Source organism: Candoia aspera, chromosome 2 (genome assembly GCF_035149785.1).
Source record: "Candoia aspera isolate rCanAsp1 chromosome 2, rCanAsp1.hap2, whole genome shotgun sequence".
Taxonomy (NCBI): Eukaryota; Metazoa; Chordata; class Lepidosauria; order Squamata; family Boidae; genus Candoia; species Candoia aspera.
In genome coordinates, this window is record NC_086154.1 from 99,303,071 (window position 1) to 99,428,299 (window position 125,229).

General features: G+C 40.9%; 2 protein-coding genes across 5 annotated transcripts; both read right to left on the reverse strand.

Moving 5' to 3' along the window:
- Nucleotides 1-20,549: 20,549 nt before the first annotated feature.
- EPHX3 (epoxide hydrolase 3) lies at nt 20,550-27,264 on the reverse strand. Its single transcript, XM_063292556.1, is given in 10 exon segments — nt 20,550-21,286; nt 21,821-21,960; nt 23,408-23,466; nt 23,469-23,498; nt 24,086-24,214; nt 24,449-24,624; nt 25,692-25,719; nt 25,722-25,781; nt 26,151-26,399; nt 27,150-27,264. Coding segments are annotated over 9 exon segments (1,098 nt in total). The 5' UTR covers nt 26,389-26,399; nt 27,150-27,264; the 3' UTR covers nt 20,550-21,048.
- Nucleotides 27,265-36,222: 8,958 nt separating this feature from the next.
- Nucleotides 36,223-119,506, reverse strand: BRD4 (bromodomain containing 4). 4 transcript variants are annotated; one of them, XM_063292558.1, is made up of 21 exons: nt 119,324-119,506; nt 98,911-98,996; nt 80,222-80,540; nt 77,437-77,574; nt 75,521-75,656; nt 74,574-74,848; nt 71,474-71,836; nt 68,955-69,083; nt 68,015-68,224; nt 66,157-66,356; nt 62,300-62,601; nt 61,012-61,122; nt 49,649-49,701; nt 48,296-48,605; nt 46,685-47,230; nt 41,809-41,921; nt 41,458-41,614; nt 41,178-41,305; nt 40,018-40,229; nt 38,644-38,872; nt 36,223-37,642 (listed from the first exon to the last, which is right to left on the reverse strand). In XM_063292558.1, exons 3-21 carry the CDS (start codon nt 80,504-80,506, stop codon nt 37,574-37,576), a joined length of 3,966 nt encoding a protein of 1,321 aa, XP_063148628.1. In that variant the 5' UTR covers nt 80,507-80,540; nt 98,911-98,996; nt 119,324-119,506; the 3' UTR covers nt 36,223-37,573. The 4 variants fall into 4 exon arrangements, with proteins under 4 accessions (XP_063148628.1, XP_063148627.1, XP_063148630.1 ...); XM_063292557.1 differs by lacking the exon at nt 119,324-119,506 and adding an exon at nt 118,387-118,582; XM_063292560.1 differs by lacking the exons at nt 77,437-77,574; nt 80,222-80,540; nt 119,324-119,506 and adding an exon at nt 118,387-118,581.
- Between the last annotated feature and the right edge of the window lie 5,723 nt (nt 119,507-125,229).

Consider the following 125,229-nt stretch of genomic DNA (forward strand, 5'->3'; position numbering starts at 1 on the left):
AAGCCCTGTCAACCTCCTGGCATCCCCAGACGGACGAATCTACAGAGATCCTTAATGCCACACTGGAGCAATTTCTCTGCTCCTATATAAACTACCACCAGGACGACTGGGTGGACCTACTCCCATTTGCAGAGGTCGCATACAACAACGCGATACATCAAAGCACGGGACAAACCCCCTTTGGGGTGGTGTCGGGTCGGGAGTTCGTCCCCATCCCTGAGCTACCCCAGCCCCCGTCCCCAGCAGTGGCCACCTGTGATTGGGGTGCGAAACTCGCAAAGTCCTGGCCGGTCATCAAGGATGCGCTTAAAGAGGTGCAAACCACATACAAACTGCAAGCAGACAAACACCGGCGCCAGCAACCAACATTTCGGGTAGGGGACCTGGTCTACCTATCCACCAGATCCATCATCACCGCAACCGTCTAAGAAACTGCCCCCAAATTTATTGGGCCATTCCAGGTGACACAAATCGTGAACCCAGTCACAGTGCGCTTGGACCTGCACCATAATTTAAAGCGGCTGCACCCGGTGTTCCACTGCAGCTTACTTAAGCCGGCAAGTGACCCCTCCCGGTGGAACCCACGCATACCCCCCCCGCCAGTGATGATAGACGGACAACAACACTTCGAGGTCAAGGAGGTACTAGACTCCCACAAGCTACGGGGCTCCCTCCAGTACCTAGTCAAATGGAAACACTTTCCACACCCTGAGTGGGTCACTGCCCGCGACATCCAGGCTCCCGACCTGATCCGCAACTTCCATACCGCCTATCCCTCCAAACCCTTGGCGATTTCCTAAAGGGGGGCAGTATGTCATGATCACCGTTGCGATGCTTGTGACATCGCAACGGCTTGCATGACAATACAGGGAAATGGGTCCCTGGCGGATTAAGGCAAAGGCAACTATGAAACACAAAGGAAAGCAACAGGTGCAGGAAACTAAGTAACAACCGAGACCAGCGGGGTGGAAGACAACGATACAAAGTTGCCAACAAGCAATTGACTAAACAACAAGAGAGGTGCGCCCGAGCTGTCAAAGGATTAAGAGCCTGATCGCCCGGCAATGATTCATTACCGTTCAGGAAGGCAATCGAGGCGACGCCCAGGGCGCAGGGGGGCTTAACGACCCCTCACCTGACAGGGACGGAAGTGGTGGGACTCATGGGACGCACCTGGAATAAGGTGGGGTGGAGCGCTGACCGGCACGGGCTATTTAAATCCCGTTCTGGCGCGCTCCCCTTACTCTCAGCTTTTTAAAGGGCATGCACTCTATTCCTCAATAAAGCCAGAGCCTAAGCCTATGCTAGCGTCTGTGTCTTTACTGGATCGCAGGCAGAGCCTGACACTATGTCCTGCTTCGTTTTGTTCTCCCAGGCCATGCTTACCTGTAATTCCAGGTGTCATCTGACTACCCACCTTAGCATTCCAGTCTCCCGTGATGAAAATAACATCTCTTTTAGGCGTGTTGTCCAGTAGGTGCTGCAGATCCTCATAGAACTGCTCTACTTCAGCTTCTTCAGCATCTGTGGTTGGGGCGTATATTTGGATCACTGTGATGTTAGATGGCTTGCCCTGAATTCAAATTGAGATCATTCTGTCGTTTTTTGGATTGTATCCAAGCTCTGCTTTAGCCACTTTACTATTAATTATGAAGGCTACTCCATTTCTTCTGTGGTCCTCTTGTCCACAGTAGTAGATCTGGTGGTCATTTGATTTGAAGTGGCCCATTCCAGTCCATTTCAGTTCACTGATGCCCAAAAGGTCTATCTTTAATCTTGACATCTCACCAATAACCACATCCAATTTGCCCTGGCTCATAGATCTTACATTCCAGGTTCCAATGGTGTGTTGATCCTTAGAACATCGGAATCGCCGTTCACCACCAGCACCGTCGGCCGCTAGCCGTCCTTTCGGCTTTGAGCTAGCTGCGTCATCACGTCTGGGGCTAGTTGAACTCATCCTCTGTTCCTCCCCAGTAGCATTTTGACCATCTTCCGACCTGGGGGTCTCATCTTCCGATGGTATACCGACATATCTCTGGTTGTACTGATCCATTTAGTTTTCACGGCAAGAATACTGGGGTGGGTTGCCATTACCTTCCCCAGGGATCGCATTTAGTCTGACCTCTCTGTCATGACCTTCCCGTCTTGGGTGGCCCTTCACGGTTTAGCTCATGGCATCACTGAGGGGCTCAAGCTCCAGCACCACGACAAGGTAACGATCCTTTGCTGAAGCCCGTTAATAATAACCATTCTTATTTGGAAAGGTGATGTTTGCAGGATGCACCGAACCACAAAATAGCTACTGTTGGAAGAAACTAAGATCTCTCCCTGCCTGCCATGTTTTCTTCCCCCAGAGCACTGTCTTCCTGTAATATTGCTTTCCCCTTGAGCAAGGTAAAAGGTTAAAAATTACAAAATAGAATGGGTTCAGTGCAAAAGGGGATGGCAGAAAATTAAAATGTAAAAGGAAAGCCAACTGTTCAGACAAAGGATTCCCTTCTGATTTAATCAGAAACCTTGGAAAACAAAAGGTCACTCATTCACAGGATTTAGCAGAGCCTATTCAGGTGAAAGCCAAACAGTTCTCCATAATCACAACAAAAGATTCCTTCCAAGGTGGACAGTCCAGGCTAGTAAAAAAAGCCACAGCCCCACAGGGAACCTGGACTATCAGAACAGAAAACACAAACACCAGGGGGCCTGACCACACAGCGCCTCCTCTCTGAACTCCCGTAAACTGCACTTTTCTCAGAAGTTCCTAGAGAGGGGAAACACTTTTGCATAACAACAGCCAAGCTCTCCTATATAAAGGGCTTGGGGGGCGGGGAATACAAGTGTGGCCACCTCCAACCAGCAGACTCTGTACATGCTCTTGGAAAATAAAATTATCTCTGTTCAAGCAATCGCCTTTGTTTCTTCATTCCTGGCTCAGAATGGACCTTTGGTAAGATTTCCTTCCAACACTACTGTATTCACATTTTAGCCTAGTGTGTCATGTAGTTAACTGTGGTTAGTTTATAGTGGCTTGTAAAGTATAAACCCTCAAAATAAGGTTAATTACATAAACCATAGTTAAGGTGTTGTAACATGTATATGTTACCATGAATTATGAGCACATTTTTTTTAATTTAAAAAACTAACTAAATAAGATGTGGTGCAACAGTGTAGCATCTAGTATCATCCCGATTTCCAAGAATGCATATGGACTCCACTTCAATCCCACTGGTATTTCTGGAAGTTATTAACATGGGTGACTGCAACCTACCACTTTCTTTGGATGCTTATCCACCACTTTCAAAAAAACCCTGGGAGGTTAGTAAGGGGGACTGGCCTTGTCCTGCCCACCATGGCAGCCATTTTGTGAACAGGGACCCCCAATGGCAGCCATTTTGTAAGAGCATCTTTAACATTATCTCAAATCCCAGATCTGATCACCAACACAAAATATATCTTAACTCTGTGTTAAGGTTTTGCTTCAATACTTCTGGTGGGTAGCACTTTATGTGGGCTTTTAAATGAAGTAGCATATACATAAGGGCCATGCCAGCCTTACCATAAATTGTCTTTACTCATAGGCATCCACAACAATTCAAGATGACAAAAAATGAAGACATGGGGTCACAACATCACAGTGCAAATCTTTGCCTTTCATATGTGCACCCCTGCTTTGGACACAAGTAATACATCAAGGGGTTTGGATTGGGATATCATGATGATGCATATCTGTAGAGGGAAGAGGGAATGACCTTGAAGGACAGGAGGTAGAGCTGCTACCAAAGCAATGGTCAGATAAAAGGAGCCTGAGTCCAGGCCGAGAAAATAAGAAAATGTCTCAGACAAGCCCCTCCCTAGTTCACACAAAGATAAAGGGGGGGAGGGGGAAGCATATTCAGACTTGCAAGATTCTCTTACTATCACTGTTACAATAAAAGTAGTCCTGACCAACATGGCATTGGTTTCTTAGTCTGGTCTACCTCCTAGGGCTGACCATGTCTTGTCTTTTCTTCCTTTGCTTCCCCACTGTCATGATTGCCGTTGCGATGTTTGCAACATCGTAATGGCTCACATGACAAAGCACGGATGCGTGTCAATGACTGGAGAGGTGCGGGCGATAAACCGGACAAAGAAGGTAATGGGTTTGGGAGATCTATTGAACAACAAGGTCTCATCGCCCGGTAATCGACCATTGACACCATTGTCAAAGAAATGATCAGGGCGAGGTTCGGAAGGGAGCGTCCGGGCTTTCGAGGAATATCGAGGTCTAATCGCCTGGTAATGGACCATTACCTCGCAGGAAGATAAACAGGGCGATGCCCGGGGCGAATGGGGCTGGACGACCTCTCACCTATCAAGTCTTGATGGCCTGTCACCCCGTGGAACTTGTGGGGCACACCCGGGGAGTGTGGGGGTGGAGCGCTGTTTGGCGCGAGACTATTTAATTCAACTTTTGGCGCGCTTCCCTCACTCTCAGCTTTTTACTGGTGTGCATTCTATTCTGAATAAAAGCCAGAGCTTAAACTTGATTTAGAGTCTGAGTCTTTTATTTGGTCTTAGGCATTCCTTACACCCACTGGATGCTGATGTCCCTCCCCTGGAAGAAAGTGGATGACAGCCCTGGGTCAAGGAGCTCCTTGGTCAAATACATTCCCAAGACAATCCATCTACAGCTTTTTATTACTATTTATAGTATGTATGGTACTTGTGAGACCTGTAGCTCTTGGTGATACCTCCTCAGAGTAAAAACATATTCTCCTTATGTTTATCTATTCAAACAACATCAAATGGGGAACTGAACAAGAAACAAGGAATAATTTAAAATGAATTGTGCAAGTTTTTTTTTTTTTGTCATTTATACCCACATCCAGCAAACAAGTAACAAATTATGGAAAATCTCTCTTCATGATTTAAGATTTACTACTAATCAGAGGAGAAGAGACTGGGCTGAAACAGATGAATTGTTTGACTTGTACTATAAGGCCGCTTCCTATATTCCTCCTGAGGAATAATTAGAGGGAGATTGGGAAAACAAAACAAGTGGAAGAGCTCTTGTGTGCAAACATCTGTGCAAGAGCATTAGATTTCAGAACTTCCTGCCTTGCTAGAAGGCCGACCCACCCAGACGTGGACAGATAACAGAGTCCAATGCTCTTGGTTCCCACTCCTCTCTACACTTTCCCCATGGGAGCTAACTAGCTGGAGAAAAGGAGGATGTTAAAAATAAAGGAGAATGGAAGAAAAGGTCAGAAGGGAGCAATGCCCCAAGTCGTGGGACACAAATAACCATGAGGACCAGTAAGGGAACAACTCAGAATGGTATAAATAGCTCTGAAATGCAGATGGTTCCCAGAATTTCAGTCCTTTCTTGTACCCAGCTACTGGAGGCTTCCGGTTAAGCTCACACCAGTACATCCCACCAGGTCAAGTTCATGGCATGGCCCCAATAACAGCATTCCTTTCACTTCTGGCAAGAGATCCATGCCTAAAGGATAAAAGGTCTCCCCCCCGCCACCCCTCCTGGTAGTTTTTGCAATTTAAAGAGATGTATGCAGAGCTAAACCCTAGGAGACCACAACATGGGTTGAGAAGTTCTCATTATCCTCAGCTAAATTATTAGATTGATGTCTTAATTCCATGGCCATATTCTATTATATGGCTCTGCTTCGCTTGCACACTTTCACGTTCAGTCTAGAATTTGTGATTTCCAGCTCCCAAGGAGTGTCTGTGTCTAAGTATAAGCATGCATGCACAAACACATTTTTTTCTTGCTACAATTGCTTAAAATATTTATTTTAATATTTTATCCTAAAAGATGAATGTTGGTTGTGGTATGCATGCACACACATACACAATCATACACATACATGAAGGATAAAGAAGCCCTGGAACTGATTTCTGTTCCTACTGACTACCATGGCAATAATATATATTATAATACAAATAATATATATTCATGCAGTTTTCTTGACAGTATGATACAAATAGCTTTCTATTGCCTTCTTTTGGATTTTTTTTTACTTTCTATTTAGTCTACAGCCTTAGGCTATAGTTCTGATGGTCTTGCATCCAAGTGCTGACCAATTCCACTCCAGTTTAACTTCTGAGCCCATAACCTAAGAAATAAAACATAACTCTCAGATAAGAGGAATAGCATCCTAGTCATTTTCACCCCAAACTTGCCTAGCTACTAAGAATCAGGTGAAAGGAAAGGCACCGATTTTTCTGAACAATGCTGAGATACAGACTGACCAAACAATCTTCTCTGAACATGGAGAAAGCACAGCAGGCTAACAATTGCTAGAGGAAACAATGGAGCAAACTACTTGTAACTATGTAGAATTGTTGTTTATTCGTTTAGTCGCTTCTGACTCTTCGTGACTTCATGGACCAGCCCACGCCAGAGCTTCCTGTCGGTCGTCAACACCCCCAGCTCCCCCAGGGACGAGTCCGTCACCTCTGGAATATCATCCATCCACCTTGCCCTTGGTCGGCCCCTCTTCCTTTTGCCCTCCACTCTCCCTAGTATCAGCATCTTCTCCAGGGTGTCCTGTCTTCTCATTATGTGGCCAAAGTATTTCAGTTTTGCCTTTAATATCATTCCCTCAAGTGAGCAGTCTGGCTTTATTTCCTGGAGGATGGACTGGTTTGATCTTCTGGCAGTCCAAGGCACTCTCGGAATTTTCCTCCAACACCACAGTTCAAAAGCATCGATCTTCCTTCTCTCAGCCTTCCTTATGGTCCAGCTCTCGCAGCCATATGTTACTACGGGGAACACCATTGCTTTAACTATGCGGACCTTTGTGGTCAGTGTGATGTCTCTGCTCTTAACTATTTTATCGAGATGTATCATTGCTCTTCTCCCAAGGATTAAGTGTATTCTGATTTCCTGACTGCAGTCAGCATCTGCAGTAATCTTCGCACCTAGAAATGCAAAGTCTTTCACTGCTTCTACATTTTCTCCCTCTATTTGCCAGTTATCAATCAAGCTGGTTGCCATAATCTTGGATATTTTTTTTGAGGTTTAGCTGCAAGCCAGCTTTTGCACTTTCTTCTTTCACCTTCATCATAAGGCTCCTCAGTTCCTCTTCGCTTTCAGCCATCAAAGTGTTATCATCTGCATATCTGAGATTGTTAATGTTTCTTCCAGCGATTTTAACTCCAGCCTTGGATTCCTCAAGCCCAGCATGTCGCATGATGTGTTCTGTGTACAAGTTGAATAGGTAGGGTGAGAGTATACAGCCCTGCCGTACTCCTTTCCCAGTCTTAAACCAGTCCATTGTTCCGTGGTCTGTTCTTACTGTTGCTACTTGGTCATTATACAGATTCTTCAGGAGGCAGACAAGATGACTTGGTATCCCCATACCACTAAGAACTTGCCACAATTTGTTATGGTCCACACAGTCAAAGGCTTTAGAATAGTCAATAAAACAGAAATAGAACTTTTTCTGAAACTCCCTGGCTTTTTCCATTATCCAGCGGATATTGGCAATTTGGTCCCTAGTTCCTCTGCCTTTTCTAAACCCAGCTTGTACATCTGGCAATTCTTGCTCCATGAATTGCTGAAGTCTACCTTGCAGGATCTTGAGCATTACCTTACTGGCATGTGAAATGAGTGCCACTGTTCGATAGTTTGAACATTCTTTAGTGTTTCCCTTTTTTGGTATGGGGATATAAGTTGATTTTTTCCAATCTGATGGCCATTCTTGTGTTTTCCAAATTTGCTGGCATATAGCATGCATTACCTTGACAGCATCATCTTGCAAGATTTTGAACAGTTCAGCTGGGATGCCGTCATCTCCTGCTGCCTTGTTATTAGCAATGCTTCTTAAGGCCCATTCAACCTCACTCTTCAGGATGTCTGGCTCTAGCTCACTGACCACACCGTCAAAGCTATCCCCGATATTGTTATCCATCCTATACAGGTCTTCTGTATATTCTTGCCACCTTTTCTTGATCTCTTCTTCTTCTGTTAGGTCCTTGCCATCTTTATTTTTGATCATACCCATTTTTGCCTGGAATTTGCCTCCAATGTTTCTAATTTTCTGGAAGAGGTCTCTTGTCCTTCCTATTCTATTGTCTTCTTCCATTTCCGCGCATTGCTTGTTTAAAAATAATTCCTTATCTCTTCTGGCTAACCTCTGGAATTTTGCATTTAATTGGGCATATCTCCCCCTATCACTGTTGCCTTTTGCTTTCCTTCTTTCTTGGGCTACTTCTAGTGTCTCAGCAGATAGCCATTTTGCCTTCTTGGTTTTCTCTTTCTTTGGGATGTATTTGTTGCTGCCTCCTGAACAATGTTGTGAACTGCTGTCCAGAGTTCTTCCAGGACCCTAACTACTAAGTCCAGTCCCTTAAATATATTCTTCACCTCCATTGCATATTCCTTAGGAATATTAGTGAGCTCATATCTAGCTGATCTGTGGGTCTTCCCTAATCTCTTTAGTCTGATCCTAAATTGTGCAATAAGAAGTTCATGATCGGAACTACAGTCAGCTCCAGGTCTTGTTTTTACCAACTGTATAGATGTCTGCCACCTGTCATGTTCACTGTTCCGGTGTTTGTCTACATCGTAACGGTTCGCTTGCCAAGGTGCTGATACGTGTCTGGGCTGGGAGGGTGCTGCTGAGAGCCTTGTACAGGAGACATGCTGATCTGTGCCGGGTGGAATGTGTTTAGGCTATCTCTGAAATGTCAAGGTCTTTTTGCCCGTTGATCAGCAGAGTTCATTAGGAGCACCTGAGAATGTGGGGTGAACTGTATGTGAGGGAGGGGGTGGGGCGTTGTTTGCAAAGACGCTATTTAGTTTGAATTTAGGCGCGCTTTTCTCATTCTCAGCTTTTTACCTGTTTGCACTCTTTTCTAAATAAATCCAGAACCTGAATTGTCATTTTGAGTCTGAGAGTTTTATTTAGGATAAGGCAATCGTCACACCACCTTTGGCTGCAAAGGATGTAGTTAATCTGATTTCGGTGTTGTCCATCTGGTGAAGTCCATGTATAAAGCCATCTCTTAGGTTGTTGGAAGAGAGTGTTTGTTATGCAGAGTGAGTTGCCTTGGCAAAATTCTATCAGCCTATGTCCTGCTTCGTTTTGTTCTCCCAGGCCATGCTTACCTGTAATTCCAGGTGTCATTTGACTGCCCACCTTAGCATTCCAGTCTCCTGTGATGAAAATAACATCTCTTTTAGGCGTGTTGTCCAGTAGGTGCTGCAGATCCTCATAGAACTGCTCTACTTCAGCTTCTTCAGCTATGTAGAATACAAATTGAAAATTGTTCAGGGATATAACCCAGATAATAAATTACTTAAGAAACACTTATTAAGGAAGGGATGTTTCTTGGGCATCTGGTTGAAATTGTTATAAACTGTTGTTTCCTGGTAGGTTTCGTGATTTTGGTTCTTTCCTTGGGCCTTTGCTGTGCTAGTTGCTGCATTTCCACTCTTGTGAAGATGAATTAAGTTCAGTGATGAGGGAGCACCTTTTCGGGAAAAAAAAAAAGAGGGCTCAGAGTTATCCCACCACTCTGGGTACTCCTGGAGTTCTAAACAGAAGTGGACAGCTGAGACCCTAAATCAGCAATCAGCTAAATGTAGCTCTTGGCCTAGATTGAAAAACCTGGGGAACAATTCACCTTAAGATTTCTGGAGAAAGCAATCTGCATTTTCTCCTAAGAGAGAGAGAGAAAAGGAAGGGGCTTCAAAGGAGAGAAAATTCATGGCCCGGCCCACATCAGGAATGGTTTCCCACATACTGTTTGTTTTAGACCACTACATCACCAGTGTATGATCCCCAGTACGTTAGTTTCAAGGGAACTGACTGCAGTAACAAAAAAAAAAAGGTCAATCCTGTTCTAAATTATGACTGCCTTCATGTTTGGACCTTCTCCTTTATTACCTGGTAAGTACCCCCACCTCTTGGATTAGCTACCTGGCCTCTTTCTGCAAGGCACACTCTGTCCAGCAAGGGAAAACCCTTGCCATTCCCTGACTGATGCCCAGATATCCCAGAGTGGCATGGGATCTGTTTACTCCTGCTAACGAGATGGGGAAGCCCTACCTGTTTCCCATGTACCGGCAAATGTAGAAAAGCCACATTTAGCATTGTAGTGTGAGTCACACAGCCCAGTGGATCCTGTAAAGCAAAGACAGATGCCTGACATGGCTGACCAGACTTTCCAGTAAGGCCCTTGTGCCACTGGCAGCTCCATAATAGAAGAAAGAAGAAAGGTCTGGGGTAGAGAGTATATCAGCCATGGCTTACCTGCCTGTTATGGAGCTTGCCAGGGTGTAGGAGTATAAGGGCTGAAGCTTGCAAGGCAGGAAGCAGCAAGTCTCAGGCCTGACATAACTGCTACGTAAACATTAAACTGATCTCCTGCTCTCCAGGCTGGGAAAAGAACAGTCAAAAAGTCATTGATTCATAAAGGTTTGTGAGATGAGCCTCTATATAAATTTGACAAATAAATAAAGGTAGGAGATAAAGCCTAGAGTTTAAACCCTGGAGAGGAGACACAAAAACATAGGATGCTTTTTGTGTTTTGCAGCAAGCAAATCTTATGACTTCTTTCTTATCTGTAGTAAAACTACTCAGTAAGCTGAAGCTGCTGCTTCTCCTGCATCTAGTGTCAAAATGTATTGCCATGCCTGACAAGGAGTTTCCTTGGAACAAGTAGGTTTGCAGGGGAAAGTTGGTGTATGATGGTTTGTGCTGTAAAGCTTGGACACCGATTCTTTTGATTATACCCATTGGAGAGAGGTCTATGAAGGGATGAGGGAAAAGACAAATCATTAGCAATGATCTTCAGCTGGAAAATATAGATCCTACAGACAGAAGCCCAGCAGAAATTTGTGAGAAGGTGATAAAGCAGAGTTAGTGAGTAATCACTGCCACTACCAGCTTCTCCTATGAAACTAGTGAGTCCTTTGGGAAGCTGCACTGGCACACATGGAGTGCAATTGCTGGTTTTGGGTTTTGTTTTTCAGTTCTCTGCCTCTGGGCTACGATCCTGCGAAAGGAAAGTTCTCATAAAAGTTTGACCCGGGTGGCAATGCTTGGAGCAGAGAGCTTTGCCTTTGCCAACAGATTGCTTAGCTACTTGCAATACTGACCCCCACAGTTGGCAAAGAGGAATACTAGGTAATATAGTAAAGCACACCCTTTTCTGTGACACAATGCTGTGGCCAAAATTCACATGGGTGGGGGAGTTTTAGGGGATGCACCCAACAGTGTATTAATTTACCAAAAGGAGTTAAATTCAGAGATGCTATGAAAAAACAATTACGGTAGCTCTACAGGCAATTTGTGAATTCCTTTTCTTATATGTGCCAGATTTGAAACATCAGGCTCCCCCAGATGTTTCAGTATAGTGTGCTGGGTATTTGAGCATCAAATTCCAGGCAAGGTTTATCAGAGTGTTAGCAAGATGCTCAGGACTCCAGGAGTTTTTAGGAGTTCCTAAATATCTCTGTGCATTTGCTTTCTCCATTATTTGTCTTCTGGAGTCCAGAGAGAAATGGTCCCATGTTGTCCAGTGTGACGTGAGAGTATGGGGCAGATGTGGTATTTATATACTTGTGGGGGTGTGCTGAAATTGGATGCTGAGTTGCACTGTATGTTATGCTCTATTGTGGCAATGTGGCACAGCAATTGTTAAAGCAGAGGCAGCTGTTTAATCAATTTAATTACGTTCCATTTAAATCAGTGGGATGGAATTTTATTCTGGGTCTGAATAAATTCTCACTGATAATACACAGTTGTCATCTGGAAGCACACAGGAAGTAGCATAAATGCCCTCTTTCCTTTTGCTGTGCCATTTTAATTGTCCAAATGGGGTATCTCTGCTGATAGCATGTTCTACAACTGAAATACGCTGCTGAGATATATTTTTCATGACAGCAATGTATATGGGTTCCCGTCAAAGCAGAAAAACTTCAGCTGAATCCAGTAATCCATTTTTTCCCTTATAGACGTGACATCTTTCAATCTCTTAAGTAGTATGAATAATGGCCATTTTGGATAGGCATGATGTGACTTGTAGCCCTGTGTATCTAGAGATCACCAAATTGGGGAATGTTGTGGGTTGGGGTAATTTAAGTCTAGGACTTTGCCTTTATGCAAAGAAAACACTTTAAAAATGATATCTTTTCAACATCTTTGGAATAAGCATATGTATATATTGATGATACAGTTCTACTGTTACTTATGTAATCTGGTTAACATAAATGTATTCACAGTATTTAAGATATTGTTCTTAAGTTATTCTGGATATTTTATTTTAATATTTTAATATAAAAGGATTCATTGGGAGAAATACAATTTAGAATAAAACCTTAATCTTTGTATACTGCTTCCAAATGAAACATTTAATGTGCATTTCTGGATTTGAAAATATAATATAAAGTTAAATAAAGCAAATTATTTCCATATGTAATTCTGTTAGGTTATTTAGTGTATTTAGCCGACCTTGGGTTAAGTGCTCCCCCTGCTGGACACATTGTATCATTGTCCAGCCAAGCCCCATTGTTGGAACCTTGTAATAGCTGAGCTTGGCTGAGCTTGAAAAGCTAGCTAGGGTCAAACTGGCTTGGTACATGGTTTGGAGATCACCAAAACTTACCAAGTCTCTAGGCTAGATTGGGAAGTTTTTAAAAAAAAATAGTGGTGAATCACTTCTGTGTTACCACTAAATAAACTACACAGGTGTGCCCACGGGAAGAATTTTTTTTTATTGAGCAACATAGCTATAGTGAAAGTAGAAGGTAGAAACTAGTTATGTTTGCTTGACATTAACCATGATTAATTGAACCACATAGCACTCAGCCCAATTTCTGGGCACTTTGAACTCTAAATTAATTACAAGGACTGAATTCACACTAGACATGGTTAACCACAGTTTGCAGTTCAAAGTAGAACTATCATATCTTGGTTGCAAAAATCTGGGTGATCAAAGATGGTAACTGATACATAAAGCACAAACTCTTTGCTTTCATTTCATGGTTGTCTAGAGTTTGAGCAGCCCAGATATGGGTGTCCCTAGTTCAGGAAAAACAACTGTGTTCACATTTTGTTTATTTGTTACATTACTTTATTCCAGATACTTATTCTTCCTAACTGCTCTCCCTTGTCTTAAATACACTTTTCATTGATTTTCTACATTTGGACCAAAATATAGGAGCCACTGAGTTAACAGGACAACTTTGGGAGCAATGTATCAATAGAGACAGTTACTTTCTCTCTCTCTCTCCCTCTCCATCTCTCTCTCTCTCTCTCTCTCTTTGAACATTAAAATGGCTCTCTGGCCTTGGGAAGGGCATGGCTGTGGTTTCTTAGGAATTTAGACATAAGCTTGGATTCCGATACATGCTAAGCTGTAGTCTTCCTAAGTATGGTTTATAATAAACACAATTGGCTAGGTTTGCCCAATATTTAAATAAACCCTAATAGCTATGTTCATGTAACATGTTCAGTGACCATCGGAAGAATCACATTATGGTTAGCATGATGTTTCTTACAGCCTGGAATATCTGAAGTGAAAATGCTTGCTGATGTTGTCCTTTTGAGCAACGTGGGACAAAGTCTTGGGGGTTAGTTGATAACACATCCAATATCTGATCCCATTTGGCTCTAGAAGATCCTCAGTCTTCCAGAGAGGCCTGTGTGGGGAGGGACACAATATCCTGGGATTTAAGCTCTACAAACTCCCCCATCTGTGGGGTGGAACCTGCACCTGTCAGCTACCCAACCATTAGCCGTGCTGATTGGCACTAATAAGAACTGGAGCCCAGCAGTATTTGTAGGGGGCAGATATTACCATATTTTGAGACCTGAGCGGGTCAGTAAAACTCCTTTAAATGCAAAGCATTAAAGCAGCCACATTCTTTGGAAAGCCCAAGCAGCTGCTCTACAGGCTGTCCCCCATTGTCTGTGCATTGGGTGTGCACAGCCACTTCACTGGAGTCCAAGCAGAGGTATTATCTGTACACGCATGCAACTAGCAGCTGCTTTTGAAGTAGCGACACAGAACAGTAATTTTCACTGCAAATCTCTTCCACTTTTTTTTTCCTGTGCTCCTGGTTTCCCTCTCCAGTCTCATTGTCTTACACTATATATGTACATACAACTCAACACAAGCTTAGGTGTTCTCATTAATGCAGTCTGCTTCTTAGGTTGCAGCCTGATTCAACAGTAGCCGTAAAGAAGGAAGTGGGAAGCCAATTTGGTTCCTGGAGATTCCACTGGCAGCCAAAGGGTATGCTGGACCATTTTGGAATAATATTGACTAGGACTACAACTGAGGGAAAGATTCTGTGCTTTACTTGTTGCTTCTTTGTAAGGACCAGAGACATGAATAACACAGCTGAGTTGATAAGGCTTCAGTGCTTCTGTTTCAACACAAGACCTAAGATGCAGGAATCAATTGAAGCTAAACTGCCCTTCCCTCTGGTCCCCAAAAGGCCTAATGTGGATAACACATTTCTCTCACTCTGAACCCATTCCAAGATCTAGGCATTAGGAGACAGAATGCAGTTCGAAGGCAAATGTTTCCTTCCTAAGAATGTATATCTCCAGTCACTGAGCTAACATGGGCTTCTTTTACCTCAGGGCAACTGGTGCGCATCACCCAACGATGCTGTGAAATGGACTAAGGCAGCCGAGGCACCCTCCCTTCTTGCAGTTTAGGAGGGAAGTTGGGGGGCTTCTCTCACACCGGGTCAGGCCTAAGTGATCCATTAATGAGGGTAGGCCCTCCTGCCATATGCCAAGCGTTAGAGCCAAACATTTCTGGTGCCTGAGGAAGAGCATTCCCACAGTGGAACAAACTGGAGGAAGGAGGCTGGCTGAGGGCCAGGCAAGCACAGTTAAGGCTTCAGCTGGCTTGGAGCCAGCCTTCCCAGAGCTGAATTCACAGCACCCTCTGGTCTGGCACCCTGGAAGGAGGGCACCACTGCTGATATGGACCGGCATTTTATTTATAGAGCGGGCAAGAACTGCTCCTGCTTCTTCACTACCCTCAAGGAGCCTTTGGCAAGACTCCCTCCTCAACAGCCTCTTTTAAACACTTCCCAGGGCTCAGAGTTTTCCTCGGCTTTATCAGCACTCCTTTCAAAGTGAGGACACTGTCCTGGATCAGAAGCTGCCTTCTAGGAGCTCCAGGGGATGGCTTGTTCCTCCTTTTCTTCTGACATGGAATTCCCTGGTCTGTATAATCAGATCCTCCCTGAGAAATGATCAAGCTTTCACTTTTCAGAGAAGCAAAAAGGGCAAGAGGGCTTGTGGGAGGCCAGCTGCTTGGGACATGTACCCATAAGGTAGGGGACACACTCAATTTCTGCTCCAGGGGTTATCTCTTGCCCCTGCAACAACTGAGGGTAGGGGTACCAGATAGCTGAACAGGCAAAGGAGGACATGGACAATTGGAAAGGAGGACAATGGGGGGAAAGGAGGACACACTGTTTACCTTTCTTGGCATCTGTGACAAAAATTACAGCAAAACACTGCAAAATAATGTACTTGGGCCTACATGTATACAAAATTACTTTTTCCTATGTCAGAAAGACTGGTTTTTCAATCACAATATTTTTCCAACAAATCAAGAACATATACTAGCGATAATATAGAGTTGACATGCTTTTCAAATTTCACCATGTGATCTACAGACTACAGTGATTATAGATTTGAAGAGGCTGGATTGAAGCTGATTGCTGGAATCAAGAAATGAACAGTGTAAATCTAGGCTGTCGAGTCTGTCAAGGGACAAGGGAAAGAAAGCAGCAGAACATTTTAAAGGTCACAACACATGGAAGTTTGAATGACTGCTGTTGTGAAAACAGTTCAAAAAAACCAACCAGGAAACTCAAAAAACTGGACAATATTTGATTTTAAGGCTATGCCCACCAGATGGAGGACATAACGACAAAGAAGAGGACATGTCCTCCTTTGGTCGGACATCTGGTAATCCTAACTGAGGCCATTGTCGCACTGTGTGCCGCTTCCTCTGAGGCAGGAGCTGCTGCTGCTCCAAAAAACAGAACAGTAGTTCAGTTTCAGTCCTCGCTTTTAATCTACAAGGCAACCTAAGTTGTGTTCCTACTCTGGGAATGAATATGAGTGCCACTCTTCTAAAAAGTGTCACATCCCCACATGCAAGCCTGAAAGCTACTTGCTAGATAGGACCAGATGGCAGAGTCCTCTCATACCAGTTGTAAAATGTGGCACAAAAACAGATGTGAAGGAGTTAGGGGAAAACATAATCAAGATTTGAAGGAGGGCAGGCGAGAAAGTATTCGAAGGATAGAAACCAACCAGTTCCATTTTTGCCTGAAAATTCAAACATTTTTCTAAAGCCTTTGTGTCACCATGGAGAGAGTGGCAGATTGTCAGATTATTTAAGGAGTAAGCTTATTATAAATCTTACAGAAACAGAAGTGTAAAAAGCCAGGCTGATGAGAATGGGACCTAGATGGCCAGTATAGGCAAAAGGGAAGTGGGACAAATGGCCTCTCTTGCAATGCTCAGGGAGTATTGCAAATGCAGCTCCTGGAGCTGTACCCAGGCAATAGGGCTATCCTTAAAGAATGGACTCTACCCAGTGGCAAACAGAGGATGAGCAGTGTTTTACCACCATCAACCACTTGAATCCACTCTCCCTTCTCCCTGGTACCATCATGTTATGAATGGCAACATTGAAGTAAAGGAAGGAACAATCTGAACTCAGCCATTCATCCTTTTGAAAGGAAGCATTCGCAATAATTAAGCCATTGGCAAATGCTACCGAAGTAGGAAATCAAAATAATCTCTCATTAGCGGATGGATGGAGAACACGCTACAAGCAAGTGGGATCTGTCACAAAGGCCTGGATTTCTGTATCTCTGAAGGACCATGTCCTCGGTCTCATGTGAAGAACCACTGCACAAACCTCATTCAGGAAATGCTAAACTTGGAAGGAAAGTTGAGAAGGCAGAGGTACCGATAACAATAATAGATGTGATGGCTTGTAAGGAAAGATATAGTGGGGGGAAAAAAGAAGAGAGAAGTTTACTTGCACAGAAGAAAGGGATCCAGTAATCTTGTGCCTGTGCCTGGATGGAAGAGACTCTTACGGCACTGTTCTTTACTGTAGCCACTATATCATTAGTATAGTTACATTCATAAAACATTCTATTTAGCTTTGCATTTAAGTATATATGACTTTTGCTTGTTTTAAATAATATGTAATCTGGGGGAAGTCATATGAGTGATAAAAGTTGCAAACTAGACTTCAAGGGAAATTCAAATAAATTTTCCTTCCTTCCTTCCTTCCTTCCTTCCTTCCTTCCTTCCTTCCCTCCCTTCCTTTCTCTCTCTCTTTAATCAGAATCCTTTTAAAGAATTCTGTAGGCTCTATCAGCCTCTTCAGTATATAAAATGGCTTCCACATGAACTTTGCTGCAACAGTGCCTCCTTGTAGCATGTCAAAAGCAGAGCAGACTTAAGCCTACTTGAGGAATGAAGCATATGTGTGCAAGAAATACTATGCATGTGAGAAGGAACTTAGGAGAAGCTCCACAAATATGTGTAAAATGTACACTTACCTCACCAGGAAACAAAGAAGAAAAATATAGACCCAGTCCCACCTAAAAGAGGGAGAAAAGCCTGCTGAACTGCTGCTGCAAAGATGGAATAGCAGGAGGACCATAAAGAACCTCCCTGTGTTCTTGGTGAATGGTGAGTTGACTTTGGCTAACCGCCCCCCCCCCCTCTTGCCAGTGCCTGCATTCCGGCAGCAAATGGTCTGAGAATACAGCCAAGTCTCCACTGGTACCCTGGCCAGTTCCCTGCGCACTGCCTCTCTCCACCTGCTTGCTCCTGAAAGTAAGTTTACATTGTAAGCAAGCAGTAGTAGGTCTGTCCTAGACCACACTGAATAGTTAGGCTTTGTTTTCTACATCAATAATATGCTCAGTGGAACAAACCATACTAAGAAGTCTCTCTTACTCTCTTGTGCAATTCTCCAGGCACCCTTCAAAATATGAGTATGGAGAGCATGGGCTGCACGTTGCCCACAGGTGTGGCGATGTTTCATCTCCCAGTCCCATAGATTACACAGCCAACATTCAGTAGCATTATGTATCACTTTACAAAAATAAAAAACCAAACAAGGGTGCTAAGCTTTATTATTATTATTATTATTATTATTATTATTATTATTATTATTATTATTTTGTGCCTTCAAGTCAGTGTAGACTCCTGGCAACTGCCTGGAGAAGTCCTGCAGTTTTCTTGGCAAGGTTTCAGAAGCGGTTCGCCATTGCCTCCTTCCTAGCGCTGAGGGAGAGTCACTGGCCCAAGGACACCCAGAACACATGGCCTCCCAGTTTCCAGCCTGGTGCCTTAACCACTACACCAAACTGGCTCTCAAGCTTCCAGCAGGCTTAACATATTTATTTTACTTTTTAAAAAAACCAACAAAAAGTCAATGTACGCAAAACAGAATCAATCCAAAGATCTCATTCCTGTCTTCCTGGTGATGTCACCCATGTGTCTAGAGGCCTGAGTTGCAAAAACATTTCCCATTTGCATCAAATAGGCGGGCTGCAAAACTCCATTCTCACAGCCTGCCTGCCTGCCTGCCAGTCAGCCTGCTCCTCATGCTAGTGGGCAAGCTGCCAGCTCAGACACTCAAATCATCATCATCTTGAGGGACAGACACTTACTTTAACACACACTGTAGGAAAAAAGAGGTTCTCCCTCCCAACCAAGCTGGAAGAGGCTTTGTTCTTTTGGAAACTGCAGTCATAATTCTGGAGAAAGGAAGCAAGAAGGCGTATATCAAAAAGGAGTGTGCTGAAGGGGGTGGGGGGAGGGGGAGAAAGAGAAAGCTAAGATTCCCCTCCAACCTCTGATTAAAATGGGATTGCTGGGTAACAAATGAGGGAATTTTATTTAAGTCTGTTAGTCTGTTCTCTAGAACAGGGGGAAATTAATGAAGTACTGCATTTGAGTTAGATCTTTGGTTTGTCTAGCTGTGTCGCTCTTTATGCTTTATTGTCTCTGGTATTTATATTCTCTGTACATCGTGTGCAAATTGTATCTTTTATGCAACATGGACTCTCTTTCCAGCACAGTTCCTCTGAATCAGGGGCAGAGCAGTATCAGTATGTTTGCCCTGTATCCTATATTGTGCTTTGTTGTTCTTCTAAGGGAGATTCTTTTAAGCTGCAGCATGTGAGTTGAACTTTATTTTCCCCATTACCTCCCCTAATGTTTTACCTGCAACTGCTTAAAGCTGAAGAGGATCGTTACATGTTCTATTTTTCTTTTTTTTCTTTTTTTTAAGATTAAGTCTGTCTCTTTGAGACTGGCCTATCACCCCACCCTAGAAGGTGCACAGGAGGAGCTGATATCCCTCATGAGATGTCTCAGCGTGACCAGACCAGGAGGTGGCACAGGAAGGAGCATAGGCTGTGGGTGCCCTCTCTCACTGCTATGGCTAGGGAGAGGTTGCTAAGCAAGGCAGGTGGTGGCAGCAAGGGCACCAAGCCACAGAAGGCAGGTGGTGGCAGCAAGGGCACCAAGCCACAGAAGGCAGGTGGTGGCAGCAAGGGCACCAAGCCACAGAAGGCAGGTGGTGGCAGCAAGGGCACCAAGCCACAGAAGGCAGGTGGTGGCAGCAAGGGCACCAAGCCACAGAAGGCAGGTGGTGGCAGCAAGGGCACCAAGCCACAGAAGGCAGGTGGTGGCAGCAAGGGCACCAAGCCACAGAAGGCAGGTGGTGGCAGCAAGGGCACCAAGCCACAGAAGGCAGGTGGTGGCAGCAAGGGCACCAAGCCACAGAAGGCAGGTGGTGGCAGCAAGGGCACCAAGCCACAGAAGGCAGGTGGTGGCAGCAAGGGCACCAAGCCACAGAAGGCAGGTGGTGGCAGCAAGGGCACTAAGCCACAGAAGGCAGGTGGTGGCAGCAAGGGCACTAAGCCACAGAAGGCAGGTGGTGGCAGCAAGGGCACTAAGCCACAGGGCGGAGCTAGTGTGTGTCAACTCCAAGCTTCTGGGACAGGAAGGTTGTGGCTTCCAGCCTTGCATTCTCCAGGCTCAGCAGGGCTGCAAATAGGGTCTGTGTCACCCAGGGCAAACATGGATTCCACACCCATTTTGGCACACACACCCCAGCGCTCATTTTTGCATGCCCCCAGCGCGGCACCCAGGGCACATGCCCCGTTGCCCCCCCCCACCAGTTGTGGCCCTGAGGCTCAGCCCTCCACTAGAGCCCCTTTACCCAAACAACCCAGCCTATCAATTCAGCCCTTTAGATATCAGGTCCAAAATATGAGGATGAATGAAATCTGCGGCCCCAAAAATCTTTATAAGAGATGCAGGTTTGTCAACAATTACACTTATCCAGATCTTCTGCCCAGCAGCATTCATACTATATTAAATTATACTAAATTACACACACCATCATCCTTTTACATACTGGATAGTGTGTTTTTTTCCCAATTTATCATATACATTTGACATTTCCTGCTACAGAGGCAGGCTTTGTTCCTTCTCTGTTTAGAGTAATGGAGTATCCCATTTTTGTTTTGTAAAGTTAAGTCCACTTAAGTTGTTTCCTGACCTCTCGGGTGTTTTCAGGATGTCTGCTAGCACCGTCATTCATCCAAGCCCTCTGTGGGTCAGGAAGCAAATTCTTCATAATGCATTGACAGTACATCCCAGGTTCATAGTTCAGTAAGAGGGTGACTTCATCATGAGAACTTTGATTTCAATATGATTCAAACCAGCAACTTTTTGTCTTTCAAGCTTTTTCAGTAAGGAACAGCGCAAGACTTGGCCACAGTAAGGTGCATCAACAAATATAGCTGAGACTTGCTTTTCCACTGGATTTTAACCTTTACAGCAGTGCAAAGGAAGTGGGGCTTGGGGCAGTGCCAATTAATGCTACACAGGACTTGAATCCCAATACCATGCAGACATTCCACGGGGAAGCGAGGATCAGAAATCCAGAGCTAGGCCAAGCTGCTGCTGTTTCCTTCATGCCAAGTAGTATGGATGTCTTTACTTTACAGAACAATTACTCTAACTCTTCACCACATTTCTTCCCTTGAAGGAAATCCCACATCACTTGATGGACCTCTTCGGACTGTTCCTCAGGTAGCCAGTGGCTCAAGCCTAGGAAGACCTGCACATGGTAGCTGCCCTGGAGATAGGGTAGTGTCTGATTGATCAGCCCCTCTTCCAGGAATGCATCATCCTGTCCCCAGAGCAGCAGAGCAGGCACCAAAATATCTTTGCGCTTTGGAGGCATCCAGCTGTTAAAGGCAGACACATGTGGATAAAGATTTTAATGAACCTTGGGTAATTAATAGCTTGTTGCTGATACATGCTAAAATCCTTCCTGCTATTTCCCCCCGAGGTTCCATGCACACCAATCACTGGGAAAAAGCTAGGAGAATCTGGTATGACAGCACATTCATACTTTAGCATCAGTCCGCCACCCAGTAACTTCCAGTTTTATTAGGAATGCAGATCTGTCAGACTACCTTTCAGAAAGCTCAAAGGATTTTCTCATTCCCTGGCCTGACACATTAAAAGAGGAAAGGGCTACCTCCCTCGGATTATTACTGGTTTCAATTAAGTGTTGTATGCCACCCAGAGTCCCTTTTTGTGAGATGGGCAGCTATACAAATATGACAAATAAATAAATAAATTTGATGAAAAAGTGAGTATGTGCCCTCTTGCAGAATTAAGACCAGAAGGCTACTTTTGGAAAGCAGTTCAGACAACCCTGAGGGAGGGAAGAAATGCTGATACAACCCAAGACCAGAGCCCAGGAGGAGTCCCACCTGAGGAAATTCCTGTAGTAATTGGGTGGTGTTAAACCATTAGGCCTTGAGAAACCATACAAATAAAAGCTCCAGTTCCACTGCTGTGAACCGACATCCCAGATTTCTGGCTTCTTGCTCATCATGGTGCCTTTTATTAACTAGAATAAGACAGAACAACATGTAGACCCAGACCAGACATGCATCCCTCTTGTACAACGCAGGCTCTTCTGAGCCAGAACAACCTGTTGAGAGTGCTTCTTTTAAACATTTATGCATTACATTTATAGCTCACTTTTCTTTCCTCAAGGGGTGTATGTAGCATTTGTACATCCATTTGTCCCATGAGGTAGGTTAAACAGAGAGATAGTGACTTGTTCAAAGTGAACTTCTGTGACTGTAGATGTGAACCTGGGTCTCCCTGCAACCCTAGTCCAATGTCTTCATTATTACATCCCAGTGGATCTCTTGAAGCAATATACGTTTGTCTGGTGTGTTCATCTTCCAGGAACCTGGTACAAAGGGGCTGGATACCTGAGGAAGTTGCATCTCTGCTTTGCCTCTGTGACTTCACCCAAAATATGGATGTGTTGGCTGCAATTAGAGATTTCCCAACACTCAATAAGGCAGGGAAAGCATGCAGAGCATGGCTTCTGGAATTATTCTAATCCCTCTACTCACGACAGCCACAGACTTCTGTGAAATAAAGCTATATGTTGCAACTGTATCTGTATCTCTGCCTTCCCCTCCTGTACTACCTGCATGTATTCGTATGTGTACACTGGGAAGCACAGGGCAAGCTGCATATCCTCTTCCCTGGGTTGCATGACCAGCAAGGATCAGCCAAGGGGGCTTAGCATGGAGCAGTCAACAGGATAGGGATGTATTCTCTCTACAGTCCACAGCTGGATCATCCCCATTTTTGAACTCAATCTTCCTTTTGCCAGCTTCTCTCCCTCCCTGCCTCCATCAAATCTGATCCCATTCTGTTTAGTTTCTAGACAGTTATTGTGCTGACAGATGGACAGGCAGACTCCCAAGCCCCTTCATGTAGTTTCTTCCCAACATTCTGTTGGGTTCTTTAGAACAGAGGAGCAGAGCAACAGCAGCTCCATGCAGGAGGGAGGGAAAATACATAGCAGACTCCTAACTCCCTTCCCTTTCTAAACATATCAAAATCTCTAAGCATTTCAAAACATCCCTCAGGTAATTAGGGCTGTTCCTTGTCTATCCCCAAGTCCTTCCTGAAACAAATTCACCTTTGCCTCACCATCCATGGAGCTCATTTGCCACTGAAACATCCTCTCCTTGCCCCATTCTTGCCTATTCTGTACAGACAAGAAGGGATGGAACAGCTTCACATGAAGCACCAAGGAGGGAAAAAAATTAAGTTTTGTAAAGCAAAGCAGACAGCATCAAAGGGTTCAGATAAAAGCAGAAAACCTGGCAGAGGGACCAGGGAAGAAAGCCACCTCCAGTGCAGAATGACAAACCCAGGCTTAAAGAAATTATCCACAGGTCCCTCCAGAGGGGACCATACTACTTTAAGCTTACACTGCTAAGGCAAGGGGAGACAAACTATCAAACCATTCCCTAACCTTTACTCACATTGAAGTCATCCAAGGACAACAGCCACTCTGGTATCTTTGATAGTTGGAACAGGTATTAATAATTTGGGTGGGATGTTTTGGGAGATACTCTGCAAGTTCGAAAAGTAAAATAAGTTGTGGCAAACAGGCAATGCTTAATATATATTAAACATCTAAAAAGTTCACCTTGGAGAGCTAAGAGGCCTCACTGGGGTTATTTAAGCTATTTTTCACATTATTTGGCCTCCACTTCATTTCCTGGCATCTACTCCCACTCCAAACAGGGATTGCCCCTTAGCTCTGTCCCAATTCCCTCCTTCCCAGCTGCTGAGTTCAAGTGCTGCCAATGTGAACCTGCATCTGTAGGTGCCTGTTATCTCCTGGCTGTCTACCCCTGAGCCACAACTATCTTCCCACAAGTAAGTGTGCCACACTCATATTGTGCATTTTTAGTAACTTGGACTAGAGCCCCTCTGGGAATGACAAATGGATTGGTCTGGGCTCTCAGATTACCCATCCCTAGCTTATTGAGATAGAATACCTGATTCAGAAAAGGCCTCCTTACTCCACAAATAGTCATGCCGTGGATAGTCCAGCCAGATCCCAAGACCACTCACTATACAATTTCAATGGCCACTGACCCGAGTAAAGAATCCCTTATGGTGAGCCCAAAGACACAGAAGAATACTAGCCTTACCAAAGAGAACATGTCCTGGAACACCATTCATAAAAATCAGCTTCTCCACCATGTTAGGGTAAGTGGCAGCAAATTCACAAGCAAGTACTGCTCCCCAATTATGACCTACCAGGATGCACTTAGGATCCACTAAAGAACCAAACAGAAAACATCAGGGGAAAAAAGAGTGTGGACAAGTACCTTGGCCATCAATTCACTCAGTCACAAAAAGCTCCCATAAGTATCCTCGAAATATTTTAGAAAACTTAGCCAGGTAGCAATAGTAGGCATGCCCTCCCCACCCCCACACAGGGAGCTCTCAAATAATGGCCACTGTTGTAGCAGATCAGACTCTCCAGCCAGAAAAACTGTTCCTGAGCTCACCATCTTTTCCACTGGAGCCCAGGGCTTTGATGACACCATGTATATCTTCCAGAAGAACATCCCTCTGATAGCACTCACAAGCCAGTGGTGCATCAGAAAAGCCATAGCCCCTCAAATCAAGTGCCACCACCTTAAAGGTTTGGCTGAACTCCTTCAGTTGATGGCGCCATGAAAACCTGTGTAATGTACACCCAAACAACACAGAGGTAAGAAAAAGTACAGTGAACGGCTCCCTTGCAATCACATATTTCCTTGATGTCATCCACAGTGACCTTCCAGTTTACGTGATTAGGAATTATATATTCTGCCTAGCATATATTTTACATTTCATTTGACATGTAACTAACACCAAATAAATGGTGCATTCTGTGGTTGCAATTTAAAATTGAAGGTCTTTACAGTGGATTTTAGAAATGAAATTCCAAGTAGCTAAATATCACCATTCTCTCTGGGTCATTTCCTATTCCCAGTTATGTCATGTAACCTCTCCTATATTTGTCACCTACCATGTGTATGATATATCTGTAATTTCTCTCTGACTATAGACATAATTGAAAGGGATGTGGTGGCGCTGCGGGTTAAACCGCTGAGCTGCTGAGCTTGCCGATCGGAAGGTCGGCGGTTCGAATCCGCATGATGGGGTGAGTTCCCGTTGCTAGTCCCAGCTCCTGCCAGCCTAGCAGTTCGAAAACATGCAAATGTGAGTAGATTAATAGGCACCACTTTGGCGGGCAGGTAACGGCATTCCGTTTAGTCATGCCGGCCACATGACCACGGAAGTGTCTACGGACAAACGCCGGCTCTTCGGCTTTGAAACGGAGATGAGCACCGCCCCCTAGAGTCGGACACGACTGGACTTTACGTCAAGGGAAACCTTTACCTTTACCTTATAGACATGATTATACACTCATCCCAGAAGCTCATTTACTGAGTACAGATGTGCCTCCGTCTTACCATGTACTCAATCTAAATAAAAGTTTGAGGTTCACCATCATCCAAATCCAAGATGACTGCAGCTTGGTATTCCTGCACACTGGGCTGTATAACTTATGCAAAACCTCAGTTTAAAAATTTGCTTTACCCCCAACCTAAACTAGTGGCCATTTTGGGTTCAGACATGGTAGGCTCCCCATCTTAATTAACATGCAGTGGTGCACAAAGTTCTTTGGTTTAATAAGCCATATGAAGACAACCACAGTCCGCATGATCATGTTCTACAACTACACACCAGAGCAAGACTTACCAGTTCTGGGGAAATCCATGCAAAAAAGCATCAGGCATGCCCCTTCTTCACCAGCTGTAATGTAGTGGAGCCGTACCCAACTTTTCAAAGGTGCCAAGGACAGAGAAAGAAGCCAATTACACATTGCTATCCAAGGATCATAACTCAGTAACAGAGCACATTTTGCCTGCAGAGCCCAGGTTCAATCTACAAGTAGAAGCTGGATAAGAAATGATGAAGTTCTCTTCCTGAGTTCTTGAAAGCTGCTGCCATTCAGAATAGAAATTATTATGCTAGACAGCTAAGTAATCAAGGCTCAATACAGTTTGTTATGTCACCCCCACCCACCCCAGCCTTTTAAATATATCTGTAGCACTATGCTCCAGGATCTTACCTTCAGATCTTGGGTGAACCTCAGTTAATGAGATCTCAGTGAGGAACTCTGAGGAACCTTTACCTTAAGCAGACTCACCCTGAGGGTCAAATACTTGTGTTCACCATAACAGGATTCAGTGAGAATCTTTGGTGGTAGCCCCTCATAAGTCTTCCGGAACACCTGACTGGGGCCCTTAGTAAGGATCAGCCACAATGCCCACATACAGTAGAAAAGAGCAACAACACAACTAGCACCATACACGGTCAACATAACTTTGGAGGCCTTCAGCATTAAGCGAGTGGGCACCAAAAAGGAGCGATAGAGGGATGCCATCTTTTGCATGTAATCCTGGGCTAAAAGAGAAGGTTTTTTCTTTTAGGTATTCTAGTTAAAATAGCACAGATTTAATTCCAGAAAGCATTAGGCGCACACCAACAAACACTTCAAGCTACATCTGTTGCAACAACTCCCAGAGAAAAAGGGATTCCTGCTTTCCTGTGGCTCGGATGTGCAGGATGCATAAATAATTATAAAGGACTGTAGAAAACAAAAATCCACAACCAAACTCATGCAGAGCCACGAAGTTACTCTTACAGCAGTAAAATTCCAAGCCTTTCTTTGAATGCTCTGGGAGCTTCACAAAGGAAAGTCAGGAGAGTAAGAACATACTTTAGAAAAAACGAAAGGTAACGCCTCTAAGAGGGAACAGGGAGCATCACCTGGCTCACATGGCAAATGCATTTACATTTACTTGACATTTTCCACGAGGACTATAGGTGCTGCTTTTCAGAAAACGGGAGAACTGTAAATTGAAAAGTTAATAGTGTTTCCATTTAGGTTTTGCAGAATGAAGTATCATATTCAACTTTGCAAAAGTCTTCATGCTTTCCTAAATTCTTTGTTCTCCTTCCCCCAGAAACGACCTAACAGATTCCAGATTCCTTGAGGATATTTGCCGGTATTGCGTCTCTCGAACCCCTTACCCACAAGGTAAACCATGGTTTCTTCGGTGAACGAACTCAACCGCATTGGTTGCATTCACACAACCGCGTCCCGGCCAGTATGCAGAGCGGGACCTGCCTGCCCCGATCTATGAGAGTTACCCGCACAAAGCGCAGCATGAGCCAGGTTACTCAAATACCCAAAGTTCAGGCGCTGCCCGAAATTCCACCTCCAGCTTCCGACTTATCTCCCAGCCTTCCTCTATTTAAAGCCAGCTTCCCAGATCCGCCCACCAAGCCAAGGCTGGCACTACTGCGCGCTGGCGGAGAAAGCGCCCACCGGTGGGCAGTGCCCGCCGCCGATACAAGCTCCGCCCAGCCGAAGCCGAGGCTGGCAGAGACGGCGAATCGCTCGCTGCTCTGAGGAAGGTCGAGGCTGGATCTTGTCTCCAGAGGCCAGCCGGGCTAGCGCGGGGCGGGCGGGGCGGGCGGGGCGGGCGGGGCGGGGTGGGGGGAAGCGGGCTCGGCTGCTGAAAGAGGCCAGGAGATCGGAGCGAAAGTCATTGTTTAAGGCGCGGGCTCGCTCTTCCAAGAGCCCCAGAAAGGCCGGGCTTCAAAGCCGAAGAGTCCTTCATCTTAATGCAGCCGGTGTAGGTCGAGCCTCCGGCAAGCTGTGCGGCCGAGGCTTGTTTATTTTCGCAGGGCAGCAAGACAAGCAAAGTTACACCTGCTGCCGGTATTAAATGGCCGCAGGTGACTTTTGGCCCCTCTCGCTTCACTTTCTTAACCGCAGCGGCTCCAGAGCAAGATGCGGCTCGGAAGATGACCGCGGCCAGGCGTTCAAAGGGCTCCCTCCGTTCGCTTAGCAGGAGAACTACTCGAGCGGTTTCCCCTGCTTACGTCCGGGTGCACCCCATGGAACAACGGGGTTGGTGCATGGGATAAGCCATGCTTTGGCTTAGGGCTGGAGTATATAAACTGTTTTGGGCCTTGTTCAATTAGGGGATGGTGGCTAAGCACTATGTGTGAACTCAGTCACTGTGTGAAGTGTTGGTGGAACAATAAGCCCCTGGGCTCCAAACAGGTCACTTTTAGGCTTTGCGGGAAGAGAGCAATCTGCGTTTCAGTTGTGGCAAAAATAGATGGGCAGCTGATGTTGGATGAAATGCAATTCTACTAGTAATATAGAAGTATTAAAATGTAAAGTATGCAGGTGACCCGTTAGTAGAAATAGCGTATACCATTTCTAACGGCGGTAGTCGTCAAAGTAAACCCACGTGGTGCTGACAGCCCCAGGCCATAACCCTAGGCGGAAGTGACGTGACCGACCCCACCTGCCGGATATGACGTGTAGCCCCGCCTCCCCCGGATGTGATGTGCATAATCCTCCCCTCATGTGGCACAGGGCTTACAAAGTCATAACCTTAACCGATCCCATCAAGAAAAGTGTGAATCGCAAGGTCATAACCCTAATCAGACAAGGCATGTTGAACCTAGCCCCACAAGAAAGGTGTGACAGTTAACTCCCAGGTATGTGATTAGCTTAACCCCTAACCTATATGCATTCAAACCAAAAAACTAAGTAAATGTTGTTTAGAGGTAAATTGTTTACCTTACAAGTTTAGGCTATGCCGGTACATTTTTGGAAGTGATCACAGGAACAAGTAATTCCAGTCTCTTATGATTCCAGATACCTGCATGCTGTCAACGGTTCTGAACACTGCCAGTTTCAGATAAATTGCAAATTACCTCTAAACAACATTTACATACCATTCAAAAGAGACAATAGAAAAGCCAAAAGATCAGAACACCTCCTCCCAGCAACCAACAGCCCAGATATGCAAAGATTAACACCAGGATTAACACCAGAGGAACAATCAAACAGCACAATACACCCTAATCAAGGAACTATTAACTCAGGCAATCAACCAAGCAGCAAACAACAGCCCAATCAAGGAACTCCCAAGGAGAGAACAACACCCTCACCAACCCAGGAAGGGCAAGCCACTGTATATAAACAGAGAGCAAACCCCACTCCTTTTGCTGCTATATCCAATCACGCCTGTATTCTGATTTTCATAACTCCAGATGTGTCTGCTTTGGCTGCCTCTGGTACCAAAATGGGTGTCTGATTAAATCAGAGGGTGTCTGATTAAAGAACCATAAGCTGTAGTTTTTCAAAACTGGGTTCTGCAGAATTTGAATAGGCTCTGCAAGGGACTGAGGGGAAAAAAACCCCCAAAACTCTCAATACACCCTTCTCGAATATGCGCTCAGCCATCCTAACTGTTCCTGCCTTGATGCTACTTTTCAACTTGGTTTGTTGTCACCAGTGTTTGCACACCATTTGCACAGGGAGAAGGTGACTGCCTTTTCCCAGATGCACATGCACTCCTACTTCTTCTCTGCCCCCAAACTCTGGCAAATGTTTCCCCAGGCAGCCCTTGTTTTCTAAAGGCAGCTGATGGAGTTGAAAGCAGAGAGAGCTAGATATCTGGCAGGAGTTTCTAACTTGCTCAACAGCACAAGAGCAACTGGGGTGAGTCGCTCTGCTGCAGTGTATCTGTGTCTCAACTCCATTTGGCGTGGGACTTCCTCTAGAGTAAACATCCATGAGAATGACATTTGCAAAGGCAGGTAGACAAGAGGAAGACAGGTGCTTAAGTGGCCTCAGCCAGGCATTCACAATGGGAAAAAATCCATGCCATCAACATCCATCCTAAGTACGAGCCCTTCAGTGTACGCATATTATTTTTGTTTGTTTATTAGACCTATTTGGGTAATGTGAACATCTGTCTGATTTGTGTACCACAGTTAGGAAACATTTCCCCCTTCCAACAGAAGGATTGGATTGGGTCCAGAATCCTTTTGTTGCATCTCATGCACCCGAATTAGTGTTTAAAAAGAAGCAGCAACTTACAGATGTTCTGACCAATTTCATAGTACAGAACGTAATTTCCTCATACAGAACTTAGGAATTTCTGGATAGAGCTTGAGTATCCTGAAATTACCAGGTCAGCCCTGAAATATCTTACGCCATTTGCAACAAGCCAGCTGGGGAATTCTGGGAGTTGAAGTCCACACATCTTAAAATGGCCGAGGTTGAGAAACACTGGCTTAGAAGATGGGCTGAAAATAGCATCATGAAATGTAATAAAGGCAAATTAGAAATTCTTCCTCTAGGTATGGAGTGGGTGGCAGGGCCATGGTGGATGTGAGGAGCTTCTTGGAATTGTAGCTGATGGCTGGCTGACTATGAGTCAGCAGGTGATCCGGCTGCCAGAAAGGCAAGTACAAGTTTAGGCTGTGCCAGTACATTTTTGGAAGTGATCACAGGAAGTCTGTTACAATTGGTCAGATACCTGCAAGCTGTCAGCGGTTCTGAGCACTGCCAGTTTCAGACAAATTGCAAGCGGTTTTGAGAAAGCCACAATGATTCATACTTTTAGCCACTTATTAAATTTATAAGGCTGTCCAATTCTATAGTAGCTCTGGATGCATACAATAATAAAACATAAATAGAAATCAAACAACAACAGGCATCAACAGTGGTCTGGAAAGTAAACCTGAGGGGGACCTGAGTGAGTTTAGTTCTGAAACCAGAAGGAGGGATTTATAGCACAAATTCTGATTAAAAGTTATGAACATTTAATCTACCGCCATCCATTTTTCCAAGTGTAATGAAGTAAGCTATAACGTTATCCTCAAACCATTACTTGGACAAATTATATCTCATTTGTACAGTATCAGTAAAAATATTCAGGATATACATCCTTGCAATCAAACCTACTGCTAAAAGGATGACAGGAAGAGCCACGTTCCTGTGTCATTCCCAATTCATGCAGGCCGTTGCTCACAAGACATCCCACTCTCACTCCAGTGGGTGAGAGTCTGCTCTCTGCCAAAACAAGGTCTCCCTTCCCCAGAAAGTTGGGAAAGACTTTTGTGTTCCTTGGGCATTTGCCAGAAAAAGCAAGGAGCAATGCTCATCCCACCCAGGAAGTTTTGCTTTTTACCTGTGCATTTCCATGAAGAGAAAAGGGTTTTCTCATTGGACTCCACCCAAAGCAGGAACTGATATGTTTAATTATATTTCCAGCCCCAGAACTACTAGAATTTCACTTCCATCCATACCAAAGACCTTTTTGTCTTTGATAATCTTAACTATAGTTATATGAGCTTGTTTATTCAACTATTTTCACTCTATCACAAACTAGGTTAGGTCAGGGGATTTTTTTCTACCCATTTTTACCCGGAATAAGGCACAGTTGGCTAGGTTCATACAAGACATTTTGCCTCTGGGAAGCCTCTGGTTCCTATTCCTACCCTTCAAATTCCCAAGTGGCAAAAAAAGGGGTGGGGTGAAAAATAGGTCACACCCATTTTAGTGATATCACATTATCACCAACAGCTTCCTGCAGCCCTTGGGATGGTTGGGAAACTGAATCAAAACCCAAATTACATTATCGTTTAGCACAATGTGTGAACTGACATATAGCACTGTGTGTGTAGGTCAGGATGGTGTTGAAGCAAGTAAGGGACAAGTTTAATATGTTTAAAGTAATAAAAATTGAAAAAATGGGTCCAAAATGCTGGTCCTGCTCCCTCTTGTCACATCACTATACTACTGTCATACCTACCCCATGGCCCTCAAAGGCCTAAAATTACAAAAATGTGCAGTCCTTCAACACATCCCTGTTCTGGATTATTTTTCTTTTGCAACATGATTCAGACTGGATTCACACAGTACACTAAGATAAGACATGGTTTGTCTAGTTTTGGTTTGATGTGTTATGTGAATCTAGCAACAAGTAACACAAGGCCAATTTTTCAATACTCCCTTTTAAAAGGGACTGTATGAAATCACGATGACCATACACTTGGCAGTTGCATCAGTAATGATTTGCCTTTATATATTGGTTTATGTAAGCCACACAACGTAACATATATTTGATGCAATCACATTAATCATTATGTTTTCTCTTCTAATGTCATGTCAATCATGCAGTGTTAGTTTGGTTTTTATTTCTCTGTGCTGTTGGTGCCCATTTGCTGTTTGGAAGACGTTGATTGTTCAGGAGCCTGGGTTTGAGTAGAATGTACTGTAGTTGCAAGCAACATACCAGCTTAGCATTCTCACTTGTTCCTGCATATTGACAGGCCCCAGACTTTAATCCCAAAATACCTGTTGCACTCCTGATGCAACGTATCTGTGCCTAGAATTGTAGCTTTCCCCTACAGACTCATAAGACGACATTTCGATGGCCAATGAGCACTGCAGTGAGTGAGGTTGTAACACAAAGTGAGGACACTTTGTGCAGAAGTCAGTGAACTGAGATTTTCACCTGTTTTTGGTGGGCTTTATTTTCACTACAGTTTCTTCTGCAGTTTTGCTCATTTCCTATTTCTCAGCAGAGGAAAACACACATTTCTGGTGAATGGGAGGTTGTGGACTGGCAGGTCGCCCACCCTACACTAGAACCTGGGATGTTTCAGGCAAACTGCAGAGACCTTTTTATTTGGCTTAGCCGTAAGATGGTATGATGGAAATGTTTAGAGGGGTTATGGCTACCATTTATCACATGATGCTGATAATGTTATATTATGTAGTCAGTTTATTGTCAAAAAATAAGTAATACACCATGTTACCCCAAACACTGGAATGCTTTGAATCTTTGAAGTCTAGCGACATTGTTGCATTCCTCTGCTAACATTCTTATACAGGGAGCACTCTAAGTCTATTATTACTATCTGGAGTTGTGGATTTCTCCTTTAAATTAATACTCGATATGGGCAAGACCTGAAATGTTCAGAAATCTCTTCTGAAGCTGGATGTCTATTGCTCTTTTCGAATACAAACTGAGTGAAGCTATATTGAAATGTTGGGACCCATAATTCAATACAGTCTTAGCCAAGCCTTGCTGCTAAAGAGTGAAAGATTAAAGGGAAAAAAGTTTACTTCATATAATCAGTACAAATGTTTATTTTTGCAATGAGAACTGCACAAAAAACCTTTAGTATATAAGTGAAAACTCTATGAATTCCCTTCTACAAATGTCTAAAGTGTTTAATACAAGTTTCAAATTCACTGACATAATTATTTGCCAAGCGTTCCGTGCATTAAGTACAGTGGAATTGTACATTTCTCTTATTTATTTGTACAGGACTGGAGGGAGAAAAAATAACCGAGGTTACATCATTTAGGCTAGACCCCTACACTTAAACTCTGTAGTTATTAAAGTTATACATGGAGGAAGGGGAAGAAGGGGAAATTAAATAGGTCTCAGTCTGAATGATAACCAAATTATAAAGTCAAACATCTTATAAAAACAGAAAAATAAATCACACATATAGCAAAAAAAGAAAAAGAAATGCAACCCTTTGGCAGAAAAAAATGTCTCCAATTTAATAATACCATCTATGTTCATCATCTAGAAATGTATAAAAATCAAAGACCACGTACAGGTTTTTTAAAAATTAAAGTAAATAGGTCAAGGCCTGTAAACATTTCAAGAAGTTTGCAAAACACAGAAGTGAGCAGAAGAGAAAAGCAAGGAAGAACAAGACAGCGGAGAAAGCCACCAAGCTAAAAAACTGCTATTACGGTTTTGAAACTCTCAACTACAGACAAGAAGAAGTTTGGCAAATGTTCAATGCAAAAAGAGGGTTAAACATTAAAAAAAAAAAGCTAACCTCACTATTGACTAGATACAGGGTACAGGGGTGTTGTTCAATGCATACATATAAATTATGTTAATTTTTTACAACAGAGGGTGCTCTCTTGATAGAAGTTCCAGCATCTCCACTTCGTTATGCTTTTATTTTTGTCAGTGTGGTGCAGTTTTGTTATGTACAATTGCAGTGAGCTCATGTGTGATCAACTTTCACAGCAGATGTGCACATAAAGTACCCCAAAAACCCTGAGCATAAAATTAGAGGAGGGAGATGTTCATCCAAAGTGCTTTGTAAAAGGGGTGACTGGGGAGAGGGGATGGACAGATGGAAGGCCAAGGAATAATATGAGAAAGGACTGACAATGGAAATGAAAGAATCGGAACATGGTCAGAGGAAAAGCCAACGCTCCTACTTCCTTGTCAAGGATCTACACAAAAGCTGAGAAGATTAAGGCTAGTTAATGAGCTCATGGTAAAATGACATGTGCAGTAACACAGGGAAGAGAACGGGATGCAAGGGACTTATTTTTACTCAAGTCTGAGCCATTGCCAGAGATAGAAGCCCCTTTTTCCTGATAATTCCTGGGATAAAATAGAAAACTAAGGGCTAACCCAACCATGAAGCCTTCACAAAGAAATTGTGTGAGCTGGTGATCTAACATTTCATAGATTCTGAAGTGGTAACACCCACACGTAAGCAGATCAAGGGTGGAAATTAGTGTCATATACAATCCTGCATATGGTAACTACCTTTATGTTGGTCCAGAAACAGAACATTTATGTGTTCTGTACATGAGGTAATCTGAGGCCTGAGTGTTGTCCTCAGGAATCCAGATTCTTCAGACTATTCAACTGCATTTTAATGTTAGAGGTGGTTACTGGCCATGAGTCTAAGCCACTCCAGACACAAAACTACTGTTTGGAGACAAAGCAAAACATCTCATGGCCTTCTCAAGACTGGCACCTCCCCGAAAGAAGAAAACACAGTCAACTACCTATAACAGAAAGCCTGGCCTATACCTAATTGCACATCCTTTTCAGCAAGGAGCCTTCAGAAAAAGTTGTCTTGGGAGCAATACTGCCCCTGCTAAACCCTTCCCATTTTTTCTCTTTCAACAATCTAACACTCTAAGGAGAAAGGCAGAGATCTTCTAACAATGTAGTTAAAAGGCACCTTTAGGTAAAAATTCAGCATGAGGACTGGCTTTCACAAGTATGTCAAAGGAACACTTGCCTCTAGATCCAGTCTCATTTCTTCTGTACATGGCTACTAACCTGAGTTGCCTCTATTAACATGTGTGACCATGCACTTCCAACTGCTTAAAGGCATGGAAATTTAACTGCACATTGGAAAGCCAAGGCCAAGTTAGATTGAAAATAGGCAACAAATGACCTATCACTTGGTCTTGCTATTGTGTAGCAGGTCCCATTATTCAACTCTTACAAAAAGACCTGAGAATGATGTTCAAGCAAGTTGCAAGTTCAACAGCAGTACTATTTGGAGATAATTAAATGCTTTCTTAGATGCCCTATTTCTCCTGATACATAAGTATAGTCATTTCAGGAGGGGCAATGCAGTTTTTTTCCAGGTCTAGGGACCTGTAAGTAGACCAACAGAAATAGCTACCTTCTTTTACTCCATTTGGGATCTCTGCTTTCTTAACATGTGAGTTTTACTCCACATTAGATTAGTTATAATTAAGTTGGGCAGATGGTGTAACTGTTGAATTCAATATTCCATGGAAGTGAAGAGTTGAGAAGATGGCAGGACAGGAACTATTTTCCCAAACTTCTGTCATCAGGAAAAATAGTGATGTCTTTGGCTGAAGGTGCAAGTATGAGGTTGGTGGAGCTGCCCCCAGAGAACAACTGCTTCCTCTACAGCAGCTAGCCAGACCATACCTGACCAGGATAAACACCTGGAATAACATTTAATTCACAACCCAAACCCACTACTTAGACCAATTGAAGTTCTGAAACAAGCAGTCATGTTTTGTCAAGAGAATGGCAACTTGCAAGCTCTGAACTGTCAAATCCATGTCCAGCAATTCATTATTAGAACACTTATTTTGACCAAGAGTGCAGAAAAATGGAGTGCTATCTCTTTCTCTGGATCTTTATAGGGTCAACTGTAATAGTTCAGGTGCTCCTGATTTAGCACAACATGGGAAGCTGGACTAAATTTTATTGCTGGAAACTATGTTGCATTTTGAGATTTGTCCCGAACAGGAACAAGATTGAAAACAACCAGTATGCATGATTGCCCTATTTTTGGCTTAATGCTACAGTGTGAAACCAGCCATGCTGAGAAAGCACTAACTGCTTGATATTTGGTCTTCCTCTTCCTACCATTTTTACAGAATGCTGTTGCTCCACTGCTACTGCTCCCAGGGTAAATATTTTCTAGTTTGTTGATAAGATGGAAACTGTATGAATTGGCTGGAGAATTTCCTGCCTGCTAGAGCAAGACAGATGAAAAGAACAAGTCTCCTTACAGCCTTTCTCACTTAAGCCATTTTACCATAAGCAAGATTTAAAAGAAATGTCAGTACGACACCAACTTTAAAAAAAAAGAGATGAGTTTATTCCATGATCAGTACAGACCAAATGCATATTCACCGTATTAAAGTAAAACCAATTAATTACTCCAGAGATTGGCCAATACTGACACACCAGTATTGTACTGTATAGTGGGTATTTATGGCACATAAACGTGGAACAATTGAAAGAGTAAAATGAAAAGAATATGCTAAAAGTGCTGGGAAAATGATTACTGCTAATGTGTGAAAGGAATCAACGGAAGACAACAGGAACAGGCCTTCCTTCCTGCCAATCCAAATCCATTCCCACCTCCCTCCCCGGAGCTGTTCCGTTGCGTATAAAAACTAATTTTAACAGACTCCATGACATTTAAAACCCAAAATGTAGCTTTCTGGTATTACAGTTAAAAATATAGACTAAAAGTCTGGAACTGAGCAAAATAGAAGCAGTGTCTTTACAAAGTATGGTGAGCTCACCATAAAACTCAAACAAATATATGCCAACTATATTCACTATACAATACAGCCACAGTCAAACACTATTGACAGGGTAGGAGCTTCCCCTGGTGCTAATGTTTTCCCCACTCCACTCCACTCTGTAATGAAGAGACAAGAATACCCACTCAAAGAGTTGAGCAGTGCCAATGTATCTGGAGGAAAAGAAACAGATTGAAAGAAACTGACTTTGGTTGGTAGTCTAGCTCAGATTCCTGTCATCCACACAATGCTAAAACAAAAACCTCACTCAAATGGCCAGTTACACTTACTTGACACCTCCACTAAATTATTCCCTTTTTCACAAGCGAACACTTACAGAGAATGGCTCCCAGCTAAAGGCTTGTGGGAAGTTTAGTTAAAGGCAAAGCCAGTGATGAAAGGACCCAAAACAGCTTGTGTGTCTTCCCTGCTGATGCCTAGGCAGGGTCTTCCTGTACACAGCCTCTCAATGCAGAGTGTCTGGTGCTGCCAGCATACAGCACGGTAGCGTCAAAGACATTCTGGAATTCAGAACGCTTTTGAATAGAAAAAGGGTAAACAGCATCAAGTTCTGGATATACTGCAAGTAGGTTTGGCATAGAGAATATCAAGTGATAAGGGGCACCATTCCCAGCAACTGCATGTCCACTGACGCAAACCTAGTACAGAGTTGACTCATCTTGGTCTCGCTTTCTTCAGTGAGGTTGGGGGATAGGGGTGGGGGCGGGAAGAAAGTCAAATTGTAAGGCAGACTCTGCTGATACTTCTGAGGCCACAACCGTCACACATGCAGAAAGGCTGCAGGAATGCTCTCCTCCCAGCTGCCAACAACACTATGGAGAGTCAAAAATTTGCTGGGAAATTAAGGAGTTCGGGCGAAGAAAACCAGGTGCTATTAGAAAAGATTCTCTTCAAATATTGCCAACAAATCACTCTGGAAATTCATGTCAATAGTAGATGCCATCTAAAGGGAAAAAGAAAAAGAATACATCAGCTATCTGGGTTCACAGAAAAAAATTATCTCGATAGGTTGAACTGGTAATGGCAACTACCTGATCCAGAACTCTCTCTCTCATCTATAAAAGCTAATCATACAGATTAACATTACCAGGGGTCAAGGGGGAGCCATATTCTCTTATTATAAATCAATTTCCTGTCTTTTAGAAGAAAGCCAAAGACAATGAAGAATATATAATATTGAGGAATGCCCGTGAAGGAGTGACAAAAGGAAGGCAAAGGCAAAAAACTTGAAAGAGGCATAAAGTGACAGCAGCAGGGCATTTAGCTTACAAGAACTGCTGGTCCAGATGTGTGAGACTGAGTGTAAAAGAAAAAAGGGAGGGGAGGAAGAATTAATGATAGAGGGTCAATATTCTGGGAGAAAGAACAGATGAACTTCAATGTCTATATGTGGAAGGTGTATGTATGCTTGTAGCATGCACAGCATGAATTTTCCATGGAGAGCAAGTAGTTGAAATAAAGGAGTAATAAGAAACAAGGAAAGAAAAAAAGAGAAAAGGTAGATATTTGGAGGGAAAATATCAGAGAGCTAAAAAAGGTAAAGATCTTTCAAATGAACTTCATCAGTAATTTTCTAATTCCCTCAGTATTACTAGTCCTGCTTCACAACGATCATTCTTTTTCCTAAATGGAATAAAATCCAATACTGTTCTAATCTCTTCAAAAGGATCTAGATGCTTATTTTACTTTGCCTAATTTATATTAGGGATGGCACATGTATTTTGTTTTCCTGCATGATCCCAAAAATGTTTATTTTACTCAAAAGTAAGTGCCACTCTGTAGGATTGAGGTATATTTACAGAAGATTAGCCTCACAGTCTGACAAAGGCTGGGTATTTCTGGCACTTCGAAAGCCAGCTCAAATTAAATCACCAAACACAGCCTCTTGCTGATCTAGCTGTCAACATTTTCTAAATCTGGAGGATGTCGTCCTCCCTCACTTACTGCCTCTCTGCGCCTTCGTTCCTGTTCTTGTTTTCTGAGTTCCTCTCTCTGTTGGTCCAGCATGGACTGCGAAGCCTGTGGCTGAGAGCTCTGTGCTGGGGGAGCAGAGGCTGCAGCTGACACCTGCTGCTGAGGCTGGGGGTGATGCTGGGGCTGCTGTTCTTGGCGCCGCCGAGCTTCCTCGTGAACTCGACGCGCCTGCTCCAGAGCCTCTTCCTCTTCACGACTCCTGTTCAAGGATTACAAACAACAGCAGAATGATGATCTGGCATCTATTCCATAGCACTGGGGAAACTAGAAGTCCCACCTAGCCATAGGACATTGATTTGAAGGCACTGGAAGACCTGACACCTCAGAGACATCTTGAACGAACTGGCAGGAATTGGAGCTTGCAATACATGTAGTCCTCGTTTAGCTACTACAATTGGAACTGGCAACTTGGCAACTAAGTGATGTGGTTGCTAAGTGGGAAATCATGTGACTGCAACTGTGCTTACGATTTTACTTCAGCTTTCCTTTGCTTTACAGTGTTAGAAGAACACGACCCCAAACAGCTGGGTGAGCCCAAATGGTGGAAATGAACTTGACTCACAAGGAAGCCAGGTAAAAGGGCAAATCTTACAGCCCCTTTTCCCCACTCCCTTTGGAAAGCTCACCTCAGCACGGGGATTAGCGAGAAGAGAATTAATGTTTGTATTGACATTCATTGCAGAGGAAAGGATTACAAGACAGTAAGCAGGCATACAATGGGGAATACACATTGAAAGGAATGCTCTGGCACCTACTGTGTGCCTAGCATGCTCCAAGCCCTGGGCAGCTTAGGCGGCAAACAAAAGCTGAAGGTGTGAAACTAAACTGATTAAAGTCTTATCAGTTACAGGCAGCAGCTGGGAGCCAGCTAATTAAGGTCACAGAGCTGAGCTTGTTAACTTGCAATTAGCACCTTTCTGTTTTCTTCCTGGCATACCCCTCCCTACCAACATTCTTATTTCTTGAGTGGGTAAACAATGTTTCTACATGGAAGTAGCTTGGTTCCAAATATGGCAGGCAATCACCTCATCTAAGATTTATATCTGTTACCCCAAAAAAGACAGACCTGTGGCTATCACAAGAAAGGCTCAGCTGAAGGTATTTGGGAAAGAAGTATTGACTGGTAGCTGTGGACCCAGTCAGTAGGCAGCTGCAATGCTGGATAAGAGCACAAGGAAGGAGGCACAGCCAATAATGTTACTGTTGTTGTTTGTTGTTGTTGTTATGTTTCACCAAGTCATAGCTGATTCTATAGATAAGACAGTAGACAGTATCTACCAAAAAAAAGAAAAAAAGAAGCAGCTTCATAGCCCACCCCCAATCTCAATTGATTGTGTCTCTTACCTCATTCTCTCCTGCTCCCGCCTCTGCCTCTCCTTCTCCTTCTCTGCTTGTTCAGCTTGAGCTTTCAAGGCTTTTTCACGCTCCTCCTTTTCCCGGGCGGCCCTCTTGAAGTGCTCAAAGCTGTCACTGCTGGATTTTACTGTTGAAGATGGTGTGGTGGGATGTTTCTGCACTAAACTTGCCCAAGATCCCATATTCTTTATTTTCAAATCCTGTGGATAAAAGAAGTGCAGGATCAGCAATGAACCTGTAATATGGTGTCAATGGTGCATGTGAAAACTCAGAATCCTCCCTTGCTTACAAGTAAGAGCTGAAAATAGTTTAGCTGGTAATTTACTGACAAAACCCCTGCAATCTAATCTAGGCTGGAACCAACTGATTAGAATTACCCATTTCTAAAGCAGGCAACAAAGGAGCTGGAATGCCAGTGGGTTGCTCTGAATGTCTTTTGCACCAAGAATCGTGTTGCAGAGTGAGCTTAGCTATCTTCTTGTGGATGGTGATTTTGGGAATACTACCGAGTATAGACAAATCCCAGCAGTTTTTTGTACACCAAGGGCTAAACTAGAGTTGTAAGTACAAATCACAAGCAAGGAAAACAATATTCCATGATTTTCCCAGCTATTAATGTCTAGCTTGGTGAGACAACGTGTGGAAAACAAAAGATAAGAGCCAGATTGAAGCAAATATTTTGCAAGCTAATTTTCAAAAACATCTTGGAATTAATCTAAGTATTATAAAATTTTATTTTAAGCAATGCATAATGAATGAAAGGCCAATGCAAAAAAGAAAACTCTCAGAGGGAGAACTACCAACTACTACTATTGTGTGTTGTTCCACACCCAATTGACTGCAATTAATTAATAGGAAGATAAATAGTAAGTCTAACCTAAAATTCAAAAAATGAAAAATGACATGGGGAGAGTAATATTTCTGTTTACATACTTCAGACAATAACATTTTTCTTTGTTAGGATACAGATTATTAACATGTTGTTATAGTTCAGGTAAAGATCTGATACTGATCACTAGATTTCTGAAGCCACACTAGAAATTAAGGAATATAAAGCTGCTATGGGGATTCGTTATAACAAAAGTGGACAAATCTTATCAACCATTTCTGCTTTCTTTCTATTGAGGAAATTAGGGTATAATAGTTACCTTTTTAGGTGCTACTGGGGTTTTTGGTTCCTGCTTCTGTCTCTCTTTGTCCTGGACTCCTGGTGGTGCATTTTGCTCTGAAGGTCTTATAACAGGTCGTCCGCTGTCCACCGTCTTCATCTCTGTTCCTGAAATAAGAATTAGAATTTTAAGAACCTTTCCATCTGGTCAGTGTTATGAAAAAAACATCCTGAAAATGAACTAAATTGAAGAATTGGGCTGTCCCCCTTTATGTCAACAAAATACATGGAGTTACCAGACAAAGTGACAAATCACTCACGTTGTTGGATATGTACAGGTGGCTTGATGTTCTCTGGGTGTTTGGTAGGATCTTGCCTCAAGGCAGGGCTAAAGGTCTCGTTTCGAATGACAGGGGATTGCATCTTGTCCTCTTTGACCATAGGCTGTGACTGAACTACAGATGCTGCTCTCAGTTCCTGCAAAAAAAGACATAAAAACAAAAGCCAGTGATGATGATGATGTTGTCTTTTCATGGCTTTCCCTGTATTGCCACCTGAGCCCTCCCTAATACAAGTTCTAGAAGGAATCTGCTTTCTAATGAAAGCTGGAAAAGATGTTTATGAGAACACAAACATCTGAAAAAACTTTTAAGTTTGTAAGATATCTTTACCTGCTTTTTTGGCTGAACATTTGATTGTGGTGGAGACTGGTGTGGCAACCCCTGGAACGGTGGCATCTGAGGGGAATGCATCATGAGAGGGGAAGGTGCTTCTCTCAAGTGACCTGGAATAAGTCAGCACCAATGTATTCAGAAATTAATCAAAAATTTTGGAAAAAGCACTTATGATATTCAAATGACAACTTGGGGAAGAAAAGCTTTTAAGTTATCCAAGATTTGCTAATTTAAAAACCTTTTTACATGCAATGCTTTTCACTTGCAGAGCTGTGAATGAGGAAACGTCAGTTTCATAGTCATAAGAAGAAGAGTGGTACAAAAAGGTGATTATAATAGACTACACCACCAAAAAGGCTATAGTCACAAAATGCTTGCACTTCTGAATAGTTCAAATTAGATCAAAGATACCAGAAGAAGACAAAAAGTAAGTCCCAACCCAGAAAGGTCTTTATGTTCTATTCTGGTCTGGATCCAGAAGCACTTCCAAACAACTCTGAAATGCTGATGCTCACTTCTATAGTTTCTGTCCTTCGCCACAATTCTCCATAAGGTTCTTTATTGTTCATTGCTATTCAAGCTAGTGAATTCTCATTCCAGCAGTCCAGATCCATTATTAATTAATTAGGAGGAGGAAATGGAAATCTAGAGAAAGGAGTTATTTACCCATCATAACCTTTGTAGAGTTCAGAATCTCTTATGGTGACTGTGAATAAAAATGCTAGAATCTGCTGCCCTAATGTGCAGGAACTAAAGTGCCAGGGGTCAGGGTCCCATGGTAATATAATTCTACAGTCCCCAAAAGCTTATGGTATAATACATTTGTTATTCCTTAATCAGTCAAAAGACTCGTGATTGCTTCTGCTGCAACAGACTGATATGGACCTCTGGAAGTTCCATTTCCAAGGAGTACGTTCATCAAACAAGCAAATTAAGGAGTTAACAAGAGTTTGGCAGTGGAGGACTTTGATTTTCCCTCTAACCTGGCATTCTGAGGTGGGAAAAAGAAAAAATAATATTTCTATTGATGGTGTCCTAAAAACAAAAATGGACATGACTCTGAAGTCATGATCTGTAATGACTGTGGCATGTTTGTATTCCTGCCCCAAAACAAGCTGGCATGTATCAACAGCAAGTTCACATGCAACTGAAAAAGCACATAGGTATCCTTCAGCTAATAAGAGGGGAAAATAAACTATTAGACCAAATAAAAGTGCTACAACTGAAGACGACAGAAGAAGCAACTCTTCATTAGGAAAAGAATCAAATGAAAAAGGAAGCCCAATGGACAAAAAGGAATGACAACAAAAGGCAAAGAAGATTCTGAAGAACTGGAGCTTTGAGGCATTTGAGGAAGATGTGTGTTCTGAGGGAAGAATAAGATGCTGCTGCTGAACAGAAGAGATGATGAATTTCTGAAGAACAGAGGACATGCAGTTACACCTTATGAAAGGAAAGTTATACTGGATGGTGACAACAGACAAAAAAAAGCATGGCAACTGACTCATGAAATATGCTGTCTGCAATAGCACAAATTAGGGACAAGACAAAACAATGTCCAAGCCCATTAACAAGTCCTTACAGTCCATGGAAGAGGTCTGGAAAACGAAAAATAACTTGTTTGGGAAATGGCACCATGGTCTGAGTTATATGGATGACAGACTGCTGGCACAAGAACAGGTGCATCTCACAAGGACTGGCAAAAACGTGTTAGTAATTATGTACAACTTTGATCAAGAAAAAAATTAAAAAATTAAATCAGGAAAAAAAATTAAGTGAAAAAAAATCAGGAAGAACATTGGCACATAAAGTTCATGAGCTTCACTGTTTACATACTAATTGCAGCACTTACACCAGTCTTTCTCAACTTTTTGACCCTGGAGGAAACCTTGAAATATTTTTCAGGCCTCAGGAAACCCCAGCACAGTCAGGCTCAAATACAGGCTGGAAGTCACAAAATCAGTATATTTGTTTCCTGTGTAGGCCTGCATATATGCATTAACAGTGTTCTTAAACTAAAAATAAAGAATGAAACTTACCTCTTTAATGTGAAGTTGCCCGAATTTGAAATAATTTTTTAAATAAATCGTGATCTCCCAGGGAAGCCCTAGTGACCGCTCATGGAACCCTAGGGTTCCACAGAACCCTGGTTGAGAAACCCTGCCCTAAACAGAGACACAAGGTGATGGGAGACTTTCATTACCTGACAACTGTTGGGAGAGAAACTGCCAAAATATAGTCTCTCTGGGAAATATATTATTATTTCTATAACTTATCTTAACTAAAATCTTTCTTTTTCAAAGACTGAAGGAAGGCAGATAAGGATCAATCATCTCTGATTTGATACTAACCAATAAGGAAGACTTAAGTAAGGGAAGTAACATGGAAAAGTGGACTGGTAATGCCACAGTTTTTTATTTTAGGACAATTTGAAACTTTGAATATTTGCATGTCTATGTTGGATTTTAAGAAAGCGTATTTTAATATACTCATGAAATAAGAAGAATGCTATGGCAGGAGAATCTACTAGAAAATATGACAAATACAGTTACATGCCTAAGAAACAGAAATCAAATACACAGATACAGCATAGGAAATTCTTGGCTTGACAGTAGTATTTATGAAAAAGATTTTGAACAGTTAATTAATTATAAACTTAATATGAATCAGCATTATGATGTTGCTCCAAAAACAAATACAATGAGGCTGCACCAACAGAAGTAGAGTCCTTCAATCACAGGAAGTAATAACCATACTGTACATTTCTTAGACCCCACCTCAACTACTGTATCCAATTCTGGGCACATTTTAATAAGGACTGTGACAAACTGGAACAGGTTTGGAGAAAGACAGTGAAGATAATGAGGGGACCTGAAACTAAGCTCTACGAAAAGAGAATGAAGGAACTGAGAAGAAAAGACAGGGAGACTATGCTAGTACCCTGTAGGTAGCTGAAGAAAAGTGGCAAAAATTGGCTATATCTTATCCCAGAGAAAAGGTCAACAGGAAGGCAGATTCTAGTTTAGGGATATGCTAAACATTCAGTGTACAGAACAGATGGTTTGGGGTAGTACATGCCAAAATCAAAACATGTACGTTTGGGATGTTTTATTCATACATGGACTGAAATGCTGGTGTTCCAGTCAGTTGACTGGGGCAGGAGCAGGAGAGAGTGGGAGCAAGCTGAGAACACAGACAGTAGAGGCTGGGGAGAAAGAAAAAGGAACTGGGAAAATCAGGGATGGGCAAGCTGGTGGAATATGCCACGCTGGGAACTGTAATTGACTGCAGAGACTATTGCAGTTAGGAACAAGTGTACAGGATATCGGCAGCAACAGCAAGAGGGAGGGAAGGCCCTGGAAAGGTCAGGGTGGGGAAAATACACTGCACTGGGACATCAGCTTTGGATCAGAAGTGGAGGGAAGGGAAGGTGTTAGGAAGATCAGGGATAGTTGGGCTGGTAGGACAGTGGAGGCAGCAGGGCTGAGGAGAAGCAAGGGAAGGGAAGGGAAGGGAGGGAAGTAACTGGAAATACCAAGTGTGTGCGTGTGTGTGTCACAGAGCAGTGGAATTTGACATTGGCGAGCTGCTGAGAGGAAGAAGAAAAACCCATACCAGAATTTTCTACTTGTCACTCTAGGATTTCTCTGAATTTTGCTTCCTCTGAAACCCAGAAGAATCTAAAAGTTCTGGGACTTATTTCTGTCAACATGTACCTGACGTAAAAATATTCAGCAGAAGTTTCATACACCAAAGGCTTCTTTCAGATTAGAAAATAAAACATGTTTCATGCACATCCCTATTCCAGTTGAATGTTAAAAAAACAAATAGTAAGAGTTGTTTGACAGCGGAACCAATTCCTCAAAGAGGTGGTAGAGCCCATTTTACCAGGGATATTTAGCAGATGCTGGACCACTTGGACTGGACCATGGAATGAGGGATAGACTTAGCAGCCTAAATGGCCCCTTCCAGCTCTGCTATACCACAGAGTTGGCAACTGATGAAGCAAATATATAATAAATTTGCGTGTACTATTTATAGGTAGCTTTTCCAAGTGAAGTTAATCTACAAAGAGGGAGCAGGCACCGAAATCTAAAAAGACAATCCACTTGAGTTTTCTATCACTCTGCAAAAATAACTAGATGTAGACCTGCAACTTTTTTGAAATTTTTAAAGCAAGCCCACGTGAAGGGCAGGGAGAACCAAATAAAGGATATTACACTGCACAGCAAACATCGTGCATATTATCCCTCTTCAGGAGTTTAGCTGAATGCATGGAGAGCTAGAACAGAGTAGAGAATGGGGAGGAAAAACTGCCCTGTCCTTTTCCCTCTCCATCTTCAACACATTCAACTGAAGGTCTGAAACAAAGATAATCTTGCACTGGCTTGAATGCAAATGCAGCTCTCTGCACATCGTAGATCTCTGCTTTATTCTGGACTCCAGATTGCATAATGAACTCTTACTTCTATGAGCTTACAGAGAGGTGGAAAATAAAGTGTGTGTTAGTGAAATTTCAAATTTTGGATAAAATGAAATAATCCCAGAAAAAAAAATATTGAAAGCCATGGCTTCAGCAAGTTTAGTTTTTTGTATTTTATTTGTATTTTATGCAGTAAGCCACCTTGAGTGTTCCATGTAAATACAGAAGTGGGATATAAATTGAGCAAACAAACAAGGGTGATTTTGAGAGAAAAGGGAGTGATTTCTATCCTGCTTTACTAAATTTCCTCTTTACAGAGCTATTTTAAAGGTAGCAAGCAATTTTTCACAAGTTTTAAATCAGAGTGATGACTTCCATTCATCTGACCAGACAGTAAGCAACTGGAAACCTGTCCATTATGCTGCTATGTTTCGTGCTCAAACAACTCACCTGCTGTGTAGGGGTCTGGCTTGTGATGTCTTGGGGAAGAGTGGTGCTGGATGACTTGCTGGGGTTTTGACGACTGCTGTGGGGTTGTTTGCTGCTGCTGCTGCTGCTGCGGGGGCAGATGCGGCTGTGGGGGCGGTGGAGGCTGTGGGATATGGGGTGGAAATTGCATGGACTGCATATGTACTGGCCTCTGCTGTGACTGATGCGGTAACTGTTGTCCTGGAGGGTGAGGAGGAGGTTGCAGGGAGGGCTGAGGCTGTGACTGCACTTTCACTGAAGGGAGGAGAGAAGTCTGTGGCTGCGCCTTCTGCAACTGCTGCAAGTAGAGCTGCATCTGGCTATTACTCAGCGGCAGGTTGTGGTGAGGAGTGGGAGGCTCTTCATCCTCCAGGAGCACCTGGGGAGGCTGTGGGAGTGGGGGCTGGGGAAGCAGAGGCTGCTGGTTAAGGGCTGGCGACACTGCGGGAGGCCGGGATGGCTTGGGGGGGAGTGCTGCGGCTCGATTACTGGGCCTCGAGGGCTGCTGAGGCAAAGCATTGTGCAAAGCTGAAGAAGAGAAAACAGTGATACATTAATTACATTAAATACTGTGGCACAGAGCCCATGATACTACTACTACTACTACTACTACTATTAATATTAATTAATCAGTTAAAATTATGGCTACCTACTCCAAAAGACTCCCTTATTCTAAGAGTCAAGGCAAAATCTACACAAGCAGCTGAGAACTAGAGAGCTCATTTTGTAGTAAAACTGTTTGTAGGAAATATTATAAACTATTTCAAGGCAGGAAGGAAGGAAGGACTCCCTACCCCCAACTAGCCCCTTCATACTACTTTTTCTACTTACAGTGTACATTTAACATAAAGTGACATTAAATAGATGCTATTCTACATCTGGAATAATAGAGTCCATTCTATCATCTCAAAATTTTGCCTTACTTTGCTCCACTGATAGACCCATGATTAGGAATTACAGAGAAGTGATAGCCTTCATAACAACAGTATTTGTAAAACACGCAACTGTAGCCTGCAAATGGCACCCTCTCCATCTTGTCTCTGTTTATATGCTGTTCTGTGTAAAAGGAACTACAGTTTCGTTAACTGGGATTTTAGTAGGCACATGCAAAACCTACTATTCTGGGAACAGAATGTTCCAGACTACTCTGGAATTCCAGCAGTAATTGGGCAGTCTTTGGAAAACTGCCAGACCCTTATTGGAAGAGACACAACAGCATGGTCTGGAGGAGAAAAGGGAACATTCTGGAGTTCTCTGGAATGTTCTTTTCCTTGAAGATAGATTTTCCACATCCCCAGAGTTTGGTCTCAGTTAAACTAAGATTTAAATTGCAGTTCGCTTTCCCAGGTAACAGGTAACCATATCTCAGATAATCAGATCTGACTTCACAATGGATTTAGTTGGCTGGAAATTACATCTAAAATTGTATTTTGTCTCTTTAACTTTGAACTGCTACTTCCTTTATAGTATCCTGGATTGATCTGGTGCTCGTTTACTGCAAAGCTCAACTGGGAAAGAATGATGAAAGTACAGGTGGCTTGTTAGTTCTCACGAGCTCAACATACAGCTTCTAATGCACCTAAAATGGTTTACCTGGAGGGGACACTACTGTATGTTGATTTAAGTGAGGAGGAGTGCTGTGCTCAGGCTGCTGGGGGAGATGAGGCGGCATCTCAGGTGGAGGAAGGTGCAGAATAGGCTGAGTAAAATGTGAAATAGTGTCAAACATATTCCCTGGGAGTGGATGCTCCAGAACTGGGATCTGTGTCGGAACAAAAGCTGGAGGAGAAGACTTGACTGTGGTGGCTGCTTGCTGAGGGGCAGATGGAGGTGGTGGTGGTAGTTGCTGTGGTTGCACCTGCTGCTGTTGCTGCTGCACCTGTTGATGGTGATGATGGTGATGCTGCAAGAAAGAAGCAGATCCTACATTCAAGGCAAAGCAGTTTTGGAATGAGCCATTTTTGCACAGAAACTCAACAGTGGAGAATGCTTCTTTTCCTTCAACTTCACCCTTTTGCCAAATGGCTCTTTCCTATACAGTTCCTCCACCTATGCTGTTTTTGCAAAAGTGAATACCAAACCAATTCTTTGCAATCAGAGAAAAATGAACTGGGAGGGAGTACGAGATGTGGTGGACAACTGTGGAAAATCAGAAAGCAATCCTTGTACATTTTCTACTGTCAGTTTGGGGGGGGAAAAACACACAACGCTGTGTATAAGTGAGTGTATAAGTTTAATGTTGAGCCAACTCAACTATCAGTGCTAGTTTCAACAGCTGGAAACAGCAAATCAACAGGGGGATTCTGCTATGAAAGGCAGGACGCATGCAAAAATTAAACATTTAACTTCTTGTCCCATCAAGCAGGCGTTTCATTAACTGAGTTAACTGAGTAATTACTTTCACCCAAAATACTACTACTACTACTATTTGTATACCTTCCAACTCTCAATGACTATAGGCGGCTCACAACAAAGAAATTACAACAAAATCAATGAAACATAAAAATAAAAGATGGCAAGCATGATGAAGCAAGGGGTCTCATTCTCCCTTGCCAAAGGCCTGGTGAAGAGCCAGGTCTTCACAGCTCTTCTAAATAACAGCATGGCAGATGAAACAACTTTTTAAAAACTTTGATATTTTGATATTTCCTCTAACTATTCTTCTGTCAGAATTGGAAGCTGAGATTCAACAGTAAGCAAACTCCCGCCCATGACCAGGGCTAAGAGGAGAAATAATTAAGTAGTCTTAGAACCAAAGCCTTGGATATAATGGAGGTACAATCTATTCCTAATGCAAGGAAGTCTAAGTACTCAAGATGAATGCTGTTCTTTTCCCCTTTCACTAGGGCCTAAAGAAGGGCACATTGTTTAAAAACAAACTTATGGAATGCTGAGCAAAGGATTATCATGCTTATTCCACCCCCCCCATCCCATATTATAACCTACCTTCTTTTGTTCTCGACCAGGATGTCCTTTTTTCTTAATTTTGGGGGGCATTTCTGTGGGAAAAGAACAACAAAAGATTACTGCATGGGCAATGCTTTTTGACACTGAGTCATTTTATAACTAAGACACTGAAATCCAAAGGCACAGCATTAATACTTCTAGCATACATTGAACATCTGAAGCTTAGATATGTGTATTTATATACCTAAAATATAGACAGAAGAGCTACTTGCTTACTTATTTTACGAAGTAAAATGCTTATTTGTTTTACAATGAACTAGTATAAGTTGTTGAGGCAAAGCCTCAGTTAAATATGCCACAGCAGAAATTAAAATATTCACTTTGGAGTTTCTTCCTTCAGTAACTCATTTCACAACATACCTTTTATTGTGTCTACCCTTCATGTAATTTTAATATTGAGGGAATAAAAAGAACATTTTTTTGCATTTAATGGGTAGCGCCTCATTAGCCTAGACAACAGTTGCTTCTAGGAATTTACTACAGTATTTGCTTAAGTTTGTACTGCACATAAATCACCCCAGCTATCTTCACAAAGAAATTACATTCTGCTTTCATGACTTTGGCTGATTATTGGTAGCTAAGATTATGTCAGAAAGGTGTTTTTTCCCTTTTGGGGGAAATTAGAAAGCTGAGGTAACTCGACTGTTACCTGTTTCTGGAAGGATAGTTAGGGCTACCCTGCTTAGATTCAGTGCAATCATTTCTGCAGTGGACATGAATGTGCCACATTCAGACAACTGGAAAAAGTTGTATATGCCACTTCTTCACCAGAAATATTTATACAACCCTGTTACAAAATGGTTGCAAAATTGCCTTCTGATAAAAGGTAGCAGTATCCCTTGAAAATTCATTTTGAAGACATGAACTTCTTGTGAGAGAACAGCAAAATTTCCATCTCTATTCTCACAAACATAAAGACAGTAAATATAGCAAAACTTTATTTACACAGATTATTTTAACATGTAAAATTGCAATTACTCTTTTTCCAAACAGAAAATGTTAAGCCAAAATACAAAAGAGGATTTTTTTGATAGTTCAAACCATACATTATTTTTTATGTTGTCTTTTCAGTCCTTCTGCTTTAATTTCTCTCCAGGTGAATTTTTACACATTATCAACAACTCCTTTCTTACTTCAGATTTTTTGATTTTTTAAAAATGTAAAGTGGTTAATTACATGAACTCAAAATATGTTGACTTTTTTTTTGGTATTGATAGCAGCATGCCAAAACTAACAGATTTTCAAATCTGAATTTTCCAAAGCTTATTTATTAATTCTGCAACAGCATATAAGATCCATCCCTGCTTCTACATTAATATCAGATTAATTTTTTTTCAACAGCTGCTTTTTAAAACTGCCCACCAGGAAGAAACATGATTATGAAATTCCCTTTATACTGTATGTTGCACTATACATAGAACAAAATCATTACAAGGGTTTTTTAAAAAAAAAAAAGATTATTAATCTATTGTTACAAACTACCAGTATCAGTTGTAGTAATATTTGCTTCACTACAGAAAATTCACAATTATAACCTTTGCTTCTTTTTCAGATTCCCTTGCATTGGTACAGATGCCAAAATTGTATTATCTGTCAGATCTTTATTGTTTCACATTTAGACAACTTCTGTCAAGACACTTTTTATATATTTGCAATGCAATGTGAAAAGCCATCTTTGAGACAATTTACCCAAGAGGCAGCAGCTATGCATTGTGGGCCACAAAATAAATAGAAGAATGGTAGACACTTATCACTGAAGACCTCAAATTGGGGGAAAAAATACTATCACTTACTCCAACTAAATGCCTTTTGAAAAAGCAATACTTTGGAGTATTTGTTAAGTTTTAAAACATGCCCAATACACATTAGACAGTAACACTCTGACACACTATGAGCATGAAAGAAATGGTATATTATATATTTTGTTGGAACAGATAGTATATAAGGTAAACACATAAATATATGGGTAAGAGCAGCCTCTGCAAAATACAAGCTTTGCTGGCATTTTACTATTTCCTCAAACATAAGAACTATACCAAAGAGATACACTGTAACCCCATTTTATGTAAGAGGACGAAGAGGAATAAAAAGATAAAATAATTATGGCTGTGATGTCCAAATGTTGCACCTGCATCTGCATGGATGAGTAACTTTACTGTTGTGTCTGGCAAGATAAGCTTCTGAATTAGTTCACATAAAGAAACAAATCATTAAAAAAAAAACTTGCCATGCACTTTAAATCCACAAGACTCTCTGGCCTATAATCTGAAAATCAAGACTTTCAGAATCTAGTTCATGACATATTTAATACTTCATTAATATAATCAAATGAGTTCTTTCTAGGTTAATTTTCAATCTGAAAAAAAAAACTCTGCTCCTGTAAGAATAAGATGGACCACTTCTAGCATTTTAATTATAAAGTGATTTCTAAATTAAGAATTACTGTATCTAAAGAAAGAAAAGCTAACTTCAAAACAACTGATGCTGTTCTATTGTATCAGGCAGACAAAATTAGGAAAAGCCTGATGATCTATTTAACTATTAAAAGTAAAAGGTTGACTCCTGATTCCTTCACAGAAATATCCGAAGAGTTTTCTTGGCAACAAGATGAAAGTGGTTGCTGCCTTCTTCAAGTTTTTTTTTTTTAATTAAAGAATTTCCCAGCCTAAACTATAACCCTGTGATTCCTTGGAGGTCTCCTATCCAAATACTAATTGTAGGCCCAACACAGAGGTAGCTTTGGAGGCTAAATAAGATTGGGCAGGTGCTGCCATCTCCTGAGACATTCGTCATTATTGTAGGACATTTCCAAGCTCAGTTTAAGGGTTCAGCAGTACGTTTGCCCCTGAAAATCACTTTGCTGTGATTAAATCTATGCCAGTGTCTTCATAAATGGGAAGCTGTAAGTAGTACATACAGGTAGTCCTCACTTAACAACCACAATTGGGATCAGAATTTTGGTTGCTAAGCGAAGAGGTCATTAAGCAAATCTGACCCGATTTCACAACTTTTGCAGCAGTCATTAAGTGAATCACCGTGGGCATTAAATAAATCATGTGGTCGTTAAGTAAATCATGTTCCCCATTAATTTTGCTTGCCAGAAGCCAGTCGGGAAAGTCAAAAATGGTGACCACAGGATGTTGTGAGAGTCATAAACGCAGACTGGTTGCCAAGCACCCAAATTGTGATCACGTGACCGGGGGACGCTGCAACGATTGTAAGTGTAAAAATCAGCCATAAGTTGGGGGGTTTTTCCAGCTCCATTATAAGTCCAAACTGTCACTAAACGAATAGTTGTTAAGCAAGGACTTCCTCTACTTGCATTCATTTCAATATTATACTATACTGTTTTTCCCTTTAGGAGCTTCAAGAGGAGACGTAAGTTGGGCTGGGGGATAGTAATTGCTCAAAGTTAGTCAGTGATTTCTCCATGGTGAAGTAAGAATTTGAACCTGGGTCTCCTGGGTCCCCAGTCCCACATCTTAACCACAATATTGGCTTTCACTGCATTTTATGTTCTCTAGTGCTGTAATTTATGGTATGGTACTATACTTTATTACATTACATTATATTATATATTCCTTGTTAGCATTTCAGTTTGTACTGTGCCTTCTCAGTCGTAGGATGCTGAAGTTGGCTGACAAAAAATACAAAATAAAATAGTTAAAACTCAGTTAAAATACACAATAATGTAGTCAAGATACATTACTGCTGCACAAAACCTCAAAATGTTAGTAAATTTGGTATCACATATATTGGTTAATCTAAGAATGTAGTTCAGAGTGGTTGTTCAGGTTAAAAGAACTGCATTAAAAGATAAATCAAAGTAATTTATTTTAAAGTGAGATATAGCTGTTCTATAGAAAATATATCCTGATTGGACAGCACTGATTTAAGTTATATATAACACACATTTCATTTTTGTGGCTGTATAACTGAAAAGTGGTACAAAAGAAATTATTTTTTATATAAGCAACTTTGGGAAGGGCAAATCAGATTAATGATTTTCCATTCAAGCAAAGCATTTTCTTTCTCCCCCTTCCCATTCTCCGATTGCACTCACTGTGCATGTCCATATTTGCTTTATGTGATCCATCCTGTAATCTTCCATAGAAGATTTGGAGAAGGAATCAATTTCACCAGCAGAGAGACACCACTGGATACAATCTGGCACCATTTGACTTTAGTTCACTTCTTGTAATATGTGGCCATGCATTGCCCGAAATATTACTCTTATACTCAAAGTATATTCCCCCAAAAGAATGCAACTTAGGCCAGTATTTCACATTTTTAGTGCAACCTAAATGACACTGAGTTTATTTGTGGCAACATAATAAAACTACCCAACATTCTAAGGTGTTCTTCATTACAGGATCATCCATCAACACCACCTAACTTAACTTTTGAAAATAAGGCGCAGGCCAAGGCTAACGTGGGGATTTTGTTTCAATTGTCCTGTAGAAACATTACTGGAACAGCACAGCAGTTTAGACAAAGTAGTAATGAATGTTTTAGAAATCTTAAAATCTCTTTAATCTCAGTTTTGATGTAATTTTCAATTAACGTAACATTATTGAAGACCTGTCCCTAAGTGATTCAAGTACCCTGTTTACCATACATTTTCCAAACCTCAAGAACACATTCGAAAAACCTTGGTTTGGCTTTGAAGTAGTGCAAGACTGCTTCTGTTTATGTAAGTGGGCCCTTCCACCAGCAGCCTACCTATTACTCAAAAGGCACCTACAAAGACTGAAGTCTCTCTGGAATGTCTTTCCGGGGGGCACAAAAATAGAGAAACCTCCCTGGACTGTGTGTGCAGAAGTACCTTCCACATATGAACAGGGAGGATGAGCGAAGTGTATTTTTTTCTGCACATTTCAGACAATGAAAATAAATTTGAATTCCTATTTGACAATCAGACAATAGGATATTTTCAATAAAAGAATTCTGATGTGATATTGAAAAAGGTATTTATTTGCCTGTTGAGTCAGTCAATGAGACTATTATCTTAAAAAAAGGGGGGGGAACATGAATGTCCATTTTCAAATGTCAAAATCAAGTGTAATTTTTAGTTATTATACAAAAGGTAGGTACATTTTCTGCAGCAAAAAATAAATTCTTTATTTTTATTCTTAGAACAAAAATATAGTAACTATACAATTTATTTTAAACTATTGTGATTACATCTCAGTTAAATCATGAGCATTCAGATAAAATTTAAAACAGATTATATAAATTACTGTTAATTTTTTTCCATAAAGTAATTGAACAGCTGAATAAAAATGACAGCAGATATCAATTCATGATTAATGCACTTTGAACAGTTCAAGGGAAAGAGGAATTACAGTTTTACTTAATCATGCAGTTTACATATTCCAACAAAAAAAAAGGTTAAATATTATCCCATCCCTTCATAAAAAATTAAAAACAAATGGCAGGAACAAATGCAAATAGAGAAAAAATTAACAATATTAAGAAAGACATTATTTATTTTAAATCCCCAAATACATATTTTTGTTTATAAGTAACCTTCACAAGTAAACTCCAGGCTATATTTTTATGATGGATTTTTGAATGAGTAATTTGTTGGGAAGTTCTGTTTTTTCTTGAAATTGGGAAAATATAGCTACTGCTTTCTCTAAGCTCAAGATGTGTAGTCTGCTAAAAACCCTGAAAGCTTGGATTAGATCAATTTATAAACTATTCCTTGTGGCTGACAGTCAAGCTTACTGTATGATTCTGCTATGAGTCATCACTAAGTATGGAGCTTAATATTCATATTTTGAGTTTGCTTACACATGTTTATTTGGGTTTATAGAAAAAGGACAGCCATATACTTCCATAATGAGTACTGATGTGTATTTCAGATTCATTTTTAAGAAGCAGTTATAAAGCTGTATTGTAGCACGGAAGCACACTTTTTTATATAAAAGGAGAGAAAATACCTGTCTAGAAATACATTTAACGCTATACCAAAGTTTGGTAGACAATCCACTAAGTGCTTCTAACAATAACTCTCTTTATGGGATTTTCTACAATTACTGATGCATCCTGTTAGCACTTGGATACTATTCACAGCTTTGCTTATCTTTATTGGTTATCATCCAGTGTAACTTTTCTGTATCTTCCATGCCTGATTAATGAGATGCTTTTAAACTTGGAAGAAATTTTAAAAAGCAGTTTGGGGATTTAGTAGGAAAAATTCTTGAAAAGAAAAAAGGGGTTAAAAAACCAATCTAGAACACAGCTACAGCACATAAAATAGTATGTTTATGGAAGGGCTTTCCCATATAACAACAAAGTCTCTAAGTACACACACACACACACACACACACTTTTTAAAAAGAGGCGAGGGAGACTAAAATTTCTGCAAAAGTCTCCATCAGCCTGGATAACTCTGAATCAGGATACTGTATCAGTATATTTTTTTGCTCAGGTCAAAGGTAATTAATATGTAACAAAACAAAGTCAGAAAAAACAGCAGAGCAACAGATTAAGCACTAAATTATGCCAGGTAAAAACCATGCATTCAATGCACATCAGAGGCAGGTTGCTAAGAAAACTTTGTAAAATATACAATTTGTTTGCCATATAGTAAAGCAGAGGCACCGGATTGATCTCCAGAAATTTAGAGGACTACAATTCAATGGACTGCAATGTCAATGGACTATGGGAGTTGCAGTCCCAGATGAATAGAATGTAATGGGCTGCCTACCCCTGAGCAACAAGCCAGTCAACTAAAACATACAACCTCTGGATCTTTAGTCACTGTTTAGAGTTTCACAGCTGAATCATATTTCACTGAAAAAGTTCCTCAGTGAATGCAATGTATTAAGTTATGATGTACATTCCAGGAGCAAAAAAGAACTTGAGAAAATTATCAGATGAAGCCATATGAAAATATTAACATTAGTAAGTGAAGGTTCTCTGACTTTTAAAGAGAAAAACACTATAGTTTTTCAAGAAAGCCCAAGTTTCATCCAAATAAAAACATGAGCTAGTTATAGTCAAGGCCAGGACATGAACATTCTTCTTCATGATGGTAGGTTAAGCAAGAATATAAACTATGATGCAGTAAAGCACACCCTCATTTACTCATCTTTCAAAACACAGCTAGTGCTCACATTGTATACATGAGTTCACAACCAGTTCTTCTCACAAAGGCACTATAAACTGCAATCTGAAAAAGCTGTGAAAGACTTATGTCACATGCTTCTAGTGCATTCTATACCCCATGCAGTTAAAGGTAAATCTTAGCTCCTATTAATTGACACAGGTATGCAATACAGGTAAATTTATAAAGTTACTGCATTACCAAATATCAAAATTTAGGGAAAATTTTAAAAGCTCAAACTCTCCCATTCAATACCTTCCTATGTTAGAACGTATCCCTGGCACAGTAATTTGAGGTGGAATGTGTTATAGGGGCTATAAAGAACTGATGATGAGCCAAATTGAGTATAATGATGTTACAAGTTCAGCATCAGTGACCAAGTAACAATCAAATCCAAAGTAATTGCCGAAAGTAACACATCTTGCTTTTGAGTACTACTGCAATGTTTTCAACTACTTAATCCAGCCTACAGTCCTGGGTTTCCCATCCAAGTACTAATCAAGCCTATCATGACTTAGTTTTGAGGGGAATCAGGAAACCTTTGCCATCCATTCTGACTAGAATGATCTAAATTATCATTAATACAACTATTGCCTTGATGGCTAGAGAGGAACCTTTAAAATCCAAAAGTGATAAATTACTTTTATCAAAATTTCAATGAGAAAAATTCCAAATAAACTGAATTGATATTGATCACTGGCAAAAAATACTAACATCAAAAAAAGTTGATTTAATAATTTTCTTCCAGCTGAGAGTCACTTGGCTGTACTTACACATCTTAGTAAATTCTGATGTGTTTTAGTTTACTAGGACACAGCAACATGTTAATGCACACCGGTCAGATTGCTCAGGATAGCTCCTTCTGCCAGTTGGCATGGCCAGCAAACATTAACGATTTCATCTAGCATTTGAATCCCAGGTTGTCCAAACCAGGGTTTCTGGTTTGTTTCTCCAGGGACAATTTAATAAATCTCAGACGAAGCCATGTGTCTTTATTGGCCACAATGCTTGCCAGAGGAACTAACAGGATTAATTGTAAAAACATGTAAAAGCTAGTTTCTTGATAAGCCATAATTTAGGGAAATTCTGCCTACCTTAATGTGAAAATGTGAGCATCAGCAAACATTTTAAGCTAGGTTCCAAAAAAGGAATATGCATTCTTGAGAAGGAAACAGTATATTTGCAACTTGAACTTTGTTTCTCTAGTTTCACTGCAGCATTTCCTATGGCCCAAACATGCAATTCAAAATTATACTGTATATGCTGTTTCTTCAACTGCATGCTGGTCTCCTCTGTATGGGGTCTCTTCTGTTAATCATCAGACTTCATTATTTAACTTCTGAATATTACTAGTCTAAAGTAGCGATATGCAAAACATTGTATATTCAAACTGGCTCAATTATTTTTGGAGAGTTTTAAGCTTGAAACACCACCACTCAGAATACTGTTTCAAGCTCAAGACATTCCCAAAATAACGGAAATAACTATTTTGCAACTGAAAAGGTGCATTTCAAATTGGAGACAATTCAGACTCAAAATATACTGCACATCCATATATGCAAGATATATTCTCAATGTTTTGTGAAAAAAAAGAAATGAATTAGCAGTTAAATTCTGCTTCTGTTCTTGTGCCCAAATAACTTGAGATGCAGCACTGGACATATTTTAGTTATACTTCTTTTTTAATACTCAATTTATGAAGCTACACCTGAAATGTATGATGATGTACTGAATTATTTTAAAATGAAATTCTTTTCCAATCCTAATAGCTGTATACCCTGAAAACATACAACCCACTTAGGCCATGTATGAAATGACTATTACTACCCTTGACAACAAGCACAGTTAAAACGTAGAATAGAAAGATCTCATTAAAAACAAATACTGACATAAGATCAATATAGTATCAGCTAAGATACTACAGGTGGCAAAAAATTTTATTGCAGCTGCTATCTGTGTTGTAAATACTAATATCTACTTATATATTCCACTTCTAGAACAGACCTTTTTAAGTCACTATCAAAATACAATGCACGCTAATCTAGATTTTAAAAACATTAAACACACATCTCAAGCCAGTAATTAAAAATCTGTAAAAAATACCATTTCACATCAGTAAAAATAAAGGAGACACCATAAACTGCCTTTAAAGAATGACATAAATAAGATTAATCAAAACCTATGGTCTATGGTCATCTACAAAATAAACAAATAAACTCATTTTTTAATACACATTTTGCTAGGAAGACTTTAAGATCTGATCATAAAGTGAAGGGCAAGCCTCCCCTTTTTCTTAAAACAAACAAACAAACAAACCTCAGCGATAAAAATGAACACTAGGGGAAAAAGCAAAGCACATCCTCAGAGGCATCTTTTGTGCCTCTAATGAGAAATAAACTTGTTTTGACAGGAAGACAAAAATGAGGTTTTTCAGTTCTGCCAGTCTATGTAGACTATCTATGTATGGATTTGTGTCTCAGGCCTGGTCAACAGCTGGAAATCATTGTCTATTATCAGGATTTCTTCAAAATTTATAAACAGATGTTTAGTAGAGACACATAAATCAAAGCCACACTGTTAATAAAAATACAAGCAGCACATATATTTGTTAATGTGCCACAGAAAGCTTAATTGTAGAACTGTGATTTTAAAGGACCTAATTTTGAAATCTAGGGCAGCTTGAGGAATAAAACAAAAAATAAAACAAATGGAAACATGGAATGACATCTATAACTGAAATTAATTTTAAAACAAAAAAATGTCTTTGTAAATACTGGATTACCAAGTCCCTATAACTTCAGCCAACATTATAATTTTAAAAAGTCTACTTGTCTTATTATTTCCCTTTCCTGAACCAGAACCCAGCAGAAGCCTTTTTACAAGCTATATAGATAAAAGAAATAAAGCTGCTTGCTGCCTACATGAAATTCCAATATATTATACAGATTTTTTTAAAGCAGGGATTGAGCAATTGAGCACACTGTACAGCAAAACTCTATCTAATTTCAGATGAATTTCTGCTCATGCTGCTGTTTTCTGTAACATAGTATATATTGGTCAAGAAAACCCAACACCTCAACCTTCTGGAAGGTTCTAAGATGGTAAATGGAAAAAGAGGTAAAGGAAAAAATGGCTGCTTGAGCAGTCTTACATTTAAAAAATTCAGACTCAATTAAATATATCTATTCAGACAGCTAGTTTGGCGTAGTGTTTAAGGTGCCAAGCTAGAAACTGGGAGACCGCTGAGTTCTAGTCCCACTTAGGCATGAAGCCAGCCAGGTGACCTTGGGCCAGTCACTCTCTCTCAGCCCAAGGAAGGAGGCAATGGCAAATCACTTCCAAAAATCTTGACAAGAAAACTGCAGGGATTTGTCCAGGCAGTCACCAGGAGTCAAAAACTGATTTGAAGGCACACACACGTTCAGAAAAAACTCAACTATTCTCTGGTTGTAGATGCCAAACCTATGTTAGAACTACAAAATTAACAGTGTGCAGAATTTTATGTCTGTTATTTTTTAAATACTTGTTTATTAAGTTGCAAAAACTGTGATACTTCTGAGAGGATCAAAGAACCACACATCATTTTTTTGATCATGCAAATATCAAAATTTCAATTTAAAAAAATTACAGAGAAGTGTAGCCCTAATGTTATTTTACAAACAATGTTTGTGTTTTGAATTATGTGAAACCGTAAAACCTCTCATAGTTAATATCATAAAGACTGTCTCTGGCAATACAAATATAATTAACCAAAAAAACTTTACAGAATATTTTTGCCATGCTTCAGCCTATTTTCCTCAAAAATCTTATTTTCTCAATGGCATTTTTCTTACATATACACACATATACAGACTTGTATCTATTTGTATTTTCTGTCAAACTAGTTTAATGTTCTCTACAAAAAGTGTTATTCTCAGGTGATAAAACATTGTTTCTCTTAATTTGTGAATCTAATCCATTACATATAAAACTGCTTTGCCATAAACTTATAGAATAGTTCTGTCAGATTCAATTAATTACAACATATAACGTAGTTCATATCAATTATATGGCACTTATGCAACGTATTATTTGATCCAAACTGGAAGGTTCCACATACAGATACATACATATTACTTTAAATACAAATACCAAAAAATTTTTTAAAAGGCCAAGCCAGTACTAAAATCCTATTTATTTATACAGGAAACAGGCATGGGACCAAGTCTTGAAATAATCTGCGTCTAACCTGTTTCTGAATCTTCACTGTCGGAGGAGCTGGACTCACTGGTGCTCTCAGACTCTGAGGAGGAGAATCCTTTCATTTTAGAGGAACCAGCAATGACATCCACTTTCTCTGCTGCAACAAGGTAATAGTACAATATTGTCACTGCGTAAGACAGTAATCCAGAATCTATTCTTGTGTCATGAAATATTCCTAATAAATATCAGGGTTATGAGATTGGCTATCTGCTCGTGCAGTGGGACTTCATCTTGCTCCCTCCCAAAAGCCCTGCCTGTTCCACACTTGCTCTGGAGGGTCCCCAGTCTTCCAGGTATTAGGTACTATGATATAGGTAAACAGGATAATTCATTCCACAGGCAGATGTAGTCTATCAGAACATAGATGTTTTGGTGTCTGCCAAAGAAGGATTTAATTCATGACAGGTTTCCACAAATTGGTGTGTTTTAATTAGGTTAAGGAAACACTGATTTCAGAAGGACAGAAAAAAATGTTCTGCCTCTTCCTCTTTCTCAAAGGTATGCAGAAGTGTTCAATTTGCTATCTTCTGCTTTAGGAAATGGAGAATTGAAGAGTTTGAAAATTTGAAGTTCTCAAATAATTTAGCATTTACATGCTTTGTTCGTTTGAAATCTTTACACTAGCTGCTGTGTAAATAAACATTATTGAAAAAAACTTTAGAAAGTTATTTTAAATAATGTTAAGAAAAATAGTAAATTATTACCAACACAAAAAATGAAAATACCTCAAAAATGTAAAAATATATAAAGCAACATATTCTTGCTTTGTATTTATAAATCATTGAAAATATATTTCTGCTTTAAAAACGTATTACTGTTCTGGAAATATTCTTGCTCCTGAAAAGGATATATATCTGCTAAAACAAACCCTTTCACAATAAATATGGATAAGCTTTGGATACATTTTCCAAAGCAAGTAAACAATATTTCATTGTAACAATATATAATGTTCATGTAAAACAAAAATGTGTGTTTATAGTAATTTGAAAACACGTTTCACTGTAGAGAAACACTGTACCACAATACACAGTGATACACGATCTGGCTCAGAGGCCATCAAGACCAAGTCCAGTACTAACAATTGCTAATCCATTTGTATTTTTGTTATTAATTTAATCCATTAATTGCTGGAAAATGTGCCATTTCAGAATGAGTGACTCTAGCATAAGTTTATCACGCTCCAACATTAGTACATTTTCCGTCTCTGCTCAATAAAAAGTGATTCAATAAACAGCGCTGGCATTTGAAGCAACTATTCTGAGCTTGAAAGATACCTTGAGGTTTCCTCTTTTTCCGTAAACAAGATGTCACATATCGCTCCAGCTCCCGCAACGTGGATGCCTTTAATGTCTCAAAGTCAATTTCAATCTCATCAGGATTGGAGTTTTTGAGTGAGGGCTCTCTTGACTGGATGATGTGGACAACCCGACCTAATTTTTCACCAGGGAGTTTGTTAATGTCCAGGCTCAACTGCCTTTTTTCCTCGTAGGACATTGGCTTACACTTCTCCTCCTCCTCCGACTCATAAGATGGAGGTGGCTTGATATTCTTCACAGTCACAGGCTCCTTCTTATTACTTCAAAGAACAATTATAAGGCATTATTGTAGGAAACAAAACGATTCCCTGATTTCACACACACATTACTCTAGAACACATTTAGGTTTATTAGCATGGTCTTCCACATTCTAACAGCCAAGGAAGTCTGTTTCAATGAGCTGTGAGTTAAAAACGACGAAGTTCAACTTTCCAAAATGATTGCCTAGCCTTTGACAAGCAACTGTAAGAGCAGTGCAAATCACGGAGGAGGCAGGCAGTCCGTATGTCAGCATCTTCTGTGCAAGGACACAGATACTCAGGGGACCAGAAAAGACCCTGAAGAAGCCTCACTCAACCTGTACGGGATGCATCCACTCCGATATTTCAAGCCACAGATCCAGAAGGGTGCTTTACAAAATCCCCTTCCAAAAGCTTTCTGCAACCCCACGTATCTTAACATATATGCAATTTTAAAATACTGGCCTCACCTACAGGACTTGGGTGAGGTGCTACACTGCCACCTTTACACATTAAATCTGTCACATGAGATTCATTTTCTAGAAGCACAAAAAGCAAAGAGAGCTACCTGAATTAAAACAGAACAGCTGTTTCTTAAGCAGTACCCTGCATTTAGTATATAATCTTGCTTCAGGCTAAAGGAATAGAAATATTTCAGCCTGAAATACGTGATCTAATTGTTTCATCACTAGAAATGTACTCCCAGTAGGGTGAAAATTATCCACGGGGGAAATGCGGTCATATATATCAGATAATCTGATCACAGGAGGATAATTCTCTACCTACAGTATCTAGCTTTAGATTTGTCCTTAAAGCCAATGTGAAACCCACTCTCATTGTGTGATGCCTCAACAAATGAATTAGGAGGTGGATGGCTGGACAGAAAGGAGCAAAACAAACAAACAAAAAACCCCTTTCCTGTATGTAATATGTTAAAGCCTGCAAAAGCAGAGTGACATCTGATATGGTTTGTCTCTTGAATCTCTTCACAATGGATGGATGGATCATGGATAAATCCATCCAGACTGCAGCTTCTGGATACTGGTGTTCTCGAAGTTAAAACTGAAACTAGGAGTGTGAGTAATTCCCAGAGGTATGCAATGGGTGATTTTTATTCTGAGAATGAGTGTTTTGAAGAATGGACTGTCCACTGTAAGGCAGCAATACACGAGGAAGGAAAACCTCTTGTAATTATAAAGAGATCTGTTTTTCCTGCCCCTTACCTTTTTTTTTTTTTTGGTGGTTTCTTTAGTAAAGCAAGCAGTATGAGATTTCAGGTTTGTTGCCAAACCTTCCTCTGGGCAGCCTCACTCTATTTATTTAAAAAATGAGATGCCCTGAAGGAAATGAGGGGCACCTGGGTGCTTTTTGCAGAGGAGTGTGTTCATTGTCCATCCCTCAGACGTTTCTTCATGGGTTAGCCTAATTTTTACCAAGATTTGCTTCCCAGTAAGACTGCAATCCTTCACTGTTGTATTTGGAAGAAAGAGTGCATATGCACGTTTACCTGGGAGTAAAAGCCAGGGAGTACTATAGTGTCGCTTAGTTTCGATCAGTAATTTTCTGGCTCATGCTGGCAGCTGCCCAAGCTTAGAAATGTTCTGATTGCTTAAGAATGTGCAGGATAACGACCTAAAGCAACCAAATTGGCTGTGCGTCGTCTTTTACACTCACCATGCTCTCCCGCATTTAAGAACTTCCAACGTGTGGAGTTGGAACATTCTAAGTATCGTAAAGAGCAGTATGTTATTAGCTGTGGTGAAGAGGGAAAAGGACTGGTTTTCTGCCACGGGTACTAAAATATTTGTTCAGCTTTACATTCCATGCATCTAGATATGATGGGGTGGAGGGGAGAGAGAGAGTTTTGCTTCTCTGATTCAGGCAGCAAAATTTCTTGGACTGGCCCTGACTCTTCAGGAGGGTGGACTGAGTTCACAAGCAACTTGTTTATCCATTAAGAAATAGGGTGTGGCAGCATAATGGAGCTTATGCTTTTATGCATAAACTTGTAAAGCAAAGCAAATCTTGAATTATCTGTCTTCGTTAGGACTGTAGTATTGCAAGCACCTCCTTAAAGAGAAATTCTTCCAATAAACAAACATCAAATATGCATTTTATTTTGCACTCTTAGATCAGGGGCATTGCCAGAGCAAGCTGAAATAAAAAGAATGCAGTAGAAATGAAAAAAAGTGCTGTATCATGTTCAAGCTCATCCTCTAGAATATGCTTACTCTTTTCAATATCTGAGGCAATACTACATTTTGGAAATGCTGCGCTTGGGAAGAGTATGGATTCATTATAGAGTTGAGAAAGGTGTATTTAGGACCAGATTGGACAGAACAACAAATTGAGCTAACATCATGATCCATGTAAGAACGATCTCAACTGATTTGCAACTTGATGCATCACAAAAATGTACATATGTTTTCTAGAACAGGGTTTTTCAAACTGTGCTCCACAGAACTTGATAGGATTCCATAACAGACTAAGGGCCAAAAAAAAAAAAAAGTTCACTTAAATGCAGCCTAAATTCCATCACTGGAACTTTCCTTCTTGATGGGGGTTCCAGGAATTTTTTTAAAAAACTAACAGATTCTGTGACCCACAAAAAGTTTGAAAAACCCTGTTCTAGAATGTTTAAAGGACTATTTGAAACTGAACTTTTCTGACAGTAGATAGTAGAACTGTGCAAAACATTCGAGAGCTGGGGATAGCCAGGAGCAACTTATGTAACAAATGAATGACCCTAGCAAAGATAAAACTGCTTTAATGGTTTTTAAAAAAGCTGTCCTGTATGTGCAAAGCACCTCTTTGGTATCCTTTTCACAATCCTAGTACACTGAACTGACTTAGGGATAGAAGTCTAAACTATCCCTCAAGAAGTAAAAACAGAACCTCAGTCTGGAGTGAGGCAACGGGCATTCCTTAGACACTTTCATATGTAGTTCCACTGTTCACAAAGAAATAATGGCCATTTTAGAACTATATTCTAAGCCTTGAGAAACTACAGTAATTTACCTGTTTTGCAAATTTCAATAGTATAGGCAAGGAATATTCAATTCCACAGTGAATTCTCCTTGGACTGCTACTGTAGAATTAGAGCTTTAACATTAGGAAATACATATAACTAAAACCAAAACTGTACTTACACTTCATTTAGCTGAAAACCAAGACAACATATATAATTTTGGAACCTTAAGTTCAAATGCATGGCAGCGCCCTGATTTAAATTACACTGCCATCTTATATGGTTGAAAACAGTGGTGCGCAAAATGTTCAAACCCATAATGCTTTGTATTCAAAACGCCAAATTTTAATAGCAGTTCTGACTTTACCAAACTTTACCAATATTCCAGAAGTGTTCCAAGCTTGAAACATCAGGTAAGAATAGCTGTTCTGTAAGTGTTTTAGATTTGAAAGGTTTTGCCTACCTCATTTAAAATAATGTGGCTTCTACTAAGGATTTTAGATAGACAAAAGATAGAAGTTCTGCCATACTTCTGAAAATATCCTTGTACTACAAATAAAACTTAAAAAAAAACACCCTACAGATTGGCATATAAAGAGGGGACTGACCTTGAGCTATTGCTATTGCCATTATTCTTCTTAGCCTTCTTAGGCGGTGGATCCTTGGCTTTATTTTTCTTATTTTCTTCTACTTCTTCTTTCTTTTTGTGCTTCTCTTTTTTCTTTTCTTTCTTGTCTTTCTCTTTTTTCTTTGGTTTGTTCTGTTGTGGCTGTGACAGGGCAGCCAACTGTTCATGCACTGCTTTAAGCTAAGGAGCAGACACACAGATAAATACAATTTTCTTTTTTTTAATTCTTTATTTTACCCCTTGCCCTATGATGTGATGACCCCCACATTCACTTTGGTGTACAGCTAATTGGTTTTTCCAAACACCTGACCTATATGTTCATTAATGCTATGCATGCTTCAAAAATGATTTGCAGTTGTTTTAGACCCACACAAGCAGCCCATGTGTTTCCAGGCTTCTATGCAACTGAAAAAAAAAATGCCACAGCTTCAAGTGTCACACAAATTTTAATGAGTACAGTCTTTAAAGCAGTGACATTTTTTTTCCAGTCTCACTCAAAAACCCGAAAAAAACTTGAGGTGGTTTAATTAAATGCAGACAGGTGCTGTGCTCATCCAAGACTAGAAGCCCTTCTTCCAAATCATTTTCAAAGCATGCACAGTTCTCTGTGTTTGTGTGTGTGTGTGCATATAAGACAAAGAGGAGGAAGTGCAGAAAAGCACATGTGAGCACGAACACGCTTGAGACAATTAATTGTCAATAGCACTGCTTAATGATGGCAGCAATTTGCTGACCCCTTCTGAGGTTGAAAGCAAAGCAGAGTCAAGCTTCTACGGTAGTCTGGAAGGCAGAAATTGTATTATTGCCAAGATGTTGATGAAGATTCTCAGTCATCCAGGTGGAATTGTCTGTAGGTTGAGTCATGGCAACTGGATTTCTTTCTTTTTGGTAGAAAGGTTTCACTGCTTGTCCAAGCAGCTTCTTCAGTCTGGGCAAAGGTTGGTGAGGGGACCCCATATATGTCTTCCAGGGTGGCTGCATTGTCCCTACACCTGAATGGCTGTTAACCCAGTTGCCGTGACTCAACCTACATATTGCCAAGGAAAGAAAATGTACATATCCATGTGATCACCAGTGACTTGAGCTTAACTTAAGGGCATCTTTACCTTTTCCTTTAGTACTGAGTGGGTTATGATACCGTAAGCTTTCCTTAACATTTTAGACGTTGAAAGGAGAGCATACTGGTTATTGTATCACCAGCATAGGCAGAAAAGAAGCATCTGCTATTCTAATACTACCTGTTGAGCTTCTGTCTTGGAATCTCTTTCCTTATCCAATCAAGATATGGTAGATGCAAAAAGTGTGACGCACAGGCCCAACCAATTTGCCTTTTTGTTGTGAGAAACTACACAGGAAAGCTGGAATTGTTTCATCTGTTGCACAGCAACCTCTATCACATTCTCAGTTTCAGCACTAGGGAGATGGCCAGAGATTGCTTACTGGAAGTTGCAAAGCCAAATTGCTTGATGCACTATTTTCTGCCAATACAGGGACTGAAATCTATAGTATATTCCGCAAGAGGAAGCTTTGTGAAGGAATAGTGTGATAAAATATGCTCATAACTGGCTGTAAACGCGCTGTTCGTAAGAAGCAGCACATATTTCTACAGACCTGTGAAAATGTAAGCTGTAGTGGCTTGTCTTCTTTTGTTGGTTCTTTACTCATGTATGTAGTGAAACATTAAAAACTGGAAGGAGTGGGCTAGAACTGTACATATGTATTTGGTATGGAGGAAGCCAAGCAAAACCTGATCCTACGTCCAAAAATTAGAATTAAGCAGGTAACTGGAGAAAAGAGGATACAGTCAGAGTCAAAAGCAGGATACACAAACGTTTTACCTGTTCCTGGAGCTCTGCTAGCCGCTGAGCTCGCTCTTCTTCAGAATCATCTGATGAACTGTCACTATCAGAAGAACTATCACTACTGCTATCACTGGATGACGGTGGGGGCACTTTGGGTGGTGGCTGCAGTACTACTGGAGAGGAAGCTGGAACCACAGGTTCTTCAGGTTCATCTGGCATTTTAGCAAATCGCATCTCAAAGACATCCTGGCAAAATACAGTTGGGTATATGTATGTTATGCTTGTAAATATATATCCCAGCATCATTTTGAAGAAGCTTTCCTGGGACACACACCAAAAGGAACAAAACATCAGTGGTATCTCCAAACTCAGAATCAATACAAAAAGATGCTCTGTATTGCTCACGTTCCCTGGAGGGATATGACTATTCTGGACACCCCCATCTTTCTTCCCCTGCAGTTTGCCAACCAGGGAACTCTCTGATCAAAACCAGGCTTAACCTTAAGACCCTATTATACGTGGGGGGTGGGGTGAGGGTGTTATCCTATTCGTTTGGCCATTGGAGAATGCAAGGGGCATGATCGGCACTGTAGTGACATTGCTGAGGATGGGATTTCAAGAATTCCAGAAGTGGCGTTTGGATGTTAAATATGTTTATTAACCCTAGCAGAAGTTTAACACATTTTTTTCATAGTTATGCCAATTAAAAACCAAGGCCAGAGAAAATCAATGCTTTCCTGTGACACTTCATTGGTGTTAGAGGAGGGGAATCAGTAAACATCAGGGTGAGGGACAGATCCACAAGATACCTTACCCCTGACATTTGGAATACGTATGTTAAATAAAATTGAATAGCAATTGAATTGTAATCTATGTTTGAAAATATGTTTACTCTGAAAATTAATCTATGACCTATTAAAAATTATGTATTTATGCATTTAAAGTAGGACGTGTTTTTAAATGAATTTTTAGTTACCTGTAGTTTCCGTGCCATGGCAACCACCTCATGATCTGGAGGGTTATATTTGTAACAATTGGAAAACATCAATCGGACATCAGCTGCAAATTCCTGAGCATCTCTATAATCCCGGTTCTCCAATTTGGACTGAAAATTAAACAAATACATAATTTTAATTATAAATAAATTTTAAATTATTTTAAAATATTTATCAAGGGTATTATTTCCTATAAATAGAGCAAAATAATTTAGCATTTCAGCAAAAAGATTATCAATTCTCTACTGCAAATACTCTGCATGTTTTCTGGATGTATTTAAAAATAAAATTATTTTCAATCCAGTTAATATTTAACAAATGACAGGATATCCCCATTTGTTGATAGCAACCCCATTTTGTCCTGTTTTAGTTTTTATATTGCACAAGATTACAAAGAAACAGAAGCATCGGGCCTAGTAGAGTAGCTATCTATCTATCTATCTGGAAATTAACTGCTTTTAAAATTGTCTTTATTTTGTAAGAAGACAACAGAATATAAACAACAAATTAGTATAAAATGAGCCCTTTTTTTTTACCCAGACAATATTTTTCTCCTCTTATTTTTTATTATTGTTCTAGCAATAACCATGGAATTATAGTGAATAATCCAGAAGGCATACAATAGGGACTACAGGAAATCTACTTTATAGTTATTTGTTTACCCAACAATGACCATACAATGCCAACTTTAGAAAACAATTCAGGTAAAGGGTAGATTTAAATATTGTGCTACCCCATGCTTTTTTCTTAACCAGGGTTAGTTGAACAAGTCAAAATAGTCTAGTTCTCCCATAAATCTAGGCCAAAATGGAAAAATGACATTGTTGCTTAATGTCATGTAAAGCAATACTTTATTGCTCAGTGCAAAAGTGGGTGAGTTAGTCCTTTCCAGCAACTAAGAAACTGCTAAAGCAGAAACAGACTGAAATAAGGAGGTGGCTTCGTTTGAACTATCCTAGAGCACTTGTTGCCAAAAATACTAATGCAGGAATATGTAAAGTACATTAATATGACATTCATTCAAGAGAAATAAAACTACATGATCATTAAGAGGCAAACTTGACTCAAGGAAGTTTCTATCACCAGCAGTGATTCATCAATCCTTCACTTTGCAGGCAGCTTTCATTAATGTAGGACTTGTTCATACTATACATTCTCTACCCACAACCATATTTTCCAAGTACATTCATCTCCCTTGTCCACATCTACACCAAAAATGAATCTGTGTAACTGTTTAATTTGAAAGGAGAAATACCTCTCTAATAATAACTCTAGCACAAAATAAAGTATCTGTTTTCTTATAGTTAATCCCTGGTCCACCACCATTGTCTCAAAACTTTAGGCACAACTAAAGTGACCAATTATGTACTAAACAGTCCTAAAGTGCCCTTGATAGAGAAACAATGACCAGAAAAGTGGATTCCTCTGTTCAGATTATGTAAACATTATGGCCAATGCATTTTAAGTGAGTGTCGTAGGAAGAGGATGAGAGATCCTATAGGAAAAAAAGAGAATTCTTGTGAGGAAATGGCTGTTACAACTTGCTGCAAAGGTAAGGAAAAAAATAACTCTAAAAAAATCATCAAACTTGTATGCTAGATTTCTGCCATCTATCAATGTTTTAAATCTGACCAACAAAACAAGATTTTTTCATCTAAGCATTATGAATGTTCGCCTCCCAGTGTAAATCAAATCCAACTTAGCTGAACTATGACTGGAGCCATCCTATTATATCAGGCAAGGAAGGCTTTGGAGAAGCAGGGAAGTTGGGAGAGGAGTTGCCACAGCTACTAATACCCTATTTCAGGTTTGCACTACCCAGAGAGAGGAAAGGATCACATTGATAAATTAAAAATAATTGCAGGCCACTAAGAATACGGCACAGGGATCAGCTATTTGGCAGCTAGTGGCATGGCAGCAGCGATGGGGCTGGCAGTGTCAATGAGGCCTGGAGGCTCTCAGCAGTGCAACTTCAGGGCCACGGCAGTGGTGGCGAATCCTTCCTGGCAGTGGCAACATTTGGCAGAAGTGGATTTATTGAGTTTTTTAAAAATGCTGACTGGCCATACAAGGCTGCTTGTCAGGCCACATGTGGCTCATGAATTGTATGTTGTGTAGGCCTGGTCTATTTGGTACTGTGACAGAGTACAGATTCTCTATCCATCCAAAGAATGACAGCGCTGGTGGACACTGTGCAAGAAATCTACATTTGAAAGTGGCACTACCAGCTAGCATGCTGGTAACTGGAGCTGACTATAAAATCCATCTGAGAAATTCTCTAGTTGACTTAACAAAAAATTGTTTCTTTGGATATTTCTGTAAATTCCCATGTTAGTTACATGGTTGGCCAGGAAACCAAAATAGTGTGGTCTAAAAATTTAAAAAGTAAACTGCATATATTTGAGAGTGTACACTAACACAGGCAGTATTTTTTTTAATTTAAAAATTGTATATATTTATGACCGTACAAGAGTAGAAAAAAATAGACACCCACACTTACTTTAATTGTACTCAGGTCCATGGGATGCTTAATGATATCACGATAATCATGGAGTCCAAGAGCTTCCACATCCACAGGTTTGTAGAAGGGCCATGCGTATGCAGCATGCTTCTTAGCAAACATCTCCTTTATGATGCCACCACAATACTTCAATTGCTCTGACACTTTGTTACTGTTACTTTTTTCTACTACATGCTGCTGAGAATCAGGAACATCCTTCTTTGGAGGTTTCACAGGTCGGCTTTCCCTTCGTGGACCTGTCTTAACAGACTTGGGTTCAGCTGGCAATGACGATGATTCATGTACTGGGTCTATTGTGGTAGGAGTTGTAGTGTCTGCTTTCCTCTTCACTCCCTTTTTTGTCTACCAAAGCAAACAGACATTCTATGTAGACTTCTGTTCTTTATTTGCCACAATGTATACGTGTATATGAGGTTATGATTCCTCGGCATAGGAATATATTATTATCTATATTTTTAATTGTTGATTATTTTTGTTATCTTAACCTTGTTTATGCATGGTGGGAATGTAAGCCGCTTGGAATCAGTTGACAATTGTAGCGGCATATAAGCCTAGTAAAATAAATAAAATAAATGAATGTACCATGGATTTCTCATAACCGAGCAAACACCCCACATATATGAAAATAGCCAAAGACATCATGTAACTTAATTTTAACTATCTAAAACACAATACGAAGAATACAAAACAGTCATCAGAAAAACTGGCATAGAAATTATAGTGAAGTTGTATGCTATGAAAATCCTCAGTCATGACTTCACCCAATGCTTAAGCAAGCCAGAATATTTTCAGCTTCTTGCTGCTGCTGCTGCTGCTATTATTAATTCAGAGATGCACCTCAATTCCTTCCACTGGCAAAGGAAACAAAGATCTAGAGGAAGCCTTGCTGAAGGAAGAAGCTAGAATAGTTATTTCTGTCAATTCCTCCTTCTATAGCCCTCCTCCCTTCTCAGACATTATTTCACAATCTTTCTACTATTCAAAGCAGACTTTCAGTCTTGCAGAATAGAGGAGAAATGCTGCTGTCATCTCTTATTTCTAAGAAATCATTCAATACAGAATGTGCAATTTTAGCCCAATCTTATATCCTAGACTGATCTTGAAAGGAATGCTTCAATTATTTTCCCATAGTCATAATCTTAATTCCAATGGAAGATATGTTTGGTTATTTATGAAATCTTTCTTTCAAGCAGTGTTACTGGCGATTGAACCAAGGTTAAGGAGACCCATGCTTAAGTGCATCCTCAATCACAGAAGCTCACTAGGTTGTTTAGGTTTGGTCACTATATCTCCACAGAGCTTACTTCATAGGGTTGTTGTTATGAGGGAAAATGGAAGAGGAGACTATTATGAACACCACCTTGAGCTCCTGGAGGAAAGGGGTGATAAAAATCCAACAATGTTCAATCAATCTATCAAAAAGAAAATGTTGAAAAGATTGAGAATTGTGTTGCTTAAAAAAAACCTCAACTGTATTTGCCTTTAAAAAAACAGTACAATCTTATGCATGTTTATTCAGAAATAAATCTGAATTGTTTAATGAGGCTTACTGTAAGAATATTTTAAACAGCAGCCTTTAGTAATTAAATGACAATGTTATTGTCAATACAGTGGGAAGATTTGATTTATACCTGAGAGTTCTATGAAAGGAAAGAAATGAAAAACAAGTTTCATCTTGAATACTGAGTTCAATCATGATATAGTAAAATTATAAATACACTGCACAGCTAATTGGTATTTCTCTTGCAATCTGTATGGGCATAGTATTCGCCATTTAAGTTATATGTTTTGTTCTGACTAAATTATTTTTGCTATTTTTGATACATGCTTATTTTAGTATTTTCCTTTTAACACACACACGTAACTTTCTCTGTAACTACTAATGATTAAAAACCAATTACAATATGAAAAATATCAATGTACAAACCAAAGTTACTATCAATGTGTTAACAGTGTAGCTATCAAATATAGAAGGCAATGACTGTGTTAATCAATTCTAACCTGACACTTGATTTTTTTTTTCCTGCTGAGTTTCTGGCACAAAACATTATTTCCATACTAATGTTTTCCACCTATTTCATAACATTTATAACATAATTCATAACATAATGTTCCATAACATAATGATTTAGGTTTTGTGGTCTGGTGGGAATAGACATTCAACATTTCTCTTAAAGTCTTTTTTTTTAAATAACAAGCCTAACGAACAAGAAAATTACATCTATTTGATTTTCAGGGGAATGTTTTTTTCACACTTCACAGAAGGTAAATAATTTTTTTTGAAATGTGTAAATATGGAGGGAATCCAAAACTAACTGAAACGTTCCATATATCTATTATGTCAGGTCTATATGGTTCTATTTCAAGTGACTTAAAATTAGATGTATGCAATGACTCTGAACAAAAGTGCACTATGGAAAAACTTCAGGTTAAGAATAAAAAGTATTCTATTTATTAAGAATAAAACTTCTGCCAAGTAAATTTGGTGATCCATCTAGCCTACACACTCAACTGTTCACAACCCCAGTAAGGAACACAAGGCAAAAGACTGCCTTATTCCAAGAGACATTATCAGTCCATATAGTTCAGTTTTATCTGTACTGATTAGAAGCCACTATCCAGAATTTTAAGACTTTTTCTAAACTACCTAGAGATGACAGGACTGAATCTGCAAGTAAAGCTAGGGTCCCTGGTCCAAGGGTTTCTGCATCCTAGTTATCTGGGCAGGGCAATAATAACTGATCTTGAGAACTCCCTGGGGTTAGAACCTCTAAAATAACAAATGTCCTGCTGATTTAAGGTTTGTATTTAAGATTTCCCTGACCAAGATTTTTAAAAAATGAATTTCCTGACAGAATACATCTGTGTCAGCTGTTGGGAGCCCTACAAAAATAGAGCATTGTACTATCATACCATATCTTTGCTTCCTAACCCTCAAAAACAGAGGAATAAAAGTTAAGAATTTAATGAAAGAGCCTTAAGGAAAGCCATAAAGTGCCTGAGCATGGTTTTGTATGATTTAGGGCAAGTTTTTCCCTCAGAGAAACAATTCAAAGAAGCAGAGCTCTAATGTACGCACCTTCACGGGTTGTGCAGATGTTGGAATAATCGGGGTGTGTGTCTGAGAGGGCTGAGGAGCTGAGGCTGAAGGTGGGAGGGGAGAAGGCAGTGCTGCAGGAGGCTGGGGAGGCACCACTGTCATTACTGGTGTCTGAACAATCAGGTCAGGGGTCAGAGAGGGAAAGGAATGAGTTGTTTGCACGGGCTGAGAATTCTGGGGTGGAGCCTGCATTTGCGGTGGGGATGATGCTTGAGTTGCATTCTGTACCGCCGATGCTCCTGCCTTCGATGTCACTGTAAGAGAGTCAATCACAGTAGGTGTATCAAGTCTCTCAAAATACAATTTGGCATTTTGCATAGCAACATTATATAATCCAAATACTAATCATTGTATAGACTTTTCTTCTCTGACAAATCCTATCTATATTTTAATTACAACACTATTTCTCAATGACTACACAGATTACTGAGACTCCAATCTTATTCTATTAATAATAATAAACCATCCATTTGAAAATACATATTTTTCCTTCTTTCCTTTCTCCGTTGTATTTTTATAATTACACTCATTTCCCATCTTTCAAAATAAACAGTCAGGGTAAAGCTTTAGTTTTCTGGAAACACACATTAGTTGATCTAGTTTTAATAACGTGGTTGGCTTGCAAGCTGCACTAAGCTATGGATTACTTGAACACAGATTACAGAATATAAACTATAATTGGCTGGATTCACAAGCATGCTGAGAAATAAACTATAGGTTATGCCCCACAATGCTTGGGTTCACGCTACACATTGAGCCAAAACCAAACAAATTGTATTACAGCTTAGTACAATGTACAAAACTAGCTTTTATCTGAAAGAGGACTTTTCAAGTACAATCACAAACATTACATACACGTAATAGTATTTGCTAGTTCAAAGTGCAAAAACTGAGAATGCAGAATATAGCAGATTAAATATCAATACCTGTTTCCTTCCTACCACGTCCTCTCCCTTTCGTTTGGACTATAACAATTTCTGTTTCTTCCTGGGTCATTTCAGAGATTTTTTGTAGGAAGAGTTTTTCTAGAGCTTCTGCCATCAAAACAATATCATCCCCTGGCTGAACAAATAAAAATATATAAAATACAAAATCACACATATTTGGAGTAATCAATCCAAAGACAGACAGACCATATTTTTTGCCACTGTATGACACTGAGGAAATATAGTGTGAAATGTGGCAGTTATTTTGCCTAGTTGGCATCGATGTAGTCTGCATATGATGTTCATAAATAAGTTAGAGATCACAGTGTGATGCATTTATTGCTTAGTTCATATGTCTCTCTGCATGAAGTGACTGTAAGCTTTTAGTATGTTGCCCTTTTATGCATTCTAGCCTAGGCTGCATATTATTTTAATTTCTTCACTTTTGTGTTCTACTTTAGCTCCTCTTTTGTCATTAACAGATAAAAGTGCACAATCATTTTAACTATCAATCACTGAAGAGGACCATCCAACATACAGCTCTACCCACTTACTCTATTTTATGGTTACATTACTAAAAAAAGTTTATTTGAGGGAGGGAGGGAGGGACTGGTATCTTGAACAAGCAATTTACTAAGCCTTTTTTTATTAAATGTCTTCTGGATAGAAATTTAGAAGCTGCAGATTCCAAAGGACCTTTTCTCCTTATAAATTACTATCTCTAAATAGGACAAATTGTGAATGATAGATTCATGAACAGCTTATGAAAAAACTTGATCTGAAGTTCTTGTTTAAAATTGGCAACACAACAGATTCATTGTTTCTTAGTTATATGTCCCTCTTTCTTTGTATTCTTAGTTTACTGCAAGAAGGCGCAAATTACAGTCTTCTGGATGATCATCCCCACTCACAAGGAAAACTGATGCCCCTGGCTGATAGCTTTCCTGATATAATACTCAGGAACATAGCATTTTGAGTATAACGAAATAGTGATTCAGGAATCATGACAACAAATTTCAAACCATTTTCATTCTACTATCAGCCTGTAAAATATGCATTCCAAATTGGCTTTTTCAGCAAAATACCATGACATCAGAATTTGGAACCATTCTTTTCTATTTTTCATCACTGTAGCATATTAATGTTACACTCCTAAAAGATTTATTTAAGATATTTATTAAGGAAAATTGTTTTAAAAAGAATACTTGTAGTAATAAAATATACATGTAAAGTACCAGAAATAGTAGCCAGTGAAACTCTTAAACAAAGTGGTACTGACAAGTGAGGAATTCTTAGGTCTTGCCTAAATAAAAGTTTGAATTTTAAAATATTTCTGTAAACTAGGGAATACGTAACCTGCCACCCTGGGTTTGCATGTGAACCTTTTGCTACATTCATTCACCTGTCACCTATTTCAGACCTCCTCTGGAAGACACAGTTTCAAACACTGGGCAAGAACAATCTGTTTCTTTCCTGCAGCCTGCTCTCAGTGTTAGAAAGAAAACACAACTTTTCTCACTTCAGTCCAACAGGTTATCCCTGAGATACTGTGGCCTTTTGAGAGAGAGAGAGAAAAAATGTCCACACCTGAAATTAATACATTGTTTTACCAAGGAAGGAAAGAAGGAAAAGAATAACTAGGTATACCCAGATTTAAGTCCACTCTTAACCATAGTATCACCTCACTGTGTGACTATGGGCCAGTCACTCTCTATCAGCCCAATGATCCCTCACAGGGCTGCTGCAGGAGAAAGGGGTGGGGGGGGGGGAGAGACTACATATACCGCCTTCAGCTCCTGAGCAGACAGTGGGATATAAATTTAATAAATACACACACACACTAAAAACTGAGATCTGAAGTTGGAAATAAATAGGTGATACATCATTTGGGAGTCCAAATTTATGAGAAAACTAACCTTATTATAGATGTAACAATTTGTAAACATTGTATTGAAGTCCTGGATACATTCTTGAGCATTCCAGTAGTAGTTATTCTCCAAGCGTTTCTTTATTGTTCCCATGTCCATAGGAGTTTTAATAATTTTATAATAATCCTATGGGAAAATAGATTAAATATGGCAACTAAAAACTCCTTCAAGTTGCTATATAAATATTTTAAAAAGATAAAATTTAAACTATGTTTTCCATCTATGATGACTTGTTGATGTGAATTACTTTATAACAAGAAGCAAGTATCTTGTTCATCAGATAGTCGTCCTTAGACAAAATATGGAATCTATACCTAAAAAGCCATCAAACCAGAATTTTAAAGTAATTGTACTGACTAGACTGGGAAAGGCCACAATTTCTTTTCAACAGTTCTTTTCCTAGACCAACAGTTGAATATGCTGGTTATTATCATGCCCGTTGGCAGTTTACAGCAACAGTAGACCACTAATTTTCTTCTTAGTGCTGCTTTATTATACTAGCTTCAAATTTAATAAGAACAGCTCTGCCTCTGAGCTGGCTTAATGCTACTTTATCATAATCAAGGAGTCTGAAAAGATTCCTTCTGTCAAAAGCAAACATGTATCACGCAGTTATAAACAAGTTTTGGATTAGAATGCTTGTTCAAACAAAATGAAGAAATAAACGGTATCTGTATTATAAAATTTACCCCAGGCAATTACACACTCATATACAACAGGCCTCAACTTACAACCATTTGTTCAGCAACAACTGTTCAAAGTTATGACAGTGCTGAACAAATGGTTATGACCATTCCTCAGAATTCCAGCTGTCCCAGCACCCCTGCAGTCACATGATCGCGATCTGGGTGCTTGACAACCAGCTCACACTTACAAACGATTGCACCGCCCTGCGATCATGTGATCACCATTTGCAACCTTCCCTGCTGGCTTCCCCAGAATTTCAATGGGGAAGCCACCAGGGAAGGTTGCAAGTCGCTGGGCTAAGTCTCTCCCACCCCACCCCTTCTCCCAGCCCCTCTGCACTTGTACCACGCTGGCCACTCACGGACCTCCATGCACCCTCCCTGAGCCTCACTGCGAATCCCACACACACTCTCCCTGAGCCTCACCTCACTTCCCTTGTACAACTCCACGCACCCTCGCCTCCCTCGCACCTTCGTGCACCCCCTCGCACCCTCCCCCACCTGGCAGCAGCCACTTACCTACCTGCCAGCCTGCTTCCAAACCACCTGGGATTTGCAACTTCCTGCCGGCTTCCCCAGACTTTGGTTGTGGGAAGATGGCAGGAAGTTGCCTTGCCTAACAACCATGGGATGCAGTTAACAACAGCAATGGGGACTGCAGGGATTGCCATTGCTAAGCGATGTAGTCAGGCTTTACTGCCGCACCACTTAGCAATGGAAATTTCAGTCCCAATTGTCGTCATAAGTTGAGGACTACCCGTATAGTTCTACAAATGAGCTGAGCCACATAACAGATACCAAACTATTCTGCACTTCCTCTTGAGATTCTACATTTCTCTTACAAATGTCTTTATGATTTACTTCAAAAGTTAATAGAGCACAACTGTTTTGCCAAACATCACCTGGAGTCATGAGAAAAGATGGCATACAAATAATTTTAATTCATTAATTTATGAAAGACAAGGGAGAATCAAGGAAAAGTACAGAAGATATCTTTTCCAAAACCAGATAAGCACATAAAATGTTCCTTTTTCAAGTACAGGGGTACAGGTAGTCCTCACTTAGCAATTGCCTCAGACAGTGATCGTTCGCAGTTACTATGTTGATGAAAAAGAAACTGTGACCAATGCCTGCATTTACAACCTTTGCAGCATCTCTCTGTTACACGTTCACCATTACAGTCAGTACATGCTGTCCTCTGTAAAATCGTAAACACAGTCATGGTCACATGATTTTTCACTTAGCAACTGCTTCACTTAACAACTAAAGTGCTGGTCCCAATTGCGGTCACTAATAAGGACTACCTGTATTCTCATTCAAAACCTATTCATTTGTTTAGGATCAGACAACAATGACTAAATTAAATTAATCCTGTGGAAGTTCCTTTTTCTTCCCTTGCACTAATCTTCAGCAAGAACACAGTTCCAGCAGGACAGGAAAAAGAAAAGTCATATCCTGTCAAATCATAATAGCAACGAATTTCTAGTCAGAGAATACTTATCAAATATGGCTGCTACTAGCTATAACTTACTATATATATATAATTATAAATCTTTCTGTAAGACAATACTGCACTTACGATAAATATTTAATAGTGTATATTCAGGGTATAGAATGAAAATACCCAAGAAATTATGATTCTACATCAGACAGACAAGGCAGAAGAACTGGGGAATGGCATATGAATGGGTATGTCTAAAAGCATTCTTTTTCCAACTCTCAACTCTGTGAAATCCAATCCATTGAATATGTGTATTACACTTTTTCGTTTACTTTCTGTCCCTACCATGGCAATTAATATAGGCTACCTATATTACTATCCTTATTTTACTATACTGCTCTCTTGCCCTATATTCATATTTTTAAAAACTTAGCCAACAGCACGTTGTTTTTGACTTCTGTTTCCAATTTCTCAGGAACTCTGAAGAAAATATAACGTATATACTGTTGTTTCATTCTCATAAAGCAGCATATCTGTAGCTGTTGTATCTTCCAGAACAAACTCATTCTTTGTTTGCTACTCCACAAATGATTAAAAATATTCATTTACATTTACATTTTCTTTCCCCATTTTAGACTATACTTACAGGGAGGTTTAGCTTGACAGCATCCACAGGCTGCTGGAAAGGCCATGAAAACTGATGTTTCCATAGTGTCCTGAGCACCACTTTGAGTAGGTACTGTAGTTGGTTGGTCATGCGCTTGGGTTTATTAGGATTTGAGGTCTCTGGTGGAGGTGGATTAGTGGCTACAGCATTGCCTTGTTGGGGTTGGGCCTGTGCCTGTGTTGTAGACATTTGTGTAGCTTCTAGTCCATCCCCCATTACTGGCAAATTTCTCAGTCTTGTCCCAGGGCCACTCTCCGCAGACATGCTATCGATCCCATTGCATTCTCTACCAGTCACTCTGCAAAGCAAATTAATCAATTAATTAATTTTATATGCTGCCCGACTCCAGTGACTTTGGGCAGTTTACAAATTGTTAAAAACATTTTAAAACAATGAACAATACAAAAAGCACACAAAACAAAGGAACAAAGATGGCAGAGAAAACAAATGTGGATAAGAATAAAGAAAAGGAAGCTTCAATCACCCTTGCCAAAGGCCTGGGGAAAAAGGGAAGGTTGGGAACTGGTCGGTTGTTGTCAGAAACCATTGGCTCCAAGGATGGCCTCTTGAGAAGGGGACGCACCACCACCTCTTTCAAGGCAGGAGGTACCATCCACTCCCTCAGAGAGGCTGACACCACGGCATGGACCCAAACACAGATCACCTCTGGCTGCTTTTACAAACTAGGAGGGGCCCGGATCCAATAAACAGGTGGCCAAGCTGACAGCACAGAGAACCCTATCCACTTCCTTGGGAGTCACCGGTTCAAACTCATCCCAGAGCACACCCCCAGAACATACCCCAGGCATCTCAGCCTGCTCTGCCCATTCACAGTTCAAGTCAAAGTTACCTTAAACAGGAGCACTGGATGACTATCAGAGGATGCAATAAGGGCAGAGAAGTACTGATGTTTCACCAGCCTTACTGCCACTAGGTAACCCCTAATATGGGCTCTTACCATGACCAGTCAGACTCACTTCGAGTCTCCCTAAACATTGCTCCAGGTATCTCTTTTGACACCTCATCTCCCAGAGGAACTCAGAACCAGGATTGGCGCACAAGGAGAGGCTACACAGGAGCAATATGGTCCAAGGTCTCAGCCACCCACCCATTCCAGGCAATGACTAGGGCCTCAGCTGAACTGCCCACCAAATCTTCAGGGAAAACCTCAAGCTCTCTCTGGAACCCCACTGGATCCATTAATTGCCTGGGGCAGACCTGTGAGCCAAAATGCAAGCAGGGAATGATCTGCCCACAGTAACAGACTGATGTTAATGTCCTCCACTGCCAGATCACATCTCAACCACCCTCAGACAAAAAACCAGATTAGTGTGAGGCTTCCAGTATGTGCCAGGCTGTTGATGACTTGGGACAGGTCCATGGTTGCCATGGATGCTACAAACTCCTGAGCTGCCCCAGACTCAACATCACCAGGTCAGATGTTAAGATCAAAATCCCCAAACGTTAATAGCCTTAGGGACTCTATGTCAACCCATCAACAGAATCCAGCAGCTCAGGCAGGGAAGCCACTGGGCAGCAGGGAGGGTGGTACACCAGCAGCAATCCCAACTGTTCCCTTCAGCCCAACTTCAACCAGAGTGCCTCACAACTGCACAGCAGAGCCCTTGAAGGCCTGTAATGACTCATGGATGATAACAGTCATCCCTCCCCATGGCTCTTGACTGGTGCAGAACCCGAATCCAGGTGGGCACATCTGAGTGGGGAACCCCCTCCTCTGGGCCCAACCAGATCATGGTAAGACATGCCAGGTTGGCACTCTCCTCCAAGATAAAGTCATGGATGAGGGCAGCTTTATTATACACCAACCTGGCATTCAAAAGCAAAAGCTGATTGGCAGGCACTGAGGGTAGAAGACGAGAGGGACAACAGAACTGCTTTCAAATAAGGGTCCTGATTCCTCAAGTGCATCTCACCCTCAGATTCAGATTCCCACTATACCTCTCTCTGCCCCTCCTTGTCCAGATGGTCTTGCGTGCCCCCTCAGCTCCCCCGGTCCACTCCCAGCTCTTGCATCCACCTCCCAGGCCAAAGGACACATAAACAATCTCTCTCCCCACCACACACAAATTAAACCCAGAGCCCCAGCAGCCCACCCCAGCAACAATTGTAACAATATTAACAATAGTAAACAATATTAAAGATATCTGCATACCAACTGAAAGGACATCACCATACTCTTTAAATTGCCCAAACTAAACAATATGCCCAACAACAAAATGCTTAACAGGTAGTCCTTGATTTACGATCATTTGTTTAGCAACTGCTCAAAGTTACATCGGTGCTGAAAAAAGTGACTTACAACCTGTCCTCACACAACTGTTGCCATGTCCCCACGGTCATGTGATAAAAATTTGGGCGCTTGGCAACCAGCATATATTTACAACAGCTGTGGCATCCTGGGGTCACATGATCGCCATTTGCGACTTTCCCAGCTGGCTTCTGACAAGCAAAATCAATGGGGATCCACGTGATTCACTTAAAGGCCACATGATTTGCTTAACGACTGCCACAAAAGTCATAAAATCAGGTGCAGTCACGTGATGCCTCACTTAATGAGCGCACCACTTAACGACAATTTTTCCAGTCCCAATTGTGGTCATAAGTCAAGGACTAGCTATGCAGTGATAGTAAAACTAACAGTATACGTAGACAATAGTTCAACTAAATTTAAGTAAGAATAGTTCCCATATATACAAGACACGACACAGCATGGCAAATATAAACATTTACAGTCTGGCTTCTAGGGGGCCTAGGTAAAGGTAAAGGTTTCCCTTGACATCAAGTCCAGTCGTGTCCGACTCTAGGGGGCGGTGCTCATCTCCGTTTCAAAGCCGAAGAGCCGGCGTTTGTCCGTAGACACTTCCATGGTCATGTGGCCGGCATGACTACACGGAACGCCGTTACCTGCCCGCCGAAGCGGTACCTATTAATCTACTCACATTTGCATGTTTTCGAACTGCTAGGTTGGCAGGAGCTGGGACTAGCAACGGGAGCTCACCCCATCACGCGGATTCGAACCGCTGACCTTCTGATCGGCAAGCTCAGCAGCTCAGCGGTTTAACCCGCAGCACCACCGCGTCCCTTTATTCTAGGGGGCCTAAGTGTCTACAAATATTGCAAATCAGCAGATTTATAAAAGGGGGGAGTCAGAAACCCAATACGTCTCTTTATTATTATTATTTTCCTTTTTCTCTTTTCTTTTTTCTTTTTTTGGTAATTAATTTTTGTTAAATTTGCTCTTTTTTCCCTTTTATTAATAGGTATTTTTAATATACACACACTCACACAATAATAATACACGGGAGACTTTAATAAAGTAATCAGGTTAAGATTGAAACCTCTACTATATAACAAATATTTTTATGTGAGGTGTAGTGGGGGGGGTTTTTTCAATCTTACACTCAATTTTGGATGAAAAAGCTAAATAATTTAATGCTTGTAATACTGCTATCCTAAATTGTAATTAACATTGATAGAATATTTTTTCTTTCTCTTTTCTATTCTCAATATTCTAAGCTACTTAAATAATAGACTGTTAATACATTTTAAACGCATTATACAAACATCAATGTATGAAAATAACACAATCCACAGGTAATCCTCGCTTAACGATGATAATTGGGACTGTAATTTCCATTGCTAAGTGATGCAGTTATAAACCGCAACATCACATGACTGTACCACTTAGCAATAGCATTTCTGGCAGTTCCTGGTTACCGTTAAGCGAGGACTGCACAGGTTGTTAAGTGCAGGTCACGTGAGCTCGACTTCCAACTTCCTGCCATCTTCCCCATTGTTTTTGCTCGTGGGAAGCCGGCAGGGAAGGTTGCAAATCACGATCACATGACCAGGGGATGCTGTGCGGCTGAAACCTCGAGGACCAGTTGTAAGTACCACTTGTTCAGCGCCATCACATATTCGAACAGTCATTGAACGAGTGGTTGTTAACTGAGGACCATCTGTACGATGATTTATAATGACATAAGGAAAAAAAGATTATGTACATGGGGATCTACCCTAATTTTATCACTGTGAGATAGGCTGGGCAGGGAGAAATGACAGACCCAAGGACATCCAGTGACCGAGGAGCTGAACCTAGATCTCACCTAACACCTTGACCATTACATAATCCAGGTTCATGTGTACATACGACTCCAATATTACTTGTTTTGGGTAAGCAGAAAAGCCAACCTCATTATAACACACTTTTTAGGACACTGGTTTCAGGGATACATTACTGGTAGTGCTACTGCTAGTGTTTATTGATTTTTATTCATTAGGCATTTTATTCATTATTTTGTTATGAGTCCTAATGGTCATGTTTTAAAAGCTGGGAGGAAATTTCTGAAAAGCTACAATCATGAACTTAAATTTGAGAGCAATAATGGAAAGAGGATTTTTTTTTCTTTCCTAAACTTCTTTCCAGTCTCACATCCAAAAGAAAAACCCTTCAACACTATTTTATACGATAAGGAACTGCACTGAACACTGTTCTTACACAGCAATGCAATATAAAAGATATCCAGCAGAGGGTGCCAAAATTATGGAAAACTCTACAAAGGGTATTCCAGTTCACATTTCATAATTCCATGTCTGCTAGCTACAACACACAGATATGCATTTTAATTGTTTATGCTATATTGTTGGACCTTAAGTGTCTTATTGGGATACTGCCTCCAAAACTAACGATCACTTGGATACTAGCAATAATTAAGAACTAATCAAAACTGGCTAATTTCTGATAAGTTATCATGGCTAAAATGGTTTACTGAACAAGCTATAGCACCTTGTTCATTCATAAAATTAAGTCACATGACGCTAAATGATCATACATAAGGACGTAGACTAATGTACCCACAGATTCCTCACCTCCGCAAATGATCACAATACAAAAAACTGTATATTGTATCTTTTAGGTTATTATAGATTGGGATCTATTTTACTTTTTCTGACGTTTCTGTTTTATTATGCAACACTTAACAGCTGTATGAATCTGGCCTATGGCACTTCATAACATATTAGAATAAAACTGATTAGATCTTTACAATTGTCCTTGCAGTTCTGTTATGATTTCTGCATCAGACAATGTTAGTTCACTGGCTATGTTCACACAGTGGACTTAATACATTTGTTTGATTTTCACTCCACACAGTGTGTGAACCGAGTTACTATGACACCTAGAAGTTTATTCCTTTCTATGCTTTGATGTTTACACAAGGCTTATATATGTAAAACTGGGAAATGAATTTACAAAGCACTGTCATACATGCTTACTTGGAAGTAAAACTTAATGACTAGATTTGTTTAACTATGGTTTATAGCAGGGTAGGCAAACACCACAACTACAAAAATGATAGCATGATTGTCCAGCACTCTGGGTTGAAAAACATCTTAACATTGTAGTATAAGTTCAGTATAGTCTTAATATATCTTAGAAGCAAGCAAACAAAACTCCCCCTCTGCCAAGAGGAAAAATTGAAAATACAATGTATCTTCTTTTCCCCTTCTCAGTTTCAACATTACTGATTCTAAAACAATAAAAAACTTGTACCACTAGAAACTAAACTGTGCCATTATATTAAAACATAATATGGTTTGATTTGTTTCAGCTCAGCACTTCACAAAAAAAGTGCTTAAAAAGGAACAAAAGAATTGTGTAATTATAGCTGGGTCTAAAGTTTCTTACAAATGCAAGAGCAATCACTAACTTATGAAGACACCTATGCCTCCCACCAGCTACCGTGAAAAAAGCAGCACTGCTACCAATTGCAAGAGAAATTCAGCTCCCCAAGTAACATATAAATGTTCTTAAGCTGGGAGGTGCGGGACGCGGTGGCGCTGCGGGTTAAACCACTGAGCTGCCGATCGGAAGGTCGGCGGTTCGAAACCGCGCGGAGCTCCCGTTGCTAGTCCCAGCTCCTGCTCACCTAGCAGTTCGAAAACATGCAAATGTGAGTAGATCAATAGGTACCGCTTCGGCGGGAAGGTAACGGCGTTCCGTGTCGTCATGCCGGCCACATGACCACGGAAGTGTCTACGGACAAACGCCGGCTCTATGTCTTAGAAACGGAGATGAGCACCGCCCCCTAGAGTCGGACACGACTGGACTTTACGTCAAGGGAAACCTTTACCTTTACCTTTACCTAAGCTGGGAGGTAGGGGATGGGGAAGAGAGAGATGAAAATATCTTAATAGGCTGACCAGTGCTGCAAAACCAAGGATTCGCTGTTTTCTATTGCATCAGGTCATGGCTTAGAAGTACCAATGGGGGGAAGGGGGGCGGCTTCCCAGGAATACTGTATTTCTCTAGTGCTAAACATGTCAAGAAGTCATACATACAAATGAATTAAAGATCATGTATGGCATTACACTGTCTTTGGGTTTTAGTGGATTTTGTGGATTTAACTAATTGTGTGACTTGTTAAACAAGGCAATGTTTTAGAGAGATGGGTGTTTTTGGAAAATAAGAACTACTGCAGCTCATTGTTTGGCTTAGAAGTAGAAGCACCTACTCAGAAAAATCAGTACATTTTAAAAATCACAGATAATCTGGGATTAACTGTATCCTGGAGACTAGAGATGAAAAGGAGTAACCACTAGTTTGTTGTTCTGGTACTCCAATCCATGACATGTCAAGTGCCCACAACATGCTCTCAAAGTGCTAAACATAGCCAATGGTCCAAACAGTTTGGGGATTCTTGGTCCTGGGGAATCCCTGTAGTTACTGAGTATTCATCTCATGTAAACACAAACCACTTTTTTTGTGTTCCCCCAAGCCCCACTTCAAAGATAACCAAATTCTAAATGAGTCCTATATATACTTTACCTGTGAAAACTTAAAAATGCATTAAACATTCTACTGTCATGGAGATGTATTTCTGTTGCCTTTTAAGTACCATTTTGGGATGGGAACATTTTGCTGCTGTATTTATACAATGGTACTGGCAAAAAGAGAATGGTCTATCATACAAACCTGACCTGTTAGGTTGTAGACTGGATTTTTATGTGGAGGTCCATGAATAAGTATCTTTGTGGAAGAACTCTACTTTAAAAATAGGGAACAAAATGTTCTATTGGAAGTTGTGGCCAGAATCTGTAATACATGCTTTAACTTGATTTATAAGTGTTTTTCTCAACTTCAAAAAGAATATGCCCCCCTAATTCACAACAGCGGCAAGATAATCAACTCAAGCATGTTCTGACAGCTCAGTATGGACCAGATACTTTGGCGGTGCCTAAGAAACATAAGGTGCTTTCATACTTGATGAAGTCGATGTGTGAAACTAAACCCACCTCAGTTTTGTATCAAAAACTACATATTTTTAAAAGTTAATATTATGACATTTATCCCCATGGATTAAGAATTTCAACACCCAACAGTGGAACATTAATGGTTGAAGGACTTGAAACACACTAAATTTGTTCTAGTAGATTTTGCATTAAAACTGATTTATCAAAAGATTTTGTTTTGAATCTAGTCCCTGTGCTCAGCAACGTGGCCTCGCCCAGCACCTGGATCCTGGGCCAGCAGCAGGAGGAAGAAGGGTGGCGGGGGTAACAGGGGTAGGCGCAGAGGGCAGGGCAGCTGAATGGGCAGAGATGGAGGCACATAGGTGGATGGGGGGAGTTGAAGCAGAGGCAGTTGGTGCAGAGCAGGAGAACATGACTTTGGGACACTGTGGCCAGTCGTAAATGTGGGCCAGTCGCCAAGCACCCAAATTTTGATCACATGACCAGGGGGGGGGCTGCAACACCAGGAACTTTGAGGAGCAGTCGTAACTAACATTCATACAGCACTGTCATAACTTTGAATGGTCACTGAACAAATCACTGAACAAACAACAAACCCAAGGACTTCCTGTAAGTTTAGTAACATAAAATAAATCATACAGGTCTGAGGAAGAGAACAAAGCAAAGAAAAAACAGTAGAGAGTCAGTTTGGTGTAGTGGTAAGGTTCTAGCCTAGAAACCAGGAGACTGTTAGTCCTAGGCCTCCCTGAGACATGAAAGCCGGCTGGGTGATTCTGGGCCAGCCACTCACTATCAGCCCAACCCAACTCACAGGGTTGTTGTTGTGGGGCAAATAGGAGGCAGGAGTATTAGGTATGTTTGCCGCCTTGAGTTATATATTAAAAAGGTGGGATAAAAATATAATGATGATGATGACTGAAGGAGAAGGAATTTCACATTTTGGAATGACTGAGTGAAAACCCCCAACCTCAGCCCATCTGGTGGCTGTCGCATCTGCTGAACTGAGCAGTTCAAACAAGACAGCTAAAATATACAAATGAATTGAAGCAGTTCTGCAAAGTGGAATGGACAAAAATGCTTTCAAGTCAATGTGTGAGACTGATCAACAGGTATAGGAAACATTTAATTGAAGTTGTTCATTAAAGGAAGTGCAAGTTACTAAATAAACGAATGTCTTTATAGGTCGCAGACCTACCAAGCATAGTGCAATACAAACAGTGAAATACAATAAAATGAGACTAGAACAAAACACTTTAACACTGCTTAATATAATCATTAATTAATCCTAAATAAACAGTAATCAAGGCTACGTTCTATAGCTACTAATGCAAACCAGTTATTAAATTGAAGTTTCACATACTTTTTCCAACAAAGACTGAATGTAGGATCAATGTGCTCAATAAAAACCTGACCCAGTACACTGTTTTGGTGTTTATTTAACCAGAATCTTAAATGAACCTCAGATCACACTGCAGTTCACAGTTGTACAGGATAATGGATCATTCTAAACTTTCTCTCACCACTCTATTAAGTAATTATTTCTGGGTGTCTTAATTTGTCACCCATACCATTCATGAATACCAGCAAGGTTACACACAATTTAGGAACATGCTGCAGCATTCATTTTCTATATTGAGGATCAACCAGGCTTACTTAATATTTCTTAGCATTGTCTGGCCTAAAGGCTGTAATAAAAATTTTGATTGATTTAGCTTTTATGTATTTCTTACTTCAATATGGAAAAACCCTAACTGTTCCAGCTAACAGCCAGCCAAAAGCATTCTTACATGATGTACCAATCAGGTGCGAGATACTCCACATTATACCTTAGGTATCCACAACTCATACAAGAGCCTGTAAAATATAAATGCAAAACTTATTGCATTCGGTACACAAATTCAGGTCAGCTGAAAACCAGGAATGTTTTAAAGTTTTCAATAAGCATTCACCCCCATTGTTCTCTTACACATACATACATACATGATAGAGGAATTCCTTATTTAAATATGAATGTAGCCTGGAATATAGCATGACACTGACATTGTGCAAACTAACCAAAGTTATTTTCCAAAGTTGATGCCAGGTACACTAATTTCACAACTGATCTCCTAACCACGAACTTCTGAATTAGCAAATATTAAAACTACACTTATAAAACAAGATAAACACAATGGAGCAAAACAGGGAGGTACTAAAGCAGCTGTAGGATGAGAACCAAAGAAATTATTACATTTCAATAATTTAAAACATAACAGAACGCTTCAGTATACTTTTATTTCTTATTAATTTAAAATTGCAACCTTTAGATATATCTCCAGAGATCAGCAATAAATATGCCTAACAAAGATACTTAATGCTAACGACAGTTTTTTTATTTAACAAAAAAACACTTTTCCCTGAATTTATATTCTAAAAATATCCTTACAAAGTTTTGATTTGATTTAGAATTATTTCAAATCCTGGTATAGTTGAGCCAACTATCTGAATATAGTTACAAATTCTAGATGACCATATATGACTTGAGATGTGACCCACAGTTTGATGTGATGTCTGAACGAACAAACCATACAGTTATTGCTTTGCTTGCAGCATCCACTGGACCAAGAGACTCAAGTTGTGAGCAGATGAAAATAAAATCTGACACTCTGAACTAACATTTTTCTACATCCAGGAAACTTGAACAATTACTTGGGTTCTACACAATGCACTGGACCAAGCTTGCTCCTCAATGAACAAAAAGCTTCCTTCTGTGGGTGGAAATAATAAAAATCCAAGAGGCGTCCTACTGATGAAAATGGAAGAAGTGGCACTTTTCCTTAGTCTCCTTTCCTTGTGTTTTGCCATCTATGATGTTTAGGAAAGAAGCAATACTCTGGAACAATATGAGAGGTGATGCTGGTGGCTGCAGGGAGGAAGAGAAAATAGCCTGTTCCACCTTCATTCACCACTGCCAACCAAACACTGCTGACTGTAAATTGAGATTTAACACAATTAGTACAAAGCCTGGTATTCTATTACAGCTAGGTAAATATTCTGGGTGCGCATATATACATCCCAACCCTAAAGATATACACAGTGTTAGACCCAATCTTACCATTCTGCGGAAAACTTTGTTCTGTTCATTGAGAAAACTGATATCCAGCAGAAGCATCTTGCTGGAGGAACAACAGATTTTTCAGATTTCCCTTTATTTATTTAATATTCAAGCCATACCCCACCTGTCCATTTGACAATTAAGGCAGCTTGCTACAGTAAAACAACAAAATATAAATGCAGGATCACTAGTACAGTGATTTTTATTTAAGAATATTGTTTTTATTGTATTTTAATCTCTATTCATTCTAGTTTATTGTAAACTGCCCAGAGTCGCTCTTTGAGTGAGATGGGTGGTGACTAAATTTTAAATATAAATATAAATATTAAAATCCAGATAGAAATCAAACACCAAAACAAATAACAACTAAATGTTTGGCAGAAAATAAGCATTTTAATAATTTCTTAAGTACTGTGCAACAGGGGTCTCGGCACCTCTCTTTAGGGAGTACTTTTTACAGCCTGGGAGCCCAATGCATTCTCCTCACAGCAGCCCTGGAAATTTCCCATCCAGACTATAGTTAATAGCTCCATAATAAAGAGAAGACTTTTAACAGAAAAAGGCTTCGAACATATGATATCCATGTATAAACTGAAAATTCACAAAATCCAAAAGAAAACTATAATCATTTTTTATTTTCCTTTCAACAAAATTTGAGGAACTCATTTGATCATACTTTGATTGAAATCTGGTATAGCCTGAGCCTAAATAATGGCTGTATCTCCACAAAACATTAAGGTAGAATTTCTCAAATTCCAGGTATCCATGTCTTATCAAAAGGGTAATATTACTCTGAAAGCAATGCTACAAATATCAGTCCTGGTGAAGTTCTTTGCTTACTTATCTGTTCTGCTCATAGGAACAGACAGGTAGAATAATCATGTGGAGTGCACTAAACATTTGTGAATGATATCCCAGGATTTCTTGACTTAAAGTGTTTATAGGTAGTCCTCACTTACCGACCATTCATTCAGCAAGTGTTTGACATTACAACAGTGGTGAAAAAGTAACTTTATGGCCCGTTTACAACCATTTACAACTTTACAACCTTCGCAATGTCCCTCAGAAAATCTCAGAGAAAATCTCAGTGGCAGCCTGGGGCTGGGAGCCTCAGTACACTATGAAAACAGCTTACATTACTCTCTTGAAATCTCTTTCTCTCTAATCTCTTTGCTGGGGGGTGGGGAGCAAGTGATTTCTGTAGGCAATCTCTCCTTTGCCTGACCCTTTCCCACTGCCAGCACAATTGCATTGCTTTTGATATGTAGAAGAGCAAACAGCTTACTCGAAATCCCTCTCCAATCTCTCTGCTCTGGGGGGGGGGGGGGTGTCAGGCAAAGGAGAGATTGTCTACAGAAACTGCTTGCTTTTCTCTCCCCCCCACCAGCACAGAGCAAAGAGATTGGAAAGAGATTTCAAGAGAGTAAGCTGTGTGCTCTTTTACACATCAAAAGCAGCAGGAAAGGGTCAGGCAAAGAGAGACTGACTACAGAAACTGCTTGCTTTTTTCCTCCCCCTTCCCCCCACAGAGCAGAGAGATTGAAGAGAAAGAGATTTCAAGAGAGTAAGCTGTTTACCAGCAGCAGGAAAGGGTCAGGCAAAGGAGAGATTATCTACAAAAACCACTTGCTGTTTTTCCCCCACCCCCCCTTGCAGAACAGAGAGATTGGAGAGGAAGAGATTTCAAGAGAGTACCTTAAGCTGTTTGCATAGCATACCAATGGCTCCCAGCCTGAGCTGCAGTGTGATTGCATTGCTCTCCATGTGTACACAACAGCAGGCAGGCACTCAAGCATTCCAAAGGGTGGTGGAGTGGTTAGGAAACAAACAAAAGCCTAAGGTGTGAAACAGACTTGTCTTGTCTCTTTTCAACTGGAAAGCACAGTCACAGTCATGTGATTTCCCACTTAGTGACCACTTCGCTTAACAGCGGAGTTGCCAGTCCCAATTAGGGTCGTTAAGCGAGGACTATGTGTACATGAATTCAGTTTTGATAACCTTCTAGAGGGTGAATTAGTTTTCCCTGTTTTAAATTTTCTGAAATAATACATGCTTGTAGTTGTAAGCGCTCATCTGAATAATGTTCTTATACAGCTTAACACACTGCAGCAACCCTGAACACCAGAAAAAGGAAACAGATCATCTACACAGCATCTTCCAACAAAATGGATACCCCCTCAACTTTATCAAAAAGTTCCTTACCACTCAACCCACAACAACCCAACCAACAGAAACTATGAAAAGGATGACACTGCCATACATCAGAAACATCTCAGAAACTACCAACAGACTGTTACAACCACACGGCATCACCATAGCACATAAGCCAACTAAACCTCTTCAAAACATCTTAAGCAATCCAAAAGACCCAGTAGCCCAAGAAGAAAAAACAGGAATTATCTACAACATACAGTGTAACGACTATAACAGCCACTATGTAGGACAGACAGGCAGAAGTCTAGCAGAACGCATCCACAAACACCAACTGGCAGTCAAAAGACACAATGAAAAACTCCTTAATCTCACAACACATGGACAGACTCAACCATACTTTCAACTGGGAAACTGTGAGCATCCTAAACCAAGCCAAATCCAAAAATGCCGGAGAATTCCTGGAAGCTTGGCACTCAGACAAATCAAGAGACACATAGACACACAGAAGTAAACAACATTTACATACCATTCAAAAGAGACAACAGAAAAGCCCAAAGACCAGTACACCTCCTCGCCAGCAAGCAACACCCAGATATGCAAAGATTAACACTAGGATTAACACCAAATGAACAATCAAACAGCACAATATACCCTAATCAAGGAACTCAGGCAATCAACCAAGCAGCGAACAACAGCCCAATCAAGGAACTCCCAAGGAGAGAACAACACCCCCACCAACCCAGGCAGGGCAAGCCACTGTATATAAACAGAGAGCAAGGCCCTCTCCCTGTTCACACTGATGATGTTGCCTAGCCTGGCAATGAAATGTCTGCAAGATAACAACAAGGCTCAGAGAGCACCAAGGACTCCACAGTTAGTCTATCACGTGAGTCATCTATTTCCCCAGTCCACCCTATAGCCGTATTAAAGACAGTGGCAGCAGTAGAGGAGGAACCCACTGGGGCACTGGCATTTGCCTGATTATACTATGAACTGGCACCAAACTTGACTTAACTCGAACATCTTCTAAATACCTATGATATACAGAAATATACACAAGCAGGTAGCCATTCTACTGTGATAGGATGCACCATAAGAAAAATGGAGAAAAGCTGCTGTGCTGCATAATACTGTAAAAGTACTAGCAAACATGAACAAATAAACATAAGAATCCTGAATTACTGTATGTTACGCAACTTCTACTTGACCCCCACCCCCACCCGATAATTCAGCCTGAAGCAAGAAGTGCTACAGAAGTCACAGAAAATGCTTCCAAAGCACTCTATCTGAGTCAAGATAAAGCTGCTAAGGAGATCTGGGTCTGTTATTTCCTGTTCCTTTTCTCAAAGGAAACCTTTCATCAGCTGCAGCAGATTTTGACCAGTTAAGCTCTACCAAACAAGAAAGAGATCAAGCAAATAAGGGTACGTATTTATTCCCATTAGCTATTTTAATTAAACTCTTTGATAAAGCCAAGCCCCTAGCTCAGGATGTTAGATAAAGAATTTTGGGACAAACTAAAAAAGTGGTAACTGTATATACTATGGTGCTTTGGCACTTGGCAGAGTCCATGAATACATAATTAGATTTTTCCCTCCTGGCCCAAGGTCCCCCAGCTGGCTTTATGCCTAAAGTGGGACTAGAACTCATGGTCTCCCAGTTTCTAGCCTGATGACTTAACCACTACACCAAACTGGCTCTGCATGATTAGGTTAAGATTAAGTTAGATTACATTAAGGTTAAGATCTGGTAAAAATGAATTTAAAATTGGATGCTAGCATACTGCAAAGTAAAATGCTAGCTTAACATCTTTTTTTCGAATAATGCTTCTGAGCCCTGTATATACAACAGATACATTATTTGAAAATAAAAATGCTAGGGGGCTGGAGCCCAATACACCAACTCCGTGTTCAGAGACTGAGTTCCATTCCAACAATCAGGTTGTTAAGCAAAATGGTCGCTATGTGAACATGTGGCTGAGAGAGAGAGAGAGAGAGAGAGAGATGCTGCAAAGATTGCTGGTTGCTGCCCTCTCATTCAGACGAAGTTCTCTCGTACAGCTACACCAGTGTCACTCTCCCTCTGGCTTGCGTTGTTGTCAAGTGCATTCAGTTTGGTTGTAAATGTGCACATTGGTTGCAAAATTAATTATTACTGTCGTATCTGCAAATGGTTGCTAACCAAGGTACTGTAATCACTAAACAAGGAGTGGGTGTACTTCATTTGAAAGTATATTCATTGCATAGGAAAAAGAAAACAGAAGCTGACATGCTAAAAAGCATTCTAGAACGCTAAAGATGATGGTGGCAAGCAACTGCGCTACTGTAGTTTGCCTTCTGATCATACCTTTAAAGGCAGCCATTTAGTGAATACAGGTAGTCCTCACTTAACTGCCATAACTGGGAGCAGAATTTCAGTTGCTAAGTGAAGCAGTCATTAAGCGAATCCGACCTGATTTTACGTTTTTTGCAGCAGCTGTTAAGCGAACCACACAGTCCTTACGTGAATCACACAGTTCCCCATTGATTTTGCTTTCCAGAAACTGGCCTGGAAGGTTCAAAACGGCAATCACATGACCATGTGATGCTGTGATGGTTGTAAATGCGAACTGATTGCCAAGCGCCCAAATCATGATCACGTGACTGGGGAGAAACGCTGCAACGGTCGCAAGTTGGTTTTTCCAGCACCGTCTGAAGTCTGAACCCTAAACAAATGGTTGTTAAGCGAAGACTACCTGTATGCCCATAACATGCCCCCAAATCTCAAACATGCCCAGTGGTCAATTCATCTAGCCACTATGCCAATTATTTAAACAGTTTATTTCAGTAATGTTAAAATAGTCATTATGGGCAGTCAGTGTAGAGAGTAAAGAAGACCTGGATGGAGATACTGGTAGTCCTCACTTAACAACCATTCATTCAGCAACCATTCAAAGTTACAACAGCACTGAACAAATGGTAGTTATGACCAGTCCTCAAAGTTATGGCCTTGCAGTGCTCACAGTTACCTGATTAAAATTCAGGTGCTTGGCAACCAGCTCGCATTTATGACTGCAGTGTGTACTTCAACTCCCTCCATCCACATATCTCCCCCGCATCTCTGCCCTTTTGGCCACCTTACACTCCGCCACCTACCCCTGCTGCCCCCTGCTGACCTTCACCGTCTTTTCCCTCCTGCTGCTGGCCCTGGATCCAGGCACTGGGTGAGGGCGCAGCCCTAGGACACGTGGGGCAAGCGTGGCAGAGCTGCAGAGTCAGGCTACTGAAGAAAACTCACCGGGCCTGGCCGGAAGGAGGCAGAGGAATGGAGCAGACGGAGGAGGCAGGGAAGCAGTGAGGGCGGCGGCTCTCTGGGCAAAAGTGAATGCTGTCGGTGCTGTGCAAAGCCTCCTTCACCTTGGGAGCTGCCACCCAAACAACTGCCCTGCTTTCTCCATCAGCTCCGTCCCACTGCTTCCTCCCCAGCAAGTTCCCTTCGGTGGACAAGATTCCGCTGCCCTGCCTTGCTCACCCTGGGGCTGTGCCCTCACCTAGCACCTGGATCCTGGGGCAGCAGCTGGAGGAATAAGATGGCAAAGGTCAGTGGGGGGCAGCGGGGGATGGCGGAGTGCAAGGCAGCCAAAAGCAACAGAGATTGGGGGGTGTTAGGCAGGTGGGGGGAAGTGAAGCAGAAGCAAGCACGGCAGGGCCTCATCTGCCGAAGGGAGCTTGCCAGGCCTGGCTGGGAAGGAGGCAGCAGGATGGAGCTGGCAGCTTGCGCAGGGCAGGAGAAGTATGAGGTCCTCACCTAACGGCAGTGAGGTCCTCATCTAGCGACCGCAACCAGGACTACTAGAACTGCCATTGCTAAATGGTGCAGTCACATCTTTCACCTAATGACCACTTCACCTAGTGATGGAAATTCCAGTTCTAATCAGGGCATTGGAGGACTACCTGTATGCAGGTACTGTTGCTTAGGCAAAAGGGGCTAAAGTCCAGAAGGTCCAGAAAGCTTTCAGAAACAGGACAGACACCTCCCTAATTCACTGAACTACAGGTAGTCCTCACTTAACAACCAGTTGAAGTTATGACGGCCTTGGAAAGGGTGCTGTACGGCCTGTAAATCACTTCCAGCTGTCGTGAAATGTTGTGCCACCCCCCTGTGGTCACATGACTGCATTTTGGGCACTTGGAAACTGACTTGCATTTACTACCGGTTGCCAAGCACCCCGTGATCATGGGATTGCCCTTTGCAATCTTTTCTGCCAGCTTCCCCAGAAAGTCAATGGCGAAGACAACAGGGAAGGTTGCAAGCGGAGGGGATGGAATTCTCTGGAGATCCTAGGAGGGGGTGGGGCTGGCTTTGTGCTGTGAAGAAGGGGGGAATGGCAGCTTTCAGCTCTTTTTCCCTTCTTTGCAGTGAAAGCCCTCTTTGGAGCAAGGGGGGGCGCTCTGGGGGATGGGTGGAATCCTTCGAAAATCCTTGGAATCTCAAAGGATTCCTTCCACCCACCCACCCCGCGGAGGCACCCCGCACTCCTTACCGCTGCCTCTCCACTCAGGGGCTGAAAATCCTGCTTGGATCTCAGCTCTCTCTTGGCTCTGGGGGCTGTTTCAAGAGCTCCCTGCCGAAGGATTCCCAGCCCCTGTACGGAGAGGCAGTGTGGTAAGGTAAGGAGCGCAGCGTGCATCCAGTGGGTGGGTGGATCCTTCCGCAGGGAGCTCTTGAAACAACCCTGAGACAACAGGAAGAAGGTGCACAGCCTGCGCTGGGCCTCCCAGGGTCTCCCGAATCCCCAAGGCACACAGCGCTCCTTACCTGGGACTCCATCTGCTTAACAAGCTGCAAGATCGCTTAATGGCTGCAACTGAGAGTGCTGATATTGCAGTTGTTGAGCCAAGCTGTCACATGCTGCCCCGCTTAACAGTAGCTTTGCTCAACGACCAAGATTCCAGTCCCAATTATGGTAATAAATTGAGGACTACCTGTATAAGGAGGAGGAGGTATAGCACAATCCAACTTGCAAGATTCTGTCATTATAACCAATCTCAATAGAAGTAATTTTAGTCTTCCTGTGGAGTTGATTTCATGGTCTAGTCTCCCTAATGTGGCTGACAGTTCCTGGGTTATGCAATGGTTCTGTTCTAGGAACAGTATCTCATCACACATGCAAAAAGCCCATTTTTGCACCCCTTGCGTAAAGTCCAATTTACATAAGTCAGAGCCTAAACTTAATTTTTTAACCATCTAGAACAGGGATAGGCCACATGTCACCTTTGGGCACCAGCCATCTCTCTTAGTGCCTACCAAGTTCCCTGTTTAACATGACTTTTAAAAAATAAGTGGGAAACAGACCTGCCACAACCTCTAGCATTATGTATAAGGGATGGGTAGTATGTGATTTCAAACTATTCTTAAGTGTGACTTCCTTCATTCTTCATCACTGGCCATGGTAATTAGAGCTTACAAAGCTCAAATACATCAATATCTGGAAGGCCCCATGTTTCCCATCTTTGATTTACCATAATGCTCCAGCCCTAAATATAAACCATATACTTTCAGAGAAAATATGCATCTACAACATTTTGACTGCACATGTGCTCATCCGACCCCTCTATCACCACCACCCCAAAACCAAAGGTCTAAACACTGTAAAACGTAAATTGTTTTGGTTAGAAGTAAATTATAACATTTTTGTATTTTTTGCTATTTTTATGGGGGGGGGATTCCCTGAAAATTATGTCAAAGGTTCTCCAGGGTTAAAAGGTTGAGAAAGGCTGAACCAGAAGCTCACACACATCTCCCAGCATCTTTCACAGAGGCAATGGTACTAGGAGCTGTGGTTCAGCAACACTGGGAACACTGTGCATCCATGGAAGGAAGCAAGATTAACCAGTTTGCTACCTGATAAATAGTTGCTTTTTGATTAGCCATAACCATCACATTAGTAATTCTGGAACAGGAAACTCTCTTATACGATTTTATGAGACTGCCAAAACTACGCTCTCAAAACTTCCTATTTTCAAATGTGCCTATCTCTGATCGAAAGACTGAATATACAGGATCATCACAAAAAAGCCCAAGATACACACAAACGATCAGGAAACCAAACCTTCCAATGCAAAAATGTGTATGTATTGCATATTAGTATAGAGGAATGAAATATTACCTTGAAACAGAGCTTATCACTGATTACTTCCTTCTGGTAATTACGCTCTAATATCCATTTCTGGCATGGAACAGTGAAGTACAACTCTGTAAAAACAATGAATTAGATCAGTATCAAAATAAAGGTGTGAAGAGGAAAAACATTTAAATTCTGGGTAATGAAAAAACTTGATTTCTCAGCCCTAACTTCAGCTTTGTGAAATAAATACATGTTTTAAAAATACCTGATTTTTGGAGATGAAGGCTTATATATAATAAACACCTAATTTATTTAGGCCAAAGATTTATCCATGTTCAACAAATACCTCTTAAAGCTCACAAGCTGATTTAACAAGTTGTTCATCTCTTGATCTTTACCCCAGACATTGAATTACAACCTTAGCTGTTAATTTAACTGATCTGAGAACAGCTATAGACAGACAGGTCTTCAGTGAATTTTGCCTTTAAAGCTCCTTGTTTATTTATTTATTGCATTTATATACTACAGGCTGAGATGTGATCTAGCAGCGGAGGACATTGACATCAGTCCATTGCTGTGGACAGATGACTCCCTGCTTGCCTTTTGGCTCACTAGTATCACCCCTCCCTGCAGAGACAGGGCCTATTTGATTGGCCTGCCCCAGGCAACTGATGGGCCCAATGGTGTTCCAGAGAGAGCTTAGGGATTTCTCTGAGGATCTGATAGGCAGTTCAGTTGAGGCCCTAGTGACTGCCTGTAATGGGCAGGTGCCTGGGGCCTTGGATCATATTGCTCCTATGCAGCCTCTCCCTGTGTGCTGATTCTGGGGCGCACCTTGGTTTACTGAGCAGCTCCAGGATATGAAGCACTAGAAGAGACACCTCGTGCCCTTGGAGGAAGAGTTGAAGTGAGTCTGACCAGACACAAGTAAAAGCCGATATTAGGAATTACCTTGTGGCGATAAGGGTGGCAAAACATCAATATTTCCATGCCCTTATTGCATCTTATGATAGCCATCCAGAAGCTCGGTTTAGAGTAACTCTGTCCCTACTGAGTATGGAGGCTCCTTGGAACATCTATTGAGCCACTGTGAGGATTATTTGATGGATAAACTCACTCACATTCACTTCGACTTGGATTCTGAACTGGCAGAGAAGGCTGAGAGACTCCAGAGGAGGTGGACAGGATTCTCTGTGCTGCCACCTGGATCAGGGCCTCTCCTGGATCGTAAAAGCAGCCAAAGAGGTGATGCATGGCTGGGTCCATGCTGTGGGGTTGGCCTCTCTGAGGGAGTGGGTGGTACCTCCTGCCTTGAAAGAGGCAGTGGTGAGCCCCCTTCTCAAGAGGCCATCCTTGGACCCAATGGTTTCTGACAACAACCAACCAGTCACCAACCTTTCCTTTTTGGGAAAGGTTAAGAAGGTGGTCAGTCTGCAGCTAGGAGAACCCTGGAGGAAATGTATTATCTAGATCCCTTTCAGCTGGGTTTCAGGCTAAGATTTAGTACGAAAAAGCCTCAGTTGTGCTTGTTGATGACCTGTGACGAAGCCAGGATAGCAGTGGCACATCCACCCTTGATCCCTCAGAGGCTTTCAATACCGCTGACCTCAGTATCTTTCTGAGCTGGCTCTGTGGGTTGGGGATACTGTTTTACAGTGGTTCTCTTTCTTTCTCCAGGGCCAGTTTCAGTCAGTGCTGGTTGGGGGGCGGGGAGGGAGATCACTCTCTAGGACCCTCCTGTGGTGGGTGCTGCAGAGTTCTACTCTCTTCCCTCCTTTTCAACATCTACATGAAACCGATGGGTGAGGTCATTGCCAATTTGGGGTTCAGTATCATCAGTACACTGATGATACCCAATTGTATCTTTTTGACTGGGCCAGACAAGTGAGGTTGTCAAGGTTCTGTCCCAGTGCCTGGAGTTGTGTGTGTCTGGATGGAGAGGAACCATCTCTAACTCAATCCTACCAAGACCAAGTGGCTGTGGATGTATGAATCACTCCATCTTTGACCTTGGATGGGACTGCACTTCCCCCTTCAAAACTGGTACACAATCTGGGGGTCTTCCTGGAATTGCAATTCCTGCTTGAAGAGCAGGTGTGAGCTATGGCTAGGAAGTTTTTGCACAACTCCATCTGGTGGACTAGTTGTGCCCTTTCCTAGATCAGGGGGGCCTTCAGACAGTCACTCATGCCCTAGTCATCTGGCAGCTTGACTACTGTAATGCTTTCTTCATGGGGCTGCCCTTGAAGATCACCTGGAAGCTTCAACTGGTCCAGTGTGCCTTGTTATGCTCTGCTTCATGAGGTGCACTAGTTGCCAATTTGTTCTTGGTGTGATTTTAAGGTGCTGGTTGTTATCTATAAAGCCCTACATGGCGTAGGGTCTGGTTACTTGAGGCACTGCCTGTCTCCCATAACATTCCCCCGGCCAATTTGATCCTGCAGGGTTGGTGCGCTTTGGGTTCCTTCAATTAAAGAATATTATCTCTCAGGACCCCAGAAGCACGCCTCCTCTGTAGCAGCACCTGCCCTCTGGAACAAGGTTCCTCCCGAGATCCAGATGGCACCCACTCTGCTATTGTAGAAGTGCCATGAATACCTGGTTCTTCACCCAAGCCTTAGACAAGGGAGAGTGAGACCCCTCACTTCATCGTGCTTGCCATCTTTTTTTATTTGTGTTTTATTGTAATTTGTTTGATTGTTGTGAGCCACCCAAAGTCGTTGAGGGTTAGGTGGCATTCAAGTTTAATACATCACTATTATTATTACATGCATGGAAATTAAAAGAGAAAATTATTTTCTAGCATATTCCATATAGCATATGACAGGGTATACAACTTCCTTCAGACTAGGTAGGGAAGTGTGTAATCTTTTGGACTATTCTTTTTATCCCGCTTTTACTATTTTCTTTAATACATAACTCAAGGTGGCAAACATATCTAGTACTCCTTCCCCCTCCTATTTTCCCCACAACAACAACCCTGTGAGGTGAGTTGGGCTGAGAGAAAGTGACCGGCCCAAAGTCACCCAGCCAGCTTTCATCCCTAAGACACAACTGACAAATCACCACAGATTTGCCCCAACTCTGAGAGTTAATTCCAGTTTTACATATATGCATTGTTCACATGTTAGTTAGCCAAATCTTCATGGTTAAGCAAGATTGATGTATGTTATCTGATTACCCCTGCTTTGCCTCTTTTCCTACACTGGTGTGGTGAACATGCAGCTGAACTGGGATTCCTGGGTTATTATTCCTTTAATGCAATACTAAATAGTGCACAAAGGGAGAATCTCTGGTTTATGCATCTGGTACAAGAACTGTTGTTTATCCTGACTTATCAGACAGTATGAAGTTTGTTTGGACTGCTCATAAAGTACAGTACTGATCTCAGAGAAAATCTTTTCCAGATCCCTTCAAACAAGTATTTAAGAATTATAATAAGAATTCTTAGGTCACATTCAGCGCTCAATGAAAAGATGTACTTATGCGAAACCATAAGGGAGGCTTCCCAAATCTGCTCTGTAAGATTGAGGGAGTCTCCAGAGCAAGTTTAAAAAGCATAAATTTAAACACAATCCCAGAAATTATACAAATAGGCTATAAAAAATTAACTACAGTACCAACATTAATCTTTTAAAAGTGCAAGTGATTTTATTCTAGTCCATTTTCTTATACTGAAAGATTGTGACTATCAAGACAAAAGAACCCTAATAATTACTGCTTAACAAAAGCTATATACAAATCAGGAAAAATGTATTATAACCCAACAACTTTTATTCTATTTATTATTACATACATAATGAAACATTTAAAAGCAAAATTGATACTTTAAAGATTTCAAAATGATTTACAGCATGATATCCTTAGTACATGAGAAACACTCACAATAAAACATTATTTGTTGTTGCAGGCTTTAAGCAAAGCTTAGCATCAAATATCTGGTGTTACTATCAACATTATGTCGTTTAATAAATAATACAACTTACAAACAGCAAGATGAAAAATTAAGCTTCTTGCAAAATCGTGTTTTTATTGCATATGGATCTTCAACCATACTGATAGAGTGAATGCTGTACAACTTGTTTTCCATACTAATACTATTGCTGTGTATTTCATCATCTCAATATCAATTCTTTGGTACAATGTTAAGCATTAAAAGGACAACTGAGGATCCCAAGGTGTGTCTGTTTTGTTAAAGAAATACGGAAAAAGTAAATACAAGCATTCTGTGTGGATCACTAAAACCAGGGGAAACTGTACTGCAGTTTCCATGGCAGAATCAATGTAGGCCATGTTTTTTTTTAATTGTGAGCCACCCAGAGTCAGTCTGAAGTTGGATGGCATCAAAGTCAAAATAAATAATAGAATGCTCGTTCTCTTTTATACATAATTGGAACTGCCCAGACATTTTCCTTCCCCCTTCAATAATTAGAGATACAGCACCTCTAGAGATTCAGTTGGTTACAGTCATGGTTATTAAAAAGATTTTTTTAAAAAAATAAATATAATAAAGCCATGTTGGATCATGAAATCCTAGCAGTGACAAACCAGTAAGAAATTAGTGGGTCTTTTTTGCATTGATAAAGCACTAGTTTAGGTCCCCCTCCCTGTGACAAAGATACTTCACGGTTATTTATGAAGCAGGATAAAAAAGGGGGGAAACATACCAACACCCACGTCACATAAGGAAACCAGGGAACTCTTTCTGATTCAAGAAGAAGATAAAGAAGACAATGATATACTCATTCCCCCATCTAGCACATACAGTAGCGCTCTTCAGGCTGATTTGGTTGAGAGAGAAAGGGCCACACATAACTGCTAATTGTCTCAAAGTAATAGGTTTCAACCTGTCTACCAAGTGTCTTTGAAAAATATACCTATTTGAAATGTATCAGGCCTGATTAATCAAATTTTCCTTTACTGGCACTTGGGACTTTTTCATTCTACTGGCACAGAAATGAACAAGACCAGAATGCCTGCTGAACCTTGCTATACTGACAAGTGATGAGCATGCACTAAGGCACTGGGATAGGGACAGAGTGCATACTCTTATCCTATTATATATGATTCAGATAACCTATTCAGCTGAACAAGACTACATGAAGATACATTTTCCAACTATGATGAGTTCCAACTACTTTAATGCCAGCTGTGTCTATAATAAAGCTTTCCTTATCCATGATTTGACTACAAGGCAGACCTGGCGCATATAACTGAAGCTGGGGGGTAGGGCATCTATCCACATGGGCTTCAGGTTTGGCATCAGACACAGTCCTTGGGCAGAGGAAGAGGGGATGCTGATGTAATCTACTAGACTGAATTGGTATTAAGATGTCCTACCTCACAGATAGCTGGATATGAGACCTTGCTTGTGCATCTGGGCCAGAGATGCCAGTTGGGCTGGCTGCTTCAATACTGTTCCCCCCGCTGCACAGCAGCTTTCCTGCCAGGTCTGCTTGACCTGCTCCCTAAAGTGGCAGTAGAGTTCCTTCATCTGGTAATGTTGGGGGACTTCAATTTATAATCCCTCAGCAGTGGGTCCAGAGCAACCCAGGAATTCACAGCTGCTATGACAACCATAGATCTGATCCAACCTATCAAGGGTCCAACACACAAGAGGCCACACACTAGATTTGGGTTTTGTCATGGGGCAAATATGACGATTTAAAAATGGGGGGGGCACTGAACTCCCCTCCTTGTCGTGGAGTTCTGTGGTGCCCCCCCCCATAGGGAAAGACCTAGTAAAACAGTCTGCCTTGGCCACCTGATAGAACCTGACATTTTCATATGGCTCTGGGCTCTTGGGGAATTTCCCAAGAATCTGGTGAACAGCTCAGCCAAGACTCTTGTCAGCAAAAGGAGCATCCAGGGCACTAGACTGGACTGGTCTGCTCAGGAGCAGCCTCTTTATGTTCACAGATCCACTGCAGTCCCTTGCTTTACTGAGGAGCTCAGGAAGCCTTTGCTTGATCCAACTATCTTGGACAATAATAATTTGTTTTTTCCAACTTTCCTTTTCTTGGAAAGGTTGTAGAAAAAGTGGTGATCCTGCTATTGCAAAGGACTCTAGAGGAAGTAGATTATTTGGATCCTTGAAAATCAAGATCCCGCATGGAAACTGCACTGGTCACACTTGTGCATATTTGGAGAAACACGGACTGGGGGACTGCAGCTCTTCAGGCTTCCTTGATGATATCAAGGAAGCCTGAAGAGCTGCAGTCCCCCAGTCCGTGTTTCTCCAAATATGCACAAGATGATATCAAGGAAGTGGCTTCTGATATTATTAGCCAGGGTAACCTTCTGGACTGTGTTAAAGGAACTGGGAGGGTGGCATTGTTTTTTAGTGGTTCAGTGGTTCTCCTCCTTTTGGAAAGATTGGTTCCAGTTATGGGAGGGGACTTACCCAGAGACCTCAGAAATCTCTCCTCTCTCCACTCATTTTAACATCTATATGATGTCCTGTCCCTACAGGACTGTCACCCGATTGGAACTTTTTAGAACTCCCTCCCAGTGGGAATTCAATCAGTCTCATTCCTCCTAAATTTCAGGAAAATTTGAAGACCTACTTGTTCAATGCTGCAGAGAAAACCGTGTTCTTTGACAGGAAGTTGGGGTTGCTGATGACAGTATTTGTATTTTTGGTGCTCTTTAATTTTTTTTGCTTTTGAGTATATGGGGTCTTCTCTTGGTGCATTTTACATATTTATATTGTTAACCACCTCTGCCTGAGACAATGGGCATTATACAAGCAACATGAATAAATAATAATAGCCAATAAGCTATTAACAGACAAATGTCTACAAAGATTGTCAATAAAGGGCCAGCAACCAACAGACAAAAAATATGTACAAGACCTTGTATACAGATCAAAGCTACTGCAACGTTTTCTATTCTCTCCCTTCACAAGTAGCATTGCCCATCTTGCATGAATAATGATCTCTGCAAAAAAGCAAGAACAAAACCAAGGAAACTGTGTGCATTACTAGCTGATGCTTTCATGGTGCCTTCAGGAAGGTACAGAGGCAGAAAGTGAGAAACTTTTCACAAATTCATCTAATTACAGGTAGTCCTCACTTAATGTTCATTTGTTCGGCAACTATTTGAAATTATGACGGCACTGAACAGAAGGACTTATGACCATCCTCAAAGTTCCAGTCGTTGCAGCACCCCCGCAGTCACATGAACAAAATTCAGGCCCACCCGCATCTATGGCCACCTTTTGGTCACCCGCCTACCCGGCGACACTGGCTGCCCCTTGCTGCACTGTGTGCCACTACTGTGCTGGCCAGAGCCTTCTTCAGGCTGCCTTATTTTGCGCCAGTGCTACCAGGGCCTCTATCATGCCCCGGCCAGGGTCTCCATTCATACCCTGGCCAGGGCCTCTGTTTGCTTACCACCCAAGGCCATTTTTTGTGAAAGAAGGTCCCGGCTGCGCTGGCATGAAAGAAGAACCCATCTAGAAGGAGCTTCCTTTTGCACAGGTGCAGCTAGGGCCTTCTTTCACATGCCCACCTTCCAAAATTTCATGAGAAGGCTGCACACAATTTGGACAATAAGCAGGTGTAGCCTCAGGAAGAAGGCCTGGCACAGCCAGCAGCTGCCTTGCAAAGGCCAGGCCAGGCATGCCTTGTCAGCAGCAGCAGGAAGAAGATGGAAAAGGTCAGCTAGAGGTGGCAGGGGCAGCAAGTGTAGGGTGGCAAGGCTGGCAGATGCAGAGGAGTGCAAGGCGGCCAAAGGGGCAGAGATGGGGGGGGGAGATAGGCAGGTGGGAGACGTTCAAGAGGAGGCAGTCCATTACCTTACCAAGGCTCAGGGCTGGGAGGGACCAAGTCAGGAGTGGCTTGGATTGGCGTGGGTCCTCAGCTAACGAGTGGTAGGATTAAGTTAAAGACAGCATGTGGTCATGTGACATCACGCTTTACAATTGCATCGCTGAGCGATGGAAATTCCAGTCTCCACTGGTCGTAACTCAACTACCTATACATTGCAATCTTTGCAAAGTACCATTTTTACTACTAGACTAACATATTCCCTTCACTTTGCAAAAATTGCATAAATCAGAAATAGTACAGTTCTTTTGAACTGTCAGATATGAGCTATTAAAACAATAAACCAATCATACAAAAAAGCACATTGAAAATTATACAGGAAATAATTAGAATGAACTACAACAGTAAATGTTGACAATTCTGCATCTCTGTCTTAGTGAATGAGAACATGTGATACAATGAAAGAGAAAGCTACATGAGCGTGCATGGATGTACGTTGGAGAAAGTAGAAAAAAGTAATCAAATTTAAGTTCTAAAAAATGAAGTTATGTTTCACATGCTACTTTCCTGATTTCAATTAACTTTTACCTTGTTTGACCTCTGAAGGACAGTAAACACAGAGACTATACCTAATTCATAAAAATATAGTATTGGCTTATGTTCAGGTTAGCCCCATGGCTGTTAAAAGTGCTTTGATTTTGATGTAATTTGCCAGCATAACAGGACAATAAAGAAATAATTAAGTTATGACTATGGCTATGCATTACCTCCAGATGCAGAACCGATATAGCTCAGAATACCAAATGCTGAAGAGCATATTAAGATTTCATGAATGAAATGAAAATAGAGCTTCCCCACTGCACACAAACTTGTGAATCCAAAGAACCAGAACGCCAATTCTTTTCTACTCTGGCAAAAGCTCATTTATGAAATTCCCACAGTATCCACTATACTGCATTGGTCCTTATTCTAGACTTCAAAAATGATTCACAATTTTTTCCAACTACAACAGATGGTGACATAATAAAATGCCAAGATTATACAGTTTGGATGCGCTCATCACCATGATTACTATGTCTCATTTTAACATAGTGCAACAGCCCAAAGCATATAAGCATCAGCAATTTTCTGTACCCTATTCAGAATTGGCAGAAAAACTCAGCCCCTTGCAGATACTTCCTTTCTGCCTCTTCTTTAAGCATAAAAACAAATTACCCCAGCAGCAAAAGGATGTAGTTATTACTCCTTCCCAATGAATGGAGTCTTGGATTTATGTTGACACCGTTGAGGAAAGCCTGTTTTTGGTTACTAACATTAAAAAATAGCCTTCAGGGCATTAGAATTGTGCCTTCCTGGAATCAGCTCTGCCAAGAGATAGTGTCATAAATACCTGCAAAGCATATTTTTCAACCTATATGATCTGCCTTTGATCAAAACCTTGATCAGAAAATCATTTTTATATTCTGGAGACGAACTGCAAAAGCAATTTCCTGCTAATTCTGGTGTTTACATATTGCCAGGTAAAGGTCAAACAAGTACAGTATGCTAAATCATATCCTAGTTGAGGTATAACATCAATCCAATTATTTTTTGAAAATCCAAATGCAGCAATTTATGATGCCACTTGTGAGATTTGGCAAAAATAGTAGCATTTATTTTTATTTAAACATTACTAGCAGTTTCCCCAAGAAAAGAAATCTTGATGCAATTTACATTTAAAATTGCAATGATAATCAAAACATTTAAAACATTAATAAAAACACATCAAATTTTATAAAATACAATGTAAAAAATAAAAGATAAACACCAAAACAGAAAAAGAAAATGAAAGCAGCAATAAAAATCAGGGCAGCATAAATTAAGAAAAAAAATCTCCACCAGGAGCAAAAAAGGCAATACGGATGGCAACTGGCAAACCTCACTGAGGACTTTCCAAAGTCAGAGGGCTCTCTGAAAAGGCCCACTTCTACATAACTACTTGCTGCACAGATCACTTGAGGAAATAGGTAGGAATGTATGGAAATATGTGTTCTATTAGACACTGTGACCCTAAGCTGTGAAGGAATTTATATGTTAACACCAGAACTGTAAATTGGAACACAAAATTACCTGGAAGCAAGTAAAGATAATTAAGAACAGGTGAGATGTGTTCATGTCACCCAGTTCAAGTCAGTACTCTTCCTGCAGTATTCTGTACTCAAAAAAGTTTCCAAATTGCATTCAAGAGCAGCCCCACATTTCGCTGCAGTAACATAAATGAGATGTTGTCAGGGCATAGATTACTATAGTGAGGCTACCCTTATCCAAACAGCATGAGCTGGTGAAAAGTGCTTCTCATTACAGAGAAGGCCTCTGTTGGGCCTCTAATGTCAAAGACAGATATAAGAGCACTCCAAAATACAAACATAATCCTTTGGGGGATCAAGTCGCACTCCTCTCACTTGGACAGATAAACCAACCACTAATACCACCTCTGTTTGTCTGGCCTGAGCTTCAGTTTGGTGGCCTCACCCAGTGCATTATTTCAGCCAGACACTGATTCAGCAATTCCACTGCCTCACCTGAATCCATGAGAAGAGATAGAACTCACTATCATCAATATACTGATTTTACTCTAACTATTTGAATTATTTCAGTTAGCAGTGTCTTGTAGATAAATGTGGGATTAAAAGGAACCCTGTGGTTCCCTATGGCATTTACAAGCAGAAGTCCCCTAGTATCACCTTCCAGAGATTACCATCCAGGTATGAATGGAACCACATGAAGGTTGTTCTGCCCACACCTAACTTGCACAGGAAAATCTACAGGGCTACAATTCCCATTTCTCTCTCTGCAAAGTTTATCCAACAGGTTAACCAAGGCAGTGTCAATGCCAAAACCAGGCACCGAGCACCTTGCCTATAAGGGGAAATTGGCTACTGGACTATAATTATTTAGATTTGGGGGTCCATTTTTTCCCTAGGAGTGGTCCCACTACAGCCTCCTTTAATGAGGCTATGCCCACTCCTTTGGGTAGGTAGGCCAGCTGGATACCTTCTTCTTAAGCCTTGAGGTGCAAAGATAACCAAACATGTGGTTGACTGAACTCAACCAAGCATATTGTCTATCATCTGAACATTCAACTAAACCTCATCTAAAAGAATCCGACCAGTCAGGGCCATGGGTTTTTTACAAGAACAGTCTAAATCATGACTAATTTGATAGATTCTAACCTCAGAGTATCTAGTCAACATGTCTCAGGGAGATACCCCTATATAATCTCCAATTAGGTCAAGCCCGCAATGGTCCTGAACGACTTAAAAAAAGCTCTGCTGGGTATTAATGAGAGAATTAAACGGTGAAAGGACAAAAAAAAAAGTTTTTTGCCTGTATCACCACAACAAAGTAGGCTCAATAGTGAGCTCTTACTAGATGAGATCCATTTTTCTCAACCTGCTTCTTAATCTACCAACCCTCTTCATTGCTCTTAGCCGAGATACATACCGAGAGACTGAATGGCCCTACACCATGACCAGCTCATAATCTGTTCCACAATCAGCCCCTGGCCATGTCTTTTTCATTGTAACTGAGCTCTTCTGCCTCCTTGTACCATTTTGATTTCTGTATATTCCATCTTATGTCCATGGTATATAGGCTTCATGTTAGTTGTTTGAAGACTGTGCTAGCAGTGTTGTTTGAAGTCTATGTTAGCTGTGAAGAAATCAGTGGATTGGTGGAAAATTATAAGGCATTCTCCTGCTTCATTTCTGTTTTCTAGGTGATACAATCCAACTAGGTTTTCCTTCTTTCTATTTCCAATTTGGCATTCCAATCTCCAACCGAAAGGAGAATATATTGCTGGATCTCATATTAAACTTGACCGTAAAACTCATCAACCTCTTCTTCTTCTGCATCAGTGGCTGGAGCATAAGCTTGGGTAATTGTCATATTAAAGAACTGTCTGTGAAGTCCAACTGATATTGCCCAGTCATTGACTGTGTTGCACTCAAGTAGTGACTTTGCTATATCCTTCCTGACTATGAAAGCAATGCTGCTCCTTGCTTTTCATGTCCTGAGTAATAAACACTATAGTCTTCTGACTGAAAGTGTCCAAGTTTCAATTTCAATTTGTTGATGCTTAAAATATCAATGCATACTTGATTCATTTCAACTCTGTGCTGAGCTTTCCCATGTTCACGTGTCTTATGTTTCATGTTTCCCTTGTGATTCTGTCTTTGCAACTTTGGATTTTCTTTACCTGCATGACAACACTGGCAACCAGATGTCCAGAAGGCTTTAATCAAGCTGCATCAAAAACACCATTTGTACTCTGAAAGATCCTCAGCTCTTCCTCAGTAGCATGTTGAGTGCTATGTGACCCAAAGGGACCCATCATCCAGCACTATTATCCATCACTATCAAGTCTATCTACATGGTTTACTTGAAAAATACAGGAGTGCTTTACCATTGTCTTCTCTTGTATAGTACAGGAGGTCCTCACTTAACGACCACTCATTCAGCAACTGTTTGAAGTTATGACCAGTCCTCGAAGTAATGGCCATTTGCAACCTTCACTGCCAGCTTCTGACAATCAAAGTCAGTGGGGAAGCTCACAGGAGGTTGCAAATGGCGACCACATGATGTCACACTTAACCACACGAGATTCGCTTAATGACAGCAAGAAAAGTGCTAGAACAGCCATGGCTAAGCAGCGCAGTCACACGACATTGTTCTTTACGACCGCATCACTTAGCAATGGAAATTCTGGTCCCAATTACCATAGTTAACAGAGGACTACCTGTAGTAAATGATGCCTTTGCCATTATCACTAATGTGGTAATTTACCTCCAGCATCTCCATATATTGCTGCTTCCCAATAGAGGTGCCTCCTTGCTTTAGCTGGAAGCTGGGATGACCTTCCCACATGGGTGACTCTGCTGAGAATACATACTCTTGCCATATACTCCCAGCATTCTTCATTCATTCCCCAGGAACACTACCCATCACATGAGGAGGCAGTACTGCAGGACCTTGGCTGATCTAAAATGTAGTATTTTGCTCCCAGATTGAAAAAGGATTTATTGTTTTGTGCACCTTATATTGTGAAGTATGAAATATAAAGCCTGATGAAGTAATAACACTATAAAGAACTTTGCATTTTGGCCACATTAAAAAACTGAGAATCACATCCCACTCCTGAACTGTGCTCAGCATATCAGGTATATTCACATTAAGGGCCATAAAAAGAGTTCAGATTAGAGATTCAGGGGGAATCCAACTAAAGTTTAGACAGTTAATTTGCGGTAAAATATAAATAAGCCTAAGGGTGAGGTGGTAATTTATGTTCCAAAAGTAAACAGTGGAAGCACATGGAACCATGTAACTACAAGGTTAAGTAATCAACAAAGTATTAACATGTTATGTATTAGCTACTTCTTAAGGAAAACAGAATGTAGTTTCAGTCAATAATATTTTTCAATGCAAAAGCCAAATTCTAGCACATTTAATAACATTTTGAGTATTAAGACCAATCATTCAACGGTTAAAAGTCTATTTGTAAGTCCAACATACTCAAGTATCTAGCTGTTGTAAAGATATTTGCACATTAAGGTCTAAGAGCAAAAAAGTTTTTATGAATACATTTGACTGACAAAAATTTTCTGCAAAAAAAAAGTTTGAAATGAGAGACAAGGAATTTCTCTTCACTACCATACTCATCTTTAGCTTTTATTTGACAACATTTTGTCACCAAGCCCCCTCTTCTTTTTCATTATTTTTTGTCTCTTTTTCAGCCAATAACTTCACTCACGCAGAGTGGAGAGGAGAATTATTGTTTAAAAAATTGAGAGCAGCAAGCAGTAAATATATCTAGGATGTCACATGTCATTCACATTAAAGAGAAGTCTCTAAATATACATCTTCAAAGCTTCATAGATGTAAAGTACTTTTAGATAATCAGATCACAAGGACTCAATCTTTTAATCAAATGTCGACAAATCAGCATATTCCATATTCTCCATTAACCAGTTTGTTCTAACTTCACCTCCCTCCCCTAATAGATCAGAGAACAAAGAATTGAGAATTAATTTGAACAAGAGTAATAAAGCATCAACTGCTATCTGGAAAACCCTAAAACTATGCTTACAGCACTCATTTTGCTTCTGAAAGCACCCCAAAGTACATACAAAAAAGTTGCTCATTCTGTCAGTAAAAAATGGAATGCTAGGAGTTTCCTACATTACACATTCAAGAAACCTAAGTTAAACGCCTAAGTTCTAGCACAGGGTAACTGTACTGACCTATAATCCAGTAGACTGTACTTACAGAAATAAATTGAAAACATAATGAGGAATGCAATCTGAGATTTTATTAAAGAATTTCACTATACATAAGGCCTTCAGGGGGGGCGCAACTACCATGGGATCCTCTTGCACTCTTGGTTATTGCTCAGATGGACAGGTGGAGGCCATGGCCAGGGAGGCCTTTGCCCAGCTAATGTTGATATGCTGGTGTGCAACTGCAACTCTATCTCGAGTGAGAGGTCCTTATGACAGTAGCTTATGTCCTCATCAGCATTTACCTAGTTTGCTGCAATGCCCTCTAGATGGTGCTGCCTTTGAAGATTATTGAGAAGCATCAATTGGTCCAAAATGCGGCAGCATAATTGTTGGCAAGTACTTGTTGACATGATACCTATGCTTCAGACCCTGTAATTTGTACCATCTTGCCTGATGAAGAGTTCTGGTAATTCAAAAACACTGCATGTTATTTGTGTTATTTTGGTTGGACCTAATGGTGGCATGCTCTTCTACAGGAACTGACTGCTTTTCTTCATGGACCAATACAGCCACCACCTGGTTTTTTCATGTAAATGTAGGCAGTAATCCTGCACACTGCGGCCTAAAATAAACAATTCCTACATAGTAAATACAATTAAAAACCACAAACACTAAATCCTTTGCTGTCAAACCGATTAACTATACAGCCTACATAGATATTAATAGATACTGAAGAGGCACCTGCTATAGCACCAACTATACTTCATACTATAATCCACTGGCCTCTGAAGTATGGGGTTACTTAGCAAAAACAGGCAGAGGTCTTTGCAATTATCCGCTCTGAGTCAACAATACAGATACATCTTAAAAAGCATATTCATGTGACAATTTAAAAATGCCCTTCAGACATTTTCAATACAATACCTATAAGCTCAGGCAAATAGAGCCAATCCAGAATAAGACTTGTAATTTAAAACAATTGGAAGGAACAAGATTGTTTCTATTCTCTGCTCTTAAGCCGTGATGAATATGAAAGCATAATAAATGCTTTTACAATTTTCTTGTAAAAGCCATGGGAGAAAACTATGGGCACTTGAAGAGTTTTGTTTAAAAAATGGATCACTCTACATAAGATTAAAGTTGAAAAATTTGCAGACTAAAACCACATTAGCATACATATTTGTAAAATAGCATTTTTATTAACAGTAAAGTACAGTATCTTTTCTAACTATATATCTGATGGCTGATTTGAGGGGGAAAACCAGCTCACATTCATGTAAAATCACAGCTTACTTTAATTAAAAAAGAAATTTCAGATAATTAATTACAAGTATCAGCACCCAATTTCTACCTTACATAATACATGTACTGGGTGATCCAATGTACCTCAGAAGTGACTCTATTTCTAAAAACACCGTTTCATTTTCCTTTTTAAAACTCAACCCTAGAAGTGCAAACTTTCCATACAGTCATGGCTACCTTCCTTTCATCTATAACAAGAGAACTTAATGATGTCTATGAAACAAGATATGGACATAAATTGAAATGAGTAGTCAGGAATTTCAAAAATAACCTCTGGTAGTATTAGGAGACTCGGACATTTTGAGATTCTGATTCATAAGACAGGAATGGGAAAAAAATTAAGCCTATATACTTAAGTATCTGAAATACTGCAGACTCAAAAAATGATGCCCTTCATCAAGACAAAAAAGAGAAAAACCAGGCAGAATGAAGGGGAGAAAATGACACCCCAAAAAGCATGCCTTGAATCATCTTCCATATGCTATAATAGGGATGGGAAACTTGATGAATGTAAGATGTGTTGGACAACAACATTAATAATCCCTGATCATCTACCACACTGCTTAGGACTTGTGGTCAAAGGTATTTGGAGGACACTAGGTTCCACATTTCTGCTTAGTAACAATTAATTCAAAACTATTACATGCATTAAATCTAAGATCTCAAATCAGTAGATCAAATTCATAAAACCACCACTAAATCCTCACATTTATGTAAGAATTAAAATGCAGAGTAGACTCATATTTTTACACTGACTTATTATTTCCTTATTCTAAGGGAAAAAAACTACAGCAGATTCTTTTAATATTTCCAGAAACCACAAGTAGAAAGTTCTTCCAGAGTAAATTATAATTATCAATTATGTACCTTTGAACAAGAAATTTATGAAATCTATAATAGCAGAAAGCTGCTTAACAGACAATGCTGTATTGAACAGCACTTACATCAAGTTACTCTAGATACTCTTCTGACTTTCCACCGATTCCCCATACAAATAACTAAAATACTGTCAACTACCAAGTATTGATCCAAGGGTTCTAAATAAGTGGATACAGAAGTCATTATTAACATCAATTAATAATCACCGCTACCTCTTTGTACTATATACAAGCAACATGAGTTTGGCTTTTAACTCTCATCTGCTCCAGCTACCATGGCAATGGATTTTAAGAATTGTAATTTACAATGCATGGAGGGCCCACCTCCATATCAGAATGTAATTCATATAAACATCAGATATAGTTGTGAATGTTGACTAGTTAATGCTGAGCAGTCAACATTATAGTGATAAACACTTGGGAGAAAGTGCTCCATAGAGGTGAATTTTCAGATGTGAATATTATTCATCTGAGGACAAAAATAGTCCACTTATACCAGATATGACTGGTATACTTCATATTTCCTATATGGACGTATAGAAAATCACATATATTGCCATGTGTAACTGTTGCTAAGAGGTTGTTTAGCATGCTTTTCAAAAATATAATGCAAAGCAAATTCTAAACATGTGTACTCAAAGCAAATGGAAGGCAGAGTTCTCTCCCCAAATGTCATTCTTGCCTATATGACCAAGATAGCCACACCTACTTTGTGGCTCTTTGTCTCCCAAAAATGATTTACTGAAATCCCAGAGAAGGGGTAGCTATGTTGTAGGCAAAGCTACAGTGAAAATGGAAAAGTCCATGTACGACAAGCTAAATTGTAACTGTATTAATAACTCTGCCCTGATGCCATCCTAAGAACTTCTGGTGACAATTTTAATAGTTTGTACTTGCAACCATGCCCAAGTGGACAATCGAAACACCTCATAAAGGAACTAAAATTTTCATAGAAGCAGGGAATTCCCTTTCATGCAGCAGCTTCTCTTTCAGTAATATACAACTGCTTATCCTTCAATGCAGCATACAAATAATTTATCAGATAATATTGATGGCAGCAAGCTAACTTGAGTGAGACTCATTAATCTCTAGTGTTACTGCTATCTCTGCTGGGAGTGATGGAAGTGAGAAAGGAGAATTACAAAGTGCTTTGTATCAGCTGCATAATTCTTTAATAGAAATATTAACTTACTTCAAGAACATATTTGAACTAAATCTCCAAACTATCATATAGCAGCTGTTGGGATCAAACAGCATTCCTGAAATAGTATGACATAAGCTGATTTGTCCATTTCTAAGCCTTCTAAGTTGCAGACATTTTCTTACCATATATAATGTATTAAGAATCAAGAGAAAAAAAGTAAATCAATTATTTTCATACACGGTAAGTAACTACAGGGCCAGGGAGACACCTGGTCAGGTCAATATAAGTCTATGTCTATAGCCAGCGAAATCCTAATTGAGTGATTTTAATATGAGAGGCTGTTTATAATGATGACTGAATCACTTAGATAATTGATCAGAATTTTATTTTGTTACTTACAAGAAAAGACCACCTTTTACCCCAATCCAGCCTGTCAGTTTAGGTTGAGAGGCTAATTAGTAATATTGAACAAAATCTTTGATATTGTGAACTTTATTAGCCATCTAAAACTACAACAGAACACTTTTAAATTAACCAAAACAGGAACTTATTATTAATATTGCCATAGCATAGTAAGCACTATGCAAATTACAGAATCCAGTAATACCTCACATTAAATTATTTTTAAGAATTATTAAGTGACAATTATCTCTGACTTATTAAAATGGGAGTATTTCATGTGTTTTGAAACTGCTCTAAAAAGTGAGACAGCATATCAGAATCTCAGGTTGCATTCAACAAAGTTTTTTTTTTAAGACCTGCTAGAAAGGGTGTCCTTTAGAAATTAAGTAACAAGATACATGGTTTCTTCTGCATTTTTTTCTAAATAAGTACTCTGATTGCAATTCATACCAATATTTAAGACCACAGCGAACTTCTTTTTGCCTAGTGCTAAGTATTTTATTTGATTGCATAGGAAAAGGACGGGGAAGGACAGAATGGTAACGTGTAGAGAACATCTGAAGAGAAGAGAAAGTTTAGGGGAATCACAAGGCAGGCGGCTGAGTTTTAAAATGAGCCGTTGAGGGGGTCAACGGCCGGCAGCGCTTACAGTGTGGCCACAGGCTGCTGTCTCTACACGGACGCCGACCGCGGCCTGGCTACTCGGGATGCCGCTCACCGCGCCATCCTTTAGCCTTCCCGATCAGGTTACAAAACAAGAGAAATGCTGGGAGCCAAGAAAGTACCAGTTCCAGCCAAGGAAGCAGCCAGCAAGGCCTCCGCTCGCAGAGAGTCTCTGCGAGCGAAAGCAGACACAACCCGACCTCTCCTAAAATGCCAGGTGGGGGTGGCGCCAGGAGAGGACTAGCGGCCAGGCCAGGCCTACGGGAACCGCCACCTTTAGCAGGCAGGACGGGGCAGGGCGCGAAAGGCGGAGCGGCCGAGAGGCGCTCCTTCCAGAGCCAGCCAGCCAGCCAGCCAGCCTTCCCGTCCCCATCACCAACTATTGCTGCCTACCCGCCGGCTGCCCTCCGGGCCCGGGCCGCGGCCGCAACCACCGCCGCCGCTTCCCCCTCCTGCTCGACGACAAAATGGCGGCGGCAGGAAGTACCATCAGCACCCGCCCCGCCCCGCCCAGACTCCCTCACTGCGCCACCCGCGCACTCGACCGGACTCCCCGGCGCGGAGAGTCTCCACTATTTCGGCGCACGGACAGAGATCTACCCCAGCGAACAGCCATCCGGACAGTCTGGAAAGGCGGGGAGCACCCTGGAAGCGGACGCCAAGTTCCTAGCGGTACGCGCCGAGGACACAGACATGCTTACGACAATCACGTATCCTACAGGGAAAAACGACGGCACTCTTACGCAAACTCCGCATCCTCTCCAAGCCCTCTACAGCACCTACCGCAATCCGCGTAACCGTGCAAAATACCAAATCGACTACCGCGCAATCGCCCCGCATACAACTAGTCCGATAACTGCGAAATACGCGTAAAGACAGACAGAGAAAATGCTCCTTTCACTCTCAGAAAACCCTAAGAAGAGCCCCATCACCAGACGGCGCAGATTCAAAAGACCTTTGCGCAATAGGCCCCGGCGCAAAATACGTAATCCGCCTGACGCAACGGTCACATTACGCAATGCGGGTTACGCCGGCAAGGCAACGTAATTACCCAAAGAGAATACCAACCTCCGCAGCCTCTCCCGGCCCGGCCCAGCTCTTACCTGATACCAAACGATAAGCCGGAGCGGGCTGTGTTGCCAGCAGTGTCCTTATCAGGGCAAATACCGTAAAGCCCCGGCCACAGAGAAGGCGCCGCACTCCGCCGGGAGGGTCCAGTAGCACAAGTAAAACGACCAAAGCAGACCGAGCGACGGGCAGCGGGACCAGCAACGGCGGCACTACACTGACCTCACCGCGCAGCGTGTTACGTCATCACGCAGCAAGCCCCGCCTCGCGTAAAACAGAAGACTTCGAATCCAAGGTTTCCCTCTTTCCCAGACACGCCTCGCGAATCGAACAGTCCTGGGACTGGGGAGAAGTGAGATTGCCTTCATTTCTGCGACAGGACTCGGGAGCGAGCAGGAAGTAGAGTCGATGATGCCTCCACGGTTAAAAGATCTCTGTTTCTAAGGGCACTGCCTTTCCTTCAAATAATGTGGCAGCTGCGAGCGGTTTTTTTCTGTCATTGCATCCTATCTTTCTCTCGCGCACGAAACAGACTCACCGAGCCGGAAGATCAGGCTTCCTCTCCCACCTTGCCAGGATGCAGCATTCCAGAACGGTCCGTTTGTGAGCGCGGCATCATAAATTCACGTGCCGCCACTTGCCTGAAGGCTATAGCATGGCACCACTCCTACTTTATTAGCTCTCCGCTGGCTCCGAGGTTTGAAAGCTTTGCTCCTCGGATTGAGTTCTATGTAACGCTTCACTTCCCACAAAAGCAGGGCTCCCAGATCTGGCCTGCAAAAATCGGGACGACAGCTAGATGGCAGCACAGAGTTCGCGTTTTCTGTATTTCTCTGCTGCCCTCTAGTGATGTCCTCATTTTTGCTCTCCATCTCTGGGGATCCGACCGACTAAAAGACACGGAAGCGCATCACTAGCGCACAGACCAAACGAGCCTCTCTATGAGAAAGCCTTCCAGCCGTGCAAATGTACCGATTTGCTGGAGGACTGCTCTGAGTGAGGAAGCAACGCCCGTTAGAGTTGTTGCTCGTTAGCCGCCAGCTCTCCTCACCCTCCTCTCCACAGGGAGAAGTTTGGTCTTCCAGGCGCGCCTCTTACTTCAGCTCCCGATGAGAAAAGAGCATCCGGGTGATAAATTGTGCCCTTGCCGTCTCCCCGCTCAATCCTCAGCATGCAGACCGGCCCGGCAGAGCGGAAGGAGCGTCTTTGTTCGCGCCAAGGACTTTGACCATCCAGGCACACTTCTCTCCCGGTCTGCGCCGCAGTGGCGCAAAAGACGAGCGGCCGTCTTGAAGCGGAAGCTCCGCAGGTCGGGCAAGCTGAGAAGACCTCTGCCTGTTTTATCCTCGACATTTCAGATCAAGTGGAATTTGGAGCATTGCAAGGAGGCCGGCTAGCCAGCCAGCCAGCCCGCTGGCCTTCATCACTCTCCTTCTCTCCGTAGAAGGTGGAGGGAGGGGAGGTGGCGGCCCTGTTACAGTTACCACGAATCAATCATAGTGCCGGTTCGTTAGCATGCCTTGATACCTAGTAACACCAGCGCTCGTCGGTACCACCTTTTACTCGAGATGATGAGTGAGGATTTATATTTCTTCCATGGTCTGTCTTAATGGAACATCTGGATTAACCAAGTAGACGTGGAGAGAGACTAGTGAAAGTGTAGCAGTCAGAAGCAAGGCTACCACTGGCAGAGTTATTAACTGCTACAGTATTGTTTGGCAGCCATATATTGTGCAAAAATAAATTACATGAAACCAGTTTCTACAGTGACACAGTGCTGTGCTAGTTTGTCTCCTTTGGGGTCGATTCTAGTAGGTGAATCATACTGGGGAGGAAAAGAACCCAAAGAACTAGTGAGCAAAATGAAACAGGAGATAAAAGAAAAGGAAATATAGCTAATACTAGTCAATATAATCTTTCATACAATTCCTAATCCTGCAAACCATCTTTGCTTCCACATGCTGCCTTATGTGCTTTAACCTTCTCACCGCTGCTTCTGGGAATCTTGCCAAATCTTATTTTCTTAGTTTTCCTCTTCCTATCGATTTGTTCTGTCTTCATATATCTATGTCCTGTGACTTGATTCTCATTCTTTCAATGATGACCACCTCCATGTATTTATGGTCATTCTTTGTGTTCAGTCCACATTCATTCATTACCCATTTGCTGTTGACCCCATTCTCTTCCTGTTTTACCCACATTTCTTCAGTAATCCATTCCCACTCACTGCATTTGACATTTATTTCTAGGCATCTCCTGAAAGACGCAACTCTTCTTTCCATATAACAAAGGCAGTAGAAGCCTACTCTTATGCAGAACCATTTTTTTTGACATGTTAATTCCTCACATCTGATCCCATACTATACACCCTAATCTTCCCACCAGCATCTACCTATCTTAAAAGTTCTCCATCTATTTTCCATCCTTAGTGAATACTACAGCAAGGTACATACATCTATCTACAGTGGTGCTTAAAAGTTGTTACTTTGTTAATTTGCAGATACTTTAATCCATCCTATTGCAGATACTTTTACTGCATTCAGCAACCAACCTTCCATTCCATATTAATGCAAACATTCTAAAATTCAAGTATGTCCTTACCATTTATCAGGGAATGCTGCATATAGCAAAGGAATGACTGAGGTTGATAATCTGGTCTACTATATCTTACTAAAAAGCATTATGTAAAAAAAAATGCGTCCTAAATATTGCTTCCTTGTATCATTCTTTTGTTACAATTTGTTTGAAAAAAAATTCATATTTGTGGGGAAATTTCAACCCAGCATATTAACTTTTGACTATATGTTTTACTGAGAGAAAAGGGTAACTCAATAGTTAGCTCCCTTAGTTTTAATTTAAAGAACATTTATAAAGTTCAACTGTAACATTTATTTTCAGTGTATTCTACCCTAAAGTGTGAAAGAAGAAACAGTAATGGATCATAACTCTCTTTCCTTCAACTTTGAATAACCACAATGAGATGTAGGGCACATAGAATGAGACCTGAAAATTCTAGAATCGTAGATGTTGGAAGGGGACATTTAGGCTACGAAGTCCTACACCCTGCTCAGCATAGGAATCCAAATTAAAGCATCCCAGATGGATGTTGCTTGTCTGTATCTAACAAAAGTTGGCTACCACCTCTCTGGGTAATTGGGTGCTCTGTTGAACTGCTATTACTGCTGCAAAGGTATCTACTCACTCTTTAAGTGAGATGGGTGAGGACGAAATCCAAAATATAAATAAATAATTCCACATGCTACTAAAACTCTGTTTGTAACCTTCAGTTAGCCAAAACGGTGCATCATAGCACAAGTTTTGAACTAAGGTACCTCCAATCAGCTAACTAAAAGAATGTGTTCAAAATCTGGGAACTGTTGCTCCTGTGTAGTTGAAATTTCAAGGATCTTCACAGTTGTGTTGGCAAAGTTGTGGTCACTGCTGTGCCACCACACATGCCGTGGTCAGCCACAGTCAGGTGATTGTGATTTCCAGCGCTCCCTGCCAGCTTCCCACAAATAAAGTTAATGGAGAGGTTGGCAGGAAGTTGGAAATTGCTCCTGCTCCCACTGCATTTTTGCCCCTGCATGGTCATTCTGTTTAGGTAAGTAGATTTCTCTGAAATGGTGACCCAACGGGTCATGGGTTATCTAGTTTTTCCTAATATTCAATAGGCATCCTGTGGCTTAAATATATTATTCCTTATCTTGTACTCTGGAATGAAAAAACAGGACTTGATCTTCTATATGACAACCTTTTAGATATTTGAAAAGTACTATCAATATCTGCTTTCAGGCATCTTTTCTCAAAACTAAGCATGCACAGCTTTCAATATCTCTTTAGAGAAGTTAGGTTTATAGTCCCCAGATTACCCTCAGTTTATTAACTTTTACTTTTGAAGTTCAATGCAAATGTTTGACCATAGTCAGTTTTAGTTTTCTTTAAAATTAGTATCAACTCAAGGAGAGCTGATTATTTTTTTCTTTTTTACTTGAAACAGAAACAGTTAATTAGCTTTATTAGTTTGCAGAATTCTGGTCAGTGACCATAATAAAGAACTAAATAAATAACTGATTGGTCTTGTGAAGATGAAAGTTGTAAGAAAGCACAGCATCTAGACATGTTTAAACCCAACTCAACTTTCAGAAGGCTGGGGGCAATATCTGCTAACTGAAGAAGAGGGATAAATTATACATCCTCAAATGCTGCCCCAAAGTTGCTATTATTTTACTGAGCAAAATTTTAAAACCTTGGGGGTATGCAAGAAGTACAGAAGACAGTTCTGTCATATTATAAAACATTCATTAGTACAAAGTTGAATTCTACCCACTGAAATTATTTTTTTCCAATATCCAAGTTGATCCTTCGCTCTTTCAATTCTACAATTCTGATTCTATTATTAATTTAATTTGTATCACCAGAACTGCAGAATTAAGGCACAATATCACCTTGAAGCATTAACAATTAAAACCAAATAATCTATAAATCTGCAAAAGCCTTCTCCAACAGAAAATCTCCCAAAGTTTTCCACTGCATCTTTTATCTATCCTTATCCTTTTCTCCAGTAGTTTTGCTTCCTCTTTTACAACAACTTATTGAAATAAAATGTTACCTAACCAGTATAGTAAGTTAACAAATCTGTGGGTTTGTGGTGTGCAGTTTTCAGTAGCACATGACTACGAGCAGACAGTTGATTGTAATTGTAACTCAGAATGTATGGAATAGTCACATGATACCCCCCAACCCCTCACTACTTCTGCGTTAAATAAAACAGTTCGCAGATCTTGATAAAAACCACATGATTTTGAGGAACATCTTATACCGAGTCTATGTTTAGAAACAATAATGAACAGAAAAATGCGTACGTTAAGCAATATACAGGCAACTTTTCAGAATTGTGATGGCAATGTGATGGCGTAAGAGGAACATTTCAAATATAAACAGAAATTTACAAATTGTGATACAAAATACTTGCCAAACACAAAATTGACAGAATGTTCCATTCACAGAGGAAGTGAGAGGTAAAACACACCACTGTCCAAATTCCATCAGTAAAGGGAACTTTTTCATAAGCATTCTGTCCTGGGCCCTGTATTCTTCAGTATTTTCATAAATGAGTTAAAAGAGGGGATAAAAGTATGTTCATAAAATTTGCATATGATACAAAGTTGAATGTATTGCTAACACCTCCGAAGATAAGCTCAAAGTTCAAAAGGATCCTGATAGTCTTGAACGCTGGGCCTTTTCCAACAATGCAATTAATTGGCAAGAAATGTAGGGTTGTGAATTAGGTAGAAAAAACTAGATGCAAGATATAACATAGGAAACATCTAGATGTCCTAGTAGACCACAGATTAAGTATGAGTCAGTGTGCAATAGCGGTCAAAAGAGGTACTGCAATGTCTGGCAGAATCAACAGAAGTATAGTGCTGAGATCTCTGGAAGTGAGAGTTTTCTATGCTGACTGATCAGATCACACCTGGAATACTGTGTTCAATTCTGATCACAATACAAGAAGGATGCTGAGGAGCTGGAAAGAGTGCAATGAAGATGGTGAAGGGCTTAAAGAACAGTTAAAAGAATTGGGTATGTTTAGCCTAAAGAAGTCTGAGGAAAGTGTCAGCTCCACTAGGCACACAAGATCAAAGGATAAACTCCACAGGAAGATTGTAGCTAGTACTTTATTGAGATAAGCAGTAATATAAACATCTTGCATGTGTGATTGTGCTATTCCTCCTCTCCTTTTACACCAGAGAATCAGGGAGGTGTTTGCCTGAGCCACTGCCAAATATTATCTTGCTTCCCAGGACTTAAAATGTTTCAGCCCTCTTTGACTAGGTAACAGTTTTTATATTTCTGTCAAGTCACCTCCTTTACTCTCTACAGGAAGACATGATAGCAATCTTCCAATACCTGGTGCTGTCACAGGGAAAAGGGTGTGGATTTATTCTTCACAGCTCACAAGGCTAGAACAGAACCAACAGGTGAAAGCTTTACAAAGGGAGTTTTAGACTTGAAATTAGAAGGAATTTCTGGGAAGTGGCATTAAGCAATGGAACAGCCTGCCTCCTGGAGTCATGGGTGTTCCATCACTAGGGGTTTTCAAGCGAAGATTGGACAGCCATTTATCTGGGTTGGTATGAGGATTCTTGTCTTGGGCAAGTCATTGGAATAGACCAAGGTCCCTTCCAATTCTATGACCACTGTGCATGCATCAGAAGTAAATTGATGAAAACTTATGCAATTATCAGTTAGTCATTAAGTGGGCATATGACTGTTGTGCCTGCAGAAAATGAATATAGCTCCCCAGCTGGAAATTGTACACAAATCTGGAAACTTCTGTCCACAAAGCTATTCTGCTATTAGTTGGATTTATACCATATCTAAGCCATGTGCATAGTACGTAGGAGCCCTGCCATTGTGGCTTGTTCAATAAAGTTCGATTAACAAGCCACTTAGGGAAATGTGATGACTAGGTCCTTGGAAATGAGCACACATGAAATACAAAGAAAAATGTCCCAATGTTTATGGCTGACAGTAAGTATTTTAATTCCAGGCTATCAACAGTTCTAAGTGAGCTTAACTACCAAACTACTATTTGATGGAAGCCAGATAGTCTGCTTTACAAGCTGTTGTGAATGAAAACCAATGCATTTTACTAAAATAGGTAGCCACACCTTTGGTAACTTCAAGAGGGCTCTTTTGTGGAGCTTTATAATATCATCATCTCAGTGATCTGCTTCACTTTCTCACAGCAACTGGGTAGCATAGATTCTTCTGCCTATTCTGAATATACAACTACTGGCAGAAGGAAAACGTTTAGAAATCATGACTCAAACTAAAAAACATATGTGATTTAGCGCAGTCAATAACTTGTG

What these genes read in the sequence shown, in the direction of transcription:
- BRD4 (XM_063292558.1), bottom strand. Translation starts at nt 80,506, where the DNA reads ATGTCTGCGGAGAGTGGCCCTGGGACAAGACTGAGAAATTTGCCAGTA. An exon ending in ACGTGGTAGGAAGGAAACAG is followed by an intron (nt 74,849 to 75,520) that starts GTATTGATATTT and finishes ACTCTCTTACAG; the next exon opens with TGACATCGAAGGCAGGAGCA. An exon ending in TACAGTAGTGTCCCCTCCAG is followed by an intron (nt 47,231 to 48,295) that starts GTAAACCATTTT and finishes TCTCTTCTTCAG; the next exon opens with CTTTGCACAATGCTTTGCCT.